At 40.6% G+C, this 144179-nt stretch overlaps 3 protein-coding genes and 1 long non-coding RNA gene across 4 annotated transcripts; 2 read left to right on the forward strand and 2 right to left on the reverse strand.

Moving 5' to 3' along the window:
• Window positions 1-1479: 1479 nt before the first annotated feature.
• On the reverse strand, window positions 1480-4526 carry LOC111224484. Its single transcript, XR_002665225.1, has 3 exons — window positions 4504-4526; window positions 2800-2906; window positions 1480-1527 (listed from the first exon to the last, which is right to left on the reverse strand). It is a non-coding gene; the product is annotated as an uncharacterized LOC111224484 (long non-coding RNA).
• Window positions 4527-10079: 5553 nt separating this feature from the next.
• On the reverse strand, window positions 10080-97864 carry LOC111224581 (serine/threonine-protein kinase WNK1-like). The gene is made up of 38 exons (XM_022749125.1): window positions 97658-97864; window positions 92790-94512; window positions 57663-57835; window positions 52168-52388; window positions 50977-51134; window positions 46055-46143; window positions 45082-45221; window positions 44676-44755; window positions 44342-44521; window positions 43805-43880; window positions 42580-42773; window positions 40472-40777; window positions 37223-38665; window positions 34526-34618; window positions 33557-33631; window positions 28965-29035; window positions 28637-28790; window positions 28265-28381; window positions 27798-27908; window positions 27471-27522; window positions 27222-27362; window positions 25104-26031; window positions 24584-24912; window positions 24433-24494; window positions 24025-24081; window positions 22381-22464; window positions 22223-22259; window positions 22045-22124; window positions 21618-21902; window positions 21182-21453; window positions 20871-20946; window positions 20648-20777; window positions 19828-20025; window positions 19244-19336; window positions 15553-15594; window positions 13682-13854; window positions 12732-12788; window positions 10080-12634 (listed from the first exon to the last, which is right to left on the reverse strand). The coding sequence occupies exons 2-38, from the start codon at window positions 93738-93740 to the stop codon at window positions 12203-12205; spliced, it is 8160 nt and encodes a 2719-aa protein (XP_022604846.1). The 5' UTR covers window positions 93741-94512; window positions 97658-97864; the 3' UTR covers window positions 10080-12202.
• Window positions 97865-111366: 13502 nt separating this feature from the next.
• Window positions 111367-137883, forward strand: LOC111224972 (ninjurin-2-like). The gene is made up of 4 exons (XM_022749688.1): window positions 111367-111462; window positions 134649-134785; window positions 135114-135193; window positions 137150-137883. The coding sequence occupies exons 1-4, from the start codon at window positions 111367-111369 to the stop codon at window positions 137314-137316; spliced, it is 480 nt and encodes a 159-aa protein (XP_022605409.1). The 3' UTR covers window positions 137317-137883.
• A 2151-nt stretch (window positions 137884-140034) lies between these two features.
• Window positions 140035-143907, forward strand: LOC111224792 (E3 ubiquitin/ISG15 ligase TRIM25-like). Its single transcript, XM_022749436.1, has 2 exons — window positions 140035-140094; window positions 141187-143907. The coding sequence occupies exon 2, from the start codon at window positions 141189-141191 to the stop codon at window positions 143019-143021; it is 1833 nt and encodes a 610-aa protein (XP_022605157.1). The 5' UTR covers window positions 140035-140094; window positions 141187-141188; the 3' UTR covers window positions 143022-143907.
• The last annotated feature ends 272 nt before the right edge of the window (window positions 143908-144179 follow it).

Raw genomic sequence — 144179 nt, forward strand, 5'->3', positions numbered from 1 at the left:
AAAGAAGCCTCCTCCTAAAATTCAGACTGCCTGAACTTGATGTTTTAGTGCAGAGTAGAAGCAGCTTTGTAAGCAGGTTGAAAACATTGGGAGTCTTTGTTGGTAGCAGATTGGACTTGCATCATGTTTAATTCATAGTGAAATAATACACAGCCAGACCACTACAACAGCAGCCCACTGAAAACACTGGACATTACACTGAGTGCTTTTACTGCCAGCAGAGAGGGCCACTCAGCAGCTACACAGGCTTTTGTGTGTGTGTGTATACGTGTTGTCAGTTCAGAGCCAACTTGCATTTACAAGTTATTAGCTCTGTCCGGGTCCATTAGCTGCACACTGTGTCTAATGTACAGATCACTACATTAACTACAGAGCTCACTGTCGCATTAGACAAACTACACTCTTGTCTGCAGAGACCACATGCATATACAACTCTACTCTGCTGATAGTACACTTCCCTTCCTCCCCCACACACACACACACACACACACACACACACACACACACACACACACACACACACACACACACACACACACACACACACACACCTTTAGCCCTCAATCTCCACTGCTCCTCCCCCTGTAATAAGGAACAGGTTTATAATAACAAATTCTACTGGTCAAGGCCAGATTGTATCTTGAGGGTTCTTAAGACTATAAAACATAAAACACACACACACCTGGAAAAACACAGCTCACCCAGAGTTCACTAATCACTTAACATTATATAAACAGTGTTACTACAGTCTGTGCGCACGCAAGCACGCACACACACACAATATATGTATGTGTGTATATATATATATTTTTTTTTATTATTATTATTTTTTTAAACTTGAGATACTTTATTATTATACCTTTTATTATCCTAATTATTGTGATTCTTCTGGCTATACTTTCAATGTTGGGATTAAAGTTAGCCAGGAGAGTCTGCTCATCTGAATTCTGATGGAAATTTATTTCTGCAGTAAAGTAGCAGTAACAGTGCTTTTCTGTTTCTCTTTCACAACCTCTTTCTGATATAGTTTATGGCGGCAATGCGCACTTTTTACAGCAAGGAAGGTTTAGGTGCAAAAACCACAGTTCACACTGTAAGAGTGTTCAACACTGTGCGGGATAATACGAGCCGCATTCTGCTTATTTCCTTCAGAGAAACTGAATATAACATCGTTAGATAATCACATGTGGGTGTTTGAGGTAGAACATTTTTGAAACTTTTGTGTGGTTCCTTATGCGTGTGAAACAATGTAACTCATCAGGATGAGTTGCTCTCACTCTTCCCAGGTTTTGTATTTCATTTCCTCTCCCACACACACAGACACACACACACCCCCCTACCTCACTCTTTAAAACATTTAGTTTCAGGTGATTTCATACAGAGGGGGCTTCCCCTTCCTGGTTCTTGTTACTATGGCAAATGCTGTAACTTACATGTTTTTCCAGTGAGTTCACAGATGGAGGTTCAGTTCACTTTTGCATGATTCGGTGTCTGTTCCTGTGACCTCTTGGCTGCTGGATAGATGGTCTGTATGGAGATACACAGTGTTTGTTTGTGTTCAGCTACACTCCAGCTCCTCCAGTCTATTTAAACACACACAAACTCACATTAGACTGACACAAACAAACGCACATGGAGGACACGTACACACACGTTTGAGACCACAGGTGGTTTCTTTTTTGTGCCAAAAATGTGCTGAAATACACATGTACACAGACACCCATTTAAAACCCAGTGCCATGTTAATCTAGGCCGTGTAAACAGACGAGGGGAGAGAAGCTGCTGCTCTCAGGCCACAGGAAACAGCAGCAGGAACCTGTAATGACTCCACTCAGGAGCCAACATTGCCACAGCTACGTGATTACAGTAAACAGGCCAAGGTTACCACATCATCGCTACTGCATGGGGGATGGATGGGATTTTGCTTAAAAACTAGTCCAACACTCATTTTTTCTTTTCTGTGTTTTACATTGAAACAAAGAGAGGGATGTGTCTCATGTTAACATTTGAACCAAATAATATGGGTATCTCATACCAATCACTCCACCAATCACATAAAAGCTGCTTGGAGTTTACAAAAAAGCACCCTAGGGACTCTCAAATTGTGAGGAACAAGATTCTCTGGTGTGATGAAACTAAGATTGAAGTGTTTGCACTCAATTCTAAGCATCATGTCTGGAGGTAAACAGACATGATGCTTAGAAATGGTTGTCCCTTTGGAAGTTTCTCCATCTCCACACAGGATCTCTGATCTCTCAGCCAGAGTGGCCATCAGGTTCTTGGCCACTTCCTGTTCCAAGGCCTTTCTTTCCCCAATTTCTCAGTTTCTCTATGTAGAGTCCTGGTTGTTCCACACTTGCTCTTGGGAACCTTCAATGCAGCAGAAATGTTTTTCTAGTCTTCCCCAGATCTGTGCCTCAACACAGTCCTGTCTCTGAGCTCTGCAGGCAGTTCCTTCCACCTCATGTCTTCGTTTTTGCTCTGATACACATTGCCCAGCAGTGAGACCTTATATGGACAGGTGTGTGCCTTTCCAAATCATGTCCAATCAACTGAATTTACCACAGGTGGACTTCAATCAAGGGGCACAAACATCTGAAAGATGATCAAGAGATACGGGAGGCACCTGAGCTAAATTTCAAGTGTCACAGCAAAGTGTGACATTTCAGTTTTTCTAAAATTCTGTTTTCACTTTGTCATATCAGCTTGGATGAGTATGTAACATCATCAAGAGAACAAGAAACCAAGAACAAGAGCTGTTCTGCTTTCGTTTTAACCACTCCTGAGCAAAGTACTAACCTGCAGATCTTAAATCAGCAAGAGTGTTCCACTTCACTCACATCCTGGTCCACACTTGTCACGGCCCAGCTGTAGTTCTAAGGTTATTATTCTTTATTCAAGGGCAGCTGAAGGTAAGTGGAGGGCAGATGTCAGATTAATGAGCGACTAAATGAGTAAGAAGAGAAAAAAAGGGGGTGAGAACAAGAAGGAAAAGACACTTGATTCCACACACTAAGGGCATGTTTGCACGGACAAAAAATGCAAGGGTGATCGCTGTTTAGTAAACACACACATACACACACACACACACACACACACACACACACACACACACACACACACACACACAGCCCATCATTAGGCCCTTATGGAAACTCTCAGTCAGCTATAAAGGTTATGTAAGAGATATTTATCTGTGTTTATAAATATTAGAAAAATCAGTGGTTATTCTCACCAAAGCAACAACAAGCAGCTCAGACTTATGACACCACTGTAGTGGATCTTACCAAGTTATCATTATAACTGTGACTTAGTCTTGTGCTATTTGTGTTTAGCTGACGATGGAGTTTACACTGGAGCTACACTCACAAAATTATACTGCGCACTATCACATGTTTGTGTGTTATTGTTAAACAGCAAACTATCACTGTCAAATGAGCTGTAGTAAAGACTACCTCTCCCATAAACACTGTCTCAAAGAAAAACAGATTGTTATCCCATGTGTTTGCCTCTCCTGAAGAAGACATCATATAACCCACAGTTTCCTTTATTTGCTCCTTCATCTGATATTGTGAGACAGTCAGTAAAGTAGCTGTCCGACTTGTTGCACACTGTGGTGTAGTGACGCTCAGGCTGACTCCTAATCCGTGGTTCACCTGGTCATTTTATAAAAAATATTTTTGGTAATATTCTTGGGAGAGACATTCATGTTCCCTTCAGGATGATTTGCATCAGCTCTGATGATCCCCCCCGGCAAACTGCAGTATGCTAACACGGTAAGCTAAGATGGTGAACATGGCTCACATTATACCATGTTAAGATCAGCACATTAGCATTGTTAGCATTTAACTCCAAACAGTACAGTACGGCCTCACAGATCTGATTGCAAGTTGTCAGACACAAGGGCTTTTTGCTTAAATGCTACATAAACCTTGCTCTAACTGGTAATTGTTTGAATGAGCCTGTTATTTCAGTATGATTATTACTATTAAAATATTTGTTCATGCAGTAGACTGCTGACCTGGCTACAGGATATCACAGTGTTGTAGCAGCTTTCTGGTGGATGTCTGATGATTACATGCACTTTCAGTTTATGTCATAAGTGAACCACACGTCTCTGCAGTGTGGAGTTAAGCAGACCTTTCAGCAGTGCTTGTAGTAGGGTATTGATGGTAACTGTAAAAGTGCTTCAATCATAATATGACAAATATTTACTGATGCTAAAATACGACATAGCAAGACATAAAAAAGATGAAGAGATAAAGCATCAGACTGAGCCCTTCTGATTTACTTGCAGTCTCTAGATACTGTCAAGATAAGAAATAAAATGTGAAGTTGTGATGCATTTATACTGTAGATTCATACAGTGAAATGGCTTGTAATATTTACATGAACTGAAGCAAAGAACTGGCTGTTCTCTCTGTCTGCAGTCTGTGCATTTGTAGCTTCTCCCACACACATGACATCCAAAGACCCCCCCCATCTCTTTCTCTTTCGTCTTACCACCATCTCTCTCTGCTCCCTCGCTTTCTCCCTGAGAGTCCTTTCATTTCACCCTGCTGTAGAAAAAAAAGAAAAAGAAACAAGCCACTCTACTAATTGGCCATAACAACAAGCTGAATACATGATAAGTACCGTACACATACACACACACTTATTTAGGTTGACAACACAAGCTGATTTCCTTGTTTCATTCACATCCTGTTCATTCACTTCTCCTCTTTAACCTTTTTTTGCTCAATTACTTTCTTTATTCCCACATTCATGTAGCTCAATTATTCTTGGGACTTTGCAGAACAGAGAGAGATGACTTCCTGTATTTATATGTAATTATGTTGTGTGAGGGGACTGTTTACATGTACTTTGTGTGTGTGTCTCTCTCAGAGTATTTATCAGCTCAAGTCCTCTGTTCAACAGCAGATAGTGTCTCTGCCTTTTACTACACAGTAAAGATCATGGATGATTACCTTGTCTTCAGTGCTCCATTACGTGCTCAGTGACTGCTACTTAATCATTCACCTGTGTTTCTGGTGCAACCACGGTCATTGTTGTCCTCGGGCCACACAGTGAAGGGTAAATCCCAAAATTCACAAGCCGCTCAGTCCAACAGGACCCCAAATGTCTGTAGTTTCCTGCCAGATTTAGAAGCACAAAAAGGGATTTCCACGCATGAGTAAGAAGGCATCACGCCATTTTCTGGCTGCAGTCAGAGTCAAAATGTACCAGCATGTGGTGGGTGATTGTTTTCTCTCACTTTGCGACTGCCTCCTGTAAAAGTTGACACACAGTGAAAAAAAAAAAAAAAACAGAAGAAATATAATTTGGATTATTCTTCATGGATGCAAATGCCATTCTTTTGACCTTTAGGAAGACAAATATATGTGGGAGATTTGTGTTTAAGGGGCAATGTAACACCTTGTTCATGGTGTCAGCAGCTCACATGTGAGTGAGAAGTTGTAGGGTTGGCTTCATCTCATGATTGTCACATTTAGTCTCCATCTTATCTGATCTTTACTCTCTGTACAATCCAATGGAACAGAGAAGCTTTTGTTTTTTTAAGAAAAGTGGTTTTGGGCTGAAGGATTTAAATGGAAGTGTGTTTTGTCCTCAGGCTATAAGATACGACTCTACATGACTACGACTGTGATTCACATTAGGCTGAAAATCAAGCCTTTCCCTGCAAAAAATGACTAACTACTCTCTGGGAGTCAGGCTCATTTCGCTTTTTACAAGTCATGTATGTGCAAAATTTCTTATATTAAAGTAAAAAAAAAAAACTGAACAAAAGTGTCAGTGTCAGGACAAGGTAAAGTTTCATTCCTCAGCACTAAAACAAATGAGTCTGACTGGACTATTGAGATGACTGGAGGCAATTCTTTAAACTGCAATAAACTTTTTTAAACATAATTTTTTACAGTGAAGTATTCATATCAAAGCAGGAAAAGAGCTTGATGGAAATTTATTGTTATAATCTACCGGTAAGTCTCACTTTCCTTCCTCCCTTCCTTCCTCAGGCCTCTTTCTCTCCGGGCTGACTATGTTATTCTCACTGTATCCATAGTGACAGGTAATAAACCCAGGATTCACACCTCACAACAAGCTGTTTCCTGATTGGCCTTGAAGCAAGAAGCTATTTGAAAGGAGACCAGTATATACAGTAAATCCTGCAGGATACACAGTCAATAAAGATAAGTGCTGCAGCCATGTGGTGAGGACAAGTACTGCAATGACAGAGAAACAAAACTGTAGTGAGTTATTCTGATACTGTATTTATCCAGTTAGGTGTTTAAAGATGAGAAAAAGTTGTCATGTCATTGCGTACCTGTTCGTCCATCTGTTTGCCCTTTATCGAGGTTGTTGTGGTGCTTCATCGTGACCCCGGGGCTTGTTAAAAATCCATTGTTCTTCATATTAAAATCTAAAAAACAGACATAATTTCCTCTAATTCAATCACTTCATATAAGTCCAGTCACTCCCATTCATTTAAACAACTTTTATTTATTAAGTTTTTACAAATAAAGTAACAAATTTCATTGTATTGTAGCGCAAAGCGCAAAGTTTTTTTTTAATATGAAGCTTGAACACTCTATACTTAGTGCAAAACATACCATTAAAGGCTGCCGATGACTCCCTACATGTATTTTTTTGTTTTTCTTTCATTCATTCATCCATGTGTTGTTTTTTTTTATTCAACCACTTTTGTACAATGTCAAACACGATACAGAAAAATGAAACCACTGAATTAAGTCAGGTGCTGCTAGAGACATTAAAACTGCAGATAAAATGAGTGAGGAATAAAAAATAAAACGTGAGAACAGAAAAATAATCAACATTTTGAGAAAAAATGTTTTCAGTAACAGTCAGAGAAACTCGACATCTTTCCACAGGAGGAAGCTACAAGAAACAGCAAGGAGATGCACTAGATGAATCTGTGTGTGTGTGTGTGTGTGTGTGTGTGTGTATGTGTTGATCTGTTGGTGCATGAAAAGGCATTTTTTATTTATTTATTTTTTTTACATGAGGGCACTTCTACAGTAAAAAGCATAAAGGGTAAGCGAGTCCTGAACAGGCGAAAACTGTAAAACACCAACAGAAACTAAATCTGATCCTAATGTGAGTGAATTAAAAACAACTACTGCTACACTGTACGTGTGTCACCAGGAAATGAATCCCATTCTCCCAATTGAACTTCAGGAAACTTCACAATAAGAGTGCCCGCACTGGAGAACTCCCAAGCCTTTCACAGTAAGAGCCCTCCACTACAATTCCAAAAAAAACTGAAAAAGTCCTCCAAACCTAACTGTAACCTCAGAGCTTGTCAGCATACTGTAACTTTAATCAATATTGCATTGCAGCCATTGCACAGAAGGCATTCCTTTCATAGTAATTATGTAGTAGAGACACAGCAAATTATTGTCAAACTGCTACTGTTGAAATCATTTGAGGCTCGAGCAGCTGCAAAGTGTAAATCCAGGATGTTAACTCAAGCAAAACAGCTCCAGAGAGTAACAGTAGGTAATTACACTCAATTTTCTTTTTTTTTTAAAATTCATTTTAATCTTCACTTCTGATGGTTCCACTCCACTGACAGCAAGTCAAATGGCACTGAGTTGGTGGCATCATTAAAAGATTTGACAGAATACTCATAACCAGAACTAAAGCAAAGTGGCTCAATGATTATTCACAGCTTCAACCAAACTTGCCTAGTAGTAAAAATGTTGCATTATTATTCATGAGAAATGGAAAATATCACAAAAACCAGGCAAAAGCAACGTTTTTTTTGTACAAACTTTACAAAGTAACCTTTTTGTAATATTTTTATGTGAATCCAGAACACCCATACCCAGCAAAAAACCACAAAAAACAGATGCTAGGTTTTTAAGTGAATGTCAAAGTTTGTACCAGATATGTTTCATTTGCAGTGACAAATGAAAAGAGAAAACAGGACTGGGTGTCAAAGGCCTTGAATCTAAAACCTCGATAACGCAACTATCACCATCACTTTCATCATTTCAACCACCATCCTCACTACCAGTACAATCATCACCACCACCACCACAATGCTCACAGTCACTTTAATCACCACTGCTGTTACCACCACCACCACCACCACCGCTTGTTAGATTTTTGGCAACTTTAACCCCCAATGGTGCAGCTTTAAAAACATACAGTGGGAATAGGAGTGGATGAGACAATATTCATACCTTTTGCAGACACGTTTGTTTTTTTTCCCCCCAATAGCAGCAATTCTCAGATGAGGAGGCTTTCCCAAAAAAATCTGTTAAAAGGACAGCATAGAGCTACTGGCCTCATAAATGCTTTTTGATTATAACAGCAGTAAGCATGACAATATCTGTTACATTAAACTCTTGACACTTAATGACAGGTTTCTGTATTTTTTTTCTGTTTCTTGTCTCATTGGTTTGATGTGGGTGGGGCTTGGTCAGAAAAAGGTGATGTCACATGTCAAACCACACCCACACAGCCCCGATGAAGCAGATTTGGCGAGTTACTATGTTATGTAAAGTTTGAGTGCATTGTTTCTCTATGGAAACTGTCTGCAATCACCATTCATTAAAAATAATAAAATGGTGCACAAAAACAGAGCAAGACATTTTTTTTTATAACTACATGATCAGCATCAGGCACTCACATTACTTCACAAGCCAACTGCACTTTTACATCAGAGCACTGCTATTCCAATTAAACCCACTTCATCTGACTGTAGAGTTAATCATTGCCTCCGTCACATTTTTGGCTGCCAACTGGAGTCAGTGAGCGGAAATCAGTATTTTAACCGTGGTTTCATCTAAGTTCACATAGACGTAAAAGAAAAAAAAAAAAAAGATTTATGTTTTGGTATAAAATCTGTATGCCACTTGAGATATGTCAAGATTAAAATGAAAGTAACTTGAGATCCCTGTATCACTGTATCAATCCTCTCCTGACTGTATGCTGCACCGGGGCCAGTGCCTCTAAAGTACAGAGTGGTCCAAGCTTCAAATACAATCTTCAACAACTCCCTCCTTAAAACTTAACCCCCCCCCCCAACCCTCTCTCATATCTACATTTAAAACCCTGAAAAAATGGCACTGAAAAAGTATCACGTTCTCTCTATCTTTCATCCTGTTGGTGGTGTAACCGGGCCTTTACACACAGTCAGGCCTCATGCGTAGGTAAAGCACAGCAATGGGCCTCACTTCAAAAGAAACAACACTGACGTCAAATGGTGGCCTGTTCCAGTGTTCAGTGGTCAGTGTCACTGGTTTACATGGCGGCGGAGAAAGGATGAATTCATTTTTCTGTCAATACAAAGTCTCCAGTTTTTCCAATGGTTACATTTTTCATCCAAAGTTTTGCATTTTGAGGAAATTCCACTTCCACATGAAATTAACCACAAGCCCGCCACGGCAAACACAGCTAACAACAGCAGCCATTTTTACTGCACCCCTGCTCCACTAACCAGGTCCAGTCATCACCACTGACTTCAAAGCGACACCTCACAACTCTCCACACATGCTGTGCTTACTTTAACCCAAGTCCTTGACCCCAGACAAAGAAGCAACAGGAAGGATGCAAGGCACTAGTAAGTACCTCCAGTATTCACCGGAGGTCCTGGGGGAGGGTCAGGGGAAGCATAAGAGCGAAAATAAAAGACAGACTTTTTTTTTTCAAGTACATTAAAATGGACACCATTGGTTTATACATTCACATTCATCTAACAAAACCAGGGGAGAAAGGGAAGAGGAGGGCTATTTAAAGTGTCTGATATATAAGTACTGTATTAAGAAAAAAATAGCTAGCATTACTTTATTATCTAAATATCAACTATCCTGCCGGTTTTTCTTTATAATTGGGATTGGAGGTCAGTTTCAACTTTCAATTCAATCAGTTATAAAGATGAACTGAAACTGCAGTTGATTAGTTGTTGGTAAGGCATTTGTTTTGGAGTATGTCCTTAGTAAATGGATGTAAGGACGTTTATTGAAAAGAGGGGTTTTCAATTTTCACATTTTTGATGAGAATCCATTTGCAGAAAGCAGTGAATTGAAAGTGAAAGGACCCCAAACCGTTCTCTGTATGCTCGTTTTTTTTTTTTGTTTTATTTTTATTTGCGACATTTCACCCTAAAACTAATGTCGTCCAACAACATTTGCTAATAATAAACAACAATAATCACAGTGTTTCCACATCGAGCACCGATGTGTGTGTATAACAGGTCCATCGACAGAACACATTTTGTTTCTGTTTCTTTTTAAATAGAATAATAATCATTAACAACAATAATGATGATAATAATGTACATTGCAATCATTTCAACCCAAATGTTGAAACCAGCTTAATGATGACACTAAGAACTGAGACATTAGTCTATGAGTCTATGTCCGTTAAACAGCTGCTGCGCCTCCAACAATGTGTGTGTGTGTATGTATTTACATGAGTCTGTGCATGACTGTGTGTGTATCTTTATGAATGTCTCATGCACTGTGTATGTGTGTGTGTGTTTGTGTGAATGTTTGTTTGTCCGATTGCTAGCTGGCGGCGGCAAGCAAACCAAACTCAACGAAACAAAAAATAAAACAACAAAATGGAATCATCATAGCTGACTTTCTAAAAAACAAACAGAAACTGTACAGGGACTCTGATATTATTCTGATAACAAGGCCACTTTTTCACACTGAGTTCTCTCATGTTTGGGCTTTTTTTTTCTCCTCTAAAAGGTTTCTGCTGTTATTGCTTCAAATGGCAACAGAGAGGCGGAGAGAGGGATGGAGGAAGAGGTGCTCGTGATGGTGAAGAGGTGTTTGGCGTGCAGAAGAATCTGTTGAGTCCATTCAGTGCTGGACAGAAAACAGAGGTGACGTTTGGCTGTTATGTCATACAAACACTCTCTTGCTGCTCTCCACCTTCACCTGCTTTCTTCCCTCCATCTCTCTCTCTCTACTTGAACGGTTTGTCTAAACTGGAGAGGAACAAGACACAGAAAGTGACAGAGGAGTAGCAATCATGACTTTTCTCAAGCTGACGAGTCACAGCTCCACCGAGCGCTGAGCTACACCTATTCTCAGTATGCATTAGTTCGATTTGTTCTTGATATCCTTTGTGCTTTTAATGGTTACGAAAAACTTTTGAATACTGAAGAAAAATAATTTCCTGAACTGATTAAACTTAGGATAATAATCATAGTTTACAGTTCTAAACATCATTTTTTACTACCCTTGATATCAAAGCTTTTATCTGCTGACATTTACATCCTCCCTTGTAATCATTGCAGTGAAGGATGCAAACGTCTGCCAAAAACACTGCTACTGTTTGATTTCAGCCTCTCATGCACCGTGATGTTGACAACGCTAAGCAAGACACCTGTAATGTGATGGCCAGCCATGCCCACCCCTCGTTCCCAGTGTCCACCAGTTTCCTTATTAAATTTAGTGGAAAAAACTACATTGTTGCATGTTTGTCTTCTTTGAGAGCTGGAAGGCTGCTGTGCTTGAAGGACTGAACACACACAAACAGCACAGGCAACAACCAGTTCTTCACACAAGAATATGGAGTAATAAGAAGTTATCATGAGGTACTGTGTGGACAGAAGGGCTAAAGTTGGATACTGTAAAAACTGGCCACCACATTCCTCCCCTTTAACCTTATGTTATATCTTCCCACCATCATCAAGCAAGGACAAATGTGCGCTCTATCATGTACGAACTTGTTCACTCTATTTAGAGCATGAAATGGAACAAGTGTTTGACCAAGCCATAACAGCGCATACACAATACTGCACACACAAACAGTTATTAACACCAGTCCCACACCCTGTCAGAACCTCTTTGGCCTTTTAACATTGCACTCATCAGTCTTTTTCTTTGTCCTTGAGCATTTGGCTGACTGTCACAAGCCCACAGTTAAATACAGCAGACAGGAAGATTGTGTGGCTGCATTTGTGTCTGTGACAGCTTCTCGCACACTTGGATGGAAGCAGAGGCAAGTGGAGATAGCCAACTGGCACTCGTAAATTCTCTTTCCCGATTTCTTCTCTCTTCTGCTTTTCCTTTTCTCTCATGGACAGGTCAGCTTCTGACATTTTAAACTCCACACCCCTCCAGTTCTTCTGTCCTCTCCAGCTGATCCAGCCCAAAACACTCCGCTCCACACCAGTTCAGTCCAGTCGGGCCGTGATTCAAAGCAGCCCTCACCCCCAGCCCTACGTGGTCCGCAGATTGGGCCCTCCTGGGTTGCTGACTGACTTCTGCAGAGCATTGGTCAGATGGAAAGCTTGGAGTGGCCCCTGCCCGGGAATTTGGCCTTGTGGGGTGGAGTATGGGCCCAGGGGCTGGGAGGTGCTGACCAGCAGAGGCCCAGGCTGTGCTGGAGCTTGGTGTGAGGTTGACAAACCATGAGCTGGACCAGACCACTGTGCGCTGTAGGCGGCAGTGGGGGTGTAGTGGATGAACTGTGGAGGTTGGGGTTGGGGTGGAGTAGAGGAGGCAGGGGGGTGGCACAGCGAGCCCTTGCGGGCAGCCATAGAGGTAGCAGTGGTGGGGTTTGTGGGGAGGTGGGCAGAGCCTCCAATGCTGCTGGGACACAGCTGGCTGGGAGCCGAGTACTTCCTGCCCAGACTGGCTGACTGGATGACCTGGAGGGGGGGGGTTTACATTATTACATTAAAACATGACATTACATTTTTTTAAGCAAATTGTGTGTGTGTGTGTGTGTGTGTGTTTAGTACTGACCTCATAGCTGTGTCCCTGTGCTGGGGCTTGCTGCAGCTGTTTGGCACTCCTCTTACCCTGAAAAAGTTTGCTTGTTGTTAATGTTTGATTTCATTTACTCACCTATATAAAATGTTATCACACACAATAATTCATCATATTTGTTTTTGAAATGTTATCATAGACTAAAAATCTGGCTTTGGAATATGCACTTGACTTGACTTTGCTGATTAACAAAAATGTTAGCAACAGTCTGGGACAACACACCTAATGCTTTTTTTCCCACAACATTTAGCTAACAGTTAGCTGTGCCTCCATTAGAATTGCAGCCATTGCACACAGCGGCATCCTAATGAATACTACTAAAAGTAACACTTACATTAATTATTGATTTAAAGATTGCTTTGTCAGATAATCCATTCATTGTTTGGCCTTTAAAATGTCAGTAAAAGGTGTATTACCAGTCCCAAGATCTTGAGTTGACATCTTCAAATGTCCTGTTTTGTCTATTTAACAGTCCCTATAGATATTCAGTTTACTATCATCGAAGACTGAGAAATGTAACTGACTGAATTGTTTCAGCACTATAATGATCAAAAGCCTCAGCTGCAGTCAACTATTGCTGTATCAACAAGCAATAAAAGAAATCAACTGGGGGGTGGGGGGTGTCAACATAAATAAGATTCTGGAGTTACTGGCTATGTTAACACTCATGAAGTGCCAAATGGATACAGGATGTTGTAGATGTTTTTGAAAACATCCCATCAGCCAAGTGCCAGGATGTTTTGGCTGTGGGTTGTTTATCCTACTAACCACTTTGGCTTTTAGCAAACTGCCATTTAGAGTTAAGTTTCTTTCCTCTATCTCTCTTGTCGGTAAACTAATTACAGGAGCTGGTGAGTCACTGTGGAAGGAACATGTTCTGTGTCAAAACAACTTCTGCTAGCATGAATCATAAAATGGCAGTAAACCTGTGAGAGGTTCATGGCGTCTCTGGCCCAGTTGTCCACTAGTTTATGGAGATCGTCGGTGAAGGTTCCTTTCCTCTGGTGTGGGGCTGACATGTTGGGGGCCAGACACTGAGAACCGCCCTGGCTCTGACCCAAACCACCTGAACCGCTCACTGCGTTGGTGCTGTTAGTCCCTGTGAGGAGAGGACAGAGAGAGAGGAGGAGAACAACAAAGAATGTGAGATATTATTCAAACAATAGCATGAAACTGATGTAATCTCAATGAATGCGAATGAATGTCCTGTCTTGACCATGAGAGGGGTTGTTATATGGTGACAGATGCTGGTCAGGACAGAGTTTTAGGGCAGGTCAGCATGTTGACATGATCCTAGAATTATATTGTTCAGTTTTAATGATGGATATAATGATAAACAGGGACAAGAGACAAACTGATACTAGAGCAACATTTTACTGCAGAACATGGGCACTTTTGCCAACAATTTTGACAAACTCTGAACATGTTTCAGTATATAAATGGTATTAGATCAGGGATACACTGGGCAATCTGCAAAGCTGACATTCCCAGCCACATTCTCCTCCAAAATGCTCCTACACACCACTGAGTGTAGCTGTTGATCAGACTTGCCCTGTGTACCACTGAGCTCAGTGCTTTCATTTATTTTTGGACCAGTAGATGGCACTCAAGCTCTGTAACAGCAGCGGGTAGTCTGCTCTTTACCAATCCTCAGCATCAAACTCATCATGGCAAATTCATTGCAGAAAAAAAAGAGAACACTGCAAACTGGCTCGGGTGTCTGTATCTATACAGCTTCTGTTAAAGACTAAATAGGCATTATATATTATACAACACCAGTACCATTATCATACCATATCCTAAGTCTGTACTTCTTCATGTTAGTGCCTCTCTGCTAAGCCAAGAGGAAACTAAATCACTATACACTGACACTGTAGAATACCTCAGCCAGAATCTCAGAATTAAAGGTTTCACTTCAATCAAATCTGCATCCCAAATATTGCAGATAAGGCCCAGACAATACAATGTACATCTTTCACATTGTTTCATCTTATCATTCAGGCTAGTGAAAGAGGGTATAAGGATTAATAACAACTGCTATCTTTATTTTACTATGAAGAATACTGTAATACACTTACTACTCGTTTTCTTACTTTATTACCACCCCTTTACTGCACAGTACCTCAAATCCAGACTATAATTACAAGGAGCTGATGCATTTCCTTTGCAGACAAATGGAAACCACCCAAGGCCATGCTGTCAAATATTTATATAATCTGCTCCTATCAGACATCACACGAGAAAGGACATAATATGCAGGGATTAACCAGGAGAAAACTAACCATACAGTTGGTCTGACAGAAACTGTCATGTCATGCTAAATAAAATGGAGGAAAATAAGAATGAGGAGACGCTGAGTCATGACTGACTGCAGCAGCATGGAATTCTGGGCAACGTAGTCTAGACCACAAGCCATGACAAGGGAGGAGAGGAGAGGGGAGGAAAGGGAGGGGGCAGAGTGGCAAACAGCTGTTCAAGTGAGTTATTGTGTGTTTGAACATGTGTGTAGGGGCTTGCATGTGCATGCACTGTCAGTTTGAATCTGTGATGGCTGGTCAGTTCAGTCATTTCAGAGCTCAGACTTCTCTGATCAAAATCGTCATCACCAAAACCTTGAAATGAAAAATACAATGTTCCCATTAGCCCCGCTGGCTGAAATAACTGAATTGATCTGATCTCAAATCTGAAAGTCAGAGTTTGAATCTAAGAGGGCAGGGGGAAGCATGGGAGAGCAAGTGCAAGGGATGGAGGTGGGGGATGGATGGAGGGAGGAAAGACCAAAAAGAGAGATAGTTACTACAGAGCTGGTTGCAGGGGCAGACTTTTTTCACCATCTTCCCTGCGTGGCCGGAAGACAACAATTGGAGGATTTGGAGAGAGTCAGAGTTAAACCCCACCCACAGCACCCGACAACCAAACACAATGCATGACTTGAACGTGAAGTAGTCAATAAACAACACTTTGGGGTTGAGTTGCCCAAGAACATCTTAACACAGACCAGTACCTGTCACACAGTGCAAACAGACCCTTGAAACCAAAGCAAACAGGAGATGAGAGTATGTATCTGCAATTTTTAAAAGTGTACATATGATATCTATACTTTTTAAAAAGGTTGTGTGTCATGATGTGTCTGCTGTAGGATCTGTATGCTGCACTGTGCGAAAGACTGACCCCAGATGTCAGGTTACGAGGCTGCCATCTTTATACACATGAACAACTAGGTAAAGATGCTCTCTACGACAAGGCCGCGATATGTGGGAAATCTTCTGAGGAAATGCAGACACCAACCTTTTGCATACTTGGCTGACAGTTACTGCAGTAGCAACAAATGACAGGTAATCCTAGAATATAAATACTTTGAAATAAAATAGATCATATCGATATTTTTTTGATATGTTTAACTGGAAGCTAAACTGAGCTTTGCTTTCATGTCAACAATGACGTTAAACCACCAACAACTGTTGGTAAAATCCTCCTTGTACACTGCCTCAAAGTCTTTGACCATGTACCGTGGCTTTAAGATGCTTTTGGGTAACCAACACCTGATGATTCTGAGTCCTCTCTACAGCTCACAGGGCCGTACCAGAACTGGGTCCAACAAGGATTCATATATACAGACGGGTGACAAATTAAAGGACAAACCTGAATGATTGAGTGGAGAAACATAACAAATGCAGATGCTTCCACACAGATGCACTGCATGGTATAATTATGCAGTTGACATCCAATCATGCTCAGTGGCATGTATAAAAATGCTGAACAGGCCCAGCTGATTCTGATTTTGTACCACAAGGGCAGGCGGAAAAGATCTAAATGACTTTAAAGAGAGTATAATGTTGGGGCATGGCTGGCCAGAGCTTCAGTCACAAAGGCTGCTCAACTGGTTAGTGTAGAGGCACACATGGGTAAGATGTCAGTCAATAGGGTCGGACAATGTGGTCGACATCACATTTGATGACCGTGATGCTTGTGCTTTAGTGCGATATGTAAGAAAAACAGAAGAGCAAGTCTTCCTCAGGTGAGTGAGAATGTTAATGCAGGATGTGATCAGACTGTCAGCAAGAACAGTCCATCAGCAGTTACATAGAGAGGGATATTACAGTAGGGTCACAGTACTTAAACCCCTCATTTCCAAGGCACATTTGAGAGTACAGTGATGCAAAAACCAGCAGCGCTGGTCTACACAGATTTGGAGAAAAGCGATATGGTCAGATGAGTCATCCCTCACCATATTCTCAACAAGTGGGCGAGGTCATGTGTAGTGAACACCAAGAGAACGGCTACAGGCCAGAAGGCTTGACCCCCTACAGTGAGGGGATCCAGTGGCTGTTATGCTATGGGGGGAATTTTACTGGCATGGTTCGGGTCCTCTTGTCCTCTTAGAAGGAAATGTCACTGCCAATCAATACAAAGATGTTCTGTCTGTATCCTGTGATGAAATATTTCTATCCTGATAGGAGAGATCTCCTCTAGGATGACAATGCCCCCATCCACAGGGCACGAGGGGTCACTGAATGGTTTGATGAGTATGAAAATGATGTGAATCAAATGCCATGGCCTTCACAGTCACCAGATCTAACTGAACACATAAGAGAGATTTTGAACTGACGTGTCAGACAGCGTTCTCCATCAACGCCAAATGAAGGGAGATGTTCTGGCTCACATGGTGACACTTTATGTTTAATTCTAATCATTTTTAATTTTTAAAAATGTATTTTTTAATTTGTAACCCATCTGTATATCAAAGTAGTGTCATTCCCCTTGTATGATTTGTTCAATGACTGAAATGGCAAAAACAAAATGGCATTTCAGGGGATTATCACACTGATATCAAACATCATTAACAGAGACTGTGCCAATTTTATGTACTTTTTTTTCTAAGCTGGATGTTTACAAACAAGAACAAGTTACAACCACTTAGACCCAGGTCTGTCTCTCTCCCCTCCTGGCTGTGCAGTGACAGAGGGACAGGTGAGGGAGAGAGGGGGTGAGAATAAGAAGTGAGGTAAGGAAGGAAAGAAGAAAGGGAGAGAAAGGGTTTGAGCTGCAGAGGGTTCAGAAGCATTCATAATCATCCCTTCATCAAGCACAAAACATTTCACCAACACTACATATTATGATTATAATATGGATTAAGAACAATTTAATTATGAATAAACAATAAATAAACACAGCACAGTATTTGAACAAAACTGTGCTTAATTAACCAATAAAGTTTAATTAAAAATAAAGAAAAATGTCCTGACAGAACTCTCAAGTCATCAGGTCTCAACTTGTCTTTCCTTGTTAGTCTGCTTGTTTTAACAGGGAAAAGGTGATTGATAGAGATGGATTCAGCCAGGATTTAAAATTCAGATCGAGACACAAACAAAACTTCATCATCTGTCTCTAGCTAATGAGGCCTAGAGATGAAATGGACTGAAGGTCGTATGGTGGTAATGCTGCTGGCTGCTCACAGTGCAAGTTATCATGCACTTGAAGCCTATTCAACTGTTAACAGGTTTGCCATTTAGCATTAGCTGAATCACTAAAATGTAAATGTACAGCGCAATGAAATTATGACATAATTCATGTGCCTGCAATCATTTCTAGTTGCATTGCACTGATGAAATGAATTCATCCGTATTAATTTCATGAACTCAAACTCCATTTTTGATACAATTAGTGCTCAGTGTTTTTCTTGTTAAGAATGTCTCCATAAAACAGGACAACGGTCACATTGTGCATTTTTTTGTCAGCAGATCAGTTTTGAAGATTGCAGGGAGTAATGGAACAACACCTCCAACTTCACTGTGCCCTGCTGTTGAAATCAGGTGGCGTGATGGAAAAAGGCTGATTACTGACTGACTGATATACCAGCTGTTCCTCTATTGTGTTTCTGACAACAGTTGTTTTCTGTAGTATCCAATTGCACTTGCTGTTACCACCAGTAACCATGCTGTGTTCACCAAATCAACCAAGACTGAAATGAAGAAAGAAAGAAATGAGCAAGTACTTATCTTTCATTTTTCCATTGTCTTCTGCATCTAAAAACTATTTCCAACATACACACAAGGATGTCTGTGAGGTGGTTATGTAAATGTAACAGAAATAAGCCACTGATTTTAGTTTAAAGGCCCGATTTAAGCTAGAAATTTAGTTTGGCTGGTAATTTGGAGCAAAGTACTTCAACCTTAACTACTGCAGTGAAAAAGCTCTCAGGTGTGAAGGCGTGTTAAAGTAGGAGTATGTATGCTCAGCTAAGTTCCCATGGGAAAATAAATGTTTTCTACTAATTCCTGAAAGCTGGCTTTTTAGGATTCATCACAATTCTGCAGGACACTGGTGATATCAGAAGCAGAGGGTCTTCCTCCGTCAAAGAAGAAAACCCACAGGAAGACAGGATGACTGTGACTTGACGAATATAAGAGTAAAAAGAAAAAAATTGAACTAAGGTAAGTAAGGATGACGGATAAAAGAGAAGAGCAAAGAAATAAAGCGTTACACACAAAGAGCCAAGCAGGGCGTACTCAGAAAGCGCGTCCTCCTGCCGCCAGGCTTGAAGGCCAAACGCTCCGAACCCCAGCTGAACTTTACACAGCCTGAAGAGAGGAAGGAGGGAAGGGAAAGGAGGAGAGGGGAGGTGAGGAAACAGAAAAGGAGAGTGCAGAGGAGGCAAGAGGAATACAGAGAGAGGTGAAGAAGAGAGATGGAAAGAAAATGAGAAGAGAAGAGAGCAACAAAGACATAGGAGAGAAGAGAAAAATAGATAAGAGGAAGACAGAAAAAGAATAGATGAGAGGGAAGGAAAGAGATACAAGTGAAGGATACACAGAAAGATTGTAACAGTCAGTTAGACGTCACACTGCTTTACACAGAGACAGAGGGAGAAATAGACCAAGAAAGTTAGAAAAAGATGTGAGGAGTGTCCTGTTGTGAGGGAGTGAGGACAAACCAACTGCATGCATTTGTGTTTGTCTGCATACAAATAGTACAATGAGTGTTTAAGCTCAAAGACTATGTGAAGTATTTCTTGTGTTGTGGGGATGTGATGAGGCCCGCTACATCCTGGAATTCCCAGCAGCATGCCTACCTGGGGTGGGAGCACACAGGCTGGGGACAGAGAGTGCTGCCTCGCTGGTGTAGGCCGAACACAGGTTGTCGCTGGAGGGAGAGGGTTTGAGGGGCTGGAGCAGAGTGCTGCTGCCTGAATCGGCTAATCCTCCTGGGGCTAGCAGAGCCAGCTGGCCGGGGTACATGGTCGGGACGCTCTGGGCGGATAAAGTGCTGCCTGGAGATAGCACAAGGCATAGGCAGGAGAGGACAGGGCAGGAACGACACACCACAGGAAACAGAGACACACACAAACAGACACACACACACACACACAAAGATAACAGACAGATAAGACACCCGTCACCCCAGACATTTACACAGACACCCCCAACACACACAACCATACACAGAGAAAAACAGACAGGGAAAGCAGTCAGAAATTTTTAAGCTCCGAGCCTGCTCCAGCGTACACCCCCATGCACGTGTAACCAAGCAGATAAACACACACACACATATGTGCACACAGATGCATAAACACAGAGACGGTGTAATGTTAGCGTAAATGTTGGTGACCATTTTGGCTGTAGTGGACTTTGGGCTCAAGATTAAGGTGCATATCTGTATCAGATTTCATGGCAATCCATTCAAAGGTTGTTGAGACATTTCAATGAAAACCAAATATCAACTTGGTGCTACACAAAAAGTCCGTAAGAGTCATTGTCTTGGAGCCATTAATATCTGAACCAAATTTAATGTGCATGGCTTGATTCTACTAGAGTGAAAAAACAGTTTTCTTTATCTTTTGGAGGGTTGGGGCAAACTGTGCCTTTACTATAAATGTTGAAACAAGAGCCTACCTTGCTGTAATGGACTCTTGCTGCCGTGCGTGGAGCTGGTTCTGGACGATTTGGAGGATTTGCTTTTGGTAGGTCGTCTCCTCCTGCCAGTCAAAGCTATAACTGGAGGGAGCACTGCAGCCGGAGGAACCTACGCCAAGACCAAAGGAAGAAAGGCAGCTTGTTATAAACTGTATGTGATGCTGTTCAAAGTGTCTGCACTGATGTAACCGAGGTGAGTTACCTTTCCCAGCCTGGTAAAGAGACTGTCTATTTCCTCCTTTTGACGGGAGTGGAGGGCCTGAATTTCACGCATGTGCCTGGCGGTAAAAAGGAGGATTAATAAATATTTGGAATAAAATGTCGACAGGCAAAAAAGAAAGAAACAATGAAAATGAGGGAGGAGGGCCTAGTGTTCTAGGAAGACCTGGTTAACCTCATTCTTGAGGGCGAGGAAAGGAAGAAGCAAAGCACAGCCTGCTGTTTTTGGGGCAAAAGAGGGAGAAGAAGGTGCATCTATTCTCTCAGATTTAAGAATAAGAGAGTATAATTTACTTTTCTCTGAGGCGGTTGACTTCACGTTTGAAGTCTTCATCCTCAAATTCAGAATCGTTGTCACTGCTGATGTAGGAGTTGTTGAAAGAGTTGTTGTTTAGACTCGGCAGGGAGGCTTTATGAGTGGAATCTGGAGTCAAAACCTGCCCGGGATCGCTGGGTCCATTAGCAGCCTGGGTGGCGGATAGAGGGGTCTGTCTGGACTCAAGGCTCTGCTCCTGGGCACGACTGACTGAGAATCGACCAACACGGGCCTCAGGGTTGGTGGTGACCTGAAATGTAGGACAGTAGAGTTGTATAAGAATGTCATTTTTTACACATTTTTTTCAAGTTTTCCAGTCTGGAGGAGAATTTCTATACTTTGACAGGTTATTGCAAATCTACTAATAAAGAAAAGTTTGAAACAAGTTGTAAAATAGTAGAAATACTGAAATACCTGGAAGCGCCCGATGGTAGTGGTGGGCTTAGGAGAGGGACAGGGGGAGGTGAGGGGGGAGGGGTGGTGGGATCCTCCGAGAGTCCTTTGGGGGAGCCCGTCCACAATGTCCCCTCCTTGTCCTCCTCCCCCTCTCAGAGGAGACGAGGAGTCCTTGTGCAGTGTGTTCTCCGGGCTGGAGAGACTGGAGGACGAGGAGGAAGATGACGAAGATGAGGAGGTGGTGGAGGAGGATTCAGTGCAGGCCGGGTGTTGGACTGGAGGTTCTTCAGCAGCCAATGAGACCTAAGCAGAAGAGTTGGAAGGAGAGGGGGGAAAAGCAACAGGGACTTTTTTTAGGCTGGGATCCAGTGTACATTTATTATGCCACCCTTAGATGTGAAGTGTAGGTACTCATGTCTGGGCTGTAGCATGGAAGAGGTTTTACCTGGAATCTTCCGAGTTTAATTCCACCTGCAGAAGGAGGAGCAGGAGCGGACGCAGTTTCATCATCCAGAGAGAAGGGTACTGAAAGACAAATGTTACAATTATTAAACAGACAGATACAGAGACAGACAAAAAAAATGACTAGATTTATTAAATTCATTTTACTGTAGTATACATACTTTGTTGTCCCACTGCAGGTATGCCACTATGAGAGGCCTGGGGTTGACATTCAGAGAGGAGAAAATGGATTAATGTCGAGCAGTGTGATTTAATCAGTATATATTGTACAATGTCAGTATGAGCTACCAGAGTAGGATGTTAAGGTGTGTGTGTTTACCTGTGTGTGTGTGCTGACAGGAACAGTCTCTGGGCTCAGTGCCCTCCTCAGCTGCGCATCCAGGTCTTCTAGAGGCTGCTGCGACTGAAGAAAGATACACTTTTAGATACACACATAATAATAAGAAAACACACACAGGGTCAGTCACTGTGGTTGGTTAGCACAGATCAGCAAGAAGTGTGGCAACTACAGCTGCAGATACGATTTTATCATGCTATCATTATACAAATTTCTGCTATTTTTCTGCTATTCAAAAAAAGTAAAAATAAATTTTTTTGTTTTACACACATGAAGAGTTTGGTCTTGTGTTACATAACAGTGGAACACAAATAGCTGCTTTGAACATCAGATTAATTATTTTATGGGTGATTCTGGATATATTTGCCATATCAACACTGGAAAATATCTTTATCAACATAGTGATAAGAATTTCAACCATGTTGTAGAGCCCTGGCGGCTACACAAAGCTCTGCATTGTTATGCTCTGATTCAATCAACCATCACTAAACAAGCATACACATACTATATCTTGGTCCAAATATAACAAGATGTATAATTTCTGACAACACCAAAGCTGGACAAAAGCATGCAAAGGAGGATTTTTCTACATCTGAAATTTTGATTTTTCATCATCAAAATTCACACTGTACTCATGCATGTACTTTTCTAAAAGCTGCAGCAGAAAAAATGCATCATCTCTCCAAATGTCCTCTCCTGTGCCGACACACAAACACAGGTGATGTAGAGGGCACAAGGTTTTTTATTCACTTGAGCATTTTAACTGCAATTAAAAAATAAATCATTAGAATCCAATCTCTTGTGAGCTTTGACTACAGAGGGATTATCTTAATCAAAGAGGACAAGTCTCTCCCCTGAGAGTTACATAAGAGACGAGACATGAATATCAGTAACTTGGCAGGTCGGATTTTTCATAAAGGAGCTACAGGTCATGTCTCTCTGTTCAGTGTGCTGCTCTAGTTAAATGGAAAGTCTATTTTTGGACAATGGCATTCACAGCCACAGCAACAACAGTCTGGAAATTAAACTCAGTCCACTGTGTGTCTGCTCTGAAGAACCAGGTCCTCAGCTGCCTCTCTCTCTGTTCAATTATGTTAACATGTCTCTCGCCCCTTTTGTGTCACCTTTCTCTCTGATTCTCTATCTACATCCTGATCTCTCTCTTTTATCTTCTATCATTATTCCTTTTTGATAACGTCCCTCTATCTTTTAGACTTATTTTTTAATCTAAGCTTTAACTTGTAGTTGCTTGATGTATTCATTTGATGTTACAATGACCTGTTCTCTTCTTAAGTTCTGTTGTTAATTATTCTGATGTTTATTTAGTTGTTTGGGATGTAATTTTCTTCTTTTAGGGTTTTGTCACATATAGTTAAGCTTTAATACTGTCTCTCTAAGTATAATGATTATAATATGCACTATAAACTTAAACACATTCTGAGCAGCAGAATTGGGATAAGCAGAAGCACTATTCACAAACAGCACATACCCATATTAAGTCTAAAACAGCTACAACAAAGAACTAATATAACTATAAATATAATAAGCTCAGTATGAATGCAGTATTACATTGCAATGGAGACAGCACTTAAAATGTCTTAAAAATGAGCAACAAAAAAAAAACACCTGTATTAGACAAGGTCCAGGGAAGGATGGCAGGAGTTCTGAAGGAGGAGAACTGGCCTAATCCCAGAGAAAGAGAGGTGATGAAAAGACAGAGTGGGAGAAAGGAGAGAGAAAAAGATTTGTAGAGGAGGTTATAAGAATAGTGTTCATTGGGGGGAATGTTAAAAGAAATTTGCATGCTAGATGAGTTGTAAGGAAAGTGAGTAGAAACATGTTGGAACACCTATAATTCCTCAATATTAAACTGTGACTTCTTAACGTTTAGAAGTGTAGTTGAGTAAATTATCTTAGCAGTTTCACCTAAAACATGCACATGCTGTCTGACCACATAATTAAATACATATTAATGACTTAACTAGAGATAAAATGAACTAATATTTCTATGTGATGAAAAACTGTTTCACTCACCGGTACCCTGGATAAGGGGGTTTTAGATGGAGTGGTCTGGCCAAAGGATGAGGCAGGGATGACTGAAGAAATTGAAATCATAAAGTTAGAAAGCAACATTATAAAACTGACAACAACTTAACTAATACTGGCAACATATTCTTCTACCTACCAGTCTGTGCAGGGGTGGAAATAGGTGTCCCAGGGCCCTGGATTGGAACAGGTGACCCCAGTGACCCCAGCGCTAGGCTGGAGGGGGGCTGAGGAGGATTGGCTGGCAGGCTAGAGCCAGGTGTGGTAACAGATGTGGTGGAGGTAGAGCTGGGCCCCATTGGGGACGAGGTACCTGCCACAGGGGCCCCAGAGGCAGGGTCAGCAGCTAAGATGTCACCCTGGGTGGAGGGCACTCCTCCACCGAGGTCCATGAAGAGAGACCGCAGCTTCTTCTCCAGAGCTTGGATGTCGTCCGGTTTGCCCTGGGACTCAGCAGACGCCTCACACCTGAGAACCATATTAATGAATGTTTTGCAATTTTGCTTCATAAATGACTTCCAAAATTTATGTCAGCCTTTGGTAATTGTCAATTTGATACTCAATGCTAAGGATACATTTCAGTTAGTAACAGACAAGTAGTGAGGTAGTCCTAATAAATAAAGTAAATAGACTAAATAAAGACATTGACCACCTCTTACCTTGCATCACATTCCCCACAGTGTGTGTGCGTCTGCCCAGGCAGGGCTGCTGTCTGTGGCTGGGAGTGGACCAAAGTTGGTTGGACTGAAGTAACATTTGTGGTCACTGGCTGGAGCCCCGCAGAAGAGGAGGAGGAAGGGGGAGGAAGAGTGGGGTGGGAGACGGCAGAGGGAGCGAGCTGGGGGCCTGTGATGGCAGTAGTGGGGATGACAGAGGAGGAGAGGGAAGGAGTAGCGGACGAGGTGGGAGAGCCTGACGGATGATTGGAGGAGACTTCACTGGCTGTAAGAGTGGAGGAGGGAGGGGAGGATACGAGGGGAACGCTCTGGGCAGGAGGAAGGGAGGTGAGAATTGTTGGGGGGATGCTTGACATGCTTGCCGGTGGTAAAGTGGAAGGTACTGAAGTAGCAATGACAGCAGAAACTGTTTGGGACTGAGGCAGGGCAAAAGCCTGGGGCTGAATTTGTGCTTGTCCCTGGACCTGCACCTGTCCCTGGGTCTGGGAAAGTAATTGCGACTGAAGGATGGACTGACTCCCTACAGTAGGAGGAGGAGAGGAGGAACAAGGAGGACTGAGACGGACAGCGGCCACAGAGGAGGGGGTGGAGGATGAGGAAGGGGGAGGAAGAGAGGCATCCAAGACCTGCTCCTGTGCCTTGTTTAAATTAGATGGGACAAGCCCAGCAGAAGCCTCAGCAGTAGGAGTGACGGTGCTAGCCTGTGAAGGGACAAGGGCAGCTGCAGGCTGTAGTGGAGGGTGGGTGGAGTGAATGGAGGCTGGGGCGGTGCTGGGTCCTGTATCAAACTGATTCTGGTTCTGTCTGAGCTCAGAGAAGGCTTGCTGTAAGCTGATTGCTCCTGCAGACTGGGACAACACCAAACCTTGGCCTGGAGTCTGAGATGGAGCTACAGCTGAAGCTGGAGGAACTGGAAGAAGAGAGAAAGGCAGTTTCAAGCCACAAAGCCCATCTTTTGGTGAAATCATGTAATTCCAGCACAGCTTCACTCAACTTACCCCTGTTTAGAGGTCTAATCAGCCAGTATTGAAAACACCTGTGCAGCTGTGCACAGCCTTTAATTTGCAATGTAACTAGTAACTATAGTTGTCAAATAAATGTAGTGGAGTTAAAAGTACAATATTTCCTCATAAATGTTGTGGAATAGAAGTATAAAGTAGCATAAAATGGAAATAAATCAAATAAAGGACACACACCTAAAAATATTACTGAAGTACTACACTTTAGTAAATGGACTGCCCACCACTGCAAAGCACCAAAAAGATGATTGAAGATGTGTGTGTTCTTTGTAAAATCAAATTAAATGTCACCATTTCATAACAAAGACATTTAGAGAGACAAACATAATAAAATCCTGACTGACATATGTACATTTCATTTATTCAGGAATGTCTAGGTATTACTGTGTTACAGGTTTCAGCATGTATTGAGGTCAGAGTGTGGATAAGGGAATACAATTAACCACTTACGGTTAACTACCTGCAGTCTAGTGATCCTGATTGGATTTGCCCCAGTAGACATCTGCCTTGCAAAGGTATGTGAATCCAGCAACACTATACCTTATTTCTCCTTTGCATTATTCAGAAAATTAGGAAAAGCCAAAAGATGTATTTGTTCTTTTTTACATTTTGATTAGTCATAACATTACTGTGTAATACAAAAGGTATTTTTTTTTTTAAATATTTTGATGGTATGATGTTTAAATTCCATTCTGATAGAGGATTGGATACAGTTATTTATATTCCAGCGTTCTACCAGAAGATCCTATGGTATCAAATTAAATAAATGCCAGTGTGTTATTGCATTTGGACGGAACATTTTGGCAATTTCCTCTAAAAGCATAACAGCTTAATCTGATAAGTGTGCATATGTGTGTGTGTGTGTGTGTGTGTGGTTGGCACACTGTCACGGAGTACACTGTCATTTTATGTGAATTTTTGGCGTGTTTGAAGCTAAAACTTCACACAAGCAACAGAAAACCTCATAAGCATCATCAACAATCCATCAGTACAACAGGAAAAGGGACATTAGTAGTGTAATGATCAGACATACTTATTTGGGAAAAAAAATAACGCACACACGCACGCACACACTACTTACTTGTTTCAACAGGAGGTGCAGGGGCAGGAGAAGGAGAGGTGGGGAACATTTGCTCCTTCAGCCTGGCTTCAGGTACAGGGCTGACGATAAACCTCCGACCTGCTGAATGGACCACTTGTGCTGTCGCACTGGGAGTGATGTCTGGGAAGAAAGGAACAGTGATACACAGCATTATTATACACTATTGTCTACTGCAGTTAATCTGCAAAAAATGTAAGTTATTATGATTTTCACAACTGTTCTTTTTACCTGGCATGGGGACAGATATAGCAGGAATCTGCTGCTCCATGTCTCCTGTCACCTGTAGAACAATAAGACAACTGTAAAGACTGAAAGATCAACTGTGACCAAAAGAAAAGGTGCAGATAATTACAATTGTATTGTTCTGGGTTGAGTGTATACTGTGCAGTGTGTGTGTGTGTGTGTGTGTATATATATATATATATATATATATATGCACACACTACTTAAAACTTTTGACTGTAATTTTCACTTTTAAATCAAAACACCAACTGCTACTATACATCAGAAACTTTCAACCCCAAATAAAGAAGTGTGAGTAAAGAGTGTTTTTACCTGGCTGTTTGTGTCTCTTTCCAGACCCTTCTCATCAGCATTTTCTATCACCTCCCTGACCTGCTCAATGAACGACTCCCTCTCACTCTCCAGGATAAACTCACTCTGGACCTGGACACACACACATGGTGAAAAAGTCAGATGTCAGACGTTTGTGAATAATATGTGACAGAAACAAAGCAACAGCTTGGTTCACGCCTCCGATGCCAGTGTGTATCCACAGAGGTGTAATTCTGCATCATGAGTGAGCCTGGTGACAACTCTCTAAATTAAAGCACGAGGACAAGAGCAAAGCGATTATGTGTACTTCAGTGGTTTCAGATGACAAAGGATAGACGGCACGCGCACTGGCATGTGAAACATATTCCAGCCTAATACAGAGCCGTTAACAGATCACTATGACAGGAGAGAGAGTAAATTAATCAAAAGGGTGGAAGAGAAAATGAAACAAGAGACGGCGTATGCACCATGATCTGAGCGATCTCCTCTGGGTTGTCACCATCCAGGTCAAACCTGAAGGTCACCATCTTCCTGTTGTGGGTCTCCAGCTGACACTCTGCTACCCTGTCCCCTCGGTTGGAGATCTACACACAAACACACACACACACACACACACAGAGAAAGAGAGAGAGAGAGAGAGAGAGAGAGAGAGAGAAAAACACAATTAGAAAGAAGGAGGCAGGATATAAACAGATGAGTGTCTCAATTAGATGTTTTTCATTACTTTTACTGCAGCTCATAACACTGTAACAAGCAATAAATCCCATCAGTGGGTACAGTACAAAAGAGGATTTAATGTTTAATTATGACATTATAGGATTTATGGGATGTGCTATTACATTGAGAACATTGAGTTTCGCCTTGGAGATCTTCTCATGGCGCGATCGACTTCGTACAGAGCGTCTTTGATGACGCTTGGTGGAGCGCCCTTCATGACGACCTCCCCCTCCTCCCTCATTGCCGTCACTCAGACCTGAAGTCTCAGAGTGGCCACTGAGGTACAAAGGAGAAATGGAAGCCAAATTTAATAAGAGAAAAGAGAATTAAATGGCACTGAGTGTGAGAAAGTGTCACAAAGACTGAATGTGATCGAGAACATTTGCTTTTGTTTGAGGATTGTAGCGCCAGTTCAGTAATTGTGTGTGTGCTTGTGCATGCATTTATTACCTCTCTATGGATGAGAGAACTTGAGGTGGCTGTAGTTGGGACTGGGACAGCTCTGAAGACTGAGAGGCAGACTGAAACACACACAGGCACATGAAAATGCGCATACATACTCACTCAGTATAATCACCAACAACACAACTACCAACACCAGGGAAATTTCAAGGAAAGGAAATACAGCATGAAAGCATGAAATACAAGCAAATTATGACACAAGTAAGAGAGAAACCTGAGTAGACTGCAAGCAATGCCTTCATGATTTTAGAGTAAGAACAACTCAATTAAATTAAAATATGAAGAGCAGACTTAAGACAAATCACATAGGAACTGGGTCGAACAACAACTAAAACTAGAGCATGGAACAAAAGAAGCAAAGCAAGAACTGCCAAAAAGCAGAAAATAAATTGTCTTGCATATATTTGATGCATACAGTATCTCCAATAACACATGCAACCTGGTCTCATAGGTAAGGTCCATAAATGATGACCTAAAAAGTGAGTTCCAAGGCCGGCACTTGGACTCTGCAGACAGTGATAGAGTGATTCTATTAAACACCAGCTAATTGTGGAACAATCACCAATTTTAACAGATGTTTTTCACTGGCTTAGTGACATCGCACAAACAACCCAGGAAACTTTTCAAACAGTCATTACTTGATTGTGGATTTTTTCACTGATAAACGAATCAATGTTGCCACACTCAAACTAAACCACACCCACTGTTCAACACGAAACAACAAACTGGTTATTTTGAGTAAATGTGCTGGAAACCACCTATGAATCATAGCTATCATAAAATTAGACAAAATTGTTTACCACTCGTGCGTCATTAATTATCACTCAAATTTATGAACATGACATGCAACGTAGACAAACACTGCTTTGACAAATCAGAGCAAATATGGATCCAAGTGGGATGCCCTAAGAATGGATGCTGCAGAATTTTTTACTTTCCGTTATCAAAATTGTACCTTATCAGTTCCACTGCATAAAACACAGCGCAAGTTTTCAAACATAAAAATGTTAAAAAAAACAAAACAAGAAATAAATAAAAAATAACCTTTTCAAAACCATGTTGAATATGCAGTTACACTAAAGTTAAGACTGGCATAACAGTTGCCTTTCCAGACATAGTGTAGTCTGAAATAGTGACTGTCAGAGCAAGTGATGGAAATATTTGTTTTTAAAACAGAGCTAAGAACCACTGATTAAGGTGATACTACTATTTTTTTGAGTTACCTATAATGAGAAGGGGACGCCACGAAAAAAGAATCAGTATGAAGCAATGCTCTGGTTTAAATCAAGTTTGGGGACCAGTCAGGGCACCCTGCAGCATTTAACTTTGAACTTTGAGTACACTGAACAGGGATATGACATCCATTTGGTAGGTTCGACCGTCTGTAACCAGTACCTGGGGAGGGGCTTCCATGGGAGTATCAGGCGGGGCGGTGACTACACTGATGATTGGCACCACGGTGGCCAATGGCTGAGGCACAGATGTGGGCACGGGAGGAGGAGGGGAAACAATAGTAGGCACCACCCCAACAGGGAGTGGCAGAGGAGAAGGTGGGGAAGCCACGACCGGTGTTGGCATGGTAATAGGAAGGGATGGCGACGGAGAAGGGTGCGTCACCAAGGAAACGGTAGAGGTAGACGGAGTTACACTGGGCTGAGAAGAGGAGGAAGGGCATGAAAGAGGAAGAGGAGGAGGCAGAAAGGAAAATGAAGGGGGACGGAGAGAGCAGATGAGGCGAGAGGGTGGGTAAAAAGTGAGAAAAGGAAAGGAGCAGCGTCACAGTGAAGCTGACGAAGTAGATAAACCCGTCTAGTGATCAGCTGTGCACAGACAGAATCAATCACCATGGTAATGATACAGTGAGCTGAGGATGGTCTTTAGTTTGACTGTTGTTTTGTCTAAAATACAATAAAGGCTTCACATCAAAAGATGAATGTGCCTTGAAAAAGAGCAGATAACAGATCTGTCAGCTTGTGAGTCTTCATTTATCACAATGATAAATCATGTTAAAATCAAGCCTCCAGAGGAAAGAGCCATCCATAGCTCACTGACCCATTACTGACACGTTTGACTCTGAGACCCTCAACAAGCTGTTTTCCGAGTAAAACAACTACAACATAGATCAAGTCTATTAATAACAACGTCTCAAGCTCTTCAAACAACAAACTTTGTGACAAGACAATCGTGTGAAACACACACCAGTCTAAGACCATGCAACCACAAAAAAACTTCTACAGACAGTGTACGGCACAGTGTCGAAGATGGTGCAAATCCAAGCAAATTGTTTGTGCAATGCAGATGGGCAACACTCTTCAATACCATATTACACATGGGGACACAGGGCTATATAGACCTCTTTACAGTGTGACTTAAAGAGCTGTGCTGAGGTTAGTCTTTAAGCTCACCTGCTTTACTTCGGGAAAAACTGTCCTATGAATCGATGCCTTAGAAGTCAGGATTTGGTGATAATACGGACATAAATAGTTTGCTAGTCTGAACTAGGTTGGTAGAATTAAAGTTGGGGGGCCATAGATGAAATACTTACATTCTGCTGGAGGCATTAAAAGTTCTTGGTATTCTCTATGTTGCAGAGTATTATTACAACACTGGTTCTAAGAGAATAACAACTGGAGCACATACTAGTAAAAATTGTCAAAATCAATTTTGCAGATACAAAAAAAAAAAAAAAAGAAAAAAAGAAAAAAGGTAAAAATGACCAAAAACCTCCAAACATGTTGGAATTTGCTGCCTTTTAAACAAAACTTTGCATGCTATAGTCACTTCAGTAGCATACACACTATTTTTACTGTCTATTAATGCACATCAACTCAAAGATAAATATTGTATTTCAAGGAGTGCAGAACCAACAAGCCAGTCAAACTGATTCATTTCTGTTACTTGAGGTGGTCAATCACTAAATGCTTCAAACATCTACCTTTGGGAACCAGAAGTTTCTGCTACTCTATATACACTACTGACTTAAAAGACGCTGTTATAACCCCCACCAATCATCACATGTCTACAACTGAAGACTGAAATATTTTTTTATTTTAAGTATCTGCTCCTTCACAGTTCAATTTACAAAATGTGTTCTGTCCATAAAAGTGGCAACAATCTTAAAGACACTGATACTGTTTATATTTCTTCAGTACCACACCATACAGGATATTGGACTGGACCATTCATGTATACACATTTCAAGATTCCTCTTTTCCCCACCGTTTCCCATATTAACCTTTCACTGTCCATCAGTTCTGATCCTTGAAATATTACCTAAGCTTTAATCAGGTGGTTGATATGAACATCTTTGGGTGCACAAAGGATAACTACTATGGGCGTCAACACAAGGCAGAGCTATATCCAAAAATCACAAAAAAAGAGGGATTCATTTGCCTATCAATATTCAGTTCAAGGTCAAATACATTCACCAATCTAATCATGTTGATACATAATTACTCACTAAGACACACACATACAAACACACAGGTACACATAAGGACAGACAGACAGGCACCTACAGTATACCCACATACACTGTGATACATCACAGTACCTGAACCAGAGCTAGATGAGCAACTTGGTACAGAAAATAAAGGTGTTCTATACTGGGAGACGGACTGAGGTCACACAACTAAATACACAAACACACATACATGCATACAGACCCATAAGTAGGCACGTTAAAACAAACCCGGTGATAGACAGGCAGCATGCCGATGAGCGAGCCAGAGAATGGAAAGAAAAATAGAAGAAACAAACTGAGTCGAAGAATAAGTTTAAAGTGAGAAAAGAACCAATTCAGGATGCGCAAAACATGCAATAATTACACTTAGAACAAGAATGACAACATGATCTTTGAATTTCTTTTCTATTTGTTTACTGGTAACATGATTAACCAACTGGCTGAAGGGCAGGAAGTCAAAAAAGGTGTGTGATTGGTGTGTGAAAGGATGTGTTGATCAGTTGTGAGACATTTCTATTGTTGCTGTTCATGTCCACAAGTCATCTGTTTATTTATGTGTATTTATGCCTATGTACATGTCATTGATTGTGAGGAATGTTTGTCAGCCTTTTCCCCACACACCATGTACACGAGGCTACAGCCATTTGATATAGGCACTTCCAAAGATCCTCCTGCTGAGAATCTGAACATCCATGTATAAATTTAGTGGTAGATTTCAAAATTTTATGTAGCGCTGCCACGTTTCCACTGAATGTGGAGCTAATCAACAAACTGTGTATGTGTAAATGTCTGTGTATGTACATGTCCATATTTGTCTCTGTGGCCTCCATGTTTCCACATATGTTTAAATCTACTGTAAAATATATGGGAAATCAACAGAGAGATGTTTGGAACATACATTAACTCTGTGGTGTCAGCTTAAAATGTGCATAATTACTGTATGTATAAACATGTAGGTAGGGAAGTGTGTCAATAAAATGAATGCGGACATAAATAGCAGATACTGAATTCAGTCCAGCACATGTGTTCCAGGGACTAGTGCCAGCTTGAGCGCATTAGGAATGTGTTTATTAAGTATTGTGCTCCGTTTATAATGAAATTAAAAGCGTTGCTGTACCTGTGCAGGCGCCTGCGGCAGAGTTGAGTGCGTGGGGCTCTGAATTGATGTACTACTCTGACTGGATGAAATGACCTGGTGAGAAACAAAAACACACACACAGAAAGAGTTTGTGAGGGTAAATGTAAACATTTACATGCACATAAACATCCTTTTTTGGTTTGTTCCTTTTTTAACTGGAGCAGTTCCCGATCACGTCCTGCTTATAATAACCCAGATAAACTCAAATCCCAGTTATGAAAAGAAGAATATTATATGGAAAACAACAGCTGGGGAACATCAGTTTCATTTCAATGTAGTCCGTTCTATTTTATCCCCTTTATTGATAATTCCCTGTTTAATGGTTGACCTTGACCAAGATAACAATCTGAAGATGTTCCTAAATGAGATATTAATGTTATGATATCACTCTCACAAAATTAGCAAAAAATCTTTTATAAAATGTATAAAGATCTATAAAGGCTTGGAATGCAACTGTTATGTAAACATGGTGAACATAACATGCAGGATTGGCTGTTTTGGTTGTTCAAAAAAAGAAAAATGACTACATTCCATCTTACGCTGACAAAAAACATTTGATCTCCAATTAACATCCAATTTCATGCTCAATCAAATCAGTTTAAGGCTGCAATTAGTTCATAACAGTGGTGTGTGCTGGGGGCAAAAAAGTTCTTAAAAAGACTGTGGTATTACTGCAGGCAAAGTGCCAGCTCTGTGGAAGCGGTTACCTTGAAGCAACGGCAACAACTTCAAAGAGAAAGCCGACATAAGAGTCATTACTGTATAAGCACAAAAATAGGGTGGGATCTATTTTTATCTTTATGGGGTTTAGACATCAAGGGATCTTAAATGTGTGAAAAATGATAATGTAAGGAGAAAAAGGGAAGAGAAGTGAAAAAAAAAGTCTGGATGTAGAAAATGTGACTTGAATTTACTGGTTTCCTTCTGTTGTTTTTCTTGTAGTCTTACTTGTTGGGAGGTCCCAGGGGGAGCTGGCTGGGAGCTGGAAGGGACTAGGGGGGTTCCCACTGTGGGCTGGGGGGTGGAAGTCTGAATCTGCTGCTTAGAAACAGATTAAGACAAAGAAAGACAGAAAGATGGACAGAGAGGAGGAGACGTTGCACGATGTGAAACGATGGGGGGCAAAGGTGAGAAATCAAGAGGAGATTGGAAACAAGGAGAGAGAGAAAAAAAAAAAAGTCAAAACATGTTTATAGCTTTTCGGATCAGAAACTGTACATGAGTGCAAACACAAGGTACTTCTGCAGTCTCCTCTCTAGTGATCAGTTTTTAGTCTAGATTTTCTTCTTGTGTATGCACACATGCACGCAGACACGACAACACATATTTATCTGTCCGGCAACAGATATATGCACACCAGCACCTACTGTATGTATATGCACATACACACAGCTTGTAGTGTAGCATGAACAGTACGGGCATTGTACTGGGGTTAGGCCGGGTGTAAGTACAGGGTTTTTTTCACATGCAGGTCAGGCCCTACGTGATTGGCAGTAATAATAAGTGGCTGTTACACAATCATTGAAGCACAGAGTAGAAGCTGGACACCAAACATTAAACTTGAAATATTGAACTTAAAGATGAAGATTAAAGATTTCAAACCTTATTGCCATTTTCTCAAACAAAGGCATTTTTAGAGACCAAGGTACAATAATATTTGGTACTTGAGTCATGTTTGATTTTAGTGGCAGATGCCACATTGCCTGATAAATCCCTAAAGAAAGCTTAGAGAATCCTCAGATCACTTTATGATCTATCCTCGTACAAATTAATTATTAAAATAAAATCTTGTATATGTTTCCTTTCTCTTTCCAGAAAGGTTCAATTCATTTTCATTTGATTTTTGATCCTGGTCCATTTCTTGTGAACATCAAGTCGTACAGAGCTGTACTTATTCTACCTGAATTTTATTAATGATCTACAACACTGACTACAGGACACAGGCAGTTATAACCGATCTCACTTAACCCTTAGAAGGTTGTATGCAACTTTATACTTGTCATGAAGCTCGTCCTCACAGTATGGTGGGAGCTTACAGTTAAGTATAGTTGCACCAGACATACTTCCACCTACCTTTTTCTAACATCATAGGCAGTCACATAAATTTCACAGCACAGAAACTGAATAAATCAAATGTATAGAAAGATCAAGAACTGAAGATAAATATCATGAAACAAAAGACAGAAAACAAAGATTGAAGAAATGAAAAGAAAGGACAGTGATCCTAAGTGGTTCAAAGTAAACATAGAATTATGATAATATCAGCATTCTAAGGGTTTAATGAATTTCAACTGCAACCTTTGAACCCTGTGTGGGAAGTTGATTTCCAGTCTGAACAGGAAATGGCAACATATTATAATAAAATAAAGAAGTGACTTGAAGCCAAGATCAGCAATTACAACACAACACAAAAGAAAGAATCTAAAATACACAAATAAAATGTCTCTGCACGGTTACATTGCCAGGTTTGTCTAAGCCCCCTCAGTTTTGTTGTATGTTTCTGTGTGTTTGTCCGTACAAATCAACAAAGTCTCGTTGTAGATTCATAACTAATAAAACTATTCAGTGTGTAGATGTCTACAGTATATACATTAGATAGTTTTTACATATAAAATGCTTGTCAAGTGGCAATTATGCTGACCTTTCCATCAAATGGACTTTGGATTTGTACGAGAAAAAATCCAAGTATACCATACATACAGTATACCTGCACAAACACACATTTCTCATATACATTCATATATGAACATACACACAAAATATTACTTACTCATATTGACAAATAAATGAAATACACAACATAAAGACACAAAAGAGGGGCTTAGACTGTTTGCTTATAAAGCTTATACACTGGAGAGTGTCTCAAAGACTACCTTCTGAATGTCGCTTTTTAAGTTAATAATTATTTGACTGACAATAATGATTCATGTGTTGGACTTCAAATCAAATGTTTCTGGTCTTGGACTTTCCCAGATGTGCTCTGGGTGGTGCCTGTCTGTGTAAGTCCTTACTGAGGTAGCGCTGACAAAAGTCAAGCCGCTGACAAACATGTCTCTAAATTCTTCTTCTATAAGCAAACACTGTCAAGGAATGAATAATGGGACATTATGAAGGCAGACCATGAGACTCTCTCTGTTGCCTTGATGGGACTGGAGGGGGTTAAAATCACAACCAAAGACTGGGCTCCTGGGTGGGTAATATATAAAAACAACAGGGACTGGTGTAACTGCCTCTGGGTCAAATTACTATTATAAATTAACTAATTGAACTTTTTCTAGAATGATTAATTTTACCTGATGGTTTACATTTTTAATTATTCTACTATTCTAAAGTTTCATGTTTCAAAATTGCAGACTGGTAAATGACCTTACTGGCACGAGGCGGGGGAAGAAAATGAATGCATTAACTGTCTTCACAATGTTAGAGGTCAATCTGTAAATAAATAAATAAATTTTCAACCTATGCAATGGTTAAAATTTGCAATCAAAGAAGACAGAAAGAGCACAGAATAACCTAATATAGCAATTACAATATATCCATCAATTGGCAGCTGATGGCAAACATTTGCTAAAAAAGCAACTATGTAATTTAGAATAGCAATTGACCCAGGGGTCTAGGGATGTTTTTAAGGTCTAAACTCAGTACCAGAGTGGGGTTAGCGGCCTGCATGGCCAGCAGTGACTCATGGTATGTCATGTCAGGTTGGGCAGGTACCACCCCTCCATGCCGGGCCCAGGCGCTCTGGATCAGAGACTCCAGATGATTTGATGATGCTCCCCCAAGTGGGAGCTCGGAGGATGGGGTGGGAGGGAGAAAGCTCTGCATGGAGGGTGGATGTCCCTGGGGATCTATGGGATGCACTCCCCCTGATGAATCGTAGAGCGCAGTGATGGATGAATGAGGGATGGACTGAGCGGCTGAGGAGTCAAATGTGGGGAGGAGCGGTGGGGGAGGGGGTGACTGGAACTCTCCTGCGTCAGAGGAGGCCAAAGAGTCACTAGAAGGTTCTGGGCTTCTGTCCTTAATGGTTACACCTGTGTGGTGAAGAAGAAGGCTTCCTGGAGGTAAGGGGAGCTCAGGACTGACATAAGAGTACAGCTCTTCTGTCACCGGCTGGAGACGGCTGTACGTGCCTGAACCACTTGATCCAGTTCCAGTGTTGTCCTCCAGAGGGAGGTCCATGGAGCTTCTTCGGGCCCGGTAAAGTCTGGATGCCAGGAGGCTTGGGTCTCCAGCAGCAGCTGCAGCAGCGGCAGCGGCAGCTAAATGGAACTCAAAAACACTTCCAGTAGATGGTGGGGCGTCAGACATTACTGGAGGTGCAGAAATAGGAAAGGCAGACGGGGAAGCATGCTGTGGTGGAGGATAGCAGCCCTCAGATGATGAAGAAGAAACAGAGCCACCAGTGGAGGCACTCATGGGAGGTAAGGGTGGAGGGATTGGACTGTGTGCACTCATTCTTTGCATGATGTGAGGGTGCAGGAACCCTGGTTGAGGTGGAGGACCAGGATCAAAACCCAAACTAGCAGCAGCAGCTGCTGCTTGCCTCTGCTGATGGAAACTCAAGTGACCAAGCTGGTGTGCAGTCATTGGGTATCCTCCATAGGCCATTGCTTCATAATGGTCCAGTAAGGCAGCTTGATTTAGACTTAATCTCCGCACTGCTTCCTCATGCTCTGCTCTCATGTCTTTATAGCCGTACAAACTCGGGTCAGATTGTCCTGGGAGGTGCAGTGGCTCCGCAACGCCAAGTCTTTGAGCAGCTGCTGCAAAACCAGGATTTATCATAAACAGAGAGGGGGTCTCAACACCCTCCATCCCAGAAAAGGGGTGCAGGCTGCTCCCATAGCGAGGGTAGGCAGGCTGGAAATGTCGGGTGTGTGCCTCGAGAATGGACGTACTCTTGCGTCGCTGGGTGTTGTAGGCCTTTGGAGGCCCAGTGGGTGGAGGCGAGAAGGAAATGGGACGCTCAGGGATGGAGGGGAAGAAAATAGTAGGGGGGTCAGGGAGAGTTGGGAGGGGAATGCTCCCTCCTGCTCCTCCTCCTGCGCTTGTTCCTCCGCTGTAGGGGTGTGGCATTGAATGCTGCTGCGACAATGAGATACAATGGATTTAAGAATGAAACTCAGAGAATGAGAGAGAGAACCACAGCAAAGGCCCACATGGAATGGAGAAAATAGTCAAATAGTCAAAAAGAGCATCCTTCCAAAACAATACAAAGAGAAAAAATGACACATATTCTTTCTCCACACTAGAAACAAAATGATGTGGTTAACACAGGACAGAATATACCGGAAAGCTGTAGAAAGATGTAATGAGATGAAGAAATTTTGTAATGTAAAGATACAAAGCTGGTTACAACAGGCTGACAGAACAAGTGACAACACAAAGACAAAACAGAGACACACACACACACTGATAGCTCACAGGTAGATAGAAAGAGGAGAAATAGATGCAAAGACAGGAGAGGCCAAATGCTGCCTCTAAGATCAACAATATCCTGACGCATCTGCACTTTCATCTTGTCCCTGCAAACTTCTGCTGACCTGTTAACTGAGCAGCTGCAGCCAGCAACTTCAATCAAATGGATCGAAATATATATAAATAATTCAAGGAATGGGTCTACGTCACTTTGACCAAGCATACAGATAAGTTGCTTCCATTTTGCTTTTGAGACAAAATCTGAATGAGGGATTTGGATGCAGAATGTTTTTATAAATGTTTTAAACATGTCGTCCAAGAATAGACACTAGAAACTAGGTTTTTTTTAACTAGCTGATCCCAATTTTGAGAGAGCAGAATGACTGATTAATCGTGTGACGCTGATATTTTTTTTCTTTGCCACTCCAAAAAGGATCAATGTTTCCTGAGGGTTAGGGCATGTGCAACATGCATTTTTGCATGTACATCTTCATGCCCAAAAAATACCTACAGAAACAGAGACTGAGAAGGTAAGAGAGAAGGCTCCGGCAGCTTCTAGCACAGAAAAAAAAGTGCTACTAAACCTGGCACCTGTTCCAGTGTTTAAGCCATGTCATTCATTCTTAATTGTTTCTATACATCTTGGATAAAGCAACTTTCTAATGGCTAATATTTTACACTAATTTCCCTTTGAAAACGACAATTTCAATAATTTTGGCTGCCAAATGAGCAGCTCCTGATGGCAGATGCACAGGATATTAGGCATTTGTATCTTAGAGTGAAGTTAAGGGTCAAGAAAGTCATTCTGTATTCAGTATAATCACAAGGTGGTCTATTAGAGGGAGAGAGAGAGGGGGAGAAAGAGGGAAAGATGGATAAATGGATGGGTAGAACAACAGACTCACAGCAGTGTCTGAAGGATTGAGGTCATATTAATCTACTTACTCACACAGGTGCCACTTAGAATGCCTTAAATTTAGAATATAGTTAATCTGACTGATTTAATCTTTTACAATTAGATTACAGTAACGGCTCAACCTACACAGTTTAGACGTCATTGCTCCATAGTTCGCTCTCATTATAGAAGACTACACCCTGTATCAATATTCAGTAAAGGGGACTAGGAATGCTACAGTCTTACTAAACAAGTTCAAAACGTTTTCCTCCAGCTTCTTAACTTGCACTTTTAATTAACTCACAAATAAATTAAATTTCCGATTCTATGTGGTTGTGTCATCCATCAGTTAGAACAAATAATTGGTACTTGAATAGCACATTTAATTTGTCACGGGTTTCCATTTACAGCGACAATGGGCACTCTCATAATGAATGAAAAAAAAAGTTTTTTTTAGCAGTCTTTTTTATCTCTAATTTCAGACACCAGTGTGGCCCATGCCCTTCATCTTTCTCTCTCTCTCTTCCTCTCTGTTTCTCACCACCTCTGCCCCCTGGTGATTAAGATTGTGAACCTACAGGGGTGGAGAACAGGGCGGGTAGGCTGGCCCTCCGCTGCCTGGCCCTGGGCACAGAGGAGACAGAGTGAAGGGGTAGGACTGTCTCCAGGGCTTTGGAGAGGCGCCCAGCGAATGTATCCCTCTCAGCAGCGAGAGGCATGCAGGGGGAGGTGGTGATGTAGGAGGACGAGGAGGACAGATCTGGAGGAGGGGTGGAGGGCTGCTTTGGAGGAACTGCAAGGGGTGGAGGAGCATGGGAAAAGGAGTAGGAGGAGGGGGGGACGCAAACGGACATGCTACGACTTCGACGAAGGCGTGATGCAGGCTGTACAGGGAGCGGTGATGGAAAAGGGTGGGATCAACATGAAAAACAAACACAAAGAAAGTAAAATACAAAAAATTACTCAAACAGAAAACACCAGTAACAGGATGAACATGAAAATTCAGAGATTAAGTGAAGAAAACGCACAAAAAAATCAACTATGTGACTGAAAAAAAGTTACCAAAGAAATAGTTACAGTCTTGACCTTCAATTTTGTGTTAAAAAAAATACTTGATGTTATGTTCCATAATTAGAATAAGAATCAATTAGCAAGCAAGATAACAACTACTAAATTATTAAAAGATTTAGAGAGAAAATAATTCTCTTAGGGAAGGTCAATGCACCAGTGATGTTGTTAGAGGAAGTTTAAATCTTTCCAAAAGCAAATTTCTTAATGGGGCAAAATGTGCTGTATCATACAGTTAAAATGTATAACAACAAAATCCAATAAGACAAAGACTCATAAATTCTTATGACAAAATGAAAGACAAACTGAAACACAACAATGACAAAAGAAATGTCAATATCATTTAAAACAAACAAAAAAAAATAAACACAACATTGCATAAGGAAGGATGATTATCCAAATAATTCTTTAAGTTGTTATTGAATAGAATAAACAAAGATTGCTGGCTCCAAGAAATGATATTTGATGAGGAAATAAATCTATTAAGAAATGTTGTGTTGCTTCAAAGACAAATCTAAAAAAGTACGTAATTGAGTTATTCAGTCAGCCTACAAATGGAATGATCATCCAGCTCAACAATAAATCAGTCAGTGTGGGTTCTGGTATTCTGGAACAATATTTGTAGCCAAAAGGTCACCAGATGGAAAGGTCTTGTGTGGAAAATTAAATGAGAAATATTCGCCTCTCCATTAGCAACTACTTATAAGGTGCCAGTGAGTAAGGAATTTGTCAGGGCAGCTAAAAGGTCAGCAAGATTATGGTTAAAATAGAAAATATGCTCAGGAGACATTCCCTGAGTGAATGAAAGAAGGTACATAAAAATATCCATGGGCCATAAAGAGTAGAAGTGTTGGTTGATATGTATCCAAGCAAATATGCCCAAATATCAATGTATGAAACAAGTTAAAAAATATCAAAACAAAGAAATATACAACAAAACAATTATAACAAAATGAATAGAAACTGAATAAACAACAGATGCAGGTGCATAGATGAGGGACCATAAAGAAAAATGGATTTTAACATCAGTATAAGGAAGTTTGAGGGAAGGAGAAAGAAAGAGGTAACTGGCTGATAACGGCAGGACTGAGGGACAGAAATACATCTTGAGGCTAAAGACGCAGTGAATGACGCTTTCTGTGATGAAACTCAACAGAAACTGAATGGCTGGCATACTGTAAATAAGTGATTGACGGACTAGCTCAATTACACTGAAGATGCCTGAAGATTTAAATAAATATCAGACTGCGTTATAACTCATTGTCTAAATGGCTAAAATATTGACAGAAAAATGTATTGTGCTGTGTTTGACAAATCTGTACAATACCGCAGGTGACATGCCTCACTGAGTAACCTCTGGTACTCTGCTGCTCCAGGTCAAAGGTCATCGTCTCCAAATAAAAACCAATCACCAGCATGCTCTCATGTATTGCATTGAACACACAACTGCAATCATTCCAACTCACTCCCACTCCAAAACATGATGCAGCGCTCACTTCAAACTGATGAGTCATTTTCAGCACATCTGTGAACACGGCACCACGCATACATGTGTGCAAAAGTGCAAATGAAAACCTACACGTGCATAGTCTCACATCTGGACGACATCACAACTCACCATTGGCTGTGGCGGCTGGGCGTAGCCTGGGTGTTGCTGCGGGGTAGCAGAGGGGGTGGAGGGATAAGGGGTCTGAGGCTGGGAGGGGGGCTGGGTGGAAGGGGGGCAGCTGTACGACATAGTCAGCTGACCGAGGTAGGGGGAGTCTGAAGAGAAAACCGAGGAACCCTGGCCGCTGTCCATAGCTCCTTCAGCTAAGAGAGAAAAATGTGTTAAGATATCAGGAGGGTAACCTTTTCCCCCCTCCCTCATCATGCTAATACATCTCTAGAGTCTAATGACCTAAACACATTCATATCTCCATTCATGCACTTCACATCCAAGTGATTTTTCTTCTGGTTTGACAAAATACACAGGCCATAGTCGAGCACAAGTTGTTCATAAAGGGTACAACTTATGGAGCTCACTGCCATAAAATGTTTTGTTGGATATATACGCCAATTTTTTTGGCTTAAATGGGCAAAAAAATACATTATCAACTTTCAGCATGTTGTAATTCAAGTGGCCTGAGAGCTCTTAGCTCTGTTTTCAGACTTTAGAAAATCTAAGCCATGATGGGAGACTCTGGCCAATGACAGGACTTGTCAGAGAGAGAGCGTTTCTATTGGCTGGTCTACAAATGCACGGGCATGTCTGTTCAGATAGACGTGCGTCAATATCGGTGAAGCATTTCAGGGATGGACAGGTAACGGGCTGCTAACTTCATTCTCATGTATGTTGTTGTGTAGGTAGATTTACCATGAAAGCAGGCGATGAGTAGATATGCATAATGTTCCTAATAGTTTAGCCTTCTGCTAACCGTAGCCAAAGGCTCACGGCTGCAGCTGTGCTGCTTGTGTTGCGTGAGTGGAGAGCTGGAGGAGGGCGGCTGTATCTACAAATTCTGGCTTTTAAATAAATCATACATTACATATGCTTAATATATAAATATCATAACAACTTGAAACACATTTTCATAACTACTGTTCTTATGACTCAAACATAGAAATAAGATAATTAAATAATTATCTTATTTCTATGTTTGATTAATTAAAATACATACTAATTTTTTTTTTTAAATGAGGTTTTATGTTTTAATAAAAACTCATCAGGTCACAGACTTGATCATCACAAGGCCATGTGTTAAAGAATTCAAGGGTCTGCACGGGTAGAAATACATATACAGGATATGACAATGCAGAGGTCTACTGTATTTACTGTGACTGCTGCTTGCAGTATGTCTTACATGTGTGTGAGATGCCGGTCTGTTGATAGTGAAGCTGCTGCTGCTGCTGCTCCACTTCAGTCTCTTCTGCCTCTGCCTGTAAACACACACAAGCTAAGGTTAAACTAAAGGAAGCAAAACAGAAAAAAACTCAATTTTTTTACATTACACATATTACATGCTCCCAATGTACACAAGTCAACATTCAAATATAGAATATCACAGCTAGAATAAGGACTATGCGAGTGCCTGGGGAAAATAGCACTAAATTTGATCTTGTGTGATAAATGCATAAGGCTAAATCATTTGTTGTCGTTGTTTTCTTACAAACTTAACAAACTTTGAAAAAACATCCTTACTAACTCCTGATCAGTCTGTTGTTCCAACATCAAATCAATCTCACAAAAAGGTAAAATATACGAACAAACTGACTTCCAAACAAATTCTACAAACCTGAGTGTGTGAAGTTTTGAGTGTTTCTTGTTGCTGTTGATGCTGTTGATGTTGTTGTTGTTGCTGTTGTTGTTGTTGTTGCTGTTGTTGTTGTTGTTGTTGTTGTTGTTGTTGTTGCTGTTGCTGTTGCAGCTGTTGTAGCTGTTCTGCCTCCAGTTTTCTCTTCTCCTGTTCCTCTCGTACCAGCTGCCTCTGTTCTCTCTTCCTTCGGATCAGAGACACACGGTCCTTGATAGCCTTGGCCATGGTCTTATGGTCACCCTCAGCAACGTATCCAGACTCAACCTGAGGGGACAGATACTCTCATTAGCAAACATCCATCTCTTCTTACCATACAGTTCTTTCCATCCAATATCCTTGCCCTCAGTCTATTCTCTTTTTGATTACTTCCCTCCCACCATTCATCCCTCCATTGAATCCTCTCCTCCTTCACACCTACCATTTCCTGGGCCACATCTTCAGGGACGTCCTTGTTCAGGTCAAAAGAGAACTCGATGGCTTCGTTGTCTTTGTATTTGCCTAAAAACAAAGAATGAACATGTTGCTGGTCCAGCAGCTGGCTGTCTGTTACTAATAAAATCTATAGTGTAAACATAATTTTATTAAACAAAATAAGTGCTTTGATTCTTCAATAGTTAAATTGTGATTTTTCAACAGCTAAAAAAGCTGATACACATTAATATTTGCTAAATCAGGACAAAAGTTTAAGTATGTGTTTATTAGGTATTTTACAATTGCACTGACTTTGACCAAGACTTTAGGAATGACAAAAGATATTCCTATTAAAATTTCGTTCATATATATATAAGACTTTAATCAGATGGTGAAATAAAATAATTATTTGCCTTTGAGCTTCTTGACGTCTTCTATCCTGAGCCAAAGTTTAATGGCGATCATTTCCCCATCATCCTCCTCTGCCAGTTCAACCCTGACCCCTGTGTCCTCCTGGAAGAATGCATGGTTCAACAGGATCTTTATGGCATACCTACAGGAACAAGAGGGAAAAAGAGATCGATTTAGGACAGAGGATAAATGTGGGAAAGAGCCATGGATGGAGACTGAAAGATAAAAAGACTGCAAATGCCTTGTGAGCCAATGTCCAACTTATAAGCTAACAGGAGAGACATGGTGTTTCATTAATCTGCTGGGAATCAAAACATGTTGACAACATTTAGTCCAAAGACAGCCTTCCACATATATTTTACATTGTGTCATTTAGTTTGTGGGCTGTGAGTTGCTAATGGCTCTTGTAGAAAGAAAACCCCTAAGAAATCCTAAAACTGAACACCAATGTTGCTGGTGACAGACAATGAATCAGATGACTGTTCTTTACCAAAAGACCAGGGTAACTGGATTTGTACAATAAGTAAAAAGAAGATAAAAGGAGAGAGAGTGCAAGAGAGGGAGAAGGTTTAGCTTTGGTCAAGTTTCTAAAGAAGTAGACGAGAGGCTATGGTGAATATTTTTGGCAGAGCCACGGCATGTGGAGAGAGAACAGAGCACTTCTTATTTCTGACCAAGAAGCTGTGAGTTAGAACAGGATTTAGAGAAAAGAGGATTTTACTGTTCAGTCTTTCTAGTGTACAATATAATTCAATCATAAAACTCATTTGAATTCTACCATCAAACATTCCTGGGTGTAGTGATGGTAGCATGATCCACGTCATTTTATTTTTAGAGACATAATGCAAATATTCTGTGTCAATCCAAAAATATGATGAAAGCCTACGGGACCTCCAAAAATACAAATCCAAAAGAAATCGCTATATGTCAACAGATCCGGATTTGGCGTTGCCAGTTTGTGTTTGTGTGACTCACCTCTCATCCTTGTTTGTTCTGATGCAACCCTCTATAATTTCCTTCACTTCAGGAATGGCTACCTTGTCAAAACTGCCAGGCTTCACTCCCTGCAAAATCACACAAAGAGAAAAGAACAGTGAAGGCAAGGAAGCTTTTAGAGAAAGACAAGGAGACAAACAGAAGGGAAGACAAACTTGCTGGAGTTTGGAAAGAACTAAAACACAGCTCTTTGTCACTTGTACACAGGAGAGATTTAACCTAGCCTGCCACCTCTGAACACACACAAAAATACTGTACATACATGTGCTGTAATTCATTCTCTGAAGCTCTGAAGGTCATTTTGTTCCAGAATTTACAATGGATTTGTTTTTGTCTCTGTATCTAATGCAGAATAAAATTATGCACAACAAAATATTACTTTCCAATATAGGAACATAAAAAACAGGAAAAATAAAATACAGGAATGAATTAACAAATGAAACAAAAGATGGATGCCAATTTCTTATTATATACTGCAACATTTACTGTTGTTAATTAAATTAAACTGTACTAAATCTATGAAATACACATTGTAATCCAAATTAACAAGTCATACTAATAGACTATATTGCTGTAACAGTGTTGTATAAAGTTTAACTTTGTGAGCCTGTCCAGTGATAGTTTGGTCCAGGGTTAATTCCCACATAAATGCAAATGCATGACTTCTCAGGAATAAATAATTAAACACAACCTTTCAGAGCCATTGAAGAATACTAAAATACATTTTGAAGAATAACACTAATAAAAAGCCATTAGCCAGAACCCACTCTGTCTTTTTTAGTAAAGGCACTAAAAACAGGTAAAAGACAAAATATAAAACAGCCTGTTAGCATGACACAGCACAGTGCGATGCAGGGTTTAAGTGCCGACTGATACTATGAGAAATGAGGTTACTTTCAAGTGCCAAAAAAGTGTATGACTGTGGCCAAGGAACCTCTACAGGCACATTAAATTATGGGTCCACCATTCAGAAGCCTCCCACTGAACAGAAGTTCAACTACACAGCTCACCACAAGGCATCTTAACGACCAGCACATTTGTTCAAACACTGTTAATGGAGGAACAAAATAGAGACTGAGGCAAAGAGGAACAAGTAGGGATCGGAACCTAAAATCTAAATAAAGAAAAAGGGGCAAGTGACAATAAAATACTCCAGGTAACATTCATTCCATCTGTCAAACATGGACATATAAAATGTCAACAAACTTTCTGGTCCATCATCACTTTCTGAACTGATAGAGCTCTCCTGAAATGTAGGTGAAATAATCACTCCAACACACAAAAGTTTAACCCAAATGAAAACTTTTAAACTTTTTCTAACAGATATATCAAGTATAAATGCACAAACTAACTCATAAAAGATGAGTGCAGATCAAAAGCAATGAAAAGCAGGAAAAGAAAAGAGAAACCAAAAGTAAAAGAGACAACACAGTAACTATAACTAAATGACTTGTTGGCCGGGTCACTATAAAATAGCTAAATGATAGTTTGGTGGAATGATAGATGATCAAATAAAGGGTAAAAACTTACCTAGGAAGTACTCAGACAAGTGGACTGGAGAGTTGTTTGACTGACAGATGTCTTTGAAAAAAGTTTTTAGTCTAAAGTCACTGCTTGCCAGACAGATGGACTGACTGTTTATCTCAACCTGTTTGTGCCAGCAAATGACCACCTCCCTCTGCTCTCTCCTCCAGCCGTCGTCCCTTCCTCCTTTACTTTCTTGGCCTGTTTCTCTCCTGCAACCCCCCCCCCCAGTTTCAACCATTACATAACAACCCCCATCTCTCTCTCTCTCTCTCTCTCCCTCCCTCACACACACTTAGATTCCCGGACCAAACAACGTTAGGACTGATGGAGGAAGTAATGGTATTAAGTCTGACAGAAGAAGGGAGGATGAGGGAGAGGGACAGAGAGAGAGAGAGAGAGAGAGAGAGAGAGAGAGAGAAAGAGTTAGAGAAAGCTAGACTTTAGTTTAACAAGGCTGACTGGAGGTAAGGAATGTTCCCGAAGGAGAGGGACCATGAAGCACGTCAACAACATTGTATGTCAAGGTATAAGAGGATGAGCCTTAAAGAATATCCACACAATCCTGGCTCTCTCAGCCTTTCAGTCATACAGGATAATACAAAGGACCTCAGATCCTATAAGAATTATACAAAAAAGTGAAATATTTCCATGAAAATATATACTATATATGCAGTTAAAATGTTTATTGAATTGCATTTTCACTTTGTTGCACATGCTAGGCCAATTCCCAAACTGTTTAGCTTGTGACCCCATTAAAATGATAAATTAATTAAAAATCACCCACTAATTCACATGAATATAATTTTGTGTAGCATAAATATTTTCTGCTTGCCTTTCCTGTTAATCAACAACGCCTCAGTAATTTTATCCTGTGACCCCTTAAGGAGCCCCGACTACCAGTCAACTGACAGATGAAGCAGCCAATTCAGATTCAGTTGGTGATAACATGAGAGTCTGAAATTTTTTTTACTGCAAAAGTTCCTAAAATAATTTGAATGGAACAACAGATCCTGTGAGCTGAGAAGACGGAAACATGCCAAGTTACCAGGTAACTGTTTCATAACTGCTCGATAACTCATCTACAATAAACTGGCGTTGAAACTTGAAGGGTTAACTGAGGAGAGACAGAGGGAGCAATGAATGGTGGAAAGCTGGAAGCACGGATTAGGCAGCAAAATTAAAGGAAGCAGGTGACTAGGGCATCCTGGGGTTGTCACAAGTTTGTGCTTGTGTGTGCATGTGTGTGTGTGTGTGTGTGTGTGTGTGTGTGTGTGTGTGCATGTGTGTGTGTGTGTGTGTGTGTGTTGTCTGTGACAATAACGATTACAGACAACTGAAGTTGGCTGTTTGACTAAAGATTTTGCTGAATGAATACAACAACAATCTGAGCAAAAATGCTCTGTACTTCCAGTAGATGAGATTACTACATTTAAGTTGTCACTCAAACACATCACACACAGAGTTGTGAACCCAGAGGCTGAGGTCACTAAGATAATCAAATATGGTTTGATTAAATTTGGAAAGAAATTTCATTTTTTTGTGTGAGTGAGAGGAGGGAATATGGAAGGAGAGGGGAGGACCTGACAGACACACAGATTTAAATATACTATCTGAATTTATTCTGCCCATAAAGCTTTGTAAATTGAATTGAGAGATCCAGAGACAGGCAGACAGATGGTATGGATCGACACTGAGTTCCATTACTGAATACTGAAGCACTGGAACATTAAAGCATATGGAGTGACCACAGGAATTTAAATAACCATACGTCAAATATAACATTAATCAAGACTAATCACTACAGCCCTTGTCTGATTATCATTGTCTAAAATAATGTCAGTGAAGTAGAGGTAGGGTCATGTCTGGAACAGATTAATTAACACTGTACTCAGCACAGTATTCATTTCTGGTATACAAATTAAAAAGGAAAAATTCCAGTGCTGCCAGCGTGTGTCTAAAGTTACCATTAAATTTGAATGTTAAGACTCGACTACCAGAGGTAACAGCAGCGCTTGCTTTAGCTGAAGGGGATGTTGCACTCATCTGTAAGCTATAAATAGCACTGCATTTCTGTTGTTTAGGAGACTGGTGTTAATCCTTCCTCTGTTTGAAATGAGTGCTTTTGCAAAAATTGCATTTAACCGACCGAGTAAGTAAAAAGTGCCCACGCGTTTCTTGAGCATCTTTTCTCTTTTGCACTGTTTCAGTAACATAAAAATGATTTGGTGTTTCAAATAAAGCTTACCGAGCTGAAATAAGAGATGTGATAGGAGAGAGAGAGAAAAGAGAGAAAAGGGGAACAACAGAAGGGTAGACAGAGAAAAGAGAGAGAGAGATTTCTAGTAAATTCCAATGGTCCATTAACCATCACTGTCAGCCTCCACAGAGCTGAACTCAGTCCCCTGAGGAAAGGAGGGAGACAGCTTGCATCTGTGTGTGTGTGTGTGTTGGGTGATGACCTCAGCAGCACTTAATTTAAAAAAAGCCCATGATTGCATCTGTTGTCCTCTCTGTCTGTTTTTTTGTCTTATTATTATTTTTTTTTTACTCTCAGTGTTTCCAGCCAACTGTCATCTAAATTTCAGCTCAGTCTGGAAATGTTACAAAAACTAGAGGGGAATTAGGAGCATATCAGTCAGATGGTTTGACGCAAGAGGCTTTTTGTCTGTCAATAAAGAGATCCACTAGAAAAATGGAGATTTGCTCTGATATAGTTTGTGAGGGGTTGTGCTGGAGAGTCCTTTTGGAGCCTTTCTGAACATTGACAAGAAAGAAATTTGATTTAACTTTTTGTTTTCGTGCAAGACATTTCTTTGGCAGAAAATGTGATTCTTTTTACCCTGCAGTTGTTTTGAACTCAGTGAGAACAATACCTTTGGCCAACGAATGTGGCCAACGAGTGTTTTGCGCAAGACCAAAAAAAACCAAACTGCTTTACATTAAATTTGGCCTGACATGACAAGGTTTTCTCAGTACTGCTCTCTAGTGGTGGAGAAAAAAATACAGTCAAAGATGTGTTCCTCTAGTGCGTCTGTTTTTTTTTTTTTTTTTGCAAAGTAGAGGTGGGGAGGGCTAGAGAACAAGACAGAGACTAATCAGTGCAAAAACACTGTCATATGACTGAATCTCCTGCAGCTCATGCCAAACTTATTAATATAGCCAGTAAACAAGTGTGGGGAGGGAGTGGCAGAGAGAGCCGGGTGGAGGAGGATGTAGATTAGAGACAAAAAAGACAAACGTGGCTTTTAGATACACCACATGAATGTCAAAACTTGGTGTGTCCACAGTATCAGCGTGCAGAACAGAGGCATTCCAAAGAAAAATCGTTTCACTCTTTCTGTCATACACGCACTGCACAGGTCAGTCAGACTTACACTAGTAACCCGCCTGTAGATCTGGGCAGCATTTTGACATTCAGAGTAGGGGTACTCTGAGGTAGCCATCTCCAGCATACACATCCCGAAGGCATAGACGTCTACAGATTCATCATACTTCTCTTCATACATCTCTGGAGCCATAAACTCTGGGGTACCTGATGAAAAGGAGAGGAGAGGAAAAACTTTGATCACTCTGTCACCATACTGCACATTTAAGGTCCTGTAATTAGGAATTTCTTTATTTCATTTTTCCCTCTAGGAAACACAAACTATAGATCATCATTGCTATGGAGAGGGTTAAATGAAGTGTTAAACTGGCTGTTTTAAGTGTTTCCACATGTGGGAATGTCTCTACAACTTGCAGTAACATAGATAGAATATAATCTGTCCTGAATAAAAACAAATATTTGTCTACTTGTTTAGATTCTGATGGTTCCATTACATGTATTTTCTTGCAAACCAGCCATACGGCACAATACTTCCACACTATGAGATTTAAGTAAACAAGCTATAAACACACCATATAGGTACTACATAGTAGCCTAGTAATGTTTGTTGAGTGTGGATGTCTTCATACTTGAGCTTTACCTAATTACTACAAAGCAGCTGTGAGATTTACTAAGCATTTCATTCTTGCCCAAAGTGCATGAGAGTATGTGCATTCATGTACTGTGTGTGAAGAAAATGTGTGAACCAGAATACCAGAATACCAAAATACCTGTGGTCAACTGGAATACTGAAAGGCAGCCAAGTTATTACATGGAGCAGAACAGACACTTTGTATTTCACTTGTGTATCATATGCAGAGTGTGTGTGTGTGTGTGTGTGTGTGTGTGTGTGTGTGTGTGTGTGTGTGTGTGTGTGTCTGTGTGTCTGTGTTTGGCGTATCTTTGGTGTGTGTATGTAGCCGTCACATCTCCAGACAGCTTAATCCTTTCTTACCAGGAGACTAACTGGTGTGTGTTACAAATACCTGCATGCTTTAACAACCAGACCTTTAGAAGCAGCAAAGTTAATCTACAGTAGGTGTGTGGGGTGTGTACAGAACGTGTCTGTGTTCACGTCTTTGCTTATATAAGACCGTGTGTGTGGACATGTAACGTAACTAATGTAAAACTTTACATCTGGTATGTCTGCATGCAAGAGGTTAGGAATTTGTGTTTTCACTGGGGACATGCGTCTTCTTACCTATGACACTCTTGGCAAAGGAGGCCCTCTTTAATGTGGCTAACCCCAGGTCCCCTATCTTCACAGAGCCCGTGGGCCCTGTGATAAAGATGTTGTCGCATTTCAGGTCTCTGTGGATGATGGGTGGAGCTCGGGTGTGCAGGAAGTGAAGGCCTTTGAGGATCTGTCTGCACCACGAACGCAGAACTTTAATTTTCATCACCTTGAAACGCTTCAGGTAGCTGCAGGACAAAGACATCAGACAGAGGAGAGCATGTCACTCAACAAAAACTTAGAGAGAGTGGCAGTTCCAACCCTGTAGTGGCCAATCAACAGCTGTGTGTTCTGTTCAAGTGGCCTTTGTCCTGACATAATAACTGTCTTCTTTGAGAGATGCTCCAAACAAGCAGACCAGCAAATATTATAAAAGGTGTAGCATCATTGAATTGAGTTTTAGCTTTACTCTGATGACACTTTAAACTGTTTTGAATTCTACAGTAATGTTATTGCAGGACACTGAAATCCCACCAGAGCAAGGTATCCAGCGGCAGACCATAGTCAGATAAGATATAGACGCAGTGGAAACATGGATATATAATAAATTCTCACAAAGACATGCATCTACACAAAAACACAAAAAAGACAGTCAGTCATTGACAGACATTCTGGTGTCTGTGTGGTAAATAATTTAGATGCATTTTATCTATCTAAAAGAGACATCTATTTTAATCTGGACATAAATACCACCTGAAAACATCAAGAGTGACACAGACTTAATACATCCATATTTATTTTATTCATACCGAACCGGCATTTAACTATTTTAACCATGTCTTTTAGTCACTATTTTCACATTACATAAAGCAAATAATAACCTTTTCAAGCTCATGTACAGGTCACTTTTTTAGCTGTTGATCTCCTAATGCACATCATCAAAGATTTTTTAATGTGGTGTCAAAGTGGGACACATAACAGTGCAAATGCCCATTCATCTTTTGGTAAACATTAGTTGCAAACCTTTTTTTTCTTTACATTATTACTTATTTTATTTTATTTTTGACTAATTCTCTAGAGGTTTAGGGGTTACAATTTCTAAATATTTGTCTATTGCTTTACACATTTATTTTTTTTATATTATACTCTTTAGTGCAATCCAAGTAGAGTGCCAAACAGACACAGCCAGACATGGTAAGTAAGGTGTGCTCCTCATCATCTTTTTTGATTTGCTTAACTCTGCAGGTCTGTGTAAGTTACACTGCATCACACTGGCAAGAGCAATTGGATTTGAGTTAATTGTTGTTATTCAGTAAAGCACTTTGGTTCCTAGAGCTCAAAATACTCTTGTCCTTGTTCTATTTACTGCATTTAATTCTATCACCAAGCTTTAAACTTAGCTTGGACTAAATCTGCCCATGGTCCTGGTGACCCTGCAAGAATGTCGTTGTCTTCTCCAGTGATGCCCTCTCGGTTCTCCTGGTCCGAGTCCAGACAGCTGACCAGGTACAGAGCAGCATCAGTGAGCTCCGGGCATCAACGGTGGCTCCACAGATCCTGAGTGTCAACAGCTGCTCTAATAATGCAGCAACTGCAAATCTGTCTTCGCTGATGAAGAGCAGCTCGGACAAGTCAGGACTCAGCATCACAGACCAATCTGCTCTGACCCAGCCCCAGATTGTTGGGTTGAGCTCCAGTGGCACAACAAGATATAGCTGTGACCCTGTGACTTTACCAGAGTAGACTGTGTTCATTTAATCAGGTGCTGTACCTCATCATTCTAAGGTACTTTAACTACAGTATACTTATACTCCATTTAATTTCACTGGGAAATACTACAGTTCTTACAACAATACAATTAATGACAGCCATACTTAGATGTGACTTTGAAGATAATTTCTTTTCACTCAAGCCATATGATCAATTTATAAAATATGATGAAGTAATGCATATGATGCTTCCACAACCATCATGAGCCCAATGCCAACGGAAAGCACTGAGAGGTGATTTCTCATTGGATGCCGAGCAGCATCAAACGTACCCTCAGATACAGAGGAGACTAAATGCAAGTCAGGCAGCATCTCTGCTGACTGGAGGGATCTAAATAAACAATGTGAAGTGTGTCCTCTCTTCTGCTCTAGGATGAAGTAGCTATACAGGATTATCAGTCATGCTACATGGTCTCCACCAGGTAGTTAAAAAAGTGATATAGCTAGGTGTTGTCATATATAATTTGAATGCAGCAGTGCCCTGCATTGTTAATACTAGTAAAGCATACCTAGAAATTTGTTCTATTGTTCAGTTACAAAATAAGAGAAGATGGATTGTAAGAAAACTGACGCACAGCAATTAAATATTCATAACAATAAAACTCCTTCATTTTGTCACTTCCTCAGTTATACAGTGAAGTGTCTCCTCTGACTTTCAATGATGAGTTTGTTTCTTATATAGGCCACCATTTCTCTCCATCTTAAAAAAGTTATACGGAGGAATTTATAACAGCAAAATATCTGGACGGATTCACATATTTTCACAAGGAGTTTGCCTTCAGGGCATGGAACAAGTTAACAGACAGAAAATAATCTTTTGGGCAATTTTTTTTTAGAAAAATCCACATCTGCAAAACTTGAGTGTTTACACTAAAACCTTTTTACAGCTATCCCTCCTCCTCACACCCAGCCCCATTCCATCACACTCCATTTCTCGCATTTATTTCTTCTTCTCACATACCCCTTAAGAAACAGAACCCTCTTCTTCCTCCTTCTGTACCTTCCTCCCCTTTACCTACCCGTACTCCTCTACCTCGCCTCTCTCCTCTGCGTTCTGTCTCCCACTCTCTGAAGTCAGAACAGTGCTGACAGACAAGTTAAACCCTGTGGCATGCGATGTTGGAGTGACACTGCACAAAACATCTACACACAATCACTCGACCGTGCTCTTTTCAACACACGGACCTAAATACATAGATATGGATTTGCACTTTGAGAATGTATATGTATGCAGCTATACATGTATGCAGTATGTGAACAGTACATAGATGCATGAGCGGATGAGCATTCATACACACAGAAGCATAAATACAAACACGCAGACATACAAATGCCACAGCAGTACACACACACACACACACACACACACACACACACACACACACACACACACACACACACACACACACACACACACAGCTTTCTGCCTCTTTCTCTGTTTCACACACACAAACACACACTCAAGGACACACACAGATAAGGGGTCTCTAATACTCTGAACCCACGCTGGCCAGTATTTCCATCCTCACCATCTCCCTCCTTCCCTATCAGTCCTCCCTCTTGTCATCTCTCATACTTTTTCCACCACTTCACTGCACAAGGGATCCGCTCCTTTCTGAGTCTTCATCTGGCTGATGGCCAAATCGCTCTGCAGCCTTGAATCTGTTCATATATGTACATGCATGCACCAAACAAACTTACATACATTTATTTTGTTGAGGTGAAAGAGTTAACTTGACTATTTGATTAACAGAAAGTTATCTTGTCTGTCAAAAACAACTGAAACCGGCTTTACAAGTGAATAATTGCTGGTTTTCTTAGTCTTCTATGATTTTAAATTGAATAGTTTTGGGTTACAGACTGCTGGTTGGACAAAACAGCACATTATAAGACACTATCTTAGGCTCCTAGAAAACTGTTTTATGTTATTTTATATACAATTTTATTGATTTTATAGACCAAATTCTCCCTTGAGCTATTGAGCAATACAATGAATCCATTCATTTCTGATTTATCATCCAAATAATATTCTAACATTGTCACACTTGCAGTCCAGGAGCACTTGTCCAGCTTTCCTTTAGCTTTTGGATTCTTTGTCTGCTTATTTTCATCTGAATATTCAATTCTATCATGTTAAAAAGAAAAAAACCTGTCTAAACTAAAACTAAATCCTATGCTCAATTTTAAATTGTTAAAATGAAAATGTTTGAGATTGCAGTAGTGTGCTGGAAAAGGTTTGTTAACCTCACTTCATTTTACTCTTCAACTTGCTGGATAGATGTTTGTTTGAGAGCGTCTGCACAGTTTCTCCATTCCTTAACAAATTCATGAAGCTTTTTCACTCTTCCACTGGAGGGAGCTACTGTCCTTGGTAGTACTGTGCTGCTGGATTAATTCTCTCACTCTGTGGTCACAGGTAGTTCATTAGTTTGTCAGGCACTCTGCCTGGCTGCCTTTAAACTGGATCTCTAGTTATCTATTTGTCTATGTGTGTATCTATCTGCCTCTGCCTTTACCTGTCTCCCTCTTTCTGCCTCTCTGATTACAACTAACTGTAAATATGAGTCCGGTCATCCCTCCACACATGCCTCATTTGGTTTCTCCCTCTGTCTGTTTCTCTGTCAGGAATGAGAGGAATCTGCAGCAGAAGCAGCAGCTGGCAGGTGGGCCAGTGTCCCACGATGCACTGCATGGGGCACGCCGTGTGCCACTCGCCCCACATTTAAGCTTTTATTGTTTCAGGAGCTCAACAATCACTTTCGCATTCACAGTCGCACATCTATTCTCCACAGCAGAGAGACTGGCATGCGGTCATGGCATGGACAATGACCATCACAGACACATTAATTCTCCACAGTGAGTTCAGCGGAGGGGGGCAAAGTGAGGAGAGAGACTGACAGACGCCCCTGTTATTGACATGCAAACCACAGATGTACAGTTTGTAACACACATAGAGAGGAGTCTACCCATGATTCCTGAGCTTTACCAACTTATTCTCTGTATTTGAGGCTGAGATCAAATGAAAATATACTAAACACTGGGAGGTGAACTGATGCCACAGTACAGAGTGATTGTGCAGTGACATCATTTCATTCTAAAGTCATGTAGACAGGCACTCAGTCCATAAATACTGTACAGAACACACATACCACATACTGTAATAAGTCACGCAAGACTAGATGACCCACTAACAGCTGCACTTGGCACAGACATCATGCTGGGATGTGGTGCTCACGTCACTGCTCTGAAAGACCACTTGAAGACAGAGAAGAGAGTGCAGGCCTATGTGTGCAATTTTAACATTTTTAAATAAAAAAACTTCAGGTGAGTCATCATCTGTAATGACAGTGCTCTTCAAAAGCAAAGGAGGAAATAGGTGATGTGTGATTGACTGTGTGTGTGCTGTGCTCAAACACCAACAACACCGCAGATGTGGTCAGATAATTGTTTTGTTTTCAAGTTGAGCTTGAACAGCTCTTTTTTCTTGAATCAGTTGAAAGCATCATTATTAGCCAGATCCTGTTATTGTGCTAATTTTGTAAATTGTTCGCAGCGTCTTTTGTTTGCAGTGACACCTTCCAGTCACATCCTGTATAGCGTTCTGTTTATTCATCTGATCTGTGTGGTCATACTATGTAATTATATCCAGTAGCTGAAGTAAAAGTGGTAGAAACTAAGGAAAAGACACCAAACTTTTTTGATTGCTACATTTCTTCCCCCTCGGAAAATTCATGTCATCTCTCATGTACTCACGTTTTGAGCGTGCCAGATGTCATGAGCTCAGTGACCAGAACAATACATTTCTTTCCTTTGCATGGTCCCTCCCACGAGTCGTAGAAGCGGACAATGTTAGGATGCTGGAGACCCTTTAACATCCCGGCCTCTTCTTTGAAGCGCTGTCGCTCAGACTTGGACAGCTTACGATCCTAGACACAGGACAGGGGGAGAGAATTAGTCATACATCCACAACACTAAGGAAATGTTGCTCATCTGAAAACTGGATGGAAGAAGTATTTACCCAAATGAAACATGTTGTGTTAATAGTAGAACGTGATTACAGTGAGTGTGATTACAATCAAGTCAAGCAGGAAGAGGTTTTGAGGGGCGGAGAGGAAAGCTAATTAAGGAGAGAAAAACGACGTAATACAGAGGGAGAGAGGAGGAGAGGAGAGATAATAAATGCCAACAAAACATGAGTCCGACTGTGGTTTGACAACAGGATACAAAACATCTCTTATATCTATCACTGATGCAGCATCTAAACATGCCATTGAAAAACAAATTCAGGTGAAATGTGAAACCAGGTACCAGGTGTCAGAAAATGTTGCCATATTACATTAAAACACAGCTCTAGAGAAGGATTTGGATAGGGATGAAACGGTAGACTGTCCTTTCATCTTAACTCAAAGCAGCCACAAACATCCATTACCGTGAGTCTCAGGCTGTATTTTCAGCTGTCCTCTTTTTATCTGCACAGTACCCGCTTCATTTCTTTGAGAGGCCCTTGGTGACAAAAAGGTGTTCAAGGCGGACTCATAAATGTGAAGCAAAATTAGGTAAACTACTAGTGGAACAAAACTTGATCTGATGATTATTTTTTGATTAATCGATTAATAGTTGGGACTATAAAATGTCAGAAAATGTCCAGTTGAAATGTTTGTCCCACAAAACAATCAATCATAGTCAGTCGTCATAATCAGCTATGATGCCTCCAGCTGCTTCTGCCCACTTGCGAGTGAAAACTTTAACCAGGATTGATAAATTGCTATCGGTTCAGATGCCACCTCCCTCCATATGAGCAAGGACACGATCCCTCGCCAGCCCTCACCACCACTGTTCAGTGGAACACACACATCAAAACCTGAGATACTGGCTCCAACTACTTGTGTCCATATATTTGTTGCTTTAAATTTCACACCAAACTTTAACTGAGTCTTTATTAGTGGTGGTCGTGGGCACCCAGTGGGAGCTCAACTAAAACAGGCAAAGACAAGAAAGTTACGGTCTACATTCTTCCATCCTGTGCAAGAATAGCTTCGTAGAGAAGTCTGGCACATCTACTCACACATACAGTTTAATGGGCATTCCAGCTCTGCCACTGATACGTCAATAAACACCAATGCAAAGGGCAGTGTGGGCAGGCTGGATCTCGTAAAGAAGTGTTGGTGTGTGCATGTGTGCGCATTTGTACATTAACGCCTGCATTCATTTATGTCTAGCTTGTGTTGTGTGTTTGTTTTCACGTCTAATAATTCATTATTATTATATTGTGGGTTTTACTTTTTTGCTTTTAGTAAACAATTACCTCTGTTGGAGTTTAAAGGAATATATTCTATGGCAATTTATGAAAATTTGTGTGTGTATGAGCTTATTGGCTTTTGTCTGAGTGTGTTTGCACATTGATGTTTCTAGTTTCTTCATCAGCTCTGTATCTAACAGTAGCTGACACATCCAGCACGTCAGTGGCCCAAAAATAAACGAAATCAGAGCTGCCTGACAACGATAAAATAAGAGGACGAAACCTCAATACTCCGCCAAAATCACGGTCACGACTTCCTCTGTGAATGTAAATTAATAAATTGTTCATGCCAAATACAAAGTCTTCCCAGCTAGCCTGCAGTTACAAGTAGGGTGAACGAGACATAAAAAAAACAACAGATTAAAACAAATATGGAGGAGATGTTCCAATTAACCTGGAACAAACAGAAATTTGTGCTTTGAGATGAAAATCATGACACACATCCAGAACGTTTCATAATGTCTATGACCCTTTTAGAGGATGAAATTACAGGCAAGTGAACAGACGGCCTGGTCCGCAGACAAACACAGACAGAACAGCAGCACCGACACAAAGGTTAAGTGTGTTTGTTTAAGTGTAGGTGACAAAATAAGTGAAACAGAGTGATCATGGAGCATGAAGAAATTTTGGATGCATTTAACAAAGCAACAGTGTTTTTAAGGTGATGCAAGAACAGACGTTGAGAGGTTAGACACCTACTCCAGCAACATTATCAGGATTATCACCATGGCAACCAGTTTTAAAAAGAGGTCCAATGAAGAGCACTTCAGCTCCAATTCAACTGTGTCATTGTTTCATTCAATAAATAAACAATATTCTAACATATTTCAAGTGTACAGATAAAATGTTGTGAATCCCTGCCATCCCTTTTTATAGCATTGTTGTGTTTCATTTGATTATTTCATTTGAATATGAATTAAACTAAAAAAAAAAAACCCACACAAATGCATCCAGTGCATTAGTGCAAACCATCCGAGGAAGAAAATGGTCGCCATCAATCGTTCAACTCGTTTAAAGCTACACTCCCTGAATTTGTAACCCACCCACCGTACCAACAGACAACAACTCAGCACTGAAGACTGCCTGGTCGCAGTGAGAGAGTCTCTTGAAATGTTATGAAGCTATTAGAAAACCTTGTGAGCTGCTTCAGAGATTAGGACAATCTCTGAGGTGATGATCTCATATTGTCATATTGTATAACCTGGGGCCTCATCTATATCATATGACTTACACAGAAAGAGAGAGAGAGAGAGAGAGAGAGAGAGAGAGAGAGAGAGAGAGAGAGAGAGAGAGAGAGAAAGCTTCAGCATGTTTCTGAGTGCATTAATGTGCATAGAGTGTGTTCATAGAGTGTGTGTGTTTTTAGGGCCCATAACAGCTTATCCCTTTATCCTACAGCAACCCTTTCACTGATGATGGCCCATTAGCGACCGACACACAGAAACATCCACATGTGCTATGTGCTCACTAACCCTTACTCCTATTCTCCCTCACTGCTCTTCTTTTCCCTGTTATGATCACGTGACCCGGTGGTCACATGACAATAGCCGTAGGTCACCTGACTGACTGGAAGCCAACATTCCATTTCCCAGCAGCACTTAGAAAAGACCCTGACCACCCATATCACTGTTAGACACCTCCCTCAGGACACTAGAAGATTACTTCTTCCCCCCTGTCTTGCTCTCTTACTGAGTGTGTTTGTGCTTGTGTGTGCGTGTGTGTGTGTGTCCACAGACATGAGCAGACAGTAAGTCTAGGGGGGCTTCCTAATCCATTATTAATGTTTCCTTCTTCATTCCTGAGTATAAGTGGGTACACATCTCTCTCTCACACACACAGTGTATGCTCTTCGTCAAATACAGTAAACGTAGATCTGGTAGACGTGTATCTAAAAAACGCAACTGTTGTGAGCATGTGGGTATTTAAGGCATTAATTTGATCCAAGTCTTCTTGTTGAGTGGTTGTTTTCTTTCTCTCTTTATCCCTTCTTTTCTGCTCCAAGCTTCAAAACATCATGAGACTTGAATTTGTCAGACTCAGAAATACCCTCTCATTCTCCATCCAAGCCCCTCTCTCTCTCTCCCTCTCCCATACACACAGGCTCACACAAACACACACCTCAGTAAGACGAGCCTATTCACTCAAATCTGCAGCTCCTTATCTGACACTCACACACACTTCTTTTCGACATAAGGACTTCTCACACTCTCTAAGCCCTGCATTGCTTACTCACTATCTCCCTTGCACCTATCCGAGGACTTGAAAGCAGCCACCTATACATCCATGTGTAAGTGACAGTCAGTTCTAAGTCTGTCTGCCCTATTTCTGCACATCCACACACCCACATGCAGACAGGCAGCCAGACAGGCGGGCAGAAACAGAACTGGCAGTGTTAAAGCATTATGCAGCTTCCTGCAGAGAGGTTGAAAGCTGAAACCCTCTGATCAGCTCATCTAGTCTGGACAGCCCACTGTGCTTTAACACTCTGTGATCATCTGCTCTGGTCTGCTGCACCCCAGAGAGCGAGCGGCACTCCCAGCACCAGATGGATGGAGGTCGCAACAGAAGACAACACCATGAGTGCCAGAAAATTCAGACAGTAAACACACTGACATAGTCTAGTTCCTGGGTACCAAACTCACAGGATGTTGTCCACAGTGCCTGATCTCTCTTGGGGACAGTGGAAGTCTAAATATAGGATAAATAATTGCATATGATCCATTTCTCAGGCTTTCCATAACATGAAACCTAATTTCTTTAGAGAAGGGAAAAAAAAAAAACCATGATTGAAGGAAGGGAAAGAAACCGTCTGACTCACTGGTTGGTGAATTCACAAAAACATCAGAAACCTTTACTGTGTCAACAAGAAGTAAGTTTTAGATTCAAGTAAGTCCTGTTACCTGGGACTGAGAGATACCCGATCCTACCAGACAAGTGTTTATTAGGGTTGAATAGTGAGAACTGAGATCTGGGTATTTCCTAGGAATTCTCCTCAAAACCTGTTCCTGTTTCTTAGGAAAACACCTGCAGGATGACAGGACTGTCAGCATGCACATGCTTGTGTTGTGTCTATTCAAAAACTGAGTAACATCATACCTACTGAAACAGACGCCTTTGCCTGCTTCTCTGTAGCTGTCATAGATATGTTGTGACCTACAGTAATGTAACTGGATCAACTTTTATATCTGCAGCAGTTTCTCCCCACAACCTTTAATCCCACAATGGCAGCAGTGTGGTGAAATATTTTTTGATTAAATGAACAAAATTAAAAGTCATTAAACATAACCATGCACACAGAGGTCAAAGAGGGACTTCATCAGATATACAGACCTCCACTCCAAAATCAGAACAGTAGGGCTGATTGCAGAGCAGCATTCAACAGATGAAGCATTGAGTAAAGAAAATCAGAGGATCAGATTATTCTGTATGGTTGGCGTTGTGTTTTCTACATCAAACATAGTGCTCTATTTAGAAAAATTGTCATTCTCCTAAATAATTATTACCAGATAATCTAACAATTATAAAATAATTACTTGAAATTAAAGACACATAATTGTGCACAGCGATGTTAAACAGCTGATTACTACGGACTTCAGTGATACCATTCACCCTGTGCACCTCAGGACAATATGTCAAATATTACAGTGTGCAACATGCATGCATGTGACCACAATGAAAACCAAGTTAAGAAAACTGTGTGAAGACCATCCTCAAGTAGCAAAGTATGCTTTGGGTCAAAGATGCTGATGAAAATCATTTCTTGGAGCCTGTTTATGAAAAGCTTTTATTGCTGAAAGCATTTAGAGATGATTTAGTTTAAAACCACATGTTGAAAACACACAGACTCTGCCAAGGTCTGCAGCTGCACCCTAAAATAAACGTTGTACATGAAGAATACAATTAGGAGTATGAGAGGGAGAGTAGTAGTAGGACTAGCTGCAGAAGATTTGAGAATTACTGCACGGCAAACAAAAGTGCAGTTTTATTCCCTGAAACGAATCATGACCTTGTAGCTTTGCCTTAAAATCATTATTCCAACACGCAGCAGAGCAACTGGCAGCATCACGTAACCCTTTTTAGGAGCCCAATTGAACTATAAACTTTTCATCCCAGTTTCTCCAGAATGTGTTGTTGACCTAATTTGATTTTCCTCTGATCAACCTTCGAGTTCTGACCCACATTTCCAAGAATGTTGATTTGTAATAGAGAGAAAAATCAGGACCTGCAAATCTTTATTACATTAAGCCTTTCGGTTCAGTGAGTGAGCTGATTTGTTTCTATATACAGTAAAGACCCACAGTGGTGGTAGATAGGGGCTCATGGTGGGGTTGAGTGAGTGTGTGTGTTTGTGTGTGCGCAAGTGCAATTGCATGAAAAAAAAGCCCTGGTGTGCTCCATTAGTATGTAGCCAAAGTGTCTCTCAGACCCCCCACACTCTGGAAACGCTCTCCTGCAAAGAACCACAAACCCCCCTGCAGCGCACACACACACACACATCTAATAAACATGTACACAAAAAGACACGCATATGTACTTGTTTCATTTACACACACAAACCAGAATCTTTCCAAGACCTCTACCACAGCTTGTTATGGTTAGACAACATATATATATATATATATATATATATATAGAGAGAGAGAGAGAGAGAGAGAGAGAGAAGAGAGCGAGCGAGAGAGAGAGAGAGAGAGAGAGAGCATCTGTTATGAATAAGGATGATTGAAAGGTGAATGAATAAGTTCCAGTAAAAGTCAGAATGGGAGACAAAGCGATAGAGACTGATCTCATCATTTAAACAGGGAAACAAATGGCAACACCAAGATGAGAGTCCACTCCTTTTTCTTTTTGCCCTCTCCTTCTTGCTACTCTGTCTGACTGCCTCACTCCGCCTTTGTTTCTCCATCACCACCCACCCTCCCTCCTTCTTCCCTCCTTTTTAGGTGGTTTTTGGTTTCCCATCAGTCACCACTTTACATATTGCAGTAACCAGGGCCATGTGTGTGCACATGTGTGTGAGCTGTAGTTTGACCTAATTGTGGCTGAAAATCAATCGTATCTGCAGGAAATGTGGTGAGATCCAAACATTATGGTTTTCCTTCTTTGTTCTTTGGAAATATGGTGATTGTTGATGTGTTAATTGTGTGATTTAACATGTTCTGGTTTTCTTTTTTGTGAACAGTGAAAGGAACTGTGTGTTCCACAAAGTATGATCAGGTATCTTCTATAGGAGGGACATACTAATCGCTTTTCTTCTTTGTAGTTTGTCTGTAAAAAAATCACACAAACAAACCCATTCATCAGGATGGGTTCAATAACAAGCCTTATGTGTGTGTGTGTGTGCACATGCTGTGAACTCTTGTGTTAACAATAGGTGCCATCTCTGCCTGCCACTCACTGTGCACCCTATTGTCTCATCTCTCTGCGCTTGGCTGTGCACGCACGCACGCACGCGCACACACGCGCACACACACACACACACACACACACACACACACACACACACACAGCATCCCCGGCGACCACCAACAGATGCACCATGTGCCAGTGCAGCCATCACCCTCTGCTCTGCTGGTCACGCCTCATCTCCCCTCCGCTTCCCCGTCTCCTCTCTCCTCCTCCTTTTCTTTTTTCTTTCTTTCTCACTCCTCTCCTCTCGTGTCCTATCCTTTACTCACTTCTTTCCTCTTTTCCATTCATGGGATGGCCCCAAAATACAAACAGGTTGCATTTAAAAAATGGCCTTCCTCCCACATCACACCCCACAGTTCAGCCACTTGATCCAGTCATCTTGATCCAAGGGTAATGAGAGGAAATCTGAGGATAATGAGTGGAACTTCTGGTGTAAAGTTGTTCCCTTCTAAAGTGTTAATCCTTAACAGAACAGCACACCGTGCACAAAGAATCACATTACACCTGGAATAACCCTAAATTTGGAGCTAATGAGAAAAATATGGTGACACACCAGGCTTTCCAAAGTTCAGAGACAGCTGAAGAAAAAAAAGAACAAAAAAAAAAATCAACTTTAACATTTATATCACCTTATAAAACCCAGAGCCGTTGGGATTCAGTGCTTTGGTTAAAACATATCTACGAACCTCTGACCTTTAAGATACTGAACATTTTATCTTATTCTCAAAACAATAATCTAATACCAATCTAATACCCAAATCCTGAATCAGCTGAGAAAATCTGTGCCAATATCCAGGGCTCTAATAAAGCTCTATTCATTCATTGATTGTGGTTTTGATTGAAATGATTAGCAACAAACAATGGCCTCCTTTGTCGCTCATACAGGAAACAAAGATCCAATTAAATCACGTGAAGAAAATAGGAATCTAAAGTTTTATACAGTTTTGCATCAGAGGGCTTTTTATTACTTGCGTCAGCTTCATTATTACATTAATATAACCGGAAGATTATCAGGGGTAATCTTAAACCGAAGGTTTGGAGGAGTCTGAAATCAGAGTTCAGGGGATTCGTTGTGATGAAATGAGATATTTAAAAAAGTGGAAATAAGTAGTAAACAGTTATAATCTGTTTATGTAGGACAGAAGTAGACACAAAGTTTTTGTATATGTGAGAAAAAGGGAGAATGGAGGCACAGGATATCGCTAAAATTAAAAAAAGAAAAAACTTCTTATTCCTCATCCCTAGAAAAAATATTAAGTAAAGTTTGTTTTCTTAAAACATTGATACTAAAAAAATAAGTAAATGTAAAACTGCTTCATGTAAATTTTTGCTTGTCTTGTTTGATTGATTTGGCAGTAAAATGCTCTTTGAACTATCACAAAGATTAATTTGAAACATGAGACATTCGGACCTAATGACTGTCATATATCAGCAATCCTGTCTGCCTTGAAGGGACCAAAAGCTCTTTGAACTTGTGAGGATTTGACCCTTTTTTCAGAGGAGGCCACACCGTGCTGCTACAACGTGTAAGTCATGTGTTTGAGTTAATATGTGTAAAGCAGTAATGCTTCTATGTGCAAGAGTATATGTGAGCTTCAGACTTTTTAAGTGTATACATGTTTTTCCTATGACAGTGTGAGTGTGAGTGTGTGTGAGTGTGTGTGTGTGTGTGTGTGTGTATCTTTGATGCAAAAGGTTGCAGCCTTAATATAGCGTACGTCCACCTGCCTCTCTATTAACACTTCATAAACAAACAGATCCTGGAGATACTGATATGTGACGGGCATGATCCATTCTCCATGTGTCTGAATGAGTAACATGTCTAATGAGAGACTACTGAGCAAGTCTTTATGGTCTGAAGCAAAAAGAAACATCCCATATGCTGTAGGAGGATCATGGATGAAATCCCCGCTAAAGCCAACTAAAATACCAACAGATACTACTGGCAGGGGCTCATTACCAAGAAATACTGTGCGTGTTGCTATGTGGTGTGTGTTTCTGTGTACTTATGAGCAAGTCCCCCTGGATTCCACAGGGTGTAAATGACGTCTTATAGCGAGGTCCTGACACTGTTACAGTAACTGATGATCTAACAGAGGGATAGGGCCAAGGCTAGAGAGAGGACGAGGGCTGTCCCAGATAAAACGATTACATAATCTGGGAGGACTATCCCTTTACACTCCATTAAATGTAGGCCTCCACTATTAACGCCCAAGCTGAACTTTAGCACTTCTCAGGATTCATTTTAAAGAGCAACAACAGCTACAGGCAGCCAATCACGTAGCAGCAACTTTGTGTGTCTGATGTAGTACTGCAAACAACATGGATGCTGTAATGAAGCATAGAAGTTACACTGACAGTGTGGGAAAAGCTTCAGCATTTTTTTATGACAGTGCTCTGTCCACTCATCTTTTCTCCTGTTAGACTGCTGATAGCAGGAAGTTAATAAAGTCATAATCAGCATTTCAACCACTTGTCTATGAAGCAATTATTTGATGACTGTGTCCCCATTTTTTTGGATCTTGTCTGCACATGAACAAGCTTCAAACTATTTTATTAAAATTAAAATATGCATGCAAACATGTTTGGCATCAACAATACACAAAATACCAATAGGTGGCAATTGGTGGCAGTTATTGTAGACATAACTTTGTTCATACTTAAAAACCGTAATTTTGTGCAACTTTTATTTTGATTGATGATCATGGAGACAAGAAAGGTCGCCAGTCTGAATTGCCTCAATCAATTTTTTAGTAACATGCATCATTTGTAGTTTTAACATAGAATTGAGATTTTTAGGTCACAGACAGAGGAGAGAAGTAAGCAATTAAGACAGTGGTTTGAATATTTGATGCACTAAATATTTATGCTTTTTCAGCCTAACAACCACATTAGTGACAGTAACCAACTGTGTGTTTACATGTACACAGTGTAGCTTTGGCACAAACAAATACTGACTCTAAGAATACTACACACTATGTCAGTGATGCGTGTCAGTGTTTGTGTGCTCATGCTTGTGCTGTGGTCTCGTTTCTAACTCCTCCACATGCCCCCGAGGTTGTCAACAGATTAACAGCAACCATGAAGACACACACATGGGTGCGCGTGCACAAATGTATGAAAATGAATACACAAACTCTGCAGACCAACATGCACATGCGCGTAAATACACAAAGACACACCTCACATCTATACAACAAGCATAAAAGGGGGATTAGTTTATGTCAAGAGAAAAGGAGAGTGGAGAGAGGGAGCGAGACAGAGGGACAGCTAGAAATGAGTGGAAAAGGAGGTGAATTGAAAGAGAGGGTGAAAAACAAAAGTCAAAACATCAAACTTCAAAACATCAAAATCACCAAGCGTTTTTCCTCCCTCTTTTTCCCCCTCATAACTCCATGCCCCCTTCTGTCTTCCAGTCTCTGTCTCTGCCCTTTTCCCTTCCCTCTCAGTGGCCTATATTTCTTCTGCAGCTGGTTAGTTGAGACAAGGGAGAGGAACTGATTTAGGCTCCAGCTCTGACAGGGTAACCAGAGAAGTTAAACAGATACAGGCTACCAACAGAGCCGCACACCAGAGACCGAAGTAATCTGTGACACACAACTGGATGGGCTCCAGAAACATCCAGCAGCCAAACGGACGTGTGTGTGTGTGTGTGTGTGTGTGTGTGTGTGTGTGTTGGTGTGCATTTATGCTGTGTGCATGTTTGTGTGTGTTTCTCTGTGGGTCTGTCTGTGGTTTTGTTACATGCAGGTTTTGGGGTTAATTTGTTCCAGATGAGAGCCCATTACTGCCAAAGCGCACACTGTTACAAGACATTAGCCTAGTTTTCCTTGTACTTTTCTCTCCATCGCGCTCTCTCAGACACACATGCGCACACATTTGATTTGAAGCAGACATGTTAAACTGAGAAATGTTAGAAATCATCTCTAAGATTACAAATGGTCGTATGGGTATACTCCAATATGCACACAAGCAGAAAAGTGCATAGAGAAATATATGACAATGATTTCGCTTTCCTCTTAACACGACACAATAGATGTACAAATAATTATGTAGCATATACAGATGCAGACACTGAGCACACATGTGACCGACAAAACGAGGGTGGGAAGTGAGGAGGAGGGGTGAGAGCAAAAGTGAGGACGGAAGTGAGGTTAGACGAAGAGGAAATGGGCATATTTGTCCTCTGAAGTCTTTCCTGTTAGGATGTCACACAATGCAGAAATGTTCCATACAGTACTTACTCTTTCTCACCCCCACAGGCAAAGCAATACTCATTTGAATAATGACATTTCACAGCAAACTAGACAAGATAACAGTTTTGTTGACAGCTAAAGTTCAACTGTGCAAGCTACAGCAGATTAAGATGGAGACAGGGAGGAGAAAAGAGGAGAGGAGAAAAGACAAGGGAGGCAGAAATGGAGGTCAGATTATATGACACAATGATGCAATAACTGTGAGAACATCATGTACACAAACACACACACACACACACACACACACACACACACACACACACACACACACACACACCGTGTAGGGTTACTGCAGAGGTGCCTGTGTGTCTCAGTATGCCCTCACTGAGAGACAGATGTCAATGTCACAAGGTCTGAGTCAGACTAACGCTTACATCAACTAAACACACACTGCCTTTGTCAAGAAAAATCACTACATCACAAGCACACTGCACAAACCAAGAGATATCTGCGTTTCCCATACATAGGCTTACTTGGGCAGCCCGCCCAGGAGCATGCACTGCAGTAACTGAGTGGAGACTACAGGCTTCTGTGCGCAGCCAGTTAGCTGGCATCTACCAATAGCTTGTATGTGAGGCGTTTAGGGGTCATCTGTAAATTGTAGCTAAAGAAAATAACCTTGGTTACACTCTAAACTGCATGAGTCTCTGCAAGCACCACCAACACAAGTAAATTCTCAACCAGTGTTTGAAACAATGGAGATGGTGCTGCTACTGGATGAAAAGCCAGTCACCCCAGTTTAGATTTTCTTTTGCTGGATTGAAATTTTATCCAAGACCTTGGAAGGGTGTTCTGTGAATGAGTAAGTAAGAGAAGAGGGGAGCAAATGGTGTAGTAGAGACAGGAAATGAGTGAAGTGAGGTTCAAGACCAGCAGGAGGAGAGGATGAAAGTGAGGGAAATGGGGAAATATGTTAGGAAAGTATAAATAGGAGGGAGGAGGACAGATGGGAGCATAGCAGAAGAAGAGATGAGGAGAGGAAGATGAGAGGAACATAGGAGGGTGACAGATGTTAATGGCTGATCAGAAGTAGGGAGAGGGGAGGTAAAAGAGGACATTGGAAGTTGGAAGATGTGATTTGAGGAGGAGAGGACTGGAGATGGGGGGGTGGGGTCTTATGTGAGAGGAGGTGGGAGGGAAGAGAGCACAGATAATGAACTGTCAATTGACACAAAAACAGAATTGTATAACTTTGTAATGAGTCTCATTCTCAGGAAAGATAAGTGTAATAATGACAATGAGGCCTCACTAATGAGACTACTACACTAATTCACACACAATGTAACAACCTTTTCCCGAGCAAGCTATTATACCCTGATAACCACGGGCCCAGATTAAAACTTTTAACAAAGACACTTTCATAAAGGAGGAAGTTAAAAAGTTTATAAAGTGATGGCCAAAATCACTCGTTTAAAACATAAAAGGCACAAAATTAACTTCTTTTTTTAAGTTACAAAGGTTTGTCCTCATTATAGGACTCCTGGTTTCCTCCACCAGGCCTCCAGACCCACTCCCCTCAAACAGTCATCTACTTTTTTAAGTAGCCTAGATTTAAGAATTAAGTGAAGTTTGTGAATTCACTGAGCTCATCTTAGAATGTGTTCTTTATTCATGTTGCATATTGTTTTGAGATGCACAGTATCCAGGAGTGGACATGTAAACACACATAACATTTCACCTTCTGACTACAGGCTTCAAAGTTACCTTAATGCAAACTGTTCTAACTGCTTTTTTCAATCGAGGTTCACCAGAGTTCAAACTGTGACCAATTTTGGACTCAAAACTTAAGAAACAAGTGCCTTTGTTATTTCACCTGCCTCTGCTTTGGTGTAATGGTTGGCAGACTTTCTTATAAGGAGAGAAGCAAGATAATTACAATAATGTACAGCTCTGTCGCCTCTGAAAGGAAACACTATAATTAATCGCAAAGTACATCTGGCTACAATTAGCTTTACAAAGACTACTACAATAGCCAGGCTTTGTCCACACACACAGACACACACATCTTTAAGGATCCATGTGCACACACACTTGCAAAAAATCCACACACTGTACAAAACACACAAAGGCAAAAGTGCACACACACACATTAACTGTAACAAAAACTTTCATTGTGCCTATACCCTATTTTACACCTGAATGTGGTTCAGTATAAAAGATGTCCAACTTTCTGTCTTTGGAACAATGACAACAATGAGCAATGATCATGCCGTTTCCAAACCCAGGTCAACACAATTACTGCTTAAAATATCCATACAATGAAGTATAAGATGGGTCAGGCCAAAGAGACACTGAATAAGACACTGGTGCTTTTCTTTTCTTTTGTCAGATTCCTCAAAGTACAGTAGCAACTGCCTGAGGGTAAGATGAGTAGCGCTGTGAATGTTGCTGGTTTGAATTTCTAGTAGATGAGGTCAGTACAAATCTTAGCAATGACTGTAGAAAATGATTGTTGAAACAGAATGAAAACTGTTTAAAAAAAACTAACAGAAAAAAACTGTTATTAAGTTACATAAGTATTTTTTAAAAATCAGAGACAGATCCCAGTAGGTCTGCACCTAACAAATATTTCATTATCATTGAGTCTGCTGATTTTTTTCTCAATTAATCATTTGGTCGATAAAATGTCAGAATATAGCAAAGAAATTTCCATCACAATTTCCCAGATCCAAACATGCCAATAAAATGAAATAAAATGACAATTAATCAATTATCAAAGTAGCATTAAAATGTATTTTTTGATAACTGACTGATCGTTTCACATCTAGATCCAACATCTGATATCCATTGGTGTTTGAAGGTGTGTGTCTGATTGCAAAACACTACTGTGACAACAAGTGCAAAAGGAGCGGATTGTTTTCCCTGTGACAGATCATCAACACATAAAATACATGACGTAGGTCAAAATGTTCCAGACGTATATATATAAATACACACACACACACACACACGGATGGCAAAAGAAAAGAAGAAAAATCTGGATAACTTGTCCAGCAAGAGAGGGAGGGAGGGAGGGGGGCACGAACAGAAAAAGAGGGGGTAATGTCAACAGAAATGCCTTTACTAGGCTTTCTGGCTGCGATAAAAAACACACAAAAGCATGTGTACACACACACAAATGCATGTTACATCATGCTGCTGGAGGTTTATGAGAGGTCAGAAAAACAGGTTGAAGTCAAAGGGAAGAAGAAAGTAGGTAAGAAAGTTCGAGAGTCAGGCAGAAACAGAGCAAGAGTGAAACATGCAGTGTACAGTAAAAAGACAGTGTAACACAGGCAAACACAGCACGTGTGTGTGTGTGTGTGTGTGTGTGTGTGTGTGTGTGTGTGTGTGTGTGTGTGTGTGTGTGTGTGTGTATACAGCTAAAGGATGTGCTGCTCCAGAAGGATGTTTGCACTGATGAATACATTAGGGTTTTGAAAGGGAGCTTCACTGTAACTGGCTGCCTGTTCAAACAGCTTCTGTGGGTTCACACACTTGATGTGACAACTGACAGCAATTCGGATTCATTCAGGTGCAAAGCCTGAGAGAGAAGACAGAAGTGTGTGTACTATGATATGATCCATCAGAACCACAACTTCAAAAGGCTTCCCACACCAGTTTATACTAAGTACGGTGCCAACACTTACAGCAGCATCAGTGTGTATGAATGTTGTGGTTGGAGGTCTGAGGTAGATCATTAATTTCTCTGATAAAAACTTGAAAAACACCCTTTCACTCTCTATCAGTCATGTTCTGAAACACTTTGACACTTATGAAAATATCTGTCTGCTATCAGAGCTATCATTAGCTGCTGCTCACAAATGGGGCCCTCTTCAAAAGGCACTTAGTGTATCATGGGCACAGGGAATTAAACTTCTAACTAGGCCTGTGCTGCTGTCTGAACCCCCACCCTCTTAAAACATTACTGCCATGGTTCACCCGCTGAGCAGTGAAAGTAAAACCTGACCTAGTAGCATGTCCTTTCCATTTCTAGCTCCACTGTCCCACAGATGAGGAACAATAAAAAAAAACCTCAGTCACATGTTTTCATGTAGCAATATTGTGCTTTGTTGGGTGCAAACTAGGGATGTTCCCGATGAACAATGTGTCCGTCATTAAATGATAATTTAAAATTAGAGAACTCAACTAGTCTAAAAGAAAGAAAACAAGACAGTCAAAATTGAGCACAATTGAATTGGGAATTACGTGGGATCATAGCATCTGCAGGTAAACAATGTCACACTGGTTTGCCGAGTGTGGCTAACGTTAGCAGTGCTAGCACCAGCAGCCTTCCTTTCGGAGATGTCATCTCTCTCTTGATAGAACAATGCAGAGGTGTGTGACTAATCTCCACAAATCTTTCACAATGTACCGGTCAAATTGCTGCTACTGTGCAGACATAGTTCACTGGCACATGCTTCTGTGACTCCCTAGAGTAAACTGTCATTATCTAGATTTATATAATTAAACAACCCAGTCATAAAAATACTTTGGAACTAGCAGCCATAGCTGCCAATAGCTGTCATGTTGGTGATCTCACTATGACAACAAAGGTTAAAACAACAGGGAACAGACACTGGTATCTTTAAAATTAATCATAATAGATGAGAAAAAAAGATTAGAAACCAGCGATACAAGCAGTTTCAGACAAAGAAAACTGAAAGGAGGAGGAGGAAGAGGATGGAGCAGGAGGGGAAGAAGAAGAAAAAGAAGAAGAAAAAGAAGAGGGCAGTATATGAGCAGAGAAACAAACATACAACACCTATAACAGAACCTCTAGATAAAAATGGATTACTGGTCATGGTGGAAGATAACATGGAGCAAAACCCAAATTTACCAGTACTTCACTGAAAACCAAACCATCTGCCTCATTAGTTCACCACAGAGCCAACCAGCGATAATGACGAGTGATGAGGGACTGGCATACAAACACACACACATACACACAAACACACACATACACACACAAACACCAGAATCGACTATGAGATTGCACGCTCATATCCTGTGTAGTCAGCACAGGACATCAGATATGATTCATGTGTTGGGTGAGTTTTTCCCTCTCTTTTTTCTTTTCCTCCTTTTCTTCTTCTCCTTCTTCTTCTTCTATCTGTCTCTGCTAATCTATCATCACTGGGAAGGTCTCCCCCAATGGACCCCTTAAGTGACCCAAACGCTGACCCTAAATCTGACCTCAGACCCCTCTACTCAATGAGACTCTCAATCCATCTCCTCTGTGTGTGTGTGTGTGTGTGTGTGTGTGTGTGTGTGTGTGTGTGTGTGTGTGTGTGTGTGTGTGTGTGTGTGTGTGTGTGTGTGTGTGTGTGTGTTTTCCAAGCATGTCAGCGTGTGAATGCATTAATGTGGATGGTTGCACGTGTGTGAATCATAGTCTCTTTTTGCACATATATTCAACTGCATACATCATATTTACATAAATATGTGTAGTATGAGACTCTGCCACCACCACAGAGTGCCACAGATGCTATATGGTTTACATATTTAAAGGTTGATTTAAAAAAAAAAAAAAAAAAAAAAAAAGAGCTACTGCTCTTACAAACAGTGGCTGCCTGTTCATTCTGTCCAAGATTTTTACCCAAGCTCCTCTGCTCTCTGTTCAGGCAGTTCCTAAATGAAACATTCAATAATTCTTTGAAATGGCATCTTTGGCATGAGAGCCAGTTCCCTCACACTGATATCCTACACCTTAGCCACATATTAAACATGTCAAGTGTTCAGTGTTATAAATGCGCTAACACAATCAAGTAGCATGGGGTGCACTAAAGAAGCACCGGTAACAAAACACACACACACCCTAAAGGAGTTTAAATCGAAAAAACAATTGGACTTGATTATTTGTCTGGGAAGACGTTTCACCTCTCATCCAAGAGAACACACACACACACACACACACACACACACACACACACACACACACACACACACACACACACACACACACACACACACACACACACATTACTGGCCAAACTCCTCAAACAAAGTCAAACAACTGTCAACAGCACAATTTCCAAAGAAAACAACTGTATCTGTCACTTCTGAACAGGTTGTGTGCCAGATACCTCTGTGTGATTTTCAGTCAATGAAGTGGGAGAAATAAACTTTGCTTAGCTGTAAACGGTGCTGACAGAGGTCTCTCTGTCACAAAGATCTGCTGAGACTAACTTACTAGCTGGACATTCACACATTTATCTTTCCCATACAACGTTTGACCACTAAGCAGTTGTACGAGAGCAGTTGGAAGTTATGTGGGAGTTTAAAAAGGACGCTGCTTGATGAATGGTGGCCATGATTGTTCATGGCCTCTATTCAGGGAGAACACTGACACACACAGAGTTTACTGGGGTGAGAGTAATTTGAATATGATCCAGATGCCTTCATTTGAGAAGAGAAGAGAAGAGAAGAGAAGAGAAGAGAAGAGAAGAGAAGAGAAGAGAAGAGAAGAGAAGAGAAGAGAAGAGAAGAGAAGAGAAGAGAAGAGAAGAGAAGAGTGAAGGTAAATAAAAAGGCAGGATATGAAATATCAGAAATATGAATCATGCGCTGCTGTTGCTGCTGCTGCTGCTGCTAACACCTCCAGCCCACGAGACTGCTATTTATAGCCAGGGAGAGAGAGAAAGAAAGAGAGTGAGCGAGATCAAAAAGGTAGCAGTGAGGAAGGCAAGTTCACAGACAAACAGCATAAGAGAGAGAAGATAGCAGGAGGAGCAGTGAAAGTCTGAGAAAAGGAACAAGGGACAATAAAGGAAAGCAGTGAAGAGAAAAAGAACCTGTTAAAGGGTGAGAGCTGCAGACACAAGAGATAAACAGAGAAAAGTGTTGGAGAGAGAGAATGAAGAGATGGACGAATGATTGTGCACCAGACTGAGAAAATACCTGGGTCAAACTGTGGTCGTCTGGAGGATGACTGGAATGACGAACCAGTAGTAAAAGACAGAAAAAAACATGGAACTAGCAACAGAAATACAAGAGAAGAGGCTGGGTGTGGAAAACATCTTTTAGTTTGTTCCTAAAAACTGTACGTACTTTCCCTGAGATAGGTGTATATACCTGTCATAGGCTGAGTCAGTGGGGGAAGGTTTTCTGCCAGGAAAGAACATGCAATGACAAGCTACTTTTTATATAATTAATTTGTTTGAACCAAGATTCAACCTGTCTGATTAAATGAAACACATATATAATGGAATCCCCACATACTAGAACAGGTGAAAGAGGTGGAACCACTGAATTTTGCTTGAAAAATGAATGAAATGATAAAATGATTATCAAAATAGTTGCTGATTCATTGTCTTTAGATCGACTGATCAATTAATTAACTAATGATTGCAGCTCTACTTTAGAGCTCAAAGCATCATAGTTTGTCTAAAAACTAGCACTAGACCGATCAATCAATTGGGCCGATATATTGATACTAGCTGATATTAGCTAATATCTGTATTGATACATATTTTGGTCAATAAGTGACATGTAATTGCAGTCCAGAAATTCCAAAGATGTGTTTATGTAATAACTTCTCTCTGCTCACAAACCCTTATCTGATTATTTGAAAGTCAAATATCAATATTGGCCTAAAAAATCCAGTGTGAGTCAGGCTTTTAACTAAAGTCATTCATCAGTATAGGAGAGCCATGAACAAACACAATGAGATAAGTTGCCCACGCATGTGCAGCTTGCATCCATGAACACACCCACAAAAACATTTTCACACACCCATTTATACCTAAATGATGCATCTGCCCTTTTGAAGTATCACTCACTTCATGGTTTGCTCCCAACGGCAAACTGAGCTCAATGTTGCCAAACCCCCTTAACAAAAGCAGGTGTGTATGCCTGCTCACATTGTTTATTCTTATTACATAAAAGAAGGGATAAGAGGACTGAGCACCTACTGTCATTTTGTTTTGTTAGCGAGGCAGAAATACTTGCTGGCAGGACCTGTTTTGATTAAAGAAAAAAATGGTCCTTCAATAACAAAAGATATGTTTATGATCTGGACAAAAGAGGAAAAAGGACCGAAACGGCTTTAAAAAAAAACAGAAATGCAAGTTTTTAATCATAAAACTGCGCAGTGAGGGATTCCTGGGAAAAGCTAACCAGGGGTGTGTTTGGCTGATAAAAAATAAATAAGTCACAGACATGTTGAGACATGGTGGGAGACTACAGGATTCATGGTCACAGTTTGGCTTGGGTGACGGCCATTCCCATAGTCAACTGTTACGTGTTCATTCCCACTCTCCAACCAATTCACACACAAACAGACACAATTGGTTATTGCCCAATATATAGCCAAGCCACACAGATTGAGTTCTCAGTAATCCATGATGAAAGAGGGGCAAACCTGATGGGTGACATGCAAGTATCTGCACACTAATGTTACAGGTGTTGAAGACAGACTAACAGGTGCTAAGAAAATGGCATGTAAACATATGCAGGTTGAAGTGCCGAAACCACCAGATTGGTGATTCAACCGAGATAGCATCAGCATTTGGTAACTTTCCATCTTCCCCCTCTTTCTTCCCTCTCCTCTCTGCTGCCCCTTTTTCACCCCATTGCCCCTTTGCCCCTTTTTACCTTCTTCTTCTCATCCTCCCCCTTGCCCGCTTCAAGCTAGTGAGCTGAAACAGAGCTAATGTTTGGGCTAATTAAGGACATTCCCCACCACTGCAGTCTGAGCAGATTTGCTGTTTCAACAAAAAGGAAGCCTTCTAAAGAGTTTAAAGTTAAATCCTCCCTAAAATGTGCTGGAAGATACTAGAAATGCTAGCAGTTCTGAGCCTTTTTGGCTCATCACCCACCCAAAAACAAAGCCATGCTCTGTTGCAAGCATAATCACGTACAATGGCAAAATTAAACACCAAATGATCTATTTATATTGCCACTCCATATGCAGTTTTACTAGATTATTAATTCAAAGATGCTAAGTAGATGCAAATTCATATTTCTAACAAAAAATATTAACAAGGCACAAACAAAACAGCAAATGCAAAAAGGAGATCAGTTATTTGATCAAAATAATCTTGCAACACTCCCAGGCTGAGAGTCCGTCCCTTATGCTCAATATTCCAGAGGAGCCTTTAACAGCTGACATATTTCATAACACCATCATATTATGACCAGTGGTGTTTCTCATGCATCTCGCAGGTGGCTCGGATCAACCTGTTTGGATAAGCAGCTTCACGTAATTTCATAAGTCCAGAGAGAAATAGAAATGCTGCACTATGTGGTGAAAACAAATTTAATGTCCAACCGTCCATGGTTAGCAGATCAGTGGTGAACCATATTCATACTCTTTTCTCTATTTCTGTGAGCCTGTTATGTTGTCAACAGTGCTGTCTTAGATATTCAGCACACAGTACTTATCAGTGGTAACAAAATACAAAATACTTTATAATGCTTACTGGCATAAACACAAAGAGGTATCATGTACCAGCAAGAGCAGCATGTTCCAATGAGGAGTATCATTCACAACCTCTCTTTACTGTCTGTTAAATTTTAATTCAGGCAATTACAGGGAATTAAATATTTGATAAAGAAAATAAGTGAAGGGTTAAATATGGTCACAACTCTATGTCAATCAGTCTGTTGGAAGGAAAGCGGTGTAAAAGTATACCAAAGCTTTGTATCTACAGGTAACAGATAGCTGGTGGCTGACCACACACTATCTGAAATATGCCTCTGAACATACAGAAATAGCACCGTGCAAAGAATCTGTGTGCATATGCAGTAACCACAGAGCGCGGATGTGTTGTAGACTGTGGTGTGGTTTGGTGCCACCTGCAACTTAGACTGCATTGCTGCAAAGTTTAGGTGCCTTTACTTTTTTCCCCTCTTATTTTCCACCACACTGGAGCATGTCAGCTTCTCTGGTTCTGTCATATGAAGGTACATAGCACCACTTCTATTATTAATTACTGTGGATAATCAATAGGCAATATAGCTTTGTGTCCCAAATATTTATAGAATTCAGGATATGAAGAACACCCTAACCTGTTCTTCTGCAAGTCACATGGCCATATGCATGCATGGCCACCCACACCTCAAACACACAAACTGTTTAGACATACACACAGGCTCAGTGAGGCATTATCAATATGAAGCACAGGCATAATGATGCCAGGATCTCTTTAGTGAATGGGTTTGTGGAGTTAATCTTCTTTAGTAATTCACATGCCCTGTTTTTATTTATAATTTCTGGAACTAAACTGGTTTATTACGAGATACGAATTCAACCAAACAAGTCAAATAATTCCCCTCCAAGTAGAAACTAAACTGCAGCACTACTATGGACGGCTGTGTGAGCTGCCCTGTGCTCTTCCGCAAAAGCCCCAGGGTTAGGGAGCATCTGGATATTGAATATACAATGGAGCAGACAATGTCTAAAGTACACAGGTTGAATGGGACTTCCATCAGACCACAGGGGATCTACAGTCCATTACCTTCTAAAGCTCCCCATTAATTTGCTGTCTCACTCTCTCTGTCTGCGTCACCCTCACTTACTCTCCCTCTGTCTCTCTCTGACGTTGTCTGCATCTCTTTTTTTTATCTTCCTCTTTTTGTCTGTCTGCATTTATCTCTATGAATATCATACCCTCTTTCCGGGTTGGTTTTTCCATCAGGCCTTTCTATCTCTCTGAATAGTCCGATGCTCTTTCTGCCCTTGTCTCTGCCTTCACCCCTCTCTTTTGCTCATGACTTATCTCTCTGGCTATTTTATTGTCCCCTTCCCTCTGTACTGTGCTCATTGATTTTGCCACAGTTTCTGCCTGATATTTCTCTGTGGCTGCATTTGTCTACTTGTTACAGCCAATCAATGTTTTCTTCTTTTTTTTGTCTCATTTTAATTTCATTTTAGTTAGAAGGCCCAAGTTCATGAGTTCTCAAGCTGTGTATTCCCTTTCAACAAGACTAATCTATACTGTTTAATAGAGGTCAACTGTTTATGGATCCATTTTATCACTGAATAATACAATGTACCCCGCATCAGTATGCACACATTTCAGGCAACCTGCATGACCGTTTGTATTACATGTAACTCCATTAGCTATAATGTGCACACATGCAATCACACATGCGCACTCAGCACGAGAAGAACAAGAGATATTTCCAATCAAATATTGATGGAGTGAGAATGGATGGAGGCCTTCTGATAACACACACACACACGCGCAAGCAACCCCTCAAACAAATGTAACATCTAAAACAAGATCTGCCTCTCCCTCTTTCTTCAGATGGCTGTACATCTTTTTCTCTCTTTCTTCTTCCCTCTCATCTTTCTCGCTCTCTTTCTGTATTTTCTCCATCTTTCTATTTCTTACACCTGCATCTCTCTTGCCCTCTCAGCGCCACCTTCTTCTCAGTGTAACTTAGCCTGAGTCAACAACAGGGTGACAGAGGTTAGCTGTTTATCACCCATAACACAATGAATAGACAACGCAACCCAACCCACACACATCCACACACACAAAGGAAGGACAACAGTAAACAAACAGACCTGACCTCTCGGTCAACCCTGCTTTGTTATAATTTGTGCGTGCATGTCTGTGTGTGTCACAGCACACATGTTTGTGCGAGCAGGAAATCACAAGAACTCATTCCATCTCAGCTGCATGACTCCAGGAAAAAGTTCCCTCAACAAAATCTCATTTTGAGTCAAGACAGAAATTCACCTTAAAAGGACAATTTAACAGGACATGGTGTCTGCTGCAAGGATCCAACATTTGACTTTTTGATTCTAAGATAAGACCATAAGGCAATATTCCCACATCCTGTCTTATCTCATCACAGAAACCTCTTCCATGCAAAAACCACTTCAGGGGAACATAAACCCTGCAATCAGCTCAGTTCGTGACTGAAACCTTATTGGTTTATTGGTTCAGGCATATAATACAGGCATGTCGTAATACCCTCACGAGTGATGGGGATTGACAATGGCACGTAAACTACAAGAAATATTTTATACCATAAGCATTTAACATTTTCAGTGTTTTTCACAGCATGCAGCGCTTTAAAAGCAGAAAGTAATACTGAGATCTACTGTTGGCAAACTGTCTGCACTGTCTCACAATATCACGGTTTTATTACGCATTAAAATGATTTGTGGCAGATGACGGTTGCAAGTCATGCAGCTGTTCACCCTCGCACCCGACCACAGCATTAAAAGGACAGAAGGGGCTTTCCCATTCAATTCAAACAGCATTGAGGGCTGCATACCATCCATGTGACCTGGCTCTGCTGTGATTACATCATGCAGACTGTGGCTTATGAGGGATTGACTCCTAATCTGGTGGGGAGAACTTCCTACCTAACTGACCACAGAGTGATTGTGTGTGATTTTGTATGTGTTTATCCTGTTTGCCACTGACTCATCATTGTGTCAGGCTGACACTCTCTCTCAAACTTTTTAACAATTAAAACTTGTGGCATTCATAGGATGTGACACATACAGAGGAGACTCGAGTTTACCCCTGATAATGTATATTTAAATATTAACAGCATAAGCAACAAGTGTAACTGGAATGAAGATTCATTTAGTATATATTGAACAAACATGCAGCCAAGGAGCAACAACATCAACCACTACTTCCTAAGAAACACTTAAACTGGATAGATGTTAAATCATGGTCTGTGCCAATACTCCTAGGTGTCAAAATAAACGTCAAGGCCTCTGTTTGTTACCCTTTTTAAAAAGCATACAAGCACATAACATTTTGTTGAACTAATGATCATCATTAGGGGATATTTTCATCTTGATAATGTGCTTTCCCAATGAAGATTTAGGAAAAAAAATACTTCAGTGTTAAAAAAGTTAGTTGCAGCCTTAAAATCCACCATTGCTCATCTCTATGCTCATTTACCACTGTCATCATCAAAACATGGCAAATACAGCTCAGTGAAGGAGCAGGCTTGATAGTTTTAAGCCAAACATTTTATCCCAAAAACACAGGTTCTGGGTGGAAGATTCCTCTAATCAAACATCCAAAATTTCCGTCCAACAATATGCTAATAGCAATTTAAAAAATAAATTATAAGAAAATAAAGTAGCATTTCTCTAATCTTCACCTTATCTTCTGTTATTTTTTAAACGAGGAAAGTGTAGAAAGTCGACCCTATACACACAGACTGACACACATATCCACTTTGACACATGTAGCCACACTCATTCTGCTCTAGTTATGGCTCAGCAGATGACACTCTGCTGCTCTGCTGCTATTTATAGAACAGAAAGAGAAAAAAAAAATCTGAGGGAAAAATCCCATCTCTCCTCTCTCTTTGCTCCCTCTCTCTGTCTCTGTCTCTCTCTTCTCTTTTCCCAGGAGGCTTTAGTTAAGGTCATGGAGGATGGAGAGAGAGAGACGGAACCAGAGAGTGAGAGAGGAGGCCAGAGACAGAGAGGGAGAGTGACAGAGACAGAAAAAAAAAAGTGTGACAAACACAAAAACACACGCACACATGAACACAGACAGAGTATTGGTACAACACTTTCTTCTCACTCAATGTTCTTCAGTTCTATTTCCAGACATAAATGAACCTGTTAAACCCCAAACCATTTCTGTTCTGTACACTTTTTTATCTTGAGCATCAATTGGTTTTACTTGAATTTTCTCTTAATATAGACATATCACATATCAGAGACAAATGAGAATAATTACAATCAGTCTATCTGCATGTCTATCTACATTTCAGACTATGTTGTCAGTCCTAACTGTTACCTGCTGTTTTTCACATGAAATATTTGGTCATTTATAAATACAGAAATCAATGATTTTACATGTAATAATAGAAAATATTTTTAGCAAACTGCCCAACAACTTAGAACGTGACAGAAATTCTACTTATAGCTTTCTTATTTTAACTGGCCTACAAGTCCTCAGCTACAGTAGGTACCTGTAGATAAACTTCATATGAGCAGCACTGCACACCACTGTGGAATAAAGGAAACATTGATAACTACTGAAAATTTCAGCTTCGCCAGAAAATCCAATAAGCTTCAAATCTGGCTGGGGTACATGTCATACCTCATTTCCTGTCTCCTCTCTACTATCAACTATCAAAATAAGGCAAAAATGCCCAGAATTATGTAAAAAACATCCACTGGGAAAGTAATATCATCAGATTAAAAGTATGAAATGTAAATCCACAGGTAGCAGAGATTTAGACTTGTAAGACATCCCAACACAAACACAAAGATTAAGCAGTCTCCCCAGCAGAGACCCATTTATTATGGAGGGGGGGGCTAACATTATGATGGGTCCCCCACCCCACACCCCATTCCGCTAACAAAATGACATCTTATCATTGGAATGTGAGGAATCTGGGAACCATACAATGAAACCAGGGAGCTGCCTCCTCCCCAAACACACACACACACACACACACACAGACACACACAAACATACACACACACACACACACACACACACACACACACTAAGGTGTGAACACAAAGAAAGAAAACAGGGGCTCACTTGCACATGCACACACACATTCTATAGACAGTCTGAGCAACACACACACACACACACACACACACACACGCACACAAACACACACACACACACACACACACACACACACACACAGACAGACAGACAGACAGACAGACAGACAGACAGACAGACAGACAGACAGACAGAGACACACACACACACACAAAAAGCAGAATAGTCTGTGTGCAGAGTCATTTCACAGACAAAAGCCAGAGCAGACTAAACACACAGAAAAAGAAAAGACACACAAACAGACACACACACACACACACACACACACACACACACACACACACACACACACACACACACACACACACACACACAGTGTTGTAGAGCAAGCAGTCTAGATGTGCAGGCCAGGTCACTTTACGCTGATGCAGACAACAGGCAGTTCAGAGACTTGATCTATTTCAGACTGAGGTCACACTCAAACAGTCTCCTACACCCCTTTCCTACTGGAGATACACTGGTCTATTGGACACACATTCAGCCCTGCTGTCACTGGTTCATCTGTTGTATCAGAGACAGTAGTCTGCAACTGCAGTTTCTCCCTTTTGTTATTTTGAAGTCAGGAGTAAGTTAAATATTGTTTGAACTTTATTAATATTTGATAAGACTTATTTAATACTTAATCAAATTCTATAGCAATGGCTGTTTACCAAACCCAAGCGGCATTCAATCGATGGTCATGGAGCCAATGTGTCAGTCCATTCCCATCGACACAGTCAGTTTTATTCATAGAGCACATAATCACACATTTTCCACAGAGGGCTTTACAATCAATGACACCCTCTATCCTTATACCCGTGGTTCCAATAAGGAAAATTCCCCCCAGAGAAACCTTTTAACAGGCAAAAAGGGAAGAAACTTGAGGACCCCTCTTCCAGTATACGAATGGATAGACGCAATAAATGTTGTGTACTGAAGAGGCAGAAAACATTTGAGTGGAAAAAAAGAGAAACCGATGTACTCAGGGGGAGCTGAAGGAGAAATGGAGGCAATAGACTGAGAAACACAGACATAAAGTACTTCAAGTGGATTCTCAATATTTCAGTCATATTGAGGGATGACACTGTTTCCCAAGATTTGGAGATAAAGACTTCGAGATAAAATTTAACACAGACACTCTTTGCTATATCTGCACTTTCTCTGATCTATCTACCATTTCATGCAGTTTATCTATAAAAATGTGTGATTTTCCTTTATTCTAGTGGTTAAAGACAATACCCAGTAATTAAAAGGCCAAGGTTTCATTTCAACCAGAGCCACTCTGAACCTGTTTGTAGCAACTGGATAGACGGGTGCAGTTTTATACAAACACTGAATTCCTACCAATTAAACTGAAGAAAAAAAGTATCCTTGAGGAACTTCTCTAAAAGTTTCAAGCTAAATACTATAACATTTTCAGTGTATGATTTGGTGTTTTTGTTTGCCAGATCCACTGCATCCGTCTGAGAAGGAGAAACTGTCCACCTGATCCCAGATTTGTCATTTCTGGCTCAAAACAACGTGACCCAATCCCCTGCCTGTGATCTGCAGCTGTCGGCCAATCGTTGCTCTGAATTTCCAGGGAGTGATTATTCTTACAATGTCAGTATTGTTTAGCAGCTTCCTGGCAAAACATATTAAAAATGGGAAAACCATAACCCTCTTTTCGCTAATCAGGTGCACACTTGCATTTAGTCAGGCTACTGTGAGAGTGTGTGTATGGTTGAATCTGGGTTGCAGTTAAAATTTCCAAATTACAATAGAAATTCAGGCATCCTTGAGGACAATGCTGGATTTAAGCATCGCGGGTTGAATTCAGGTCCTGTATTTCACATATTTCTCACACACACACACACACACACACACACACACACACACACACACACACACACACACACACACACACACACACACACACACACACACACACACACACACACACAACACAATGTTTCTGTGGCTCTATCTCTCTCAGCAGTGTAGTATCTAGCGACAGCTTGAGATAATCTTCAAAGTGGACATTACAAAAAGATCAATGATTGGATGAATGATTACAGTGGAGGAGGAGGAATCAGACAAAAAGTAAGTCCTCCTCTTAATGTGTGAAATTCAAGGAGGGAAAGATTGATGTCAGTGGATGAGAAGGAGGGATTAAGATGGAGAGAGAAACAGAGGGGAGAGAGAAGGAAAATGAGAAGAGTAGGGACAGATGAGGGAGATAAAGGGAGGGAGGAGTGAATCTGATTGAGAGAGCAAAGCTGGAGCAGGAAGAAAAAAGCCACAACGAGCAAGAGAGAAAAGAAAAACAGAGAGAGAGCATAAGCTATGTCATCATGTCTCACTGTGCAAGTCATCTAACATCTGCATGATGCATTCAATGTCCCCAACTCACCCCTCAGCACACACACACATACAAGCCCTACATTAACTGTAAGCACACATTGCCTTTCCATGAGTCAACAACATACACATACAGACAACCTGTTTCCAATTAAACCGTGCTATAATCAAATAAAGCACACTTACCAACACAAACACACACATTCAGTCACACACCCTCAGCAGTTTCTAAAGCATCCTTCAGTCTCTCGCTCAGCTCTTTTCATTCGCAGGATGACTTTATTTAGAAGAGGGTGCCAAAACACTTCAGTGTCTTCATCTTTGTGACTTGCAAAACCACACACAAGCTCACACACACACACACAAACATACACAAAATGTTACCACAGGATTACACTTGCTAGTTTTTTTCAAAATAAACACAGAGAGTGGGAGGGAGGAAGGTCAATAGAGTTTTCACTCTGAGCGCACACTCAGTCACACACACATCTTAACTGTTAGCACACATATCTAAGGCTTCAAACCTCTCAAGAGAGATTTATGTGTGTGATAAAATGCTGCACTCCCATCGGTGGAAGGTCTAGACTACATGCAGTATTTTAACTATGTTTCAGTGACCGTGCACAAACATGTCATTTTAAAATAGTAATTTTGTTTATCACATCAATTACACCTCAATTCACACCCTCCACTATAATCAATACTAATTAAATTCTTAAAGGCAAGGCAGCCTGACCCTATTATTCATCATTAGGGGAAACTCTGGTGTAAACACACACACACACACACACACACAGATTACATGAAAGGAAGTGCAGGGATGGTTTACATATGAGGAAGTGTCAGCTTCTCTGTCTCCCTTCCTTTACTTCCTCACTGACATATGACAGAGAGACAAGAGGAAGACTGAGCAACGTAGTGAGAGAATGAGTAATAAAGTGAATGAAAAAGAGATTTCCTCAGTGCCCTCTTCTCATCCTCTGTCATTTTCAGGTTATCCTGTATCAGAGCTGAACACTGAGTGATCTGAGTCCATAGCATGTTTCTGTTTTATCACTTATAAATCCAACTGTCTGGGCTTTGGGGCCTTTACATATCTGAGCTACACGTCTTGCTGTTAAGTGTTTATGCACGAGTGTGTGTTGGAATGCTGTGTGTGTAAAATGATCAGTTAGTTAAAGGTAACTGCACTCTCACTTTGACAGTAAGTCCTAAAGATGAACTTGGATAGCCATCATCCCTGCAGTTTACGTGGCAGAAAACAAACTTGTTTGGCCATGGTGACTGCTAGATTCCTAAGATGAGATGCAACATTTGCCCATTTTACAGCCAGTTTTATTAGAGAGGAATTAGAGCTTCATGAGTGATGTTGTCATGATGATTGATGGCACATCTACACATACCTACAAGCCATATACCGACAACTACAGGGTAGCTGGTGTTGATTTTCCAATCCTTACTGTAGCACAGAAAGGGCTCAATCCTGCTATGAATTCTTTTTTCAGGTGGTTCTTAAATTATTAGTCCACAAAACCATCTGCCTGTTTAACACATTAAAAACACAGGAAGTATCCTGCAAGTTTAAAAAACGTTTCCACTTTAAGGTTTTTATAATTAAACAGCTGAGCTCATCTGCAGTGAGGCTCAGCCAAATGAATAAGTTAACAATCCCCAAAGCTCGCTGCAGTGTGCACACACCCACACCACCACTGCATATACACACATGTATTCATATACAGACCCACATTTACATGCACACACAAATTAGCTTAATTGCTATTAAGGAAAAGGAACTGAGTAAATTATTTGTAGCCTGCATTTAAAACATTTACGAGAAAATGTTTAAGCTGCAAACACAGTTTCCATTCCTTTTTTTGACTGTCTGTGTGTCTGTGTGTGTGTGTGTGTGTTTTAGGGGGTGCTTCATAGCAACTTCAGTATCAATCAGCAGTGAGAACTAGCCTTTGCTGAAGGCCTGACACAGCTGCAGTTTGCTGTTTTGTCAGGGAAATCTGAACCTCTGGAAAGTCGAACCATTTCACCTCAGCTCTGCTGCTCTAGAGTAATCTGGGGATATTTATCTTTCAGTAAAATACTTTCTCTTTTTCATACACATGTATTTATATACATAATCTCCAGCTCACTCACTATTTCCAAAAGCATAATTTGAATGTGGAAAATTACTTTGGGAAATAACACTTCCCAAAGTCTTCCCAAATGCCTGATAGAATCAATCTCAACAAACATCTCTGTGTCCTCTTTCTGCCTCTTGCTCCCCATATTTTGTGCCTCCGATGTGATCTTTTCTGCCTCCCTCTGTCCTTTCACCAACACGTGGACAGATTTCAGGCCAGTACCAGGTTAAAATGGGTCATCACTATCAACAAAGTGCAGCAATGCTAAAATTGGACTCTGTGAGCCATATTTATTACCCCCGTTAAACAGGACTCATTATGTCTATTCTGTGGTACTACAGTGATATTTACCAACATAAAATGATAATGAAATTGTGAAATAAAATCTACATATGATTTTATAATCACAAACACACAAATATTCTACATTGGTGCAATACTTGATCACACCAACAGAGCTGTCTGAGCTCAGAGATCAGTTTCTCTCTTATGGCTCTGATTGAATAACCGTTATTGAAGGAGAGGCCTTGGAGCCCCAAAAGTGTGTGTGTGTGCTTGTATATGTGTGTGTGGGGAGGGGGCTAATCCGCCTTGTGTTGCTGTTGAGAGAGAAATTTCAAGGTCTTTGAGTGCCAGTAGAACTAAGAGCCTAAGGTCACACACACACACACACACACACACACACACACACACACACACACACACACACACACACACACAGGGTCCCTCCTCTTTTCGTCCTCAGTTCCTCTGTTCCATTCCCGCTTCTCTCTCCTCCTCCCCCTTTTCACTTTGTCTTTTCTCTCCCACTTTTCCTCCCTCCCTCCTCCCCATGTTTCCCATTTCTCTATTCTCTCATTGAACTCCCTCCGCATTCACCTCCCTCTTCCTCAAACCCCAGCTCCTGATATTTCTAGCTGCCTTCATGCTCCTCCTCCCATCCGCCAACCACCTGTCAACCAAACGTTCTCTAAGACTAAACATTTCTGGTTTTGCCATTTGTCCCATTTTATCTCCATTTGGCTCTTTACTTATCTGTTTCAGCCAGAGGAATGAATGGATGCTAGGCAGGCTCCCAGTGATCGCCTCTAACACAACAGGCTGAACTTTGACCTTTAACCCTCCTTCCTCCATCTCTGCCCTCTTGTAGGGCATCATTTTCCTCCTTCCCCTCCCTATGTTCTCCCTTCTTCTTCTTTTTTACCTCTTAGTTGACTCAGGCTTCTAACTTTATCTCAGCTTCATGGAGTTTGTACAATATGCAAATCTGTTGCCACTGACTTGGGGGACATCCTGATTGTGTGCTTCACCATAACAGCTCACGGCCGTCCTCAAGTGCTTCGCATTTCAAGCAGAGACCAAAACTGTTTTTCTGTACAAGCCACAGTGATGGTTTCATCTCAGAAATCTTTCAGCACTTTCACCATTTCATGAGCCACACAGACAGAGGTACTCCAAAACGGATGTTTGTTTCCTGCCAGTGAGACTATTAACAGTTTCAAGACAACTGAGGGTTTTCAAATAATCTTAAATAGTTCACAGAAATAATAAACACTATTGTAACTTCGCTGCCTCAAGAATAAACTGAACCCAAACCTTTCCCCTTGTCCATTTTCTCTCATTCCAGGAGAACTGCATCAGCCTCTTCTTTCCCATCCATCATCTACCATCCAGTCTAACAAGGAACCTTAAGATAAGCTACTGGGTGACCTTCCTCCTCTTTCTCTTCTCTCCCTTTATCTATTCATCAATCTATTCCTTCACTAACGCTTAAGTAAACTATCTGCTCCGTCTCCTTTCTCCTTCTCCTGCTCTGTTTTCATTCATCTATGGATTCCACAAGTTAACCTGCTTTGGATCAGATGCCAAATAACTTAAAGACACAACCCCCCAATCACAAACCCCTATCTCTAACAGGCCACTGAATTTAAACAACCACAGGTTACTTACATATGCATATTGTAGTAACTCAAAGTGATGGAAACATACTCACACCACGTACACACATACATACAAACACACATTTGCACATACAGAAAACAGACAAGTTCCAGATGATCCCGACTCCCACAGATCTCCGGTTGCCATGCCCACCCAGTGAGAGAATGTGATTGGTTGTAGTGTGTGTGTCTTGTGTGTGTGCGTGTGTGCATGTGTGTGTATGTAACTTTACTCCCACCATTCTGCCACATGTCAGCAGTTGCTCAGACATCTTTCACTCACACTCACACAGGATTACAGCCAAGCATTATAGAAAAGTACTTGTCTCTGCATGCATATAGCCGAGTCACCCCAGGCCTTCAATATCTTTATATAACACATGTTTAATGAAAAATTTCACTCCAGTAATCCTGCGTATAGCATATACGTATTAAATTTGCCAGTCTGTTTACTGTGATTGTTTAACCAAGTTACAACTTAACCAGTTTTTAACACACCATCAAAATCAATCTGAGGTCTGGATCTGTCCTGACAGAGACCTCCTTGACACAGAACACTAGGTTTCCTCTTTCTGACAAGCAAGTGAGACAGAAAGAGAGAAAGAAAGAGGCATGTGTGACAGAGAGCAAAAACTCAACAGAGGCTAGACGTTTGTTTTCTGATAAACAAACTGCCGTTTCCTAGACGCTGGGCATCAGGGCGAAGCTGATTTTAGCTCCTGGGATTCAAGAGGACTCGAGGAACATCTTGTGATGGAGATGACAGGAAAACAACCTCACAGTCCCACAGAAAATAATCACACACTGACAAATATAAACATGTGCAGATTTGAAGAGATAACATCTAATTACACTGTCTCACCTTGTTTGACTTTTTCTGATTCTAATTAATCAATCAGTCATGGAAGAGACTAAACACACAAAAACTAGCTTATGTTACCCATGCCTTTCAATTCATATGTCAAAAAACATTTCTTGCTTGATTTCTGATGTATTACAAATTACAAATTACTCTCAGCATGTGGCTAATTATGTCATCTCCCTAAAATTTCCTGTCGTTCTGCAGAAATAATGCAGAATAACAGATTCAAAATCAATTTTCTTTTAATCTTGTACATTTGTTTCTCTGGTTCAGTGTTTCATTGGGACAAGCAGTTCCACGTGAGTCTATGTCACTGTTTTCTTCCTCTGCTAAAACCTCAGCTCAGTCAGTGCCCTGGATGTCATATGACTGTGAGACTTATTATTCTACATCTCCAGCAACTCAACACACCTCTGCCTCTGTGCTTACTTGTCAACAAGACAAGCAGCAAAGGCAATCTCCATTTTCTTCGCTTTCTGTCACCACCAACATACATTGATCTCCTCTGCATGTCTCTTGTTCACACTTTCTGTCTCTCTGTCTTCCTGACACACACTCACTGCAGAAGTTGCATCAGTGAACCATAATGTAGCAATAGCATCCTGTGGTAGATTATGTGCCATCCTGTCTCGTGTTTCACCTTTTTGTTAACCCTTATGTATCTACATACTGAGAATGACAGCTGATTGGGAGCTGCCCAGCACAACTTGTCTTGTTCCAGCCACAGAGAAACTATACTGGAGCAGCTAGGAAGTCATCCGTCCTGTTCAAGGGCAACATAACCTGGAGAAGTAGGTGAGGGATGCAACAGTTTTACTCATTCACTTTCGGTAACCTGAATTTCCCAGACAGTCAGGGGATTTTGAACAGAAAGTTTCTAGTTATGACCTCAATTCTTTAACCTTTGAATGATACTGTCCTAAATAAAAAAAAAAATAAAAAAAATCACCCTACATTCTACAAGTAGGCAGATTTATGAGTCATCTGAATATCAAATCCATGAGTTTAAACCTACATTTAGGCCTCGACTGTTCGGCATCCTCTTTTTCATTTGATACTCATTTAGGAAATACGTCGTAGTGGTAACCTGATTCACCACGGCATCCGTTCACATACAAATCAACCGTTAACACTGCAGGGTCAAAGCAGGGTAAATGAAGGGATGTAGCAATGAAAAACAAAACCATGATGTGACAGCAAAAGAAGTGCCTCAGCTACAGTGGTTGGTAGGATTTGCACCATTCCTCCTCAGTTTGTCAGGTTGTTCTTTTACTCATGCAAAATCAGCAGAACCAAGGAGAAGATTCTGACAAAACTTGGAGAAAATCTGTATCTCACAACTGTGTTTCGACATAAACGTAGAAATACAAATTTGGCCCAAGGAGCTGCTACAACTACAGGTCAATATTTTAATTTAAAATAAAAAAATTTTAATAACTACATATTTTTGAGCAGTGCAGATCGAGATGGAATCCATAACACATGGGGAAAAACAACAGTTTGAGCATCTTTAGAAAACAAATATGACAGCTATTGTGATGCCAGTGTAACAGCATTCACAATGCACTCACAGTAAAACTCAACCTTAACTCAAGACACACCACCTAAGAAGAATTGTGCAATTACATCCAAAGCAAACCAAAATTAATCTTGAAGGAGCAAGTTCAGAACACAAACTACCTCATAACTGCTGCTTAAAATTACACACAAGCATGTTGTTGATAGGCAACATCTGGTATTTCCCCAGTGTTGCACTTTGCTGGCTGTTGGAAGGACTATGGTCCTTCTAGACTTGTCACACTTCATCTAAAATTCAGCAAAAATGAGAGCAAACACATGGATTTTGAGCCAGAATGTAATCTGCAACAGTATCTCAACCTCAATCTGATTGTGGTCCCATTTCGTGAACATTTATACAGGAAACCAGTTGGGTGAGCAGGAAGTTCTCACATAGAAGCCTCAATATCTCAAAGTAAAAATAAGACATACAGTACAAGAAAGCGTAAAAAGACACAACACACTACCTGGATGCAATTCAAACATCTCAGGGATGACAACAACCACAACATGGCATTTAATAAAAGACTTAGCCAGATGAACAGGAGGAGACATAGCACAGACACTGAAGAGGTAAAGAGGTTTTATGAGTCTGGACTTACCTGGAGTTCACACCATGCCACTTCCACAGTAGTCTCCGTGTCCAGTCCCTTGTACACAGTCTTAAAGGACCCTCTTCCAATCTCTATGTCAAATTTTAGGAAGCGTCCATCAGGTGAAGTCCCAACAGCTTTTGTCTCTACTTCCTCTATATCATCCTGCACCCGTTTCTCAGCTTCTCTCTGCTCTGCTCGGGCTTTCGCTATACCTTTCTCCTCCTCTGTCTCCCTCTCTTTCTCTTCTGCCGGGCTACTAACGCTATCCACATGTTCTATCACTTTTCCATCTTTTCCCACCTTCTGTGTGTTCTCAGACCCTCTGGGACGCAATGTGACATCAGGCTGTTTGCCTACTGTTTTGTCTGTAACATCCAATACTGTCGGGCTGGGCTCTTTTACTGCCCTGTCTGCACTAGGTTCAACACTGCTACTGGTGGGAACGGCAACCGTGATACTGCTTACAGCTAAATCTTCCTCAGCATTTTGTACATGTCCCTCCGCAACTGCCCCACTGAGCCCAAGACAAGGCTGAATGGTTGTACTTTGCAAATATGAACCTCTCAGGGCCTCCCTGTCCTCAGCATCGTGCACCCCAGGTCCAGGCCCTGAGGGCTGTGGAGTGAAGAAGGTGGGAGGCCCCTCACAGTCTGGTGGTGAAGTGAGTATCACAGCTGCTTTGCTGGGCAGGTCCAAAGCTGTGGCATTGGAGTCACAAATGACACTGCGACGGAAGAAGCGGTGTTCGGCTGTTTTAGAGTCTCTGTCCATTGTGTGGCGCCGACGTTGGACCTCGGGGTGTCCGCCGAGCTTCTCCACCACGTGCGAGTCTGAACTGGCAGAGCCGTTCACATTCTTGTGAGGGGTCTGGGGTGATGGACAGGGGGAGGCAGAGGAAGGGGGGGGGGGCGGGGCAATGAATTTCACTGCTTTGCTGCTGCTGTTGCTGTCAGACATTCCTCCCCGAGGCTCAGACCACAAAAGAGAAATTCTATACGTATAAATAAAGAATTTTTTACACTAGTAATCAGACCAACCTATGTGTAAACTGATTGTGGGTGCAAATCTTGACCAGCAAGCTCCTTTTTCAAATGAAAAGCTCTTCAACCTCTGATCAAACTCCAGGAGAAGCAAATTGGACGGCTTACAGAAAATAAATCAATCAAATCAATTGACTGCAGCGATCTTTGTTGTGTTCTGTAGTTTTTTGCAAGGATTTATTACTTCTACTTCCTCTTTGCAATGTCAACTTGTTTCAACAAGACAACTTACAGTTCCTGCAAGGCCTTTCCATACAGGGCTCAGGGAAGCCCCAGGAGAGGCAAAGGGGCTTTCTCTTAAAGATTTGGGAGGGAAGGGACCAAAGGCAGTCAAAGGAGGGGGAGTGCAAGCACTGCAGTGAGGTCACACTCGTCAAATTAACACCTGAATCCATCCTGCTGCCAACATCCAGAGAGCAACCACCACGACATGGAAGAACTGGAGATCTAACTGACCAGTATGGCCTCCAAAAGGCTGATAACACAAAATATGGTTGGAATCCAGTCTGTTACAGCTTGACTTGGAGGTCAGGTGAAGTGTTTGTAAGGACAGGCTGAAGCCTCCTCTGCTCACTGAGGGCAGGACTCCTTGGAGAGGTTGCTGGCCTGCCAGGTAAGGCCAGACAGAAGGCTAGGTAGGCCACGCCTGGCCTAGCCTGGCCCAGCTTGATCTGCTTCTGTCCTTGTTGCTGGAAATAAAGAGAGAGGTTTAACTATATTTTCTTTATATATCTGACCATACATCACAAAATTCAGCATCTGCTTTCACTTGACTACATCACTGACTCAACCACCTTCAAGGGACTCCCAAATGATACTTGGTTCCCTGCCAAAGTGCCTAGTTGAACATCCAAGCTGTCAAATACTGTGACATTTTACCACCATTTGGCCCACAATCAGTGATATAAGTGACACAAGCAGGGTGGAAATGAGCACCAGCCAAACGCTGCTTCAAGTCTGGTTATAGTTGACAAATCTGTCAGTTTCTCTGACCACTAAGCAGAGATCTATCCCTCATTTGGATGTTTGTTTCATAAGCAATTTGGATGGTAAAATTGTGAAACTAGGTCACTGAATGACAAAGTGGGGTTTCTAATAGCCTACCAAAATGTGAATATTCATATTTATTAAAGCTAAAAAAAGTATTCATTATTCAAGATTTGGCTGTTAGCAGATTTAGCCAGACTTTTGGCCCATAAAAAACTCCTTCACTCTTAGTTTGAGATTTATTAGAGAACATTTGACTTGATCTGAGCCTGGCACAAGCTTTAATCTCCAACTCAAGCTCATTGACAGGAGAGAGATCTGCATCCCACCCCAGTCTTTCCCTCCCAATTGCCCCTGTGGAGTTAATGCAGTGGAGGGATGCAGTAGAGTGTGCGCCTAATTGCTCCACGTTCCAAATTTAGCCCAAAGTCACCACAGCCTGGCTGACCCCAAGGTTAGGCTACTCTGTGGCAATTCAGCAGCTTAACATGAGAGGAGGGGGCACTCAGAGTGACAGAGATAGAACCACTGCACAGAAACTAAATGCATATCTAAGGACAGCGTACATGTATATTACATTAGATATTTCATTACAGAAATCTTATTAACTTATTGGGAGGTAAGAAATGTGTTCACTGAATTTGCAATTTGCCTTATTTAACATCCTACAGATAACAGTGTTATCATACTGGCAATGGCACAGAGGAGCAGCAGCTACTTGGGTGTATGATGTTAGAAATCATTACATTAATTCATGTTGAAAACAATCCATTATAGGTTTTCACAAGTCTTATCAACACAGATGCACAAAAAAACATGCAGAATAACTGTCCTATAGATTTTCTTTAATTATGTCCCCTGTGAATGGGGATTTAAATTGCACTGAGCAACTGTGTGCAAAGTGTGTCAGTGAACAGAAAACTGTACAAACCACTCTCACATCAAAACAACACAGAAGATGTGTGACCACATCATATGAAAGCATATGCTACAAAAGATGCAAGATAGCCAAAGATGATCTCATGTTGATAAGCTGTGAAGTTTTCTTTGCATGGAATATGAGTTTGATTCATTCTGACGGTTTCCTATTAGGAGCCACACACAGGCTACTAATATTGTCTCAATCAAGGGAAGTGGGTGAAGGATTAGTGATGAAAAGGTCACAGTGCCTTGAAGCCATCAGGTAGAATCTTTGGTTTTTAGAAACAAAAATCTGCCCTCTGCAGCTTTATATGTTGTTTTATTATTTGTGTGTGTGTGATTTTAAATTGTGTCAGAAACAATCCCTCAGATTATGGAGCCTGGACCTATTTTGCCTGTAATGGCACCTGGATGCCCTAGAGGTTAAGAGAAGTAATTTATTCACCCAGATGTCTCAACTTCCAGTCCAGGTGTAGACTGTATAGAAAGGACCTGCAATGATCAATGAGGTAATATATTACACAATACAGGGACACCAATTGAAGAGACTAGACTGATGACTTATGTATGAAACAGCGGTACTCACTGAAGTGTATTACAGGGTGTGCTTCATCTAAGTCACAGAAAAAAATTCTCAGATCTAAATATTTGATTGGACAGCCGTACACTCCCAGTGCCCGAACTGTATCTGTGACCTGAATTGGATAGATATATCATACTGTTTATAACTTTAATAACCCCAAAGGGATATTGAGGGGACATTAATTGAGATCATTGCACCTGAAAAACATCTGTCTCTCTATGGTTGTTATTATGACATGTATCTTATTTAAGAAATGAGCCATGAGAAGATGTTTTTACAGTGATTTTACAACAGCTAGGGGGATGTTGTTAGGTGTAACAGGAGCAGAGGCTTTGTGCTTCTACAATCATATAGCTTTTACTGACTTAACATAAGGGCAGCCAGTAAAAAGAACATACATAGTAAATAATTGAAAATACATTTTCTTATCTATACTCTATAATCTATACTAACAGCAATAATAGACAATTGTGATTTAAAGGTCGAGTCAACAACATTAATATTCAAATTGACAAAAATAGTGGCTGATTTTGGCATTACAAATACATCATTATCATCACAGGTGTCCCGCAACGACCAATTAAGGGACAACCCTTCAATAACCTGAAATTAGCATTGCTAGCATAGCCGATATCACTGAAATGTTTAAATATATTGCAACAAAAATATATGAATATTAATTTAACTCAACGATACAATGTTAAGTTGTGTAAAATATTCGAAAAGCAAAACACTTTTTCCTGTTATTCGATGTTAGGCTCATGGCCACATGTAACTGCCAATATTTGATGGTCATACTTGTTTTTTTTAAAAATAAGTAGATGGCTAATATTAAAAAAACGCCAAGGAATGATACAGAATTAAGTATCAAAAATATTAACAAAATATGAAGGTTTTGTCAAGATTTTCTCCGTGCAAATAATAAGAAATTAATTACATTTGTTGAGTTCCGGTCATTAAAAGCTAAAGAAAAAAATATATTCGTCTTGTTAAAATGAACACAGGAGGCACGAGACTCCTCAGCTACAGTCAAAGTTAATGGGCTTTTAGGTTAACTCATGACAAAATGTATCTCTAAGTTACGTGATAATATTAATATTATATAGGTTGCAAGTTACTAACTGGAAAGGGTGCAAGCTTTTTGCTGAATGTCCTGAACCGTGGAGCTTTGTGGCAAAACTGAGCAGCAAACCGTGCAGTGAGGGGTTCACTGCAGCCTGTTGAGGAACTCAAGAAAACCAGGCTATGCAGCTAACTTTGCCCACAGGCAAAAACAAGACGCCACTAAAAACCACTCACGATTTAGACAAAACGTCATCATAAAACAAAAACTGTACCGTTACCTGTTACATCGGTGTGGGCTGTACTGGGACCGTAGAAAAAAGAAAAGGAAAAAACTTGATTAAAAAGCCTTTAACTCCTCTGCAGTGGGGGTCCGCTCCGACACACAGTACTAATGTCAGTATAGTGCGTCACGTTAAAGCCACAGTTGGTTGCTGAAAAACCCCGAAAAAGACGCTGTTTACAAAAACATAACTTAATCTACAACCGTATCCTTCTTAGCAGGTCCGAGCAGCGACGCTGTCAGCGGAACGTGCAGCGAGCCACAGCAGACAAACAGACACCTCCCACAGGGCAGAGAAGCCAAGTTCGCTCGCTGGTGTCGCGGCGGCTCTGGTACTTCTTTCTGTCTGTCTCTGTGTTGTCTGTGCCCGGGTCTGCAACGGCTACCAAAAGGCAACAAGCCTCACTCAAAGAACGCCAACATCCTCATCCGTATCAGCATCCAGTCCGCTCCTGCGACCGCCGTTTCGCGGCTCTTGGCTCGTGTGGTGCAGTAAATCCGCTGTGATCCACACTTATTCCCTGTTTTCAAGCCATCAGACAGCGGCTCGGTCTGCTCCGTGCTCCTCTCTAACGATGACTCGACAAGGGCTTTCACACAGAAGTGCCGCGTCAAGACAGTTACTGTTAACCCGGATGATACCGGAAAAGAGGCGTTCTTTCAAAATAAAGCAAGAAAAACGAGAGACCACAAAAAAAACGACACTCGTATACACTCCTGTATATATCATGGAAAGACCAAAAGTTAAACCCTCCTACGCATCAGTCTAGCAAACAGTTATTGAATTCATAAGCCATTTTTCAGGCTATGTGAAAAAATACATCCTGCAGCTTTCACTCTATTTACGTGTGCCACACCTCCTATTTGTCCTGTGTTATTATCTTGTAGAGGAGTCAGCAGTCTGCATCTGTTTGATCTGATGGAGATCCAGCTGTGGCCCTGCTGTGTATACTTGTCCAATCTCAGCAAAGCTGTGGGCATAAGAGAAAACATCTCTCACCTTTTCTCTAACTTGGTACAACAGTTGTGAGCTCTCAAAAAATTGGAAACGAATCAGTCATTGTGGTCCGTGTATGACTATTAAAACCGACGTTTTTTTGTTTTGTTTTTGTTTTTTCAATATTAATCGGTGGTTACCATTTCTTATTTAAATATTTTTGTTTAAAGTATCCTTTTGAAATATAGGTGTGGTTTTCCTATACATATGTCATACCTATAATGGCTAAATAATCTTGTACGCTACATATCAGACTCGTAATAAAACATATTTAAAATGTATTAATTTCCTGGACACCTATTTAATTAAAAATCGTATAAAGTCGTGTCAAATCATAATATGTTTTAGTTAGTGACATAGTTTGTTTGGCAGCAAAACGAGAGTGAAATTGAGCTCCTGAAAAAACATGTTGCAATATTAATTAATATGAATCTTATATTGACAGATCAAACCGGAAGTGCTATTGTTTATCCCACCTGACTTGACACCAACAGCCAGAGGAAAACTCCAGTGTCCTGACAGAGCTAGTCAACAGCTGCAGTGTGAGCCAACACATGTCGTTCATCATACTTTTATTTTATGTTTCGTTCATGGTCAACGTTTCTAATGGATACTTATTGACTATGCATGCATGTGTGTGGACTCTCACTCTCTTCCTCTGTGTGTGTGTGTGTGTTTGTGTGTTTGTGTGTGTGTGTGTGTGTGTGTGTGTGTGTGTGTGTGTGTGTGTGTGTGTGTGTGTGTGTGTGTGTGTGTGTGTGTGTGTGTGTGTGTGGTCCTCACCTGCTTACCAACTCACTCTCTTATGTGTTATAACTTTAGAGGAAGTGTCAAGCTCCTCACCCTTAACAAAAACAAAATACAACTACAATGAGAGTGAGTCTACAATGAGTCTGAGTGATAACCACCACCTATCGATTAAATTTGTTTCACAGCTTAATTTATAAAAATTAACCTGAGATTCTTTTTCAAAACGTAGGCTTGTAATTATACTTTTTGTTAAGAATAATGACTATTTTTCCCTGAGGACTTTTACATTAGCAGCTGGTCCACTTTAGCTCACACAATAGCCTTTTTTTTGTTCCATTTATTTGACGAAACTTTGTATTTTTACTAATTAAGAAACATACTTCACGCTTGCTTCCTTCTCAAAAAATAACTATTACAAATCATCACAGACCTATGAGCTGTAAATCTTACTGACTAATTTATACAGTCATTGCCGTGTCTTATCCAAATATAGCTGTTATCTAAGCTTCCAGTGTTAATAGCAGGATAATTTGCTCAGTATTGCAGATTCGTAATCAGCAAACACTCTTGGAATGATTAAGTATTTCGAAGAATGTAGTTGTACCTGAGATTCCCTGCTAAGCAGTGGGTGGAGACATAAACTGGGTCATGGACTTGTTGTTTTGGATCTTCACATGACCACCAGGAGTTTAATATTGCAACAGAACATGAATGAGCCTGTGTGTTTCAGCACAGGGCACATCATTTAATTTGGGTCCTGATTCCTCCTGACCTGAAAAGGAGTTTCAGTGTGTGTGTGTGTGTGTGTGATGCTGTTTTGCCTGTGTGCACACATGCTGTACATGTTTATCCTGCACTTTGCTTAAGGCAGTGGAACAATATGTGAGGTTGCCACAACAAAATGACAGCGAGTGAGGACTGAACTAAACACTTTTGGAAAGTACTCAAAGACATCATTGAATGCATAAAATGTGCATATAGTGTGTGTACAACTGCTGAGAGATAGTCCAACTATTGTATGGCTTACCCTCAAATGTGTGCATGAGATTCTGTTGCTCTATTTTTATCAGCACAGACTCCGTAAATACCATCAATCTATATGCTGGTATTCACTATACAATTTCCTTCCTTTCTGTTTGCAGCCTCTGTTATCTATCTGTAGAGGAAGTATCATTATTATCAGTCTTACTGAAATCTACATACAACACCTGGCTGCACACAAAAACTATGACTATGTAAAGCAGTTTGAAACACATGATATATTTATAACTGACTTCATTGTTCTTTTACTTTTGTAAATGCATATCTGAATATTTGTTATATTTAATAAATTGAACCCAAAGGTCATGGGTATAAGAGTGTTTATTGGAAAACAGCAAACTCCTGGAAAGAAACATGCATGTGTGTAACACCTTGAGCCTTTTTCAACTGACAGCAAGTAGCATTCCTTCAGCACACACACACATACACACACCTCAGCACACCTTAGCCCCCTCCTTTAGAGAGCTGTAAAACTGCCGCTGAAAAGTGCTCTGTCAGAATGAATGATTTATTCTACTCCCTCTCTCTCTTTCTTTCTCTCTGTGTTCTGACGTGCACCTGTGTTGACCTGAAATCTGAAAGATTGCCTGCATCCAAGAACACCGCATTTTAGGCACCAAAGTTCCAGGGATACCGGACTGAAAGAGAGACATCCTAGGGCACCTGCTCTCAAAGTAGCTGTGAACCATGAAGTGTCAGTGAGGTGACAAGAGTCCGGAGCTGTGACGAGAGTGATAGATCCACATCTCTCTAAGCTCATGGAGGGGACACCCTGACCTCACACTATATTGTGCAACTAATTTCCCTAAGTTCAAATTAAAGAACAAAAGAGAGGATTTGTAAAGGACTAGTTAAAAAAAATAAGCTTATATACTTTCTTACTGAGAGTTATATCAGAAGATTTATACTACACTTATGTCTGTTTGGTGAATACAATGCTATAGCCAGCAACCAGTTAGCTTAGCTAAGCCTAAGGACTGGACACACGGAGAAACAGCTAGCATGGCTGTCAGGGGGGTAACAAAATCTAGCTAGCAGGGCCTTCAAATGTGGCCAAATAAGACCTTATATATTTTTCATTTAATCCTTGCAAAAAACAAAGTCTATTCAGATTTTGTTGTCTCTGCACAGAGCCAGCTGAGCTAGCTGTTTCCCCCATTTTCCAGTCTTGATGCTAAACTTAACTAAGTCCCTTCTGGCTGTAGCCTTATACTTAACGTACAGACTTGAGAGTGGCATCGATCTTCGTATGTAACTCTTGACAGGAAAGCCAATTAGCCTATTTTCCAAAATGTTGAACTACTCCTTTATCCTAAGGAATATCACAGTTTCCCTAGTTTCAGATTTCAGAATGGCTCCAGATGTGACAGATGCTCGTTTGCATATATCAAACACTGACTATAAAGAACAGCAACTTTCTTAAAATGACAGATTTCTATTCCTATGGAAATTTGCTCAACAGAGCAGAACACATACTGTAAGTGTGAATTACACTTCGCTGCTACAAATGCTTATCTTTGGCTGACTCAGCAATGAGCTATCGTTGCCTTATACTCTATTTGAGCTATCCTGAAACTGAAGCTTATTCCACGCTTGCAATTTTTGCACTGTGTGTCACTTTGGATGTCAATGTAATGCCTGTAATCTAAACATCATTGACATTTCTTGAAGGCTGTTGGTGTTCCCAGCAACCACAGGACTTTTATGTTCAAGGAAGTAAATAGGTCACGTCGACTGACAACTGACAGTTGGAATTCATTAGCGGAGAGATTGTCACAAGTGAAGCTTTTACTCACAGATTTGGACTTCTTTCAGTAATAAACCAAAAGTGACATTTTAACCTCTTCCTCATTTGTCATTGTCTGGCTGTGCCCCAGTCACCTACTTTTAGCTCTCTTTCCTTCAAAGTCGCAGTTAACTAAACTTTAGTCATTTTTTCCATATTTACATAGTTTGTAAGCTATTGTTCAATGAATAGATGATTGAATTTGTGCCAACACTTATGCATGCCAACCTTTAGCAGTTATGTTTACATTAAAGATTGGATTATCTGCTCAAGTTTTTTTGGTGGAAGAAAATGATGGAAATTCAACAACTTAATGTTAAATTCAGAAATTCTTCTAAAGCAGTCTGGTTTGCATGGTTGCTAATTGCTTTTCCACCCTTTGGCTATATTGACTCAATGACATAAATTTTGTATCTTATAATATCTTCACACCTCGCTGATGAAAGTGAGATATTTTGAATTTCTTGACCTTTTTGGTGAAAAGAATCTGTTCAAAAATGCTGTTTATTTATTTGTATTTAAAGAGGGAGGTTGTTTGTAGTGCTGTAGTGCAGTTTGTATCTCTTCTTCCCTCTCTCCTTACTCGCATTTGATGTTAGCAGGCGGTTGTATTTATTATAATGGATAAGTGCATGTTTAGGAAAAGCACCTACATGTTCTGGTCCTGTCGCTCACCAATTCACACACACAAACACAAAAACAAGATAGAAGTGGGCAAAAGAGGAAGCTTGGGTATGTTGCATATGACTAAGAATATGCAGAGGGGAAATATGCAAAAAAGAAAGGCTGCTGACATGGCAGTGTGTGTGTGTGTGTGTGTGTGTGTGTGTGTGTGTGTGATACAGATAGAGAGAGAGAGATGTGTAAGTGTATCTGTGCGTGCTGCTCTGACTCTCATATCAAGCATGCAATCATGCAAACTCTTCTTCTGCACTTCAGCTGTCATCAATCAGTTCTCCATGGGTAAATTTTCATTTCACCTGAAGAAAAAAACACGGTTATTGATAGCTGTGTGTTCTAGCAGAGATCTGTAAGTCTATTTTAACCTTACGGATTCCCTAATTATCTAAAGCTCATGGGTTTATGTCCATCTCTCTGTATCTCCATTTATGTGACAATCTGTCTTTGCTTGTTGAACGTGCTATGGTTTCTCGTTTGTCCCTCCATTTCTGCGTGTGTGTGTGTGTGTGTGTGTGTGTGTGTGTGTGTGTGTGTGTGTCAGTGCAGGTTAGAGAACTGACGAATTGCCTCCTCTGTTAAAGGGCAAAGTGTGACCTGAGAATTTGTCCTTCCTAACGAGTTATAACAGGTTTGAGATCTTGTCAAAACTCAGCTCAAGTAGGTAAATGAGGCCTCTCTCTCTCTCTCTCTCTCTCTCTCTCTCGCTCACTCCCTCTCTTTCTGTGCATGTCTTTCTTTTAACTGCTTCTCTCTGACACTTCTCTCTCTGTGTGCTGACATAGTCCCTTTCCTCTGTCTATTTCTCTCTCTTCATCCTTCTTTCCTCCTTTTACTTTAAGCTGACTTTAATCATAAGGCATCATTAGCACATTTTGTGACATATTTACTGCATTGTGCCCAAGGGATTTTGTCTTTAATGATCAGAATGTAAAGACTATCTACCTCTCATTTGTGGCACATACAGTAGGTATTTTCATGTTCCTCTGTCACGCACAAGATCTGTATAATACATTCTGGGACATCTGACATTTAATTCAATTCATTTATAGGGTGACTTTACCTCTAAACATTTGCAGAACAAGAAGATAACATATCCAGTATACACTGAGCCTCCCTGGCTTTGACACAAGTGACCAGTCAGATGCTGAGAGTCAGCCACTGTTTTCATTCTTTAAATACAACAAATGCACTTTTAATGATTTAAATTAGCTGGAGAATTATTCAAATCACCTACTACTGTAGATACGGAATGAAACATACATGTTATTCTGCTTCACTCACATGTTGAGACACTCACTCCAAAGAGCTTCTTAGTCCGACTAAATTCAACAAGTGGAGCAGCTGGTCGAGTGCCTGTATCAAGGACACTTCAGCAGAATTTACTGAGGCACAGAACAGAATAATAAACACTTTTATTTAATTCATATTCCTCTGCGGTTGACAACTTAAAATCAAGTCCAAACTCTGTTGAATTATTTCTGGCATGCTAGTAACTCAGTGCAAGTACTATATCTATGTATGAGTGTGTGGGTGTCTGTATGTCAGAGGATGTGCTTTAAAAGCTCTCATGTTGCAACAGTGAAGCTGCCACTTCCCTTCTCGGTGACAGGGAGAGAGAGAGAGAGAGAGAGAGGGAGACTAGGTCTGACAGATATAATTCTGCACTAAGGTGAATTCACAGTGCATGCTGATATTTATATGTAATATTTCAGGAAATGATAAACTCTAGTAAACTGAAAACGACTGTGTGATGTTAGCCATGAACCCTAATCACTTGAAAATGAACCATTTGTCAAACACTGATAGATTTACAGTGATTCTGATTATTTTATCAGCATACAGACATTTTTTCCCATATGGGATAGCTATTGTTAGCATACCCTTGGTACTTCATCTTTAGAAACCTAAGACGGCAAATCTTTTCACATCTTTTATATTGACAAATGTGCAAAGTCCATATCTAAGAAATAGAAATCAACTGCCTCACATTCTTTCATTGTTTGTCTTGAGCCAGTGAAGATGCCATGGTGTTGATACCTTGCTTTATGCACATGAAGATTTGAATTGTGCTTTAGTGATGATTAATGAGCAGTGTTATACAGGATGGTTCACAAGGTAGAGAATGAATACATGCTCTTAAATGTTGTGGCATTGTACAGTAAATGGGAGATCAGCAGCGAGTCAACATGCAGTGCAGTCTTCTACCAGGTAGTGTCACTAAAGAGTCCGGTGTGTCTCAGTCAACGTTTAGTTTGACAGATTTCACCTGATGTTTGTGTAAACTTTCATCCTCCACCCTCTCCTTTTCTGCTTCGCATTGGTTCCATGTCTTCCCACAGAGCTGTCAGACGGCCATTAATCTACTGAGGCCAAGCAAGGTTTATCTACACGTGTTCTCTCTCTGGTAACACTCCAAATTGGAGGCAATTAATGTAAATGAGGCCTCTCTCCCTGCGGGGGAATGAGTAGGTTAAACATGACATGGTGGTTTGGTTCTGAACTGTAATTGTATTAAAAGGGAATATCTCAGAGGAGAGGGGAAGAGAGGAGAGGAGAGGAGAGGAGAGGAGAGGAGAGGAAAGGAGACGAGAGGAGAGTTATGATTAAACATGAAGAGTGATTAAAGAAGAGCAGAAGCCAAAGATAATTACTTGCTCCAATTACAGATCGCTTTGTTTGGCCTTGTTTTTAACTTTAGTATAATGGCTTCCTTGTGAGACAAAAGATAAATACAACTAATAATTCTCAGCTTGTTTTTACATCCTGGAAGTCCCTCCCGGGCGGGGTTAGGTGTATTGGGACAGATGAACTGGTGTGAGGGAAGTTAGCAGCAATCCAAAACTATTATCAAATCATGTTAATGCTTCCTCCACCACAATGTATCTGCAAATACTTTATGGCTGACGGATTTCCGTCAAGAATTTACTGTGATTTCTCGTCAAAGTAACTGCAGGAACCAGGCACCAGTGTGAGCATGTGCTGTAGACCACAGTTTGGACTAATACAAAGCCACATTGTCCAAACCGCAATTGTCATAAATACTGAAGTATGGCCTTGAAATGTAGTTATTAGGGTAATAAAATATGCCAAGCTTTTTAGCCCACTGCTGTCTCTTACAATTACTGTTCATGCTAAAATGGCAGCTAAAAGTTCACTTGTGTGACTAACTGTCCAATAACAGCACAGATCTGTGAAGTGGAAAATATTATTTTTACAAAAATAAGACTCATTATCTGCAGTCCTGTTTTAAAATCTAATTTCCTGCTCCAAGGGGGACAGTAATATATTCTTGAGAAGTAGAAAACAGTCAACCCTAGTTTGTGTGTGTGTGTGTGTGTGTGTGTGTGTGTGTGTGTGTGTGTGTCTTCATGTTTGGAAAAATACATTGATTTTCACTTGATGCTGAAATTGGTGTAATTTTGTTTACAAAAAAGGCATTTTCAATAATTGTCCCATATGATGAAAGAAGCATTTGACTTTCTAGATGGTTGAGTGTCACGTGCTGTATGTCTGTGTGTGCATGTGTGATTCATTTTCTGTGCAGTCTCTTGCACTGTCTCTTATCAAAGACCGCCTGCGGTGACTGAATCACTCAGTTTTCATTGACAGCACCTTCGGAGAGATTCAATCTACATAAATTGGAGCAACTACAGTCCTCATATGATAAAACAGTTTAATGGGTGCAGCAGGGGTCCGGGGCAGACACACACACACACACTTAAATAACAAAAATCAAATGTTGACCCATTTTTCCTCTTCACTGTGTCCCTTAAAAAGCAGGAGTTTATAATTTGTACACCAGCACTCACATATTGTATCTTAAGAAATGGTTTGAGGTTTTGGGAAATACACTTGTGCACTTCTCTGTTTGTTTAATATGAAACTAGAGCCAGTTATCTTAGCTTAGCATAAGGACTGAAAACAGGGGAAACAGCTCAGTCCAAGAGTAAAAAAGTTTTTGTACAGATTTCAAGGTTTTTGAAAATAATTATAATAATAATAAATGTAAAATGTAATTTTCACTAACCCATTCATTTGAGTTTGTTGGTCACACAAAAACACTTAATGTTTTTTTCTGTATTGCAGAGCCCAAGATCATCTTTATATGTACTTGGTAAAGTAAATATTTTGAACTGCAGCACACTCTGACTGTGCAGGTGAAACATGAAAGCACATGTGCACCTGCTTGACTGTCAGTGACACACACTAACACTTTGATCTGTGTTGTTTCGCTCTCATCCCAAGGTAATCTGCTCCTTCACATGTCTGTGTGTGTATGTGAATGTGGGGTGTGATCATATGGGGGTTACATATCTGCCAGTGTGTGTCCATGCACGTGAGTGTTTGGTTTGGCCGGATACTGTTATCAGCTGCTATCAGAAGCTCAGATGTGCAAAGTCACTGTGTTAACTTTGAAGTGGGTTACTTTTTGACTGTGTGTGTGTGTGTTTCCATCGTTTCGATGAAAATTCTCAGAGCATAAAGGACCTTTTATTATTGCCAGAACGAGAGACTGGTACTGTCTGGTTAGTGTGTGTTTGTATGTGCATGTGTGTATGACAGACAGAGGTAGACAGTGAGAGGTCAGCACTGCCTGGTACTCTACTGCAAAAGCCCTATCTTTGTGTGTGTGTGTGTGTGAGAGAGAGAGAGAGAGAGAATACAAATGAACAAGACAAAGACTGACAGCGCAACAAAGAGGCAGAATGACAAAGAGGAGTGTACTGTATATGTTCCAATCAGTAGCATTACACAAACTGTCATGTGTTGCTAAAGCTGATTTTAAGTGCTTTGGAGTACGTCCAGGACTCAAGTCATTTGAGGCAATTGTAAAGTAAGCCACAAATCTGACAGAGCAAGTTTCAACTCAAGTTTCAGGTCCTTGGGGACAGTCACTGTCAAGTCAAGTCTTCGGAAGCAAATTAAACAACATCAATGCAGCAACATCCTTTCACTGTAATTTACTTTAACAGCTGTGTAAATTGTATTTTTTTATATAGCTGAAACCAGTTAGGCATTAAAATGTAATCTGCAAAGCATACCCCAAGGTATCTTTTTCATGTGTTATTGTTCTAGGATTTATATTGTTATAGGAGGTCAAAACCTGAGACATGAAAGGTTTTGCCTTTAAGTCTAAGATTAAATTCAGTCCATAAAAAAATTCTCATCTCAAATCTATTGCTTTCCCTCCAAAGGTCTTACTTCAGCAGTATGTAACTTCACCTCATTAACCCCTCGGTAACAGTATCATGCTTGTAGCTGTTGCGTAGGTAAATGTAAAACAGCATATGATGATTCAAGCAACATAGTTTTGATGGAGAACATGGCCATGCATTCTCACCTGAAAGTACCTTATTACACAAACCCCATCATTACACTTATTCGCAGCAGCTTCACGTGTAAAATGTGATGTGTGTATCACTTTCACCTTCACAAGCAGCACGAGCCATTTTTAAAACAAAACAAATGGGTTTAAATGACTGCAGGCAAATCACAACTGAACTCTATTTGCATGGAGAGCATGTTATTAATAACCTCTACACAAATGAAAGCTATTCTCATTCAGAAGAGAAGATACTGTAAACAGAAAGCCTGTGTTGCAAGTTTTGTCAGCATTTCGCAATTCCTCTTCACAACTTTGTTTATAGTCAAGTAAAACTGCTACATCAAGAGCACAAGTGTCCTTGAGGCTTTACTCACATAGAAAAAGCTTATTGAGGATAAAACAGAATTACAGGTACTGTTTGTACTGCTACTGTTTTAGCTCTTATATGTACATTTGCATGTAGAAACATGAACCAAACACTGAGGAATACGCTTCAGTCTATTCTTCTCTTTACTGTGTATATGGAAACAAAGCAGAGCAACCTTTCTAAAGCAGGATTACACATTTAACAATCTGTCTGTCAGAAACATCGCACTGTAAATCTCTGTAAGCCAAGAGAATGAGTAGATGTGTTCATCCTATTGCTCAAACTATTTTATCTACACAGCAGCTATTCATTCTGAGAACTGGGAGAAGTCAGTGAATAGTGCAACTGTCATCTTCTGAAGACTCTCTGTTTCTAGGAACCAAAGAATGAGGAGGTTTGGCCGAATAACAGTTGTCTCTAAATTTATAGGAGTTTCTAGGAATGATTACAGGAGGGGAAAAAAAAAATCTGTGGGCAGGCCGATGCGTTTTTAGCCTCTCATTTAGGGATTAACTTGGAATCTATTGCTCAAATAGTCCAACAATCTACGCACAAGTAAAATAGTCCATTATGTGCTGGTGAATCGATACTATACAACTCGAAAAATCCCAGAAAGACAACAGAGGTGCAATTCTGCAAAAACCATGAAAACAAAATAACTTCTCGGACAGCGTGAGCTGAGATTAGCAGAGTTCCTGGAAACATGTTAATGTGTCAAGAAAAAACGAAGTAAAAGGGACGATGTTTCCAACTTTCAAGCTCTGAAGAGAGCAGAGATGATCCATGAGAGAAAACTGACAACAGCTCAGTCCTTTAACATGCATCGCAAATGAATACTACACAACAACTGCATCCATGTTTTAAATAAGCAGTTTGTCCATATTGAAAATATTGAAAAATGAAAAAAAAATGATATAGGTTGTTTGTGCTTGTGCTCTGCTATTCAATTAGAGTGGAGTGTGTTACAAAAGGATATCAGGGCAGATGGATATTAAGCCATACAATACTTATCTCAGAAAATGAATGGCAATGCTCTTCAATTCTGTCAACAGTTAATAATTATAGTCCTGGATGTAATATGATTAAGTGAGACAGATGTGGAATGGGAGAGCTACACAGCAGGACTGAAATCATATTTATAGCCCAAAAATAGAAAAGTGATACACCAAGTTACCTGTTACATGCTAACCATGTGGGTGTGTGATGTTCTGTTCACATACACTTAACATAATGAAATTCCTTCCTTTTTTTTTTTTTTTGAGGATTATGGGCTTGGGGCAGTGTGTTTAATCACTGTTGACAACTGCCTTTCCCCCCAGGACATGCTATGTTTGAGTATTTGAACAAGAGAGGGGAAGGAAAAGACACACTTTGTTCTTTTTTCTGTGTGTGTTTGTTGTCCAGTGTTGGTGGTATGATGTGTGCGCTGTATACGAGAAGCTGGCCACTGAGAAAAAACAACAATCCCGGTATAAATTTGGATCATTTGTGTATTTGTTTGTGGTGAGTTATGTTTGTGTGTCCGCTGCGAGTCTTTTTTTATCATACTGACAGGTAACCTCTGCGTTTGAAGGGATTCTGTCCGTCTATTTTCCGTCTTCTCTGTCCGTCACTCCCCTTTCTGCCGTAAAGTCTACAGCGGCACATTCCTGTGTCACCTCAGTTTCACAAAAGGCCATTCAACCTTATAATCTAATAAACCTTCATTTTCAATTTAAAAACACACAGTTAGTGTGTCCTAATTTATTTTCCTCTGCATTTACACACTTTTAACACGTACATGAGTTTAAGCCTCTTTTACATTAAAGCGGGATTATGGAACTATTGAAAGAAAAAACACATTCTTCCTATTACAAATAAAAGGTTTAGTTCATAACCAATAAAATAGAGCCTTGCTCAACTCATTACACTCTGGGGTTTTGCTGATCCAGCCTCACTTACGGTGGCTAACCTTAGCAAATGATAGCAAAGTTAGATTTAGCTTAACTTTAGCTCTATTTATGTATATTACTGAGACATTTCATTGACTTAATAACTCTTCTCTGCATAGTTTTTACTCACCTCTGCTGGTATTTGGCGCTGCAGATAGTTTTTGTTTTATTTATACGGGCTTCGAAATATCTGTCTCCAACTCTCCTGATGTTACTAGGCCTGTTTTCTGTGCACATGGTGTCTTTGGATCCATGTTACAGAGCCTGGGGGTCCCCAGGTTTAGAGACCTGTAAACTCCTAACAGTGGTGCCTCAGTGCTTTACTGGGAACACGTCTGACCTCAGTTAACTTAACAGAAATACTGCAGAATGTTTTTGTTGAGCAAACAGGCACAAATAGACAGAACTGGTTTGCAGTGGACGATCATTCGAATACAGCCATACATAGGGACAAGACTAACGCCCGGGTAATATTTGCCTGGTTTTCAATATGGTGGTGCATTTGGTATTCTAGCATTTTTACAACCCAGAATTGGAACAGAGGGAGAATAGAGAAAGAGAGAAAGTGACAGAGAGACAGGCTGAAAGAGTGCAAAGTGAGAGAGAGGGAGTGGGGGAGACCAAGATGGGGTGAATAAGCCATTTGTTTGTCCCTCTGCTGTCCTCCCTGGCCTTGCCTGGTGCTTGGTGCCTGGCATCCAGGGTAATTTCCTTTCATACCGACCACTGCCATCCATGCATTAGCATTTTCTGTGCAGTAAGGGCAACACTTGGTGCACGATTGTGTTTGTGCGCTTGCTTGGTTGCTTGCTTGCTACAGGCCTTATTATGCAGGGACTGGGGAAGACAGAGCGAGGGGAGCAGGGCCGAGACATCGACCTGACATCGCTGAGATCCACCATGCCAGCCAGCGGCCCTCTGCAGGTTAGTGCACCCAAAAAGGACAGAGAAAACTGTGTGAAAAAGAGGGGGGAGAGAGAGAGACAGAGTCAGGTAAGGCCAGAAACAGGAAGATAGTAAAAGAAAAAAAAAACAAAGAAGAGAAGAGAAGAAAAGTGTGAATAGTGAAGTTGGACTATACTGCAGATACATCTGTCTTCCTGTTCAGCAGTGGCCTCTCCCACCTCTCTCTCTTCCTTTCTGCTTCCCCCTCTTTCTCAGACCCTATTCCCGTCACTCTTTCGTCTTCTTTTCTCTCGGACTGGGTTGATCTGTGACTCTTAATCGCTGCTCCTGTCTTAGATTTGCCACAGAGCTGTGGTATGTCCTGCCTATGTGAGAGCTGAGGATCAGAGGCTCTCTGGGTTAGGCTGAGTGTCTGTACTATATTCTGAGACCAAGATATGATCGCAACATCCATCAAATATCAATTAGGGCCTGGGTGAAAAGCTAATAAACTCCTCTAATGTAGTTTCAGGTCAACAGAACAGGTACTCACTAATGCCAAGAAAAGGGGGTCAAGGTAGGGCCAGTGACCTGATATATTGTGTTTGAGAAGAGGCTTTTCTAAATAGCCATTTTTCTTTCTTCATTTATAAGGCTTTTTTTTTTTTTTAATTTTTAAAAGAATTGAATAATTTTGAGTTGAGTTTTGGTCGACATTGTTCAAAACAGTTTTGCACTTGTTTCTTTATTCAAATAATCTTCTGACTCATCATTCACTACAGTTCTGGGTACGCAGAGAGGCCCCCCTAACACCACTGACCTCCCACATACACACACATACACCCTCCCTGGTGTCTGTTGCGATTCATCTTATGTATCAGTGTCAGGGCCAGCAGTGTTCCTGCCCATCAACCAGCAGGGCTATCAGTTACTGGTATATTTAGCTACACAGTCTCCAGTGAACAAAGTGCTATTACTCAAGACAAGCTGTGTGTGTCTATGTGTGTGTGTGTGAGAGAGAGAGAGAGAGATAGTCAGTGTGTATGGCTGTGAGACAGTGACAGATGAAGGAGAAAAGGTACACTCAGTGGAGTATCAACAAAATATACATAATCACGGTACTTTAAATGTGTTATACTTAAGTATTTTACTTTCAAAAATTCAAAAATTAACTAAAATTAATTACAGCATGTGAAGAAATAACAGTTTTGACATTATATAAAAGGCGCTGATGTATTGTCTTGCAGTGATATCTACTAAAGTTAGCATGCTAACCAGCTAGCCCCAACCTGTTGACCTCTAGTTATACCACTTTGTACCTCAAGAGGCCAAAATATAACACTCAGTGATAAAGAAAAGAAGGGATGGAAATAGAAGTAAAACAAGAGTTAGCATTGGTGTTGGTCTCCACAAGGAGTGAAGTTTGAAGCTGAACACAGCTATTAGCGCTAACTTTGGCCATGTAGCGATAGCAAATACTTACTCCTCTAAATTGTTGTGGGTTTTTTGTGATTTTTTTCCGTGTGAAGTATTTCCACATTCACACCTTTGTAAATGTATTAAGACAATTGCTAATTCATTGCACATTGGTCAGCCACGCAAAGACGGTAAATTCGCTTTGTTGCAGCCTCTTTCTAATAAGTACTACTACATTGAAATCCCACACAGATCTGCCAGAATTAGGCAAATTTTCAGTGAAAACTGTCTTTATTCTTCCTGCTCATTAAATGAAGGTCATCTTTCAGTGCAGTTGTGAATTTTATCCAGGGCTGCTTCTAAAAATCTTATGTAAGCAGGATGTCAGTTTTAGTCGAAGGTTATGAATTTATGAAGCAGCAAAAATATGGTTGTTTACCTGCCTGCCAGCCAACTCCAAATTCACCAGTCATGAATGCTGGCTCTGTTCATTTGTTTACACTCAACCCAACCAACAGCGCACACACACACACACACACACACACACAAACACACACACACACACACACACACACACACACACACACACACACACACAGATCACAGAATACAGTGTACAGCATATCTGTAATAGGGATAATAAAATGTCACAGAAATGAATCTGTTAATCGCCCAAAGTGTTTGCAATGTACCCTGTTAAGTGCAAACTGTGATAACTATAACCACAGCCAGCTGTTACAACAGCTGAAGCAGAGGCCTGATGTACATTTTAGCAGAATCAAAGTGACTACTTGATTGTAAATTATGATAAGGACCACCACAACTGCTGGCGCAGCCTGAGGCCTTGCACCCTCCAGCACAGATAAGCTGAGGACCTATAATGCTGACAGCTGCTAGCTATGGCGGTAATGAGCATATCATGTGGCTCAGAATGTAAATGTTTATATCCAAAGATGCCAAATCCTCACCACAACTATTAATTTCAACCCTGGCTGCCTCATCACATGTCGACAGATGTGTGGAGAGAACTGTGTGATCGTTAGAAAAGTGGAAATGAGAGTATGTATGTGCACGTGTGTCTGTTTTTAAGTGTCAAACACATGTTTAAGAAATCGCTCTCTCAGCGAGCTACACATCCAATGTCAACCCCAGCTCAGGCTTGTAGTATCACTACATTATGCATCTAATATGTCTTTGCCATGTTGTTTTAACAACTGCACTTACAGTTAAGATGCAACAGATGCAGTTGTGTATTATGTGTTGCAGTAAGAGCCAGTGACAAGGTGAAAAGATTTATGAAATGGATATTCTCCTTTAGAATTTCAACTATATACTATGTGGTTTTGCTTCCTCTAAACCCTCATTGCACATTAATCACTCGTTATTTACAGCCACTGTTGATACATGTGGCTCTTTCACATACTTGTATGTTACGGTTTCCTATACTTACCGCAGCCTGTCTTTCTTTGGCCTTGATGGCTTCACATGAGATTGCTTCTTGCTATTCTATTCCTACTTTGATAGGTCAACAAAAACCCTTTCACCACAGGAGCTGCTCTGGAGCTATCAATTGTATCACATGCTCTTTCTGAGCAGCTGGAGTTGACCGGTTGCCTCATGGTGAATTATTTTGTTTACAGTCACAAGTCAAGAACGAACCCTCAGTCTCATCCTTTAAGCCAAAGTGGACCAAATGTGCTCAGGAAAAAAAAGAAACTTGAACATCTGTATTTGTATGACAACTGGGCAAACTTCATCTGCTGAGGAAGATCAAGTCATATGATCAGAAGCTTCAGAATGGAGTTTACTATGTGCTGATAACTGCTGAGCAAGAATGAATCTTAAGTTTTAACCGTGCTGGTGTTTCGGACTGAAAATTTCAATGTTCCAAAAACACCTGGACATCTTGGTGGTTTGTGATGAATGACACTGAGTTGTTGGTGTCAACTCCATTTAAATCCTTAACATCTACCTATTATTGTTATTTTACTCAGTGCACCTTGATTTTTTTTATTCTCAGTAAATAATTTTTTGTCTAGAGGAGATTTTAGCCATAACATTAACTTGAACTGAACAGTTTGAACTTACCCTTTTAGTCCTATTGAGATTTGAGCTGGCTTTACATAATCTGGTGTCAGAAAAAACCCTTGTATGTCAAACGGTCACAGGACTTTACATACTGTTTGATGCATTTGAATTTCTGCTTGATTTTGAATGAGTTTCACAATTTCTGAGTTTGATATTTTCTCAACATCCAAACATAAAACACTCGACGTAATTTCAAATCAGGTCCAAAGGGAGGCATGTAATTTTCTGAAATTGGATTTATGAGGTTTTCATGCAGCATCTGTTTGAAGCTGCCATGATGAATCTATTTCTATGGTGTGAAGGCTTTACACCTCTAAGTCATTCTCTATGTATAGAGCACAGCAACAGGGCGTGGAACGCTGACACAGAATTAGTAGGAATCACACAGCCTCTCCAAGCATGGCAGTCATGTCTCAAAGACAGAGAATGACCACATTCACAGAAGAGAATGGTTACTAAACTTAGCGGCTAAATCATACTTTACAAACATTTGTCTATGGACCATCGTCTGGTGTAAGTTGTCACCATTTAACATACTTTTCAACCTATAGAGGTCAGTGCAGTAGGTGATATTCTGTATGTTAACAAATTCCATAAAAAGACTAAAACTAACAGCGCATTAGTCTCTCAATACTTTCCAACATTCCCAGGTTGTCTGTGGCACTCTGTCCCAAGCCCAACCATTCTCACTGAAGAGATGAATCTTTGAAAACAGATCACAAATATTTAATTAAATCTAAAAACACCTGAGAGCCGTGGCTTTTGGCAAATGTTACTCAAACAGGAGTAAAGAGTGGGACTACTTTCAGCTGCAGGTTTGGTGTGCTAGTAATTTATGACAGCACGACAGTTCCGAGAGCATCTCAAAATAAACTACAGTGCCCATGTTTGTGGTAGTGACGGAACATCACATCACCCAATGATGTGGCTCACTGGTTAAATATGAAGGTCTAAGTCACAGAGGAATATATAGCAGGCTTTGAATGCAGCCGTATCAGTTTATTGTTGGCTTTGGGCTTTACACCGGGTATGTTGACAATAATAATAAAAAAGAATATAAAATATCACCTTTATAACCTTTAACAAATACAGATGATACAATGCAGCTTTTCTCCGCACGTTTATGGGAACATTCTTGAAACTCGGCTTGGGTGCTGGAGTGAAGTGAAGTGTGAGAATGGGTTTGTTATTGAGTCTCTGAGCGTGGTCCTTCACCCAGAACCAACCCTTGGTGCATCCAAACAGAACACAAAGTGAATTTGGCATCGTGAAAAGACCGAGATGATTTTGCTTCAGTTTGAATCACAAATACTGCACCTTGCACAAATAACTAGAAGGAGAGAATATTATTTAATTTGGTCTCAGAGGAGATTGAGCAGGGGGTTTTTTTTGTCATTGTTTTTTACAATATTGGATGAAACTTTCCATGTGCATGAGGACTTCTAGTCTGACTGACACATGACTGCACAGAAATACAGCATTCTGGTCTTAGTGGCGGGGCACGAAGCACAAAACCAAAGTTGAAATCACAGCAACCCTTCAAGCATGACAATTATATTTCAAAGACATGCAAAGTCATTTCTTGCATGTGAACAAGCCTGAACTGGCTGTGAAGCGACTTTGGCAGATGCCAGAAGGGCAGGGCCACTTCAGGGCAAGTCTCACATGTCGCTCACAGTAAATATACCAACAATGATAACAGTCATACTAATGCAAAATAATACTGTGGGTCTCCATGTGTCATAACAAAAGGCAATAACTGTATTTAACTGTATTACCAGGTGTTCTTCCTATGTTCACCAGAATGGTTTTTCTTTGTGCGGTGCTGTGTGTCCCTCCTTGGCCACCATCCTTCTCGACTCTTTCCCAGTTATCTCACCTCCTAGAATACATTGTGTGTTTGTGTGTGTGTGTGTGTGTGTGTGTGTGTGTGTAACCCCTTCTTGGCCCCTACATGGCAAATGCCACATTCTGAGTGTGGGTGTGAAGTGTGAAGTACGATTCCGGGAACTTTCATCCGAGACCCAACTGAGCCTCATCTTTAAATGTCTGTTGTTATGTAATAGGTGTGCATGTGTTTTTTAGGCGTGTGTGTGTGTGTGTGTGTGTGTGCGTGTGTGTGTCAATATCAGCCTTTATATGTTCTGACAGAAACAGAATATATGCTATTCCAATCTACAAAGTTAACTAGAAAGGCCTTTAGTGTAATGAGGGATTGGTGTGTGACAACATTGTGAATGAGAATGGTGCAATCAAAGTGTTTACAAAGGGTTTTGGTTTCACTCACCTGGAAGGGTCCGTTGCTCAAGGGTATCTCAGTGGTGGGAGTGAGGAATGAGCAGGAGGCAAATGCTACCCTTTCATTTCGCAGAGTTATCCTCCTGGTCCGAGAATCTATCCCTTGACCTTTGTGCTCGCAAGCCAGCTTGTGCCAAGTGTGAACGGCACCTGTGTGAGGTCATGTCCACACTCACACAGATAAATATCAAAACAGGGATGGCGTTTTCCATCTACGTCTATTCACGTTGGAATGGACAATCGTAAAAAATCATAAAAATTCTTACATGTTTTCTACTTCAGCCGCCATTCTTTGCCTCTGATTGGCAGGTACGTGTAGAGGCGCCACTACACCACTGTAGGAAGGTGAATAAACCCCAAACTTAGAAAAAAAGATCATATTTTCACATTTATCCACGAGGACACAGTGTCTTTCCTGATTTTGAACTTAATACACATTTTTTTTTCTCTCCCATTTTTTTGTTCAATTTTACACGCTTCCTCCAGTTCAGTTTCTCTTTCTTCTTCATCCATTCTTTTTCATCCTCTTCTTTTTTTCTTGATTACTCTGCTCCTCTTTCCATTTCTCTCTGTTCCTTTTTCTTCCTCTGTCCAGGGGGGAGTGTGTGTGTGTGTGTTTTCTTTTCATTTCTGGGGGGAAATGGCAGCTGACTCAGTTCGAATGTGAAGCAGCTTTACGAGACCTGGTGCTTAATTCACTGCCATGTGCGTGTGTGTGCAGAAACGTGAAAAGACTTTTAGAAGGTATGTGTGCAAAAATAAAAAGCCAAGATGAGTGATACCAGACGAAACTTTAGATCCTACCAGATATAAACAATTAGATTATCACACACACACTCGCACACAGGCCAGTCTCTCTGTCTCCTGCTCTGTCTCTTTCACAAACCCACAATTATATTGTCACAGAGTGAAACACAGCAGATATAAAGCGCATGTATTCTCATCACAGACACGCAAGTCTGCTGCTTTACATCTACTTGAGTAGGATTTAAAACCTTTACTCCTATGTCTTTCAACCAGTGAAAGACCCATTCTGGACTCTGCTTGATTATATTTCTTAAGGATGTTGTTTGTCATACTGACTAAGTGAACATCCGTAAAACTTTGAGCTGGTTATTACACATAAAATAAATCACTAGCTGCAGATTTAGGCCAAGAGTGTTGTGTCACACTTTTGTTGCTCATCCACTTGTTCCAGTCGTATTTGCCAAGAAAGAACAGGAAACCCCCTTTCTAGTGCTCAGGCTCCCCTGCTGGGACACTATAACTCACAACACTATAACACAACCACATGCGCGCACATACACACATTCAGATGCACATAAATCACAAATGCACACCAGACTTATAAATCCAAGTTCACTGAATGTGAATATTTTAAGGCTTTTCACAGTTTCCATGTAACTCTGTATACACACCCTTCTCATAAAAAAAAAAAAAATATGTAGCTGTTTAATGTTTTTTCTAAGAATTCGTCAGGATTGATTTATTTTCAGAGAATTGTGTCTTGCTTATCAACTGCACATTTAATTCAGCCACATTTAAGTGCAGTGGCTTGAGGTCTGTAACCCACAGAGGTGCTGCATTTGGGCTGTGCTTGGATCGTAGCCAAACACATATGGAGGCACAGCCACACAAACGTATGGAAAAGTACACGCATAAAAATAGACATACACATGCACAAAGTCTTAAAGGTATACAACGCTTTAGAGGATCCTTGCGGTAGGGGATGTGGGATCAATCCTCTCATCTTTCTCCTGGAAGACTCCTTCTCCTTTAAGAGAGGTATCAAGAGTGTGAAATGATAGAAAACACAGAAAGAGATGGGATGGGAGGGGGGAGGGGGTTAACTTTAACTTGGCATGTAGAAATAAAATTTATAAAAAGTAACTGGAATACACACACACACACTCACACACACACACACACAGAATCTGACCTCTTGTGTTTGTTGATAAAAACGTGTTGCTATGCGGCAGGCTGAGGACCAGTATGGAGGATTTGTGTATGAGTGTGTTTATGTTAATCGAGGGGTGATCTAAACGTAAATACAGACCTCTCTCCTCATCACTGTTTCCCCTTCCCACCAGCACGAGTGTTAGGTCATCGGATAAGACTAAGTTAGTGTGTGTGTGTTTGACTGTATGTGTGTGTGTGTGTGGGACAGAACCCAGACCTGGACATTTCTGGTCAATCTTGTATGTTGGTTTAAGAGCGTGTGTATGTATAAACTGTCCAGCTGACATATGCACAGTATATGTTTGTGAATATGTAAATATGTGGCTTGTATGGCTGTCAGCAGAGTGTGTGTGGATGTGCGTCATTGCGTGTGTGTGCCTGCACGCCTGTAGAAGTGATACAAAAGAATACAATAGTCCCAATGAGATGATCAAGAGTGTTGTCAGTGTAATTCTTGGCTTCAGTAACGTAACACTGTAAACAACATAAAATACTTTCCAGATTGTATCTTTACTGTTTGGTCTACTCTCACAGCACTCGTCAACCTCATTCCCAGCACATACAGAAGCTGTAGAGAAAAAATAAACTAAAAGACCGCTGTGCGCTACCAGCGCAGCACCAAACAGCAACTAAACAACAAACACAGTGGAGTATTTTGCAACTAAAGAGCCAGATATTTCCCTGAGGAGTTGGTGGAGACCAAAACCGAGCTTAAACAACAGTGAATTTTTGGATTCATAAACTCGACTCCAAATGTTTGCTAATGTTGTTGCATATATGCTGGATGTGTAAATAAGCAACTGTTTTTAGCCACAGCGACTTCAAAGATAGACTAATATGTCAGTTGTGTATGTGATTTCTTTATTCCATATGTATTTAATACAGTGAACAAGCATCACAGCAGTTCCATGCATTTAGGGATAAAGATCCAAGATTGATTATTCTTTCATAGGATCAAAAGTGAGGTCAGTATGTGAAAAACCACAAGTAATCATCAGGTAATTATGTCAAAAAGGCAACTTTTCCTTAAAAAAAATCACAAAGTTAGTATTTGTGGTCCTCTAATTGGATAATTTATTGAGCGTCTATGTACCTATATGGAACTGTTGTGGTACTGTTTATGTTTTATTGTTCACATACAGTACCTGGGAAGGGTAGTTTATACACTAATGTGTTAAGAATATGAAATAAGCAACCGTGTGCATGGAAGTTTGCTTATTTTTTTCTTTTATCCAGTTCAGGACATTTATAAGATTACTGAATAAAATTTTCTAAACTCTTTAGACATATATGCAACATTCTTCTCCGTGCCTACAAAAATGATTTATGTTACATGTATGTTTCAATTTTACACAAATCTTGCGAGTTTAGACATAATGGTACCACTTCAGGCTTTGTGCACAAACATACAATCACTGCATTTGAGTTAATGCAACAGAATGAGGTGGCTCTCTGAGGTCATGTGTGATTGGAAGTGTGTTTAAAGGAAGAAAAAAAAAGTGGAATTAGAGCTGGAGGGATTGTGGGAAAGAAGAGTGTGGGAGGTGGGTGAGGTTCTGTCTTACCTCATCCAGTCTCCGTCGCTGATGTCCCCTGGTGCCTGTGGTGCTCATGGGACTATTGTTGGTTTCAACACAATGAGATCACGCCTAACATGAAACAATGGCACTCTGTTATTAATTGTCCTCTGTGTAAAACCATGAAGCCACCAGGTCTTAAGGGAATACACTCTGTTTCCCGTAGTACTCAGTTAATGTGAAAATCACAGCATATTCACACCCACGTTTTGCATATTTTATACCACGATTTGGAAAAGTGTTGAATGGTTTTACCTCAGTACCATACATGTTTGTGTTTTTAGGTAAAGGGCAGTGAGAAAGTTTCTGGTTTGATTGCTTTGGAGAGCGAATTGGATGGCATTTAAAACAATCTTTGACTGTAAACTACTTAAACAAATACGTAGCTGTTTGTTGTGTTTTAAAACTTCCTTCACGATCGGAAACATGAAATGTTTCCCAGCATTTTTCACTCAGTCTACATCAGCTTGCTCTGTGCAAACATTCATCATATTTACCAGTCTCCCAGGACCTAAATTCATGCCCTGATTGAGCTTTTATAAACCTGTAGCGCTCTGTGTGTGTGTGTGTGTGTGTGTGTGTGTGTGTGTGTGTGTGTGTGTGTGTGTGTGTGTCGGCGTGTGTGTGTGGCTGTTTTGCCCATTTAAGAATATCCATCTACCCTTTGACCTCTTCAGTTAAAATAAACAGCCGTAACTCCTCTTGGACAAATGATCCTTTACTTTCTCCCTTTCCTCTACTTTCAGAGCCACACACACACATACACCCTCACACATGCGCAGACGCACACACATAGAAAGAAAATACCTGTAAATACTGTGCACAATACAGAGCAGTGTTTACAAATGTGGCAGTTAGTTTTCAAGATACTTTGTTATGGAACAAAGTGTTGGTCAATGGGAACAAAAACTGACCTGGTGGCACTAAACAAAAGATCAGGGGACACTAAAATGATAAGTAAGCATCCTTTCTTTGTAATGAATATGCATAGAACACACTTCTTACACAGCTTTCGCTCACAAAACTTAGCTGCTTCATCTTCAACAGTTTTTAAAATTCAGGTTCAGTGATAATTTAATGTTTTGACTTGTAGTTTGTAGTGGATATCAGTCTATAATGTCTGTACTGGATGGACAGATGGATGGACAGATGTACATACTGCATTATCAACACCGCAATTAGAGCAACATGTAATTTTTGATATACAGTATATAACCACATCTTTTTTACTCTTATATGATGGTTATTACTCTGTTGACTCTCTGGTAGTAAATACAGTGATTAAAGCTGAAAGTCATTTGATTTCAACTGACGAAAAGCATTAACTGTATATATGCACGTGAAAGCAACAAGCAGATGTGGAACTAAATGTTGAGAGGTTCGTTTCAGTGGAAAACTCCCATCATGGTGATTAAACTCTTTCATTTGCAGCGGTGATAGTACGTCACAGCCTTGTGGTTATCTGAAACTGAAGCAGCTTTGATCAGAGACGCCTTAGATCCATCCTGATCATTCCCACATTGCCACAGTGATACAAAGTCCTTGGTAACCAGGGAGCTAGGTTGTGGTTTTCCCCTGTACTTCTGTGTCTTACAGCTAACATGTACAGTTGTATAAAATTGTTGTATAAAATCTGTAGAGGAAGACTATCATCATGACTTGTATTACTATACTAAATCAACATCCCTGTCTGTGTACGTATTGTATTCACTGAAAAGGATTGCGCAATCTCTCTTTCTATCTTTCTCTCTTTCTATCTCTCACACACACACACACACACACACACACACACACACACACACACACACACCACTCCAGGCACGTTCCTATGTTTGTCTTTGACATATCTACCTATATCTTGTTATACATGACTTGTGTGCGTGTGTCAAGCACACTCTGCCTGTTGACTCACTGATGACAATAAATAATAGAAGTTTTTCTACGATGCTGATGAGACAGGCGCATGACAACAAAGTGAAGTGTACAGGTTCTGGTGTATGTATACAGAGAGAGAAGGAGACCGTGACCTTGCTGCATGGTCGGTCATGTCTGACTGGTTGAGCAGGCATCCAGTCGCATATGAATGTTGTGTGCCGTGCCTTACGCTACACCGATAGAACTTTTGGCTTCAGTAGATTTCCACTTGTCACATCTCGGGTAAATAACATGTTGGCAGGGATGGAGACTAAACCTGAAATCAAAGGGTTCCCAAGAAGTTGGGTTGGTTAGTTTCTATTATCCATTTAATAACAAAGACAATGCCATATATGTACGATGTTTAGCTAACTCAGTAATGTAACAGATACAAAAAAATAGAAATGTATTCTGACTTCTTTCAGTTTCAATTTACAATGTTGCATATATACTACTATGAAAGACAACTAGGTGACTAGATAGAGTGACTTTTAGAAATGGATCCTTTCTCAGGCTTTCTCAGTTTCAGACATCACACAAGTTGACACTGAATTTCTTTCATTTTGCAAACATGCCGTTTCTTCAGGGTGTTATCTGTTGTATTCTTCAGCAGAATTCACACAGTTGAAAATTTGCCACACTCAGTATTTTGTTGCTTTTTACTTTTTTTTCCTCTTTTTTTTTCTGTGTTTCTCCATGTTCCTTCCAGTGTCTATATCTGTCTCTTCCTCTTTAAATGGCTCTCATTTGGGATGCAGTTTCAACACAAAACAGCAGCATTCGTGGAACTCGGGAAGCGGGAATGCCCACATACACACAAACACAGAGGAAGGAAGTGTGTGTTGTGGATGGTGATGAAGGCCCGAGCCATAAAAGCCAGGAAGTCGCTGGGAGGAATGTCCTGCAGTGTCACACATGGCCGAGGCCTGAAAGCTTGTACGCCTGAGGGAGGTTTAAACTCCAAACAGCTTCGGCTTATCTGGAGAAAGAGAGAAAGACACGACAAAGAGAACCCGCGTCACGCATCCATCTCGGACGCTTCTACACCTGTTCACACCACACCTGAGCACAGCAGTGTGCACTGTACAGCAGTACTGTATACTGAGTGTACATATTGTATACTCACAACACACACACACACACACACACACACACACACTTTCTGCAGCAGTGTTCCCCTCCCACACTCCTCTTGTGTTATTTGTTTTGGATACAGACACTCCATTATTGTGGCAAACTGACATTTCAATTGAATGAATTATAATTACGCCAAACCACAAACGCTGTTGGGGCTGGTTGTGTAATCACGATGCTCGTGACTCTACTCTAAGGCTTAAGTGACTCATAGGATTGAGCCATTTAAGTTTGTTGCTGTTTTTAATGCTTTAATGATTTTTGTTCCCATACTCACAATATACACACAGACGCGCACACAGACTATGCGTATACTTATGCAAACACATGGTGGATTTTTGAAGAGATTTGTTGCGTTTCCTAACGGTTATTCTATATCCGGAGCGGTATGTGATTGAATGCATTAACTGTGGGATAAAACGGTGCTTTCCTCTCTATGTGTGTCATGCCACGGCAAGTCATGGGCATTCAAATTTCCATCTGTTGGTGTTTTTGAAGCGAATGCCGCATGTATTTTTTTTAAGCTCGAAATGGAAATAGTTGGAAAGAGGGTGGAGACAGAGAGATGAGAGCTAATTATCAACCACTCCGAGGCCGATTCTCCAATCGCATCGCATCACAGAAAGACAGAACATACATCTATCTATGAGTACATTCAGACAACGTGTCTGTCCTTACATATGACATTATGACAGCATTTTACATCGTAGCGTGCAGAAAGTTTGAGGACCTTGAATAGATTTTTTTGTTTTTGCATATGATCCATGACACTACATACTTCCCTCTTCCTTCACTTTCTCTTCTTCCCTCTTCTGTTTTGTTTCCTCATGCTCACACAGCTCCTCTTCTCTTTCCCTCTCTCTCTCTGACGTTGGTTCTAAAATGAGTAATATGAATTGCATAGTCTTTTGTTACTGAATGATGCATTTGTTTAAATTTGGATCATGAAATACGACCCTATATTACAGTGAGATATGGTGTGTCAGGTGACCACTGTTGAGCAAACCAATATCTCACACTCGCACTGAATGTTACGTTTCCTTTAACTGTTAACTTGCACAAGAACAAAGAAGAACTTTAACCTTCCTGTCATGTACATTTCCATGATAGCATCACTCACTGGTCACAATGGTAGAACGCAGCACTGCAGCATTGTTGCTAAGACGACTGGAAAACGTCACTTAGAAGAATATTCCAAGCATTATTTTTTTTTCAGCGAAATGTTTAACTCTCTCAAGATCTAAACGTTGTTTCATGGAGCTTATCAATCTGAAATGAGCCGTGTGCTGCGGCAGTGGGGTGGCACACGGTGTTCAGAGGCAACATTCCTTCAAATGGAAACCAAGTACCATGGGAGCAAACATCCGCTCCCCTGAAGGGTCCTTGAGCACCCCACTGTTGACCTGTGACCTCCCGAAAGATGGTGGCAAGCAATTTACCAGCTTGATGAGAACATGACATTATTATCAGATCTCATTGATTACATGGTTTGCATAAGTTTCCAACGCTCTGGGCCACAGAGTGAATACATCCATTTTATGACAGGTTAAACACCGCAGACAAAAACAAGGAATTCCAGCTATTGCTGCCATCCTCTTCCTAACAAAGAGTCTTTGACATCAGTGCGTCCACTCTCCAAACATGCCCTCCCTCTAATAAAAGCTTCAAGCCAACGCTCAACAATGATGTATATTTTTACTACTCTACAAATCATGCTTGAGGGGACCAAAGTCTTTTTACATGCCATTGTGTAAAGTACTTGTGTATTTCCTCTAGTAATTGCAGGACGGTGCGTGCGTGTGTGTGTGTGTGTGTGTGTGTGTGGGCATGCAACTTTGCTGCATCACTGTGAGGAAATAAGGTGATCATTATCATCTCTGTGCAGGAAAGTGGCAATCAGACCCTGAAAACAATACCAAAGAAGTTGCATCAACTTGACATGATACAAGGACAGGCCATTTCACTGCTACTCTTTTTTTTAATAAACATTTATTGCATTTCTGTTCATCCTTAAAGAGGAATCGTCCCTCCTCTGTTGCTCTTCCTGAGTTTTCTTCACATTAAATTGTGGAGGGTTTTGAATTAGAGCTATATAAATTTAAAAAAATGACTTGACTATTCCAGCAAGTTCTGTTGTAGAAGTTTATGCATGATTTATTTAGAAAAACCTGTGTGAGCAATTCTGTAAAGATAAGAAAATGCAGAATGATTGAATGAGAGAGCGACTTTTAATGTAGACGCCGATGCCACTACCACAACATATTTTGTGTGTAAAGCGCAGCACTGTAACTGTGGCATGACTGCACATGTATGTTTGTTGGGAGATTATTACATTTGCACACAGCTATGAAATTCAAGCATGAAGAAAAGCTGCAGAGCAAAGTCATACTGTGCATTGAAATAATTAGTGTAAATCTTCTGTCATTATAATCTCTCTCCTTGACACTAGTCGGACTGAGCTGTACGTTCAAGAGATTTAAATTTGCTATGAAGCGGTGAGGAAACTCTGGCTGTACATACTTATCATACCTGCTTGTCATCGCCGAACTTAACTGAAGTCACCTCCTCAGAGAAAGCCCTTTAGAAACCTCTCTGTTTACGTGTGTGTTTGCGATGTTGCCATGAGAGCATGTAGTGTGTTTAAAAACACATTGGCGGTGCACACACCACTGGCACATGACACACACACACACACACACACACACACACACCCTACTTGCAACACAGATATTTGTACACACATACATCTGGCAAACATTTCTTCAAGGGTATTTAGTATTCTAAATGATTCTGTAACAGTACGCAACATACGTCAACCTCTTATGCAACAGACTCTTGTTGCATGGCTGACGTCAGAGGGCAACCAGGTGTTTATGGACTCTTCTTCACACACACACACACACACACACACACACACACTGAAGTACTGACCTACACCTCTAGACCTGTAGCCATTGTTGTCGTCTGCCTCATGCCTCTATACCACATTCATCCTGCATTGATGCTATATATAATGGTATTAATGTTGAGGATGTCATACTTTGTACATCCATCCAGCTGTTCACTGAGGTTATAACAAACCAGAATTATCATTTCAATACTTGAGTACGGGAAACCAGCGATAAAGCAAAAGTCATAGCTTTTCTTTTGTCTGAGCATCAGTGTGGCAACAGAGCAATAAGACCTTTTTAATAGTATATTTGTAAACCCCTGTCAGTTAGAAATCCGACTTTGTTAGGTTTCCGTAGGGAGGGTGCCCCTGCAGGGCTGGAGGGGCCAGCTGGCTGAGTCATTGATATGGGAAACTCTGTTACAACATGTGATTATGGTCAGGAATGCAGAGAGCCAACTGATATTAGATCACTGCCACTCTTTCTCTCTTTCTACTCCCAGATGGCAGATGGAAGACCAAATGCACGCGCGCACACACACACACACATGCACACACACACACACACACACACACACACACGCACACACACACACACACACACACACACACACACACACACACACACACACACACACACACTCCTGTGGTCAAATGTAGCGGTTAGGTTAGAGTGCTGTGGAGTCCTCTGTATGCTTTCTTGTGTTACATAGACACATGCTGTGTGCACCTTTACCTTTATATACTGCATACGTATGTGTTATGTTCAATCACAACTCAGGTTTTCTCACTATTTTCTGTGCTAGTGGGTGTCGCTGTGGCTCTGTGTGTGGGTCTGTGTGTGGGCGAGTGTCAGACCATTGGGGTTGAGAGATCAGAGGTCAAAGGTGTGGGTTGTTGATTTTCCCAGTATTCTATCTCTTATACACACACACACACACTGATAATGTCATTGATTGATTTTTTGTTCTCTATTATTTGTTACAGTCATACATTTGACCCAAACCTGCCTCATCACATTAAAAACAAACACACATTTATACTTTTATACTTGTGAGGACGTTTGTTGACATAACGTATTCCCTTACATGTAACCTAAAGGTCTAAAACTTTAACTGAGCCTCACAAAGTGTGCACACAAAAATAGATCTCTGCATACATCCTGCCAAGCAATTAGCACGGCGTCCATCCTGCTGTGCAACAGCTCGTCTTTGATCACCACACAGAGGAAGGAGAGGTTGAGAGGATCAGCAGATAAGCAGATGAACAACAGAAACACAAAACAGAAAATAGTGAAGCAGTTAAAGATGAGAATCAGAATCAATTGAATGCAGACATTAAATGATTTATCATGCACATTCAGTTTAAATTGCAATATCAACATAACATCAATAATAATAATACTAATAAAAATACTATCTGGATTTTGCATCCTTTGAGGAATATTTTGGCAGTAGAATAGAGAATATAATTCTAACTAAGCCAACATTATTTTTTGATTAAAAAGACCTAGTGTTGAAAGTATTATAATCATTAGTGGACTCAAGAAGAAAGACATGATTAAGTGATTGTAAATAGAGGAGAAAACAGCAAGAAGGAAAGCATCCAAAAGGATGAAGAGGATTTATCCGGTGTGTTAAAATGACATGTGTGTTCACTCAGGCGTAGCATAAAGGACACAGTGTGGAACAGGTTTGTGGGGGAGAGTTGCAATAAAGTAACAGTTTGATGATTATGTTTCCAACTGTATTGTAAAGGAGAGCATTATCCCCATTGGATTTTAATACATAAAAACAAGACACACACTGACACACACACACCTTTTAAAAGTTGTTTTCTCATGCTAGTTTTACTAATTACAAGCCAGTCAGTAGGATGATAGTCGGCCATGGGGCAAAGGTCAAGAGTCAGTTGCTCTTAAGTTGTGAACCTACTGCATGTGTGTGAGTGAGAAAGGGGATCAGAAATAGTGTGTGTGTGTGTGTGTGTGTGTGTGTCTGTGTGTGTGTGTGTGTGTGTGTGTGCAGATAACAGCCTCTTCGGTGTTTTTCAATGTCAAAGTTCACCTAATAAGTTTCATGGCTCTAGTTCAGTTTGTGTGTGTGGCTGTGTGCATGTGCTGAATTTTGTGCTCCGTTTGTTTGTTTCCAAACATAATAAGTCTATTCACTGACATGCCCACCATCCCCAGCCATCATCAGCACACATATACAGACAAACAAATAACCTGAAACGCAGCATTTCACATGCTAAATGTGTCCCCCAACACAAACAAACAGAACTATGTGAAGAGGTGATGTTTGAAGGCGCTCAGTGGTAAACTGAATCCTTGCTGTTTTCAGCTTTGAAAGAGGAAAAAAAATTCCACTGTTCAGCCTGAAAATGTACGTTTTGCAATTTTTGTTTTATACATCATGACATTATAAAGTTGACATGGTGAACTTAGCAAGCAGTTGCTGATTCACACATTCAGATATAGAGCGACGCTAGCATTCATTTGCTATGACTGAGAAGCTTCACATGAAAATTGTTCTCTTAGTTTTAGGCAAAAACTAAGGCATGTTTACGGCCATAATCATTCGAGTAAGTCGTAACTGCAGACAGTGTTCTGCTGCCAGAAAGCCAGCAAGAGAAAACACAATTCATCTCTTTGTCGCTGCCTCTCTTCCTCCATTCATGCTGACTCTTCTTTGTGTCACTATCTGTTTCTCCTCATCTGCTTTTCTACTTTCTACCTACTCCCTCACACTCTATGGATAACACATAAAAACCAAACAGAAAAATGATGCCTTCAGGCAGAGAGAGCCGTGGAAAAATGCAGGAGAAAAAAAACAACAAAAATAGGCAAATAGGCAAGCACTGAGAGAAATAGACAGACAGAGCGATGGAGAGACAGACAGTTCAAATAAGATACTGCAAGAAAACCAGAGCTCCACTCCTGGTTGGGCTTCCCCTCCCATTGGTTATTATAGGGGCCAATAGGAGTCCAGGGGAGGAACACTTCCTGTGAGATCGAGGGGGGCCTCCAATGTGGTCTAGTGTGTGTGTGTGTGTGCATGCATGCGTGTGTGTATGTGTGTGTGTGTGCAGTGAGAAGTGTAAACATACAGTTAGGCAAGCATAAATTGGTGTATATTGTTGGCACAAATGTGCCTTGTATGTGTCTAAACAGGTACACACTAAGTTTGTGTTTTGTGTGTCTGTGTGTGTGTGTGTGTGTGTGTGTGTGTGTGTGTGTGTGTGTGCATGCATGCGTGCATGTATGTGTACATTATGTGATGTGGCCTTGTGCCCACAGCTGTGGATGAGTGAATTTCAGGAATTGGGGTTTTACAAGGCTTCTGGATCTCCACCGAGAATTTACTATATAAATACCATACATCCACAAAAACCAGTAGGAAAAAAGATACCCTCTGTGTAGAGAAGTGCATTTTACTTATTCAGCTCAGTACTAGCGATGGAAATGTCAGCCTGTTAGTCCGTCCACCACTTTGGTGCAGACTATCTCAACAGTTTTTAGATGGAATTTTATACAGATATTCATGATCCCCTGATTTTTCTCTCTTAGTTTTACCATGAGCTTGACATTTTTGGCTTTCAGTGAAATATCTCCACAAATATTGCCATGAAATGTTGTACAGACATTCATTTTACATTTTCCTTAAATTTTCATCTCATGCCATCATCGCTGCCATGGCTGTAGACTCTCAGTCAGTTTAAACTGCATGGCCAATGTGTACATGTTAAATACTGTACACGTATTAAACTGACATAGACTAGTGAAAAGTGTGTGATACTTGTAATATAACAACACATTAATGGCTTAAACCATAATGTAGTTCCTGTTAACTCTGAAGAGTGATATGCATTTTTTTGATCATGTGTTTTTCAGTAGGGAATCTGACACGATAAATGTTTTTCAAGCTGGTGCGTGATGTTTGAATGATGAATATCATTGTCTCGATAGCAGGTCACATAATGTTCATTATTCCTACCGAACCCATGATGCACAACTGTACACATAAATTCTTTGCATGTGCTGTGTAGCTAAAATAATACCGGCTGTTTCCTCTTTTATTCTACATGGCAATTTTTGACCCAGTGCGGGTATTATTTCACTTTCCAGGAACACCTTAGCATACATTATTACATTTGAGTGTGGAGACATACCAATAACAGCTGGATAATTTTTTTAAGAGATAAGGAATGAAAATACATTTGTATGGTATTTGTATACACTGCTGCTAAATATCAGTCCACAGAAAGAAACTTGCAAAATGTTGGAGACCAATATCCTGTATTTTTTAAAATAACAGACACAATACGCTGCAGCTATTTGATTAATCCTCACTAGTGAAGGTAGTTTGTGAATGATTAGAAAAAAAGCATCTTTTTATTGATGCCTAAGAAAATGAGGAGGAACCATTTTCTCATTCCGCAAACGTAAATGCAGATGTGCTGTTGAGCCAAGTCGTCAGTCGTGGACGTTCATGATGGAGCTGCCCTGTGGCCGCCTGGTTGTAATTCACGGCTTCTGAGGGTAAATGTGTGTAACCCTGCTGACCTCCTGCGACCACTTCTCCAGGCTGCAGCTGTAAATAAGGATCTATGGTTCCTCTACCTGCCCGGTGAAACAAACGGTAAAAGAATAGTTCATCAGCATATGTGGATACATCAAAATAAGCTCAGATTAAGTGCAGTAAAAGCACAGTTGGTACATTTAGAGAGACATTACACTAAGTGAACACACATGGGCCGTAAAATTGTATGTAGGCCATTCCAATGTTTTGGTTGTGGTGTGTGTGTAGGTGTGTGTGTGTGTGTATGTGTGTGTGTGTGTGTGTGTATGTTTTGGCGGGATGCCCAAGGCTGATGTTGATAAAGTGTGACCACATGAGTCCCCAAAGGATAAAAGATGGAAACGGGCCAGTATATATACATACTTTTTCTCTCACTCTCTCCCTGTGTCTCTATATCTGATACTGCCTTTTTTTCTTCACCTCCCTCTCTGTCTTTCCTCCTCTATTCACCCTCTTTCTCTTTTTTTCCCTACCCAGCTCTCTCTCTTTCTCTCACACACTCGGAAAAACAAGAGCCCGCGGTACATGTGTTCATAGTGTTTTGACGCTCTTGCAGTTCTGGGAATTGCTTCATACTTTCTTGGAGATTAACCCAGTCTGGATCAAACTGTACTCTTACATTCGCAGTATGGGGGATGAAATCAAGTTTTCCAGCACAAAATGATATCACATGTGTACTAGCTTGATGGCATCAAAACAGGTAACTTGTCGGTCACAGAAAGACGATTACTTAAATTTCAAATTACACCCTGTGATTGGTAAACTGCAAGGTGCAGGTTATTCAAAAATACCGAGAAAAAAAAAAACATACTTTTCCTCTTATGCAAAGGATCAGTTTGCTTTGGTTTTGGTTTGTGGCACCCAAAGAGTCCAAAAGCTACATTTGAGAATGTCAGCGTCGACATCTTATTCCAGAAACTATGGCCCAGTTGTGATAAGCCACAGACCTCTTATGAACACTGTCAGTGAAAGCTATTTGTTACTAAACTGCACCTGCCAACTCGCTGTCTCCACGCAGAACGAGGTGTGCCAGTACTCGCGGGTGAGAGGGAAGTGGATGTAAACACACTGACCGAGCTGCACAGGGTGTTTTGCGGTGCCATTGGTTATTGCCGCTGGTGAACTTCATAGGAATTGGAAAGAGTTAGCATTGCCAGACTGCAAGGAAGAAACCAAGGAACATGATCTCAGCCAGCAAGAACGCTGTGTTGACATCCACCACAGTGTCACAATGTGCATGTGTGCCCTGTCCACGAGTACTGAAGTGCAGAGATAGCAACTGAAAACGTAGCTGCAAAGGGTTCAACATGCTTCAAATGTATGTTGTATGAAGCGCCTTGGCTTGACTTGCTGAAACGACTGATGCTGTTGTTCTTCTTTGAACAGTCTCTGTCAGAGAGATGCAGAGGGAGGAGTTGCTTAAGATGCAATTCAGTTCTTCAACTATATCTTACATTATTCTGATGGCTTAGGTTTTATTTGTAGATACTGTAAATGACACAAATGCGGTGAAAAGTGGTGCAGTCTGTATCTCCTGTGCAGTATATATATGTGGTACCACCACTGGAGGGCACCAAAGGCATCAGGGTGCAAAAGGTAAACTAATGTGCAAACAGGCTTTTAAGAAGTGATGAGCGTCTGCCAAAAATGTTACTTCTTGAATTTTTTTTCCTTTTTTTTTTTTTTTTTGCGAGGTGACTGAAAATGGTAATTGCAAGTAGTGTGGAAAAATGGTAGTACCATCCATCACCATCACAATAACCATGTTCACACGTATGCATTGTGGCTGATCTGACACGCATAGTTCAGGCTGTTTTGGTGTAAAAATGTACAGTTAAAGAGCTGTAATCAGCTTTATTTGTCACTCCATAAATCACAACATATTCATTCACAGGTAGTTTGTAGGATGCTACTTCTTAAAGACTGTTTTTTATCAGAACAAAGTTCACTTGATTTTACCACTGCTTGTTATTGTTATAGTTTCAGGTTATTTAATTGCCCATACTGAGACACCAGAATATTTACAGTGTTAATGTTCTTTTTCTTTCTGGGGCAGCAAAGCACATTACAGCACAGTGAGGTCATGAAGTACAATGCGTCCCTAGAGTGCCCATGATTGACTTTCTATATGTCTTCCTTAAACACGTCTGTTTCTGTGCAGCTGAAAGAAAAACAGACTGCACTGATTGAAACTGCACTGACACAGCCCGGAGTAAAATGATCCATTTGTGGACAGAAAACTTTAATCTATGGCTCAGTGTTAATAAATCCAATATGTGCATCTGCAGTCCCCACACTGGAGCAGGATAGTAATTATATCTATAAATTTTAGTTCCTGACATGAGTTGTAAGAGTTTTAAGGTTTTATGTAATGATGTTTAATGTCTTCTCTGCGCACACACACACACACACACACACACACACACACACACACACACACACACACACACACACACACACACACACACTCATAATGTCATTGATTGATTTTTTGTTCCCTATTATTTGTTACAGTCATACATTTGACCCAAACCTGCTTCATCACACACACACACACACAAACAAGAAAAAAAACAGTCATATCTGCCTTTACTATTCACCTGCTTCTCTATCAAAATAGGAATATTTCAAAACACACACACACACACACACACACATACACACAGTCAATATCTGAAACCCTCATGTGCAAGAAAGTGCAAATCTTTATCACTCTAAAAACAACTACTTCCAAATGAGCTGCAGCTCCAGAAAAAAATGGGAATTTTCTGTTTGCAAACAGCCAAAATCGGAGAAACACTTATCTCATTTTGGCTCGACTGGAATATAGCAGACACTAAATTTGGTGTGACGAGAAACCAGCTTTGTGTGGATGGAACTTGAAAGCAGGGGACCAGGATTCATATACTACAGACGCCTTGAACAGCCATGGCTGTCGTCTTTTTATTTCCCCAGTTCATAATTTCATTATCTTGATATGTCGTTATCTCAGGATAAAACCAACTAACAAAAGACATAAGGGAAAAGAATCAGCTGATAATGTTGAAAGGTTTGGTTTGCTTCTATACATTTATGGTTAAATGTGCTTTTTGCTGTTTGCTAATACTTATAATTCTGATGTTGGCTATAGATGTGGTTGATTTTACCTTGAGAGAGGGGGGTGCTTTTATTTTATTACCTTTAACCGGGAGTTTATACAGCATTCTTTGTGTACTGATGTGGTTACTATCCACAATGTGAAAATTCTCCTTGGCATCAACACTCACTGCATAAATGAACAGGGTAGGGAAGGTAGAAGCTTTAAAGTATGTATGCAACGGATGGGACGGATCACTTGAGATCTGAAATCTCTCTCTTTCCCTTTCTCAGGGAGGTTCAGCCTCTAATCTGAACATGAACCTGTACGCCACCAAGAAGACGGCAGCTGAGGGCATGTTGGACATCGCTCTGTTCCTGGCTAACATCACACACATGAAGACTGTCATTGAACAGGGAGCTGGATACAGGTACAGTGTGTGTGTGTGTGTGTGTGTGTGTGTTTGTGAGAGACAGAGGTCAGGAAAAAGACAAAACTGTTAAATTTACTTTGTAAAGAATATTTTTAATTGTTTGCAAAGCTCTAAGAGCAAAAGTACAAATAGCTTTTTTAAAAAGGAGAACATGAAAATGAATGAATATTCACTGAAACTGTTCTCTATGTAATTTTCAAATGATTTTGATGAGTTTTTCAGTGAGTTTAATTAGTTTTCAACTGCCATTTGGCTTTTGAATAATCGCATTTACTGCTGCCTCAAATGACATTTCCTGAATGTAATTTTTCTTCTTTATCCTCAGGTACTACGTCGCTGTTCTGACGCTCATTTCCTTCTCCCTGGCTCTTCAGATAGTGGCTGGAATCCTGATCATCATCATCGGTGAGCATTACGAAATTAGCCTCCTCTGCTTCAGAAATCCATCCTCCATGTTTTTAACCAATCATATTAATACACTAATTCACTGACAAGGTGATTTGTTGTGAAAATACCACCAGTCAAAAAAACAGTCACTTTAGGTATAAAATCTCCAAGTCACCAAATATGTTTCCTGTGCAACACAAAAACACAACTATAAAAAGATAATGCATTCATCTTCTGTGTAGTATCTCGTTATTGTTATTTTTGGTATGTGTGTGTACATGTGTGTTGCAGCCCGGCGAGACGTCAGCGAAGAGGTCAACCAGAAGCGTCTGGACAGCATGAACAACATCACAACCATCCTCGTCTTCCTCATCTTCGTTACCAACATCTTCATCTCTGTCTTTGGGATGGAGCGCACCGGCCTGTTTCCCAGGATGCATTTCTGACTCTCCGACGTAGGGAGTGATTTTAATATGTAAATCTTTTTGGAAAGTAGGGAAAGATTCTCACACACACGCACACACGAGCACTCACATACAAACAGCAGTGTGACTTATTGTTCTACTCACAGTACTAATCTGCTACAGTATTACTCTACTCTGATATCTTTGTTTGATTTTATTCAGTATGAATGGACTGGGCCAAGGACCAACTAGATGTGTGTGTGTGTGTCTCTGTATGTTTCTGTGTGTGTGCGTGTGTTCTTGTTGTCTCTGTGTGTAATGTGTAATGTATGTATGCATTATCCATGTGTTTGTGCGTGTGTGTGTGCTTGTGTGTGGTGTGTGCTTGTGTGTGGTGTGTGTAGCTCGTTTTGAGCTCACCCTCCTCCCTTCTTGTCAGCGATGTTTAAACTTCCTGAACAATCTGATTACTGGCATCATCTTCCTCACCCTCATCATCAACATCATCAAAGCCGCCTTTGGCACACAGCGCAGCTGCTTGCTGCGATGGATGTTTCAGCGTTTCATTTTATGAGACACACTTAGCAGACAAATTCACACACTGTATGTGCATTTATAAACATAAACTCAGCATAAATGTGCATGATTGATACCCAGTAAAGTCTGTATAATAAATATGAAGCTGGAATAGCTTAGCTTAGCACAAAGACCAGAAATAGGGAGAAGCTATTAGCCTGCTCTGTCTATGGGTAACAAAATCTGCCTGCCAACAGCTCACTAATTTACAGAGATGAAGGTGAGTGTGCAGTTTTTGTGCTAAGTTAAGCTAACTGGCTTCTGACTTCCTGTCTAACCCTCAACAACAAAGCAAATGAGCATATTATTCCTTTAAGAAACATTGGCCACTAGATATTAGCTGCATGAGAAGTTCACTTGTATTGAAGCACATGTGAAAACCTTCAACTTTTCTCTTTTTTCTTCAGCTATCACAGAGGCGTGACTTCACCATTGCACTGCCTGAAGCTAATTTGCATCTGTTATGGCATCCACTTATTTCCTTGCGTTGACTTTATATGTGCAGCATCTAAAACTTGTTCAGTCAGAAAACACCTTTAATAAGGGCGTTTGCTTTTTGGCATCTCCTTCGACAAGTATAAGTTACAAAACAGATGCCATGTTTACAAGAGCATTTTATTTAGTGTATCTAAAGTCTGTGAATCTAAAGTCAGCATTCTATTCTATTTGTTGAGGGAGGAGATTCAATTTTTCACGTTAAATTTATTTAATACAAATGAACCAGCAACTTTGTCACCATACATCCGGTCAGAATGTCACATAAATTACGCAGAGGCTGGAGGCCGTTTGTATGGGTGCATTGCTGTATGTTTGTTGGAATGGGATATATTGTGAGTGTTTAATGTGTGTTTGTGCATGTGAGTATGTATGTATCAACTATACGTGTGTGTGTGTGTGTGTGTGTGTGTGTGTGTGCGTGTGTGTGTGCGTGTGTGTGGGTTGGTGTGTTTGAAATATGTGTGTTTGTGTGTGTATGTGTATGTGTGTGTCGCAGCCCGCAGGGACCTGAACGTGGTGTCCAATCAGAAACGACTCGACTACCTGAACAACCTCGCCACAGGCGTCATCTTCGTCACCACGGTGATTAACTTCTTCATCAGCTTCTTCGGATCCAAGAGGACTGGCTTCTTCCGCTGGCTGCTGGCTCGACTCCACTTCTGACGCACACTTACTCAAAACCCATATTTACTCACATATCAAACACATTTACACACACACATGCAGACACACACCGACACACTCTTTCCACAAGTATTTCATCTGTGCACTTGTAGATTCAATGTTAAAAATTTGTTTGTGCACTTGTCATTTGAACAAAGCTGAGACACAAGTCACATATGTTCAAACATCACATCTTTTATTATTCAGGTGTTGTTTAAATGCTGATTTCAGGCTGTAATTCAACTAAAATATCTTCACTTTAACCCACTGAACATCTATTCTATATGTATTATCTTATTTGCTGCAATAATATGCTTGAATTTTCATTTCTAAAATTGTGCATGTGCTCCGCTCCATTGTGTATGTTTCAAACTTGTGTTTCTACTTTGTTGGGTGGTCGGTAATGGAAACATTGAGAAAACTTGATGTAAACATTAATGCCTCATATTATTTATTCTCAAAACTTGTTTCACAAAGAATGATTTTTAAGATTCAATCTCAGACACAAACCAGGGTAACAGAAATAAGAGACATACGTACACATTGTCCGTCAGAAAGCTGAATAAATGTAGTGATTTAACAGAAGCCTGTGCTTTGCTTATTGTGGTTTTTGTTGAGGATTGTTGGATTGGTGACTGTGACTGGTCAGCTGGAGTGAAAATAATGCAACATAACACTAGTATGGACAAGAAGCGGATCTAAATTCAGAAATTATATTGTGTGCTGTCATTGAATATAAGTTTAAAAGAGAGGAGTAAGTTGTCATGGGAATGTGGTGCATCCTAGTCAAAACAGAAATCTCTCTTAGTGTGTCAGCACCAAGTGTGGTTTGAACCCTTTCTTTCTCTACTATGTATTTGTGTGTGTGCGTGTGCGTGTATGTGTGTGTGTCACAGGACGCCGGGACCTGAATAACTCCGCTCTCCAGAAACGACTGGACTACCTGAACAACGTAACGACCATCATAGTCTTCATCACCACAGTACTCAACTTCTTCATCAGTACTTTCGGCATGCAGCGCACTGGACACTTTCCGTGGCTTATGATGCGTATTCACTGACCCACACACACACACACACACAGACACACACACACACAGACACACACACACAGACACACACACACAAACACACACACACATCAACCACACACACACACACACACACACACACACACACGCACACACTGCTGACAGTTGCATGTTTAGATTGAACTACAACACAGACACTTACAATAGCTCATAACATGTATAGAAACATGCAGATGACTTTGCCTTTATTTTGGGTCTTTTGATGTGTAACTTAACAATACTCACAGGTTTTTAACAGAGTTGTTGTATGTGTATTACATTTAAATTCTATTTTATGGAGAAAAAAAATTACTTCATAGCCTACTTAGCAAATGCTTTTCTTCACTGAGGACTGTTGGACTCTAACTCTGGCAGAGCAACACAAACCTCAATTCTCTCTAAATGTTTGTCAAAGCACTGAAATAAAAATGTGTTAAAATGATTTTTTTTTCTCATTGTTTTACACAGGCTATTTAAAGAACACATACAGTGCTTTAATTTGACTGAGACAGACAACTTCTGCTATGCTATATGCCCTTCTTTTTTTTTAAAACATTTTTTTTAGCTAATAGGGCCATCTAGTGAAGGAGGTCAGGATAACAGACACTTCCCTCAGCCTTACCTAATAACTGCTCACACCAGTAAACAGAATTCAACAAATAAAATGCAAAAAAACGAAAAGCATGAATTTTTGTCATAATTCTGAATATTCTTTACCTGTCAAGTCATATGAAGAATGTCTCTTTTTTGCTTGCCACATCACAGTCGCAGGGTCAAAGGTCAAACTCATTTATCATTTTAGATTATTTTAACACAGCACTGATGACTCCATGTTGGCTAATATGACGGAAAATAAAGAAAAACTACAGAAATGTATGTATCAGACAATAAAACATTGTAAACTATTTCAGACTGAACGCCACAGTGACTCGGTATCGAAAAGTGATGAGGATAACTGGTTAGCATGCTAACTTCAGTAGAAAGAAAGAAGTGATAGAAACAGAAGCAAAACAAATGGGTTGCTTTCCACTGCTGGAGACAGCTCTTAGCGGGTAAAGAATTGAAGTTTGATGCTGAACTGGCAACATTTTCTTCTACTGGTATGTCAACAACTGTTAATGCTAATGTTGGCTATGTAGCAATAGCAAAGCTTGTAGCTTTAATAGCTTTAAGTTAGGACATTGTTGAGGTTTTCTAGACTACAAGAAGCATTATTGCTGTTTCATTTCTGAATTAGGCATACAGTTTTGTTGTTTTTCAAACATATGTTTTTAAGGTGTCTTTTTCATTTGCAATACCTCATGTAGAAATGACGCTTGGAGTTACCAGATGGTTTGTTGTACTTTTTTGTGATAAACAGAATTTCTAAAGCATTTCAGAGATTAATACCAAAAAAACAAACTGTAAAATTAAATTAAATAGAAAGACCCAACAGTAAAGAAACTGATTGAGAAATTTGATTGTACATATCTGAAAAATATGTAGTCCACATATTGTTTACAAACAACTTCTTCTGTTGTTAAAATGAAAATGAATGATCCATGAAGGAAAAGATTCACAATGGCTGTCTGAGGGGAGGGAGCAAGGCTGCCGAAGTCAGTTGTTGTAAGTTTTTCCAGGAAGAGGAGGAGTGGGTGAAATGAGGGATCATGTGTCGTTCCGGAGAAATGAAACTCTAAAGGGAAACTTTTTCACAGACATCACTGCAGGTAAAGTTCAACTACTTTTTGATCTTCCTTAATTAAGATAGCCTATTTCTTGTGCCTGCAGGGTATACTCAGTTCAAATTAGTTTGTGATTTTATGAGAAATAGTCCGATGATTAGGTCACCATAGTTGACTTTCACATACCCAGTCTTAAACTATCTTCAGGCTGTGTTTTACAGTGTCAAGTAGGCCTAGTAATGATACATGTCCTGTATTAATCACAGATTTAAGGTTGAGTTATTACAAGCTTTGTTTGGAACATTTCTATTATAAGCATATAAGATGTTTGCTGTTGAACTCAAATGTTTTCTTCATGTTTCAGAGGGGGAAATAATCAGTGGCACATCGCCAGCGTACGTTACAAAAATGTGTTTGTTTGACTATAGCCATATGTCTGTTTATATTCTTAGAACTTCTTTTCATCTCTCGTCATCATACTAATAAAAGATCATAAGATCCTGGCATTGATCATCACAGTGGCATTCTGCGTCGTCATGAACTGCTAATCAAGTCTAACAGCCATTTCAGTTGATTATTTTTCACAGGAAATTCTCTGTATCACTATTTCCATCTGTGACTGGTGAGCCTGGGCAGATTAACTCTTTACCCCTTGTGGGTCAAAATGCCATTTGAGGACACAACTCTTAGATAATGATACATTGCCTTAACTGCGGATGTTTGTTGGTGAACACAAAAATGATTTTTTAATTTGACTGTGCATATTTTTGCATTGCAAGGAGAAATACAGATAACTCACAGGTAGTTTAAGATGGGCACTCTGGTGGGCTAGGTGTTAAGGCCATGGACCTTTGTTGCATGACAGACCTAAATCTAACGTTAAACGTTTTGTCAACTTTTACCAAAATTACTGCAAACAGCACACTGTATGTACAGGTCCTCTGGCATAAAGTGTTGGCATATTTTATCTAACCCACAGTTTATCTACAGCTGAATTTGATGGAAGTCTTAATCAAAACCAATATTTTCCAAAGTGTCACACCTCTGCACAATTACATGTTGCCTTCATGCTCTGACTCTGACCACTTGGGGTTGAAATTGAAAATCATAATCATCAAATCATCTCCTCTTATCTAGACATGGCCTCAGCCAGCAGCCTCCCATGTGAAGAACAGTCTTTGTGTTCTATCTGTCTGGATGGGTTCACTCAGCCTGTCACTACTCCATGTGGACACAACTACTGCAAGGCTTGTCTCACAGGGTACTGGGACAGCAGTGACCTGATACAGTGCCCCCTCTGTAAGAAGAAGTTCCATAGTAGACCACAGCTTCAGGTCAACACAGAGTTCAGAGATATGGTGGAGCGTTTCAACAACATGAGGGTGAGGAGTGAAGATCAAATACTTGCAAAACCAGGGGAGGTTCCCTGTGACATCTGCCTTGAGCTGAAGCTCAAAGCCCAGAAGACGTGTGTGGTGTGTTTGGCCTCATACTGCCAGTCTCACCTGGAGCCTCATCACAGAGTCACAACCCTGAAGAAGCACAAGCTGATTGACCCTGTGTCAGACCTGGAGGACAGGGTGTGTAAGAGGCATGGCAAGATGTTCGAGCTCTTCTGTCACACAGACCAGATGTGTGTTTGTTTCATGTGCTTGAAAGACAACCATGTGATGCATGAAGCCGTCCCGTTAGAGAATGTGTTTCGAGAGAGGAAAGCCCAGCTGGAGGATGTGACGTCCGAAATGAAAATGATGGAAGACACAAACACCAGGAGTATTGAGGAAATCAAATCCTCTGTTGAACAGAGGAAGAAAGACTCTGATAAAGAGATAGCAGATATTGATGAGGTTTTTGCTGCTCTGGTGGCCTCTCTGCAAAGAAGTCAGTTCAAGCTGATTGGGTTGATCCAGGAGAAGCAGAGAGCAGCAGAGAAGCAGGCTGAAGACCATGTGACACAACTGGAGCAAGAGGTCGATGAGTTGCGGAGGAGAAGATCCAAAATGGAGAAACTCTTACAAACAGAGGATGACATCCACTTCCTGCAGAGCTGGCCATCCCTTTATATCCCTGAACTACACAAGGACCTGTTCCACCCCCTGTCCCACTTCACACCTCCATTTACACACAATCTCTCTGACAGCAGTCAACAGAGTTATGTGGGAATGGTTAAAAAAACTGTGGCTCAGATGGAAAAGACACTCAGTAATGAGATGGAGATGTTAATTCATGAGGTTAGGTTGTCTGATGGTTGTGAGAGAGCTGAACAGCCTGATGCAGCAGCAAATCCGATAACAGATGAGTTTATTACAGAAGTGTGGAATCCACCGCAGGACGAGCTGATGATGATCCAGCAGTGTAATGCAGTGGATGTGACTCTGGACACCTACGCAGCCAATTCTGAACTCTTGGTGTCTGAGAATGGGAAGGAAGTGAGATTACGGCAAAGCCAACTAAGGACGTTTTTTAAAGGTTTATTTGGGGAAGGATATCAAGATATTCCTCTAGTCTTTGGGAAAGATGGTTATTCCTCAGGAAGGTTCTACTATGAGGTTCGGGTCAGTGGGAGCACAGGTTGGATGTTAAAAGTGGTCAAAGAGTCCTTAAAATATAAGATGACCCACGACACTGACAAGGGGGCTTGGAGACTTTGTGGATTCTGTTACCAGGATGACTCTTTTGTTCATAATGTTAACTCTGGTCCCCTGTTCCTGACGCAAAGACCCCAGACAATTGGTGTATTTGTTGATTATGAGAAGGGAGAGGTCTCCTTCTATGACGTGGACGCCAGGTCTCTGATTTACTCTTACACAGGATGTGCCTTCACTGAGACCATACCAGCAGCGATAGCCTTTCTCTCTTCTATGACTGGCTTTCCCCTCAGTAGCAGACCAAAGCTTTACCCTGTTTTTAGTATTTTTGGAGAGGACCCCAACAACGTACTCATTATCACTCCTGTAGGTCATGCAACTTAAAGTGCCACATACATCAAAGGAAACTAATGTGTAACTTCTACTGAAACTGTTGTTTCTCCTCTCAGATCATTCAGTCACACACCAACTCTGTTTGTTAGTAATGGGGCATATACATTGATGGATTTTATAGAATTGTGTTTCTTGCAGCACAGACCAGTTAACAGGAAATAGTAGAATATACTGTATATATAGTATATCAGAAAAACTTCCCTGCATTGAAGAGGGAAAGTAAAGCAGTAAATAAGTAAAACAAAAAAGCTACTATATTATAGTAATAATAATAAATACACAGTAAATGAATAGAAAAATATACAAATACAAATCTGCAAAATGCAATGTGTGAGGTAAAATCAACAGGCCTCTCCGTTTTAACTAAACAAAGCAGGTAAGATCACTTATGTGGCAGTTGGTGATGAGGTTCATTTGCAGTCTGTAAGAAAGGTACAAGATAAGTCATACACGGTACATACATGTTGCAATACTCGTATTTGACCACAATGTGGCACCATTGTTTAACCAACACTCTGGTCTGTTGTCTCATGGCTTACATTGTCTGTGAGGATGAACCAAATTTCCAGTTCGCTGAACATCCACTTTTTGCTCATCTCATGCTTTAGTTTCAATAATCTTGTTTGCCAGTTATTTCTTTGAATTTTGAGCAGTGTGTTAAAATTGTTAATCGGGACATTGTACTTTCATAGATATTATTTTATGTTTTGATCACTTCATGTGGAAACCTTTAACTTCAGAGTCCATAATTCACTCGTCTCTTTAATGTTATCTTTTGTTGAATACTAAGACATCCACCTGGCGTGCTTGGCCAAAACATATCTGATAAATAAAGTTCAAAACCAAGTGTTTCTTATGTAAGTGATATGTATTTTTCTGCTTAATAAATTGCATATCTCAAAAATTAGTCCCCCCGATCTTATTTTTTTTTCCCTGAGCAAGGCACACGAAACCCCCATGTCTCATGTATCAAGAGATTCGTAAGACTTAATGTTCCTATACCTTTAAGCCTAGCTTTATCAATATGCTTGATAGAATTATGTTTGATTTGTGATAGCACTTTTCAATACAGTGTTACAAATCTTCACAATATTAAACCACATAAAAGCCACTGGCAACTAAAAGAACCAGTGAAAGTTCTCACTGATG

Source organism: Seriola dumerili, unplaced genomic scaffold (assembly GCF_002260705.1).
Source record: "Seriola dumerili isolate Sdu_G_001 unplaced genomic scaffold, Sdu_1.0 BDQW01000138.1, whole genome shotgun sequence".
NCBI classification, from domain to species: Eukaryota; Metazoa; Chordata; class Actinopteri; order Carangiformes; family Carangidae; genus Seriola; species Seriola dumerili.

Coding starts and splice junctions, on each gene's coding strand:
- LOC111224581 (XM_022749125.1), bottom strand. CDS start 93,740: ATGTCTGACAGCAACAGCAGCAGCAAAGCAGTGAAATTCATTGCCCCG. Junction 51,135..52,167: donor CTTTGCCAAGAGTGTCATAG/GTAAGAAGACGC, acceptor CCTTTTCATCAG/GTACCCCAGAGTTTATGGCT. Junction 40,778..42,579: donor CCCAGCCGCCACAGCCAATG/GTGAGTTGTGAT, acceptor CTCCCTGTACAG/CCTGCATCACGCCTTCGTCG.
- LOC111224972 (XM_022749688.1), top strand. CDS start 111,367: ATGCAGGGACTGGGGAAGACAGAGCGAGGGGAGCAGGGCCGAGACATC. Junction 111,463..134,648: donor CAGCCAGCGGCCCTCTGCAG/GTTAGTGCACCC, acceptor TCCCTTTCTCAG/GGAGGTTCAGCCTCTAATCT. Junction 135,194..137,149: donor AATCCTGATCATCATCATCG/GTGAGCATTACG, acceptor TGTGTGTCGCAG/CCCGCAGGGACCTGAACGTG.
- LOC111224792 (XM_022749436.1), top strand. CDS start 141,189: ATGGCCTCAGCCAGCAGCCTCCCATGTGAAGAACAGTCTTTGTGTTCT.